General features: G+C 34.7%; 3 protein-coding genes across 3 annotated transcripts in view; 2 read left to right on the top strand and 1 right to left on the bottom strand.

Annotated features, from left to right (window-relative positions):
* LOC121736810 (KRAB-A domain-containing protein 2-like) overlaps positions 1–552 on the bottom strand; it is a 1,331-nt gene extending 779 nt beyond the window's left edge. The window contains exon 1 of the mRNA XM_042128217.1: positions 1–552. This exon is cut by the window's left edge and continues 631 nt beyond it. Coding sequence (XP_041984151.1) covers positions 1–552 — 552 coding nt within the window.
* A 4,770-nt stretch (positions 553–5,322) lies between these two features.
* On the top strand, positions 5,323–7,110 carry LOC121738863. Its single transcript, XM_042131125.1, has 4 exons — positions 5,323–5,502; positions 6,038–6,161; positions 6,386–6,502; positions 6,675–7,110. The coding sequence occupies exons 1-4, from the start codon at positions 5,482–5,484 to the stop codon at positions 6,806–6,808; spliced, it is 396 nt and encodes a 131-aa protein (XP_041987059.1). The 5' UTR covers positions 5,323–5,481; the 3' UTR covers positions 6,809–7,110.
* Positions 7,111–73,127: 66,017 nt separating this feature from the next.
* LOC121738852 (zwei Ig domain protein zig-8-like) lies at positions 73,128–123,450 on the top strand. The gene is made up of 7 exons (XM_042131116.1): positions 73,128–73,403; positions 101,218–101,310; positions 113,278–113,486; positions 116,735–116,945; positions 119,011–119,138; positions 120,468–120,636; positions 122,614–123,450. Exons 2-7 carry the CDS (start codon positions 101,253–101,255, stop codon positions 122,724–122,726), a joined length of 888 nt encoding a protein of 295 aa, XP_041987050.1. The 5' UTR covers positions 73,128–73,403; positions 101,218–101,252; the 3' UTR covers positions 122,727–123,450.
* The last annotated feature ends 20,729 nt before the right edge of the window (positions 123,451–144,179 follow it).

The raw sequence follows: 144,179 nt of genomic DNA, 5'->3' as shown, positions 1-144,179 counted from the left end.
CTTGGTGAGGTGGTCCTGATACACCATGATGAATTTATGTCCCCGATCATCTTGAGACTGCATGTCTATGAGGTCGACTTGGCATCGACTATTCATTTCAGTGTGCAAGATTGGCTTTGAAACCAACCCTCTCCTTTTTTTGCTTTTATTTCTTTGACACACTTCACACATGGAAAGAAAAATATTTATAATTTCTTTTGTGATGTTGGCATATTTCTTTGATGTTTCATTTTTGAGTCTGTCACGGCCTCCATGACCAATCGAAATATGAGCAGCATCAATAATATCGTAGATTTCTTCAGCGGGTACGTAATATTTCATTGGCTCGGTATTCGTAACTAATTTCTTGATACCACATACTTCAATGACATTAAAGCGTTTTAGTCTATTATATTGTACTGGTGTCTTTTTTGCCGCGAATTTTGCCTCTTCCACTTCAGTTAGAAACTTTTCAAATTCTTCTTTCACCATCACATTGTAGTGACTATTTTTCATATCTTCTATAGTACGAAGTCTCAATAAAAAGCGTTCATTCTTTTCATTTCCACTCATTTTGTTTATATTTTTATATCACAAGTCTAAAATTCACTGATCAAATTTAAGAGTCTGATTCTTTTGCTAAAATAATATAACTTTTATTACACCTACATCAAACTCTCAAAAAAAAGAAGCCATTGTTTAATTTTGATGTAGATGTATAAAAAGTTATTTTATTTTAGGAACAGAATCAGATCCTCAAGTTTGATTGATGAATTTTGGACCACCCTTTAAGATAAAGGGTGGTTCAAAACTCATCTACAGTATCCATGTGAATGGCTAAGGCTACTTAAACGCATTTTCTCTGATGTCAGGGGAAACACGTTTAAGTAGCCTTAGTCATTCTCCTGATGTGGACCTGGGCGATACGAAGCGGTATTTTCATACATTTCACAAATTGTATAAAACCCACTTCTCCATCTCAGCTCCACATCAATTGCTGTTCATTTAGCATTACCCAGGGGACACGTGCAGGTATCAGACCCACGGACGCGAACAGCTCTATCCCCCATAAACTAACAACCTACCAATGAAAAAAAATCTAGCTCCTATTTCTACCTGTTTACAGACCACAGGTTTCATACAATGGCAATAAATTTTTAAATAAACAAAAAACTTTAATATTACACCTCAAAAATAGTTTAATTTAAACTTAATTAATGATTTCTAAAGTAATTTTCACTACCGTTATTAACTTTTTATGAGTTTTGACCGATAGTCTGAACTTTAAGTCAGTCAAAACCACTTTTGACTGCAAAAATCAGTCAATAATGGTTTTGACCGATGTCGTTAGTCAAAACCACTTTTGACTGCCAAAATCAGTCAAAACTGTTTTTGACTAACGACATCGGTCAAAACCATTATTGACTGATTTTTGCAGTCAAAAGTGGTTTTGACCGGCTATGAGTTTTGACTGTAACATATATATATAAAAGAAAGTCGTGTTTGTTACAACACTTATAACTCGAGAACGGCTGGACCGATTGCCATGGTTTTTTATTTGTTGGATTTGTTTCCGTCCCGAATAGCAGAATACATCTTAAAAACAATGAAAACTCGATATGTGTAATGATTAATGAATACTTTATCATTTCAATAGATGCTGGTTTGTTTATTACATGTCAAACATTTGTTGTCCAATCCTGTCAAATAGTGTAACAACAATTTTTTTTTGCAGCTTATGGCCTGGTTGCTGAGACCTTTAGCCCGGCCGCACATTGTCCGAAATTTCTGATACGAAACATTTGAACGTCGGCCGGACCGCCACACCGCACACTACGTCGGAAGCTGGCTGAACCGGCAAGACTAGACGATAAAGTACGAGACGTCATCTTGCAGGAGTCAAAGGGCGAAGAAGGTCATGACAAATTTACCGGCGAAAATTACTAGCAGAGTCACCGGGAATTTTTATAATTTTGTAATTTAGAAGACAAGACTTATTTTATTACTTATTGATTATGTTTATTTTTATGAAGCATTTTTAAAATAGGTTTTGATGATTATTGCGCACATGTTGCCTCCCCCGGGAGTGTATTTATTTTTTGTAAAATGTCTATAAAGTTCAGGTACTGTTATATTTGTTTGTTTTAGACATTAATTTTCGAAAATTTTTTATTAACCGAAAATAATACCTAAGATTGCCATTATTGGTTCCGCCACCAGAGCCATTGTGCTCCCTGCTTTATGGCGAAACACTAGAATCACATTTTCCTTCGGTTTTCCTTCCTGGCGCTATAACTCCAGAACGCACGAACCGATTTCCACGGTTTTGCATTCGTTGGAAAGGTCTCGGGCTCCGTGAGGTCTATAGAGAAAAGCAGGAAAATAGGGAAAATAATTTTATGGCAAAACAACGTTTGCCGGGACAGCTAGTATAATATAATGGCCGGTAATTCAGTTTAGTCTCAGCGATCTTCGAGACGACTTCGGAGTGAAAAGAAGTGATCAATAGTGAGTGAACCAATGAAACCTACGACTTGGCTACGACCTAGGTCAGTGATAGTGCTTTGTGTTTTGGACCTAGTGCTTTGTGTGACCTAGTGCTTGTGACTAAAGTCTTCAAGAGAGTCAGCAGGTCTTTCTCTCCAAATCCTTGAACCCTAGCACGTAACAATATAAACCTTTTATATTTCGTGGTGTCATAATTATTATTATAGCAAGCGCTTAATAGTTGCGTTCATACAATCATCAGCTTTCCATGATGACATTCGTTGTATTGAATATTGCACAGGTAACTTGTAATTTTCGTATATTATTGTTCCGCCACGTCGCTAGATGTTATTGCAATTACTTAACTTCACTCAATTCACCTATATTGAGCTACGCTTCTAACATGTTATAGTTAAAACATATTTTACATTTTTACTTATGCAATTTTATAAGATATGTTTTTACTAGCACAAATATTTCTAGATAAACAATCTCCATTACTTTCAAAAGCAACAAAACAAAAGCCAATAAAATTTTTAAAGCAACAAATTGAATTTCAAATAAACAAGGGTACAATATTACAATAGAATTCGCATTTATATTATGCTTACCTATTTCTTCCCGTCGTAAAGTCGGTCGAATACAAACGTAGAGTTTCCCTGTTATAAAGTTTCGTAAAAGCTTATTAAAACAACACTTTAGTGGGCTTTAGTGGGCTTTACTTTAGTGGGTAAGGTTTATGTCATTCCCAAATGGGCGATGACAGATAGCATTTCCTGACAGCCGTGAGCCACGCAATGGAATCGTATTTCAACTCGGTAATGGCTTATTAAGTTTGTATGTAAATACTGAGGTAAAACGGTAATAAAACCGATTTTAAATATCCGATCATCCTCATCGATACTTCCATGCTTCATACTGTTATAAATGTAAAAGTATGTCTGGCTGTTCCTCAGTACGTACGTCACACAAGAGTTACTTACTTTTCTATTTACCGGAAAAGTACATAGAAAAGTATTTATAATAAAAGTTCGGTTACCACACTATCAGTGGCAGGTAACCTTTAAATCTGCAAACTGTTACTTTTGTGCACTTTGGGAGATAATCATTTTTTAGAGATGTATGTTTGCTTTCTTTTTTTAACATATTTTTTTATAGCTGTATCTGTTTTAACAATTTTGCATTTCATGTTAACTTTATTAGTTATACCGGAGAGCTTTTCTCGGAGTTTTCTTTAATTATTACTAACAAGGACAGTGATTATAATTTAGATGAAGAGCTCGACTTAATAATTTAACTATTAATAAACCTATTAATTTACAAAGGACGATACTTGAAATACTCCGTAACTCTCCCTTAGATGTCTATTTCAGAAATAAGGATTACATAATCCGAAATAGACATTTTCTTAGAGGTAAAAATAGATTTCCCAGATCATAATCTTTTCCAACGGTTGCAAATTCTTGAAGGTATATTTCTTCGACAAAACTCAACAAAGCTTAGGGATATCAATTTTAAGTTGTATGACATATTTTTCAGGGTTCCGTACCCAAAGGGTAAAAACGGGACCCTATTACTGAGACTTCGATGTCTGTTCGTATGTCTGTCTGTCTCCAGGCTCTCAAGGACCAGTATAGCTAGAATTCTGAAATTTTCACAGACTGTGTATTTCCGGTGCCGCTATAACAACAAATACTTAAAACAAAATTAAGTTCATATTTTCCCATACAAAAAACACAATTTTTGGCCTATTTTTGCTCTATAACGGTACGGAACCCTTCGTGCGAAAAGAAATGAAAAAAAAATGAAAATTGCGAGTCTGACTCGCAATTTTCTAATTTTTTTGTCCTTATTAGTTACGCAAAAATTCTATTTGCAATTGGACGTAGTTATACAAAAATGTTCCAATCCACATGTCATGCTAAAATGAGTTATATATACAGATCTGCGTGTTTTTACATCTACTAATTGTTTCATTAATCTGTTTCAGTCCTCCAGTGACAGTTTTAGGTATTTTATTTTGACATTACGTTCCAACCCACACTTTGTCAGATTAATGCAATATGCAAGTCATAAAAAATGTATTAATCCGCAAGAAACATTTTAATAAACAATATTATTTTATTTCACCGGGAAAACAATGTTTCAATACTTTTGGAATCTTTTGACAAAATTATAAAATGGTCTCTTTTCTTGAAAAGAATGTTCCAATACTTTTGGAACGTTTTGACAAAACTATAAAATGGTCTCCTTTCTTAAAAATAATGTTTCAATACGTTTGGAACATTTTATCAAAATTACAAAATATTCATTTTTCTTGAAAATAATGCTCCAATTCTTTTGGAACGTTTACACAATATTGTGAAATAATGATTTTTCTTGAAAACACTGTTCCAATACTTTAGGAACATTATAAAAAAATATAAAATATTTATTTTTCTTAAAAAATAATGTTTCTATGCTTTTGAATCTTTTTTAAGAATGAAATATAATTGTAAAATTAATGTTCCAATGTTATAGCATCGTTTTAAAAATACAACGTAATACAAAACGAAAAAAAAAACATTGTTTCGTTAAAATTAATGTTTCATTGGATGTTCCACGGTAGCAAGGGAAATTCAAATTTTCGTACGTTTTTTACAATTTTCCGGTCATTGTCAGGCTTTATATTGAACAAAATATGATTCGCGTGAATGTGTAATGTGTGTATGTGTATTACTAATACTTAGTATTATTTTATAAAAATAATATAGTCTAAAATTATTCTAAATGATTCAAACAAATTATGAGGATGCATTTGAGCACTCAATTTGTCTAATAATTAAAATCTATTTCCGCTCAGTCGATTGACCTTGACCGAGTGAATCAGTTTTGTAACAAGTGTCATAATAATTAACGTCGTTCGTGTTTTATTATTATTATTAAAAAAATATATCAGTAAGGAATATTTTGTGTTGTGCTTCGTTAATTACCTACTTTGAGTTACTGTTTTGAGGATTTATCATCGTAATAAAAATGGAAGAAAACGAAAGCGGGGTAAGTTTTATTGCAATACAATTACTAAAATATAGAATAGGTAATACTAGGTATTCATTTTGACTGTTATTCGTGTATTATAATAGGCTTGATACATAATAATACCCAAGTATTTATTGACTGTTTACACCTTCGATCAAAGTGGATCAAATATTTATGGTAGATGCACAGTTTCATATTATTATAAAGATGCGTATAAGTACCGATAGGTACTATTATATATTCTGTGGTATAAGGCATGCCGTGATAAATAACATTTTTTGGTTAAAATAGGTTTTATACCTATTTTATACATAATTAATACATAATTAATTATCATTGTTACTGGGTCGTCATGCCGGACGCCGCTCGGCGTATACCGTGTTCGATTCGGTATGTCTGATGGGCGCATTGTAAGCTGGTTGTACAATATGTATCGAAATGATATATTTTGTATTTATGTAATATGTAGATATATTGTGTAGTTTGGATCTAACCGACCGTGAATGTGAAACGCGTCCAATATTAATTATTTATTTTATTTCTTGTTATATAGGTTCACTACTTAGCACAGCTATTAGCTAAACGGAAAAAATTGATGGATCTCCGAAACACCATAATATCTATAGACAAATGCAGAACAGAATTGAATACCGTAGATCTAGTGGCAAATCATCACAGTAAGTATTTATATATTTAACTAATAGTTTAAAGCTGAAGAATTTGTTTATGTTGTTTGGTTGAAAGCGCTAATCTCAGATACCACTGTTTCAACATTATTAAAAATACTTTAATACAGCTAAATCTAGGAAAAAATAATGTAAAAGTTTAGATGGCTGTTGTTCAATAACAAGGAAACAGCTAAACAGATTCTGATAATAATTGTTTTTTTTTATGTTTGTAGGTAATCCCGTTACTCCATACTCAAATGAGCAACGATCCATTTCTCCACCGCCTTTTTCACCCCTTACTCCACTTATTGCAATGAAAACCACTAACAAGAACATCAGTTTATCAGAAGGTAGGTGTATCGCAGTTTTGATTCAAATCTACATTATAATATATGATTACAAGTAGCTATAATATATATAGTTATGTACAATGTACATACGTGTCTTTACTGATTCGAGTTTAACTAATTTGATCCAGGAAAAGTGAGATGATGATTAATTACAGGCAAGGTGTTGTTTCAGGTCCATCTAATTCAGTTTTTCACAGTCAGATACAGAGAACATTGTGTCTGTTCCACGATGTTCAACCGAAACGCCATCTTCATCACCACTTCGACCGATGTCCCCAGAAACTCAAGAACTTTTTAACACACTAAGTGAACATCAGAACATATTAGACAACATTATATTAGACAATAGGGATATTTCACATAATGAGGATATCGTATGTGATTTCGATAGCGATGATAGTGTTAGGGATCCGAATTTTAACATATGTCATGAACGAAGTGTTAACATAAGCGAGTCAACTACTTCTTGTTCATCTTTGGATAATAATGAAACATGTACTAATAATTTAATGTCATTAGAAGAACAGCATAAAGATATTGAAGTTACATCAACTACTGATATACCAATAGAACCAGAACCCGTAATAAATAATGATGATACTGTAAAAACTGGTAGACCAAAAAAAGGACGTAAACGTAAATATCCTCAGAGTCGTGATGAGAGAAAACGTAATAAATATAATAATATAGAATATACTACAACTAAAAATGAAATAATTAAGCCTAAAGTGTTTGTAGACTATAGGTGCAAGTGTTTAAAAAAATGTGCTGACTTAATTCCAGTAGAGGTTAGAAAACAAGAGTTTGAAAAATTTGTTAAACTAGGTTCCTTTAACGCTCAGGAGCTTTACATATTATCTTGTGTCACTGAATATAATAAAAAACGTAGTTACACTATGTGTAACGTACCCGGTGCACGAAAAAAGCCCAGACAATTCTATCGTGTCTATAAGATCAAAGACGTACAGGTATGTCGCGATATGTTTTTGAAAACGTTTCAAATAACGACTCAAAAAGTCACAGTGTCATTAAAAAAACGTAGAAGTGGCGAACCTATTGCGGATGGAAGGGGAATACATAGAGGTGACATAAATAAGTTGACAGATGAGGATCATAAATTCATTGTTGATATTATTAGTAATCTTCCGAAATACGAGTCACATTATCGAAGAAATAATAACAGTGGCACTTTATATTTACGACCCGGTATGACAATAAATAAAATTTATGATATATATACAAAAGAACACGCAGAAATGTATGGTATCGATCGCAAATGCGCCTCCTTTGCAACATTGAAAAAGATTTTCTATGCTGATTTTAATTTAAAATGTAAAAAATTAAAAAAAGATACTTGCAATAAGTGTGACCAATTATTCAATCAAATCTCTAATGCCAAAACTGAACAGGAACAAGAAGATGCTAAAACTGAGAAGCTTAAACATTTAGAAAGAGCAGAAATGTTAAGAAATCAGATGAATCAGGATTTTATAGACGCAAGAAACATGCCGGATGTTGAGTGTTTAACCTTTGACTTGGAAAAGACATTGCCACTACCGCGGATACCAACAAATGTTGCCTTTTATAAAAGGCAACTGTGGCTTTACAATAGTGGTATCCACTCTGCATCTGATGACGTAGGACACTGCTATGTTTGGGTCGAAGGTGAAGCGGGTAGAGGAGCGCAGGAGGTAGGATCATGCTTAGTGAAATATATTAAAACAAAAATACAGCCGTCTGTTAAGAATCTTATACTCTGGAGCGATTGCTGCGGAGGGCAAAATAGGAACATTAAAATAGTTCTCTTACTAAAAACTGTCTTAAGTTGTCACCCAACATTAGAAAGCATTACATTTCGCTTTCTTGAATCAGGGCATACCTTTTTGCCTAACGATACGGACTTTTCTAAAATTGAAACTGCTTTAAAACATCACCAGCGTATATACACAGCCGAAGAGTATATAGATATTTTTAAAAATGCTAAAAAAATGAAACCGTTGCAGGTACAAAGAATGGAGAAGGCAGATTTTTATGGAACTGAAAAGATTGAAAAAAATATAATAAACAGAAAAAAATTTAGTGACAAAAGTAAAGTAAGCTGGCTAAATGCCAAAGAAATAAAAATAGAAAAAAATAAATTATACTCAATATTTATGAGAACTTCGTTTGAGGAAGAGTTTAAGGAGTTGCTTATTGACAAAAAGAACAGAGAAATAAAGAAAGATGATTTAATTCTGTTGTGGCCTAACGGAAAACCGATCGCACCAGCTAAATTGGCTGATTTAGAATCAATGTACATGTTTATACCCGAGGACTGTGTCCAGTTTTATAAAAATTTAAAAAGTTCGGATGAGGTTATCGATGATTTTGATGGGTTTGGCGGGGAGCCTGACTTCGAGATAATTGATGAATAAATCATCAGCTTTTTTAACTAAGTTTTTTATATTTGTTGAAACCTTATTGTGTGCTCAAGTTATATTCTAAAATATTTCTGTTTCATTTATTTGCTAAAGCAACTTTCATTGCAAAAGTTGATGATTTAGATTTTTCATTTTAACCGATTTCTTGGTAGTCTTAAGTTTTTCACAATAAATCCTTTTTATTTCATAACAAGTCGTATTTATTTAAAATTAAAAAATGTGGAACGTTTTTACAAAATATACTGAGTGCTACTTCATACAAAAGATATTTTTTCAAAAACGTTCCAAAACGATTTTTCCAAAATACCTATATTTAAAAAAGCAATTTCGAAGTAATACTATTATGATAGAACAGTATTATTGAAATACTTGAATAAAACCTACAGTATTGAATTATCCTAGTTCAAACAAAAAAATGCCGAGACAAAACACAAAAATGTATTTATCTTGGTTTCAACTAGTTGTGGATTGGAACATTTTTGTATAACTACGTCCAATTATTCGTGCAACTACTTTATAAAATGTCTTAATAATAAGTTTATTATATATTTTGCTAGCAGCTCGTTTGATTCCAAGAAGATTCTGTTTTCATTAAACTGCTTCTCTCGTTTCTTTTATGAGCGAATTTAAAATAAAACTTTCCACGTAAAAGAAAATCTCGTGACGCATTAAAGAACACAATATATTTTGTCACCAACTAGCGTTATTCATCCGACAGACACGCCAGGAGGGGAGGGAATTTCTAGAAAAAACATAATAAGATTTGATCGTGTTACATGAAAGATTTATCACTAAGCCGCGATAAGGGTTCGGCCGGCGTAAATAAATTCATACCACTCTATTGAAAGTCGAGTCCCCAAACTGGCAGAAGTGTTTTTAAAGGAAACCTCTTTGATATTCTCGCCGTAAAGTGTTCTAATAAAACTGAAGTAGGCTGCTTTCAACTATTACTTGGGAGTTGGGACCCTTTTACAGCAATGATTTCGATCTGAACTAAGCTTAGCAAACTTAATTACTTCTTAATCTCGTTTTATAATGGTAATAAAATGGTTATTTACATTACGAATAGTCGATTTTTTCTACTTATTAATTTTCACGTTTTTCGTCTCTTATCGTAAGGTTCAAGCTGTCAATTCTGGAGCTATCGATTCTGGTAGACAGACCAACGGTGGCGTACGAGCGAGTAAAATTGAAGACCAGCCTGCCTAGCATACGCCAAAGAGATATCTCACTCTCGAGATAATTAAAAACTACTCGTCTCATAATGTCAAAATCTCGACATTATCTCGACAAAACTCTATAAAAATGTGTTATTTCGATGATAGGTCTACGCTAGAAAAAATGTTTGTCATGCTAGGGTCAATAGAGATGAAGAGACAAACCATCAAACATCGAGAAAACATGTAGAGTGAGATATCTCGTTGGCGTATGCTAGGCAGGCTGAGTAAGGTATTTGCTTAGCATTTTTCCATTACATACTCGTAGACCAAAAAAATTAAGAAGCTACTCTTATAATATAACTAAATGAAATAATTTTATCTGAATTACTGATGGCATTTATTCACGACCATTTATCAAAGTAACAATTCGCAGCGACAAACGTGCAGGTACGGAGCCTTTTCATGATAACGTCCGTCGAACGAATGGGTCATATCCGGGACATTGATGATAATCTGGAGCAGTCGTGCCCGGCCAAACGCGATCATTTAGAAGCCGGACAATGAAATAAGACGGAGATACATCGCACGTAGGAAACGTTTGAAAAAGATTTATGTGGAAAATGTTTATGTTCATTACGACAAATATTAATTGCACGTAGTCATGTAGGAGCTGTATACGAATACTTGAAATATTTAGTAACTTATTTTACGTAATATTATTTTTATTCAATTGCAATAGATTGTAATAATTGTTTGTTGAAATCGAGATTGTACCAATTTTAATAAGTTCATCACAGCAATTTAAATAAGAATGAGTAATGTGCAGTTAACGCCGTTGGTTCCGTAGTTACTAAGTTTCTGTTTATATATACAAGATTTATAATTACGAGTTACTGTTTGTTAACTTCAATAAATTATAAAAAACAAAAAAGATGACAGATATAAGCGGAACTATAACGTTTATCTCAGGAAAATGTACAGTTTCAGCGAGATATTGTAGTTGCTTGGGCCGAGTCGATGCAGAAGCTAGTTATATTGCGCTTAAAAAAGTCTTCGAAGTTTTATACAATTATATTCGAACATACGGACTCCTTAGGCTACGGAGTCCGTATTTCTAAGGACCTTAGCATACATTTAGCATACTTTATTTGCTCTCAGGAGGCTGTACGTCCTTGTGATGTTAAATACACTTTGATTGTATTTGAACAGGATTAGAAAATCTCTAAAATATTAAAAGCAATACTCTTGTTTAATCTTTAAGTGATGCGAACTTACTTACAGAGCCCAGGAGGGTCTAGAAAATTAATCAGAATAATATATCATTTTATATTGCGATATTAGCTATTAATTCACTATCTTCCTCCCATTTAATGGCATCGACAAGTCGTTATTATTAATTATAGTGTATTTAAATAGCGGGTATATACTTGGGGTAAGGATAGTCTATGTAAATATTTAGGTATCATAAACTGTACTTTTGTTGCTTTCTTTCTTATTTCGAAATATTTTTTCAGGTCCTTTGGAATAATATATGTAATTGATTGTACCGTTGGTTCTTGGTGGAAATGCATGTTGAACACTAATAAAACAATATTTATAATAAAAAGTCTGTTGTGCAATAATAAGGACAAGTTTAATGTCACTGATAATAGCGGAATATACAGCCTTTCTTGTGAAACATGTGGAGGTATATATATAGGTCAGACGGGGCGGAAATTTAAAACACGGATTAAAGAACATATTACAGCTTGGAAAAGAAAAACAGAAAGATCGACGTTTGCTGAGCATTTAAATAATAATGACCATAATTTTTAACCTGACAAGAACATCAAATACCTACATGTTTTGCCCAAAAGTAAGAAAATGGACGCATTAGAAGCACTTGAAGTCAACAGACACAAAAAATGGGGGAACTTGTTGAACGACCAGACTTGCCTATCTAATTCAATATTATTACAAGACATTTAGAGTATTATTATTTATACATTATTCTTTAATTACAATTCACCTCTAATTTAGTTTATTGACCTGATATTTATAAATTTTATATATTTTATAGACAATTTATTATATTTATTGACATTATTTAATTAGTTTAATTTATTTGACATTTTATAGATATTAATATTTTTATAATTTTTAATATTATGGACAAATGAATTAAATTATTGGTGATCTAATTGACAATTATATAGGTAGTTATTAAGTTAGTTTGACAGTGTGTATATTAATTTTTTGACATGTTTTAATAATTTGATAGTAATTTTGTGACATATTGTAATTGAAATTTTGAAATTTAACAATGGCATCTGTATATATGACATAACGTTATTAATTTATCAATATAAAAGAGCTAAAACCAACTAAATATTAATTTTAACATTAGTAGAAAAAAGTCGTATTCGGTAGAGAAATTCTACCAAATGGTATAAAAAGTTCATGATGCTGACATCCCCAATATTTGTTTTGATTATATTTAATTTTGTAAAACTACCTACACTAAGTACACCTGAAGATGATTAATTTCGAAACCGGTCGTGTAATTTGTTAATAATTTCTTAATATAGTGGAAAAAGTGCACGCAAATATTGTTTTATTAGTGTTCCTTTGGAATAATTCCATCTTATCAAAAACTAAATCTTAGAAATTTTATACTTACAAGATGATGCCCGCAACTACGTTGCGCCAAAACAGCGTGGGAACCGTACATTTTTCCGAGACCAAAAGTATCCTGTGTCCTTTCTCGTGACTCAAAGTATCTTCATTCTCCATGCCAAATTTCAGCAAAATTGGTTCAGCGGTTTAAGCGTGAAATGGTAACAGATAGACAGACACACTTTCGAATTAAAAAGATTTTTGAAAATGAAAATATTACGTAGCGTAGGTACTATTTATTTTCATTACAACAACATCAGTTATTTTCATCCAATACCCAAAAATTACTCGTCAGGAAAAGCTGCTAGGTTCCTTTCCTTATGACAGTACTAAAGCATAGTTCGGAACATGCGAGCTAATATTTAAGGATAGTTAATGACTCGTACGTAATTTAAAGCGCCGTCGTCATGTGGGACATAATGGGGACGCCACCTTTCTTTACGTTACGACCCGCCCGGGAAGGGGGTGATGTAATGAACCTTTTACGTTTTTTCCTTTATGAGTATGTGATCTATGACTTCTTATCTCGGGCGCCTAAATATCGTTGTTATTAAAATTTATTCATTCGAATTTTTGTGATACATTAAGGCGCGAGTGTGTATTAAATACTGATACACGGAATGATGTATGTTATATTATTTAGTCCCAATTTCACAAACGCCTGTTTTTGCTAATGGCTTCTTCAAATACAACGCTTTCTCTTTTAACACCTCCATCGTGGGTATCGTATACACAATATTTTTCAATTGTTATACTTCGGGATTGATGGGTTGATAATTATATTAAGAAAAACAACAGAGGTAGTAAAATATTTCATGGATTTAGATTTAATAGACAACAGATAAATAATTTTATCACAACTTATTCCTTATTATGAATGTTGTATTTTTTTATTCTTGCAGCACATATTACGACAAAACAGCAATGTAAAAAAATCTTTAGGGTTGTAAACTTGTGCTATCGATACTCCTAACAATTAACTTTTACTGGTAACCATAAAAGTGGTAACATCTGCTCCTTTTTACCAAATAAAGTAAACAGAAAGGTAACTTTGTCAAAATAACGACCTTTTTGAACAACTTTGTGCCATATACATTTTTGCTTGTTTTTTAGCTCCGCTTGTAGTTACGCAATTTTTGTCTAAATATTTTCAGTTATAAGAAAGTTACGTGCGTGTATATTCACGACCCAGTAAAATAAAATGAGCCAGAATGAAATTATATAAGTAACTAGATGACGTCTTCCTTTCGACGAATTCCCGCGTTGGAAACATGTTATTTCCAAGTTTGGTTAGGACAATACAGGCTGATCACCTGATTGTCTGACAAGTAAGATGATCCATACATCGGATGGGCATGTAAAAAGTCGGTCCTGCGACTGATCTCTCGCCGGTCGTGTCGGTCATCCGTCCCACTGGGTTATGAGAGTAAAAGGAATAGAGAGTGCTCTTGCGTACTGCGCACACACTTGGGCACTATAAAATTACTCCTGCGTAACTGGTCTGGTTTCAATGAAACCGGCCACCGTCACCGAAACCGGTGTGGTTTTTCCGGAATTAAACGTATCCTTTGTCTTTTACCAAAGTTTGGGTGTGAAGAGGTAACAGACATACGGACACACTTTCGCATTTATGATAATATTTCTTGTAGGTGCTCTCACACAGCAGTTATTATAACGTTACAAAACATTTTGTAACACGATAACATTTTATAAAACTGTGTTACAAACGCTTCAACATGTCAAGAAATAAACGTGTGTTTTGTTATAATTTGTTAAAAAAAAGTTAGACACCAACGTTATATAACTTCTGTCTGGGGGCACCTTTAGAATGGAAGTATGGATATTGGCTTGAACTTTTCATGGCAACAGAGGAAGTATCTTTTATTGAAATAAAACGCGCAACAGATAAGTGTGATTCTGATCCTCAAAGTTAAATCGCAGCGATATGACCAAATACTTTAAAGAACGTAACAAAGTGATTTTGTTCAAAACAAGATAGCGACGCTAGCCGGAAAACTATTATGTCTGTTTCACACCGGAGGAGCAGTAAAGTAAAGAGTCGTATGAATAAATAAATATTTTATTATTGTATTTTTTTTTGTTAAAATTGTCATGAAAAAAAAAAACGGATATTCTGCTAACGGCTCAAGATCGATTTGTCATCAAAATATGTGTGACCTAAATCTTCATGTATGTTAAAATATTGGGAAAGTTTTATTTATTTGTTGACTGCAACTTAAATGAAAGGCTAAAAATCACTGGACCGACTTTAAAGAAAGTCACTGAAATCGAATAATTACAAAAGCTACTTTTGGAACGAAGTTCCGTATTGCGCGTTCGGCGTAAAGGAGGTTAAGCAGAACGATATTTGACCTTGACACTTATTTATTAGTACCTGCATGGTAGGGGCAGAGGGCATTGATAGTATTCCTGGGCGTCAATGAGTGTATATTATGTATACAGGTTTTTTCAACATAAGAAATAACTTCGGTCCATTCGAGTGTCCCTTGACACCTCTCAAGTTTTTTTTTTTTATTACAAGAAAGTGTAATGGTAACAGTGGAACTTTTTGCATTGACAAAGTCTCAGGCATGTCAGTTAGTAATCACGTATGAATCGGCCCTAAAGCAACTTAATACAGAAGTATTGAATCGTTTGGGACGTTTATATTAGTGTAGTTTGTAGGGCCAATTGTGGCTTTGTTCTTGTGGGAATTCTAACTTGAGTCTCTTTTACGGCCTGTGCCTTGTCTGCGGATTTCCAAAGTAGATAACAGTTTCTTGTAGCGCTTAGCAACTAAAACTCTCATTTAAGATTTATATTGCCAAATAGAAATTGTCTGGCTCTAATTATTATTATTTATCATTAATTTATAATTATCATTATCTTATATCTTTAAACGAGCAAAACTTGTATATAAATATATAATTGGAATCTCGGAATCGGCCCCAACGATTTTCATGAAATTTAGTATATAGGGGGTTTCGGGGGCGATAAATCGATCTAGCTAGGAATCATTTTTAGAAAATGTCTTTTTATTCGTGTTTTATCGAATACCGAGCAAGGCTCGGTCAAACAGCTAGTTATCATTTATAAAAGATAATAACATATTGTAAATGAAGTAATTTAAAAAACCTCCGCCAGCATTGAGTAAGCTGAAAAGTAATATTAAAAAATCAGCCAAGTGCGAGTCGGACTCGCACACGAAAGGTTCCGTACCATTATAGAGCAAAAATAGGTATAAAGTGTGTTTTTGTATGGGAGCCCCCCCTTAATTATTTATTTTAATATTAATTATTAAAGTATAAATACAAATAAGTATTTTGTGAACATTTCAAGTGCCTATTGATAGCTAAAAATAGCAAAAAAGTTAAGTTTGTTGTATGGGAGCCCCCTTAAATATTTATTTTATTTAAATTTAATTGTTAATTATTATTAAAGTGTGAATACAACGGAATATTTTGTTAACATTTGAAGTGCCTACCTATTGCCATTATTGATATCGAAAAATTAAGTTTGTTGTGTGGGCCCCCCTTAAATATTTCATTTCTTTTGTTTTTAGTAGTTGTTGTTAAAGCGACAACTGTACATACAGATATACACAATCTGTGAAAATTTCAGAAGTATAGCTATAGCGGTTCATGAGATACAGCCTGGAGACAGACAGACGGACAGACAGACATCGAAGTCTTAGTAATAGGATCCCGTTTTTACCCTTTGGGTACGGAACCCTAAAAACACTATCGATCATGGTGTATTGCAATCAAAAAATTAACTAGATCAAAATTGGTCCACATTGGTCATCACGAACAGACAGACACGTCAAACTTATAACTCGCCTCTTCTTTTGTCAGGAGTTAAAAAAAATATGATTTGTAATTTCAGAACCAGCTGCTGTGTAATTCGAAATGTTAGATTCGAATTTATCTATATTGTACTCGGCGAAACATAGCGATAGTGGTCATTAATTACCTGTCAAAAACTTGTCATTTTCTATATAAACCGCGATTGACAATGAAGTGTCAGATGTTGTCAATCGCGGCTTTGTGTAAAAAATGACAAGTTTTTGACAGGGAGTCAATGAGTTACCACCATGTTTCGGCAAGTAGGTACAGTATAGGCGAATTAACACCCAGAATTTAATTACCATGGAAATACTTATAGTTGGAGCGTAAGCGTCATGATCCTTTGTTGAACTGCTTTTTGTTTGCGGAAGAGAAATCGGGACCGTTGTCAAGATACAGTTCCACGTACGTCATCTCATTAATTAGGGCCTACGAGTTACTTAGAATTTTACTGCCACGTCGTATCTTTATTGTCCTGAGGTTATCAGAATCACCCATTGTGTTATAAACAAGATGCTGTAAAGATAATTACAAAATTTCACCCATTTTCTCCGAGCACAAAGGTTTTCGTGCTAACGTCATTTATCTTTTACATTCCATTAATAAGGGCGATATGAAAGTTCGCTAGGTGTTAATAAGATATGGCACATGTGTTACAACATAAAGCAAAGATGTTTTGGACAGGGGATTAACGTATCATATTTTCATGAAATATAACGTAGGTATCGACAAATTTCTTCTTCTTCTTAGCTCATTCCCACTTTACGTAGGGTCGGCTCTCCTAGTAAATTTGCGCCAAGAAATTTTATCTTGGGTTGTCGATTTAGGCAATTTATTTACAGCTAGTGCTTTGGTCATACTGGTCCACCATGTGGCTGGTGGTCTGCTTCTAGCTTTCTTAGCTTCTGGAAGAATTAACGCCTTTTTGACAATTTAGTTGTCGTCTCTGCGCATAATGTGGCCATGCCATCTTAAGCATCCCTCAGTCAGTTTTTCGGACACTGGAGTTATGTTGAAGCTTCCCCGGATATATTCGTTTCTAGTTTTGTCAAGTTTAGTTACCCCTCCAGACCATTGTAACGTTTTCATTTTTATGGTGTGGAGCTTTTGTATATGTGTTTTCTTGACTGTCCAACATTCTGAAGCATATAGCATTGCAGATGCTGATACCTAACGTAGGTATCAGCAAATACTAACTGTTGGTGAGCAAGGCCTGGAGCTTATAAAAATGGTCCGCATGGGGAGCTCCAGTCTGAAAGGCACTTTTGCGAAGGCCCTCAAGGAAGGGGAGGAGAAGGTCGAGGAATCGGTCCGTGGCCTCGCCTCCCTAAAGGAGGACACTCTCAGACTGGAGGCGGAGAACATTTTACTCCGGGAGTATATACAATAATTAAAAATAAAATATTTACAAAAGTTCTAAATTTCATTCGATAGTTAAAATAAGATTAAAATAATAAAAGCACTAAATCTAAACAATAACATTAACTATTACTTAAATTATTAATATCTTATAAACTTCGTTTGCATAGTAAACAGCACACGTTACGTCACGGGACCGCCGCGTCGCGCCGCACGCACCCTTAAGTACCTAGCGAGTTCTTATCGCTAGATGTGCGAGCGCAGCACGCTGCGTTCGGTCTCCTTGCCACTTCAGTCGGAAATTCACCTTCGTACGTTGAACCCGTGTCGCTTGCTGCCTCGCCGCGACAATTATTTCTTACGCGATCTTAAGGCGGGGATTAATCTCAATCAAAAACGATAACCTTGCACACAACCAAAGACCAAGCGTATACGCATCGCAATAAGATTCATTTTAGCTTAGCATAAAACTGTAACAACTCTGGCGGATCTTCTCTATTTTTCATGTTTTTTTTAAATATCTTTGGAAATAAATATTAAAAAACAAAATTGTTCGGTTAAAGAAGTTTTAATATAGATTTACTAACAATTTATTCAAATAAAATGTATAATTACCCTAGTTAATACTTATATTTCGATGAAATAGAGTTTTTTCGGAGGTGAGTTTGTAAATTAATTACAGCCAAAGTATTACGTTTTATTAAAATGTTTATGGTTTAAGAGGTATTTTAAATATTGTGCTTTATATCTCATATTTTTTAACACTTCTTTATTATATTGGAACTAGGTAAACCGGGAGTCACGGAATAACAAATTGGGGTTTATCCTCGCCTTAATATATTTGGTCCGCGTTAGTTATTAATTAATAGACTATAATCCTTATATTTTTCTCCTTAAAATATGGTGTGTGGTTTAGTGTGAACTGTATTCGCTAATTAACTGTTTAATAAACGAAAGTTTTAGTGAATTGTGTTAAATTATTGACTCTGCCTAACACTCCTCTACGCTGTCACCGCACCCCCCATACGTTTTAGTGATAATATATTTGCAAATAATATATTCCCATTATGTTTACATATCAAAATGTAAAATTTTAGACAATTTACATAAATAAAAGTATTTATCCCAGTCTTTGTCCTATGAGTCATTCACAAATCTATTTCAGTCGCGTTTTTAATAAATTTTGAATCAAATTTCATATAATATTATATACAAACAAAGCATAAATAATAATAACAGATTTGAAACAAGAATAAAACATGCAAGATAAACCCATTTTCTTTAGAAATTGTACTCAAGCGGTCAATTGACCGCTGCGGTCTTTTTAGGTAGGTTATCATTTTAAACTTATAATTATTGAGCTATCATTAAAAACATTTTATAACAATTTAAACAATCGAAAATTATTAAATGTCACGAAAGGAAAACGAATTTCATGTAATTCCAATTTCTTTTATATTTTACTAGTACTAGAATAAGGACATATTGTTGTAACTAACACTATGGATGAAAATCTGAAATAAACGAATTGAATTGAATTGAATAACCATTGGAAATTCTGTGTGTGTGAACGACACGTAAACAATTATTACGTTCAATATCACGCACTAAAAATGTATTTATTACAAAAGTTTTACAGATCGTACTATTATTTTGCATAATATATTTATTCTGATAAGTCTCAGTAGAGATAGCAAATATTAAAATCCAGTATGTATGTATCAACCAAATTGCTATTATTCTTCTGTAAACAATGTTCATATTCACATATACGCTACATACTGTTATTTACTAAAAAACTTAAGATAAGTACTTATATTATAGCCTACTTGTATATTATGTTTGTTTAGTTTAAAAGACCAATAGGAAGATAAATATTGCGAGTTTAAAATTCAGAATATTTAACTTCCTATTTTCAAAAACTCAAGTAACCTCATTAAAATTCAAAAACGTTCCAATTTGAAACTTATATTGATAAATAAAAAGATTTTACCTTTTCGCACGACTTGTGAGGTAAGTACTGGCTATACACTTAAGATTATCTACTTAGTCTGAAATAAGGTTACAATCTAGTGTAAGAATTTGAATACCAAAAATATAGATCGCATACCTTTCAGACTGTTTAAGAGTAATCCGGTGGACCCACGGAGCTTATAATATTAGCTCCGTGGGTGAACCTTTATAAGACCTTATAATATAAATGTAAGGTTTATAACGTGATTGAAAATATATAAACTTGGTAACTCATATTTCGGTTTTCGTTCTTTCTATATACAGCGCATAATAAGGCAAAGTGATAATACTTCAGGGAAAGTAGTAGTGCTGAAAGGGATTTTTTTGTGATTTATATAGGCACTAGCGACCAGCCCCAGGCTTCACATCGGGTATAAAATATATAATAATAACTGAAAAAATGATTAAAATCGATTCAGCAGTTTTGACTTGTATTCATTATTACTACCCGTGGCCCGCATTGGTCGGTACCGCCGCAAAAGCTACTTCCCGCAATTTTTAAATCTGTAATATCTTCGAAAATATTAATTCAAATCTTATGCTGTAAAGAGCCATAATATAGATCTACATTAAATCAACAATGTATTTAAGTTATTTAATTGGATAAGGATTAATGCTGTATTTATTAAAATTGCTTTGAAAATTAGCCATTATTTGTCGTAAAAAGAAAATGACAAGAAAATGTTATTGTGGGATATCCATAAAAGATAGACATATACCATCGTGGAGTTTTCTGTAGACCTTTTCAATGTGTACAATACTTGGTACATTATTTTAATAAATCTCGTAGGGTTCAGCCTGCGTTTGCAATGTAAGCGGAAAAAAATGTAATTAATACGACATCACATTAGAAACAGCATTTCTCCACTATTTAATGAATGTTATTATACCTACAACCTTCCTCTTGAATCACTCTATGTATTAAAGAAAACCGCATCGAAATCCGTTGCGTAGTTTTAAAGATTAAAGGGAACAAAGGTATATGAGGGAAAAAAAGCGAGTTTGTTTTATAATATTATGTATCTATACATAATATTATAAAACAAAGTTGCTGAGGCGCATCTATATCTATAGATATAGATGCGCCTCATAGTCACGAATTTGACCATACAAAAAAATAGAAAAGTAACTCTTTTAGCGCTGCTTTCGCAGTGAACTCTATACAAGGGATTAATACACACCCTAAACTCTAAAGTATTATTATTTATTACTTTGTGTTACACCCTGTAAATTCTAAATTCTTAAACAGCAACCATAAAATATTACAAAACATATAATACAAATTGCACGATTAATTAATTTTAAAAAATCTGTACAAATGCAATGCTTTGAAACGTATTTTTATAAGTCTTATAAAATGTGTTTTCAAAATACGTTTGTTCCTTTCAAATTAATTAAAATGTTAATTTGTTCTAGTAAAATTTGCATTTTATTACACCACTACAATGCAGTGCTCTTATTACTGTAGATGGCTGGGGATCTTTAAGGAAATTGTTGGTATCACTTCTTGGCAGCCTCGAGCGTAAATATTTAATATTCGTGCAGAAACGCTGACAATACGAGACCAACTTGGCTTTCCCATTCTGTTTTATTAATTTTAATATAACATTTGAACAATAACGTCTATAAGAAAGCAAGCAAAGTTTTAAAAATGCACATCGCGGGTTTCTCGCAAATCGTTTGTAATTTTAGTTCCATTTGAAATGTAGCTTTATGATTTGTCATTTTATAACAATATGTTCATTGTTCGTATGCTACTCCGCCTTAATATAATACACATGTATATTAGTATAAAGTTTGTTATAATATATACTAATATTATAAATGCGAAAGTATCTCTGTCTGTCTGTCTGTCTCGCTTTCACGCCAAAACTACCGAACCGATTGTAATGAAATTTTGTATACAGATAGTCTAAAGCCTGAGAAAGGACATAGGCTACTTTTTTACTGGAAAAAAGCGTTGTAAGGGGGTGAAAATGCGTAAATTTGTTCAAATTAAGTTAGTTCTACAAAAATTATAATAGATGGCGCCGTGCGTCTCCTACATCGCGCTAACGCTTGGCCAAAAGTCTTTCTATAAGAGGTGGTATTATCATGCATTCGACTTTCGATTGTTATTTCTTTTTTACGTTATTTAATAAATCAGTACTTTTAATCTATGCAGTGACGTAACCTTAAACCTATCTATGATAAATAGTTTATGGGTAAAGTTGTGTGATTGGGGAGCTAAATAAGCTTAAAAATTTGGCATAAAATATAAAGTTTTATTAAAAAAAATTGAAATATTATGTGCACACTGCACAGTTGTTTGTTTAGATTTAACCAATTTTGTTGACATCGCGCACTATAAACTAAAGTCCATGCGGACGAAGTCGCGGGCAACAGCTATATATTATACGATATTGTATTAAACAAAACAAAATATTGATGTATGACGTAGACGGTGCGCTACACAATTTTCGTAGAGTCCACGTCGAGCTACGAATTCTTCGTCTACGAAAAATTCATAGCTTGATTGTTCTGTCCTACAACTTACGTAGGCCAAAGCGTAGTAGTGTAGCACTGAACTATAATATTATAACTAATCTACATTTTCATAATTTCGCTAGTCCTCTAGTTTAAAATATGGCCAAGTATATTAAGTAAACATAGCTTTTGCAGCATATTTTTATAAATTGATTTTATATTATTTTCGTACGCAAAAATGAACCTTTCGAAGCGAAAATTCTATATTGACCTCAAATCAAGAATGTTCAACATATTCAAAACATCTCGCATGGATGACAGCGAACCCGTGCGTCTAGGGAGAAGGATTATATTGACTATGTGAATGTCTGCTATATTCAGACACGAGTTTATAACATCAAAATGACGACGTGGTCTACAGAAATGCTGGTTGTTGGATCGGCAGTAAAAAAAAGACAATTCATTGGTAAATATAACCATGCGCACACTAACTAAACTTATTGTATTTCTTTTAGAGCCCGATATTTTATATGACTCATAATATAGAAATTAAACTAATAAATTAAATGCATACTACAGGTAAATCTAGAAAATCAATTTCAATACCTTGACATTGGTTTATAGTCTAAGATCATAAGCCTTCATAATTACACATTTTATTTTTTTATTAAGAGGGCGACTAACCGTAGCTAAGCTAAGAAATTAAGGTGACGACTTGATAATTTGGCTGCAGCGATATCGAATTTTTTCAACAATGACTAAAGCTAAGAAATTAAAGTTCATTGTCAGTATTCATGATGTCTTTGTCTTTGAATTACCCATAGCATAACACGATTGGTCAACTTTTGTAGCACAGAATAACTAATCAAAAATACCTCTATAAAAACAAAAATTCTAATTTTGTCAACAGAGGAGAGTGATTTAAGCTTCCAAAATTTGTACATAGATTAGTTTTTTTTTATTTTTTTATTTATTTCTTCACAAAAGTATAAGTACATATTACATGAACAAAACTCGGTGTCACAAAAACCTGAAGGGTTTGTCCGTACACCGGTGCATCCATCTTCAAATGCTCACTGTTATACATAATACTTATCAAACTTAAACAATTAATTATTCATTCAAAACACAGAATGAAACCATTAGTACTGCCAGTTATAGGCGGGCAACGAATGGGCGAGCGACTCACACCGCACGCCTTGCGCGCTGCGAGCGCCTCTCGACCCTTGAGATAACAAACAAACATTTCAACCAACAAACAAACATTTCAACATTTCAACAAACATTTCAACAAACAAACAAACTGTTCAAGCAAACATAATTCAATTTGCCCATAGCTTATATAAAATATATTTATGGTTTTGAAATTACGCGACGATAACCATTTTGTCGCTTACGCCCTTTCCATTTTTTGCTGTTCCATTTCTTGTTGGCCGGCCCGGCCTCTCATAGAAAACAAGCGATCTAAAACATAATATCCAAAACGATTTTTTAATCGCGGTGTCACCTTAAATTGTTGATTTTATAATTTATTTTTATAATTGAAAACACATTGTGTAAAATTCTATCATTGAGACACTGACCTGGCGGATTTTTAAAATGTTGTATATTTATCAAGTTACTAAGAAAAAACTAACTTGGCGATGATTGTGCGTCGTGCTTTTTCACCCAGCATATGAAGAGTGTGAAGAGAGAAGTGTGACACGTTTCCACAGTTTGGACTGTAGTACACAAAACATCATAATTGTTGTTTCTTATCTTTTTTATGAATATAAAAAACGGTAATTTTATAGAAAACTTTAGGTACTCTGAGTACACTCTAATTTGTCTAGCATGAAAGTCTGTTTAAAATACAAGGTAAGATAGAGATACGTTTGTATTGATCAGCATTTGCGGGGTTTCTCTGAATGCGGTTCGTTAGCGATGCTCCACACCGAGTGTTGTTTCGTTCACCCTCTGTATAAGTCAAAGGCAATATTAGATCGCAAAACATTTGATTAACGTGTGAAGTGCTAGTTCTGTTTTAATTTATTCGCTCTGTTATCTCAGAGGAAAGAGGTAAGCTGAAATAATATTGCTCTCCTTACAATTAAGGAAATAAATGTTGGGTTAAGGAAAAGAAAGGAGAAAATATACTTTGTGCAATGTGCATATTCAAACAGACAAAAAAATATCTTATATATAAAATTCTCGTGTCACAATGTTAGTCACCGTACTCCTCCGAAACAGCTTTACTGATTTTTACCAAATTTTATACGCATATTCAGTAGGTCTGAAAATCGGCTACTGGGTACTTTTTATATTGATAAGTGCATTTGTTGAATAAATAATAGTAAATTATTACAACTCGAGACTGACGGCGACCATTGTTTGTGCGACGGGATAGCGATGGACGATGCTATGGTGACATACTTTTTTAGTCACTTCAATAAAATAATACTGGTGAAATACTTTACATGGCAAAGAAACGTTTGCCGGGACAGCTAGTAATATTATAAAATTATAGGAGCATATTAATTGTACTAATATTATTACGTTTATCGTTTCAGATATTGTTTTTAGTGTGCTGGAACTTTAAATTACTTTAGGTAATATTACTTGTTGTAGTAGTTCTTGCGAATGTAAATTTGAATTCTGATTTTGCTTACTGAAGTTAATATTTATCATTTTAGACTAAACTAAAGTACAAAGTTTTGTTATTAGTTTTGTCAGCGAAATTTCCATAGCTCACTATCTAAATCTTAATCTAAATGAGTGAACCTTTTTAATTTTTAAAGCTACTTTTAATGCTTCAAAGTACATTTAGATGCGTATTCTTGAGATACTGATTTTTAGGGTTCCGTAGCCAAATGGCAAAAAACGGAACCCTTATAGATTCGTCATGTCTGTCCGTCTGTCTGTCCGTCCGTATGTCACAGCCACTTTACTCCGAAACTATAAGAGCTATACTATTGAAACTTAGTAAGTAGATGAAGTCTGTGAACCGCATTAAGATTTTGATACAAAAATGGAAAAATTATTAAAAATTTTAGGGGTCCCCATAGGTACAACTGAAAGAAAAAAATTTTTTTTTCATCTAAGCTATGCGTGTATGGATAGGTCTTAAAAATCATATTGAGGTTTTTAATATAATTTTTTTCTAACTTGAATAGTTTGCGAGAGAGACCGTACCAAAGTGGTAAAATGTGTGTCCCCCCCTCTAATTTCTAAAGTAAAGGCATGATAATTCTAAGAAATATATATGATGTACATTACTGTAAACACTACCAATGAAAATTGGTTTGATCGAAATCTAGCAAGTAGTTTTTTTTATACGTCATAAATGGTAAACCTATAACCAACAAAAAAAATTTTTTTTCATCAAGATAAGTCAAAAAAAATATATGATATACATTACTATAAAAACTACCAACGAAAATTGGTTTGAACGAGATCTAGCTAGTAGTTTTTTTTATACGCCAAAAATGGTAAACCTTAAGTTAACTTCCATTAAATCAACTAAATATAAAAATAAATCCAAAACCTTTAAATTTCATAAAAATAAACCTTACTGCTACTGCGGAACCCTTCATGTTGAGTCATGAGTCCAACTCGCACTTGGCCGGTTTTTTTGACAACAAATCAATCATTTAGGTTCAATGACAATCCATACTAATATTATAAATGCGAAAGTGTGTCTGTCTGTTACCTCTTCACGCCCAAACCGCTGAACCGATTTTGCTGAAATTTGGAAAAAGGATACTTTTTGTTCCGAAAAAATGTACGGTTCCCGCGCAATAAACGAGTTTTGGCGCAACGGAGTTGCGGGCATCATCTAGTAATGGCGTAGAAATGTAATTGCTCATTTTCTAGTGAATGCGCTTCAACATAATATAGCAGAACATAACATAGATAATAATAAGTTGACATAATAATATTATTAATTAATTAATTATTGTTATTGATTGCGGTCAGGTATTTAGGTTACGTGATACGTCATCTCATTACCGTCACATAAGGAACGAATTAGTGACATAATTAATAATAATAATTATGTCTACAAAGTGGTGGGATAACTCCAGAAAATCCTGTTTGGCAATAAGGCGTCTCATTTCTAAAACTAGTCTTAGTAAAAAACTTATTAGGTTTACTTTACTTAAAAATGCACCGTTTTCAAAGTACAAGTACACAACAAGTAGTTTTAGTACGAAAAATAGGCATAAAACAACAATGAATTGTAATTTTTGTAATATGAATGATGAAAACGTTCATTATTCATATTATATTGTAATTTTTGTAATAATGAAAAACTTTAAAGTTACGTGGTCTAAAACATACGTGATAAAATTTTAGAAGTGGTGCGATGACCCTTTAACTCTCTTGGCTATTATATACTTACTACACAGTATTTTATTGTCAGTAAAGCTATATGACAATAAATTTTACGGGCATTCTACGAGCCGTCTTTATGTATTATGTTGTAGTTGTTTGCAATAAATTGGATGACTGTTTCGTGGAATTGTACTTTAATATAAAATCGAGTAATAAAATAAAAAGGGAAAGAATGTGCTCTTCATTCTGTAGAGTAAAATTAAATCAAGCAAAAAAATATTTATTCCGTGACACTGTGATTTTTTCCATAAAAATAGGCTTTGTACTTACTTGAGGGCTCAAAATACCTTTAACACATATTTCAATTAAATTATTTCAGCAGCATAAACGTTAATATGAACTAGACAAATAAACAATCAGACGCACTTAAATTTTTATTTGATATAAATATGGGTTTAGGTAAATTTCTTACTTTACTTTCTAGTCTATATTAATATAGCTAGGGTCTAGCTTGGCAATAATACATCTGTTTGTCTGCAACTTTTTCATACGATATAATATTTTTATATCCATGGTGGATATAAAAAGAGCTTAACCTATTTTGACGAAATTCAATGAATTTGACGACCTCTGTGGCTCAGTTGGTGGGCTGTTGGTAGCTCAAGCCGGGTTCCAATCCCGCCGACGGAACAAAAAGTTTTTCAAAGTTCCTGGGTCATTGATGTGTATAATTAAAAATATGTATAGTATAAAAAGTATTAAATATATATCCGTTGTCTGGTACTCGTAACACAAGTCGTTCAGGTACTTCTTCGTCCAAGTACGTCCTTCGGGCCAGACTGACGTGGTGTGAAGCGTCCATCTAAGATATTATTAAAAAAAAAGTTCGTACGATAAACGCGTTTCGGGAAACACACTGGTATGGTTAACTACATAACATATTAATATTCTCGACAAAAATTTAATTCTAAAACATAATATTTCAGGCATGCGGAAAGTAAAACAGAAGAATGTGGACAAGAAAGTAAGAAACAACGGTTCCGGTAAAGCTGACAGCCGCGCTCCACAGAAACTCGACTCCATCGACGACGATGATTTGGGCTTTAGTGGATGGTTGAGGTTATTTTTTTGTTTATAATATAACTAGACGATGCCCGCAACTTTGTGCCAAAATTTGTTAATGGCGCGGGAACCTTACATTTTACCGGGATAAAAAGTATGCTATGTCGCTTCTCAGGACTAAAAGTATCCCCGTACCAAATTTCAACAAAATCGAAATTGTGTGGATTGTTTCAAGCAGAGTTCATATACTTCAAGAAACTCCATTCACCCAACGACATCATTTCTGCCTATTACATTTTGAAAATCGCCATCCAAATCTACACCTATAAGTCGAAATTCTCTCTGTATAATATCCACTTTTCACCACTAGTACGAGTACGATCTATAATAATAAATTAATACATATTTTAAGCTAATATATGATTTTTTTTGTTGGCAAGTAAATAAAATTACACCAGTATACTATTTATTGTTTAGTTATACATATTATGTAATTATGTAGCGTATTACACTGTAAACAAAATAATACTAGTAAAGTATGGATGTAGTGCAGCTATTACTATGTTATTTAAAAATAATATGTGGTGCCAGTGAGATATCTTAAAAGTCCCAATAGAATCTTTCAATTTGGAGTCAGTTAAAATGGTCTATTAGCTTGTGTTATTATCCTGTCAAGTGCAGACTGCTCCGAGCCCGATATTTGAGTGGCAGCCGATAGATTGGTTATGATATGAACATAATATTATTATGGACGCTATATTATTATTATAGTCATAATATCTTAAAGATAGTTTTAATTATGATATATTTTTTACGATTGAACTATGTCAAGCTCGATCTGGATGCACGGTAGTGCACCCGCCGAGACAAGCCAAGCGAAGCGCAAGGGCACTACCTACCTTTTCTCGAAGTGTTTTGTCGTTTTTTTGCACCCTCATAGGTTGGTTTCCGACGTACCAGATAGTTCATATTCTCAAGATATAATATCAATAATAGACTCATAAAACATACAAAGTCTTAGTTGAATACTTTAGATTTTATTGATATAAAAAATACACCGATTTCATCACTAACATACTAACTTACTGACACACTGATGATCATCAAAATGTTTGGCTGCTTCCTGAAGTGCTAGAAAGCTGAAATTTGGTATGTAATCTAAGTTTAGTATACAACCAACAAACTTAATAAACAGTAACAAAAAATCTTTAACTACTTACAAGAACTAACTTCCAAAAAAAACTGAAATTTCACCATAAACATTTCCTGTAAAATGTTGCCGAGACGAATTCATAAAGTTTACCCTGTGAAAAAGATATAAAATCTCATGTAGAGCCAAGCTCAATCTCATGTACACTAACTAACTTAAACAAATTGTGCATATCATTAAATATGTATGGCTCGGCTGTTTTGTTACTAACTTCAGATTATAACTTAATATTGGCATTATCTCCGTGACGGTAGCGACCCGGCGAAGCCATACATATATTTTACTTGTATGTAGAATTTGTTTACGTTAGGGTCATGTTTAGGGCTAGGAACTTCCGTGCCTTCAAGCGTTTTTGTCACAATTACTATTGGCAACAGTCTAACACAATAAATTAATTTAGCTCTAGCATAGTAGTCACTATTATTATTAACGTTAATTCCCGTGGTGCTTCTCCCCTTCAGTTCTTTGACTTTCGGTCACTGCAACTTTGTGCTGTCTCCCGCTTTATATTGGGGAGGGAATCTGGAATTCTTCCTACTCCTCCTATTTTCTTCTGATTAATTTCGTTGCGGGTCCCAAGACAGCTATAGCATGTCCCTCGGGCTCCCTGAGATCATATCAAAGGGTTTTCGTGGTTGGATGCCGCTGTCGATCCTGGCGACACAGGAGATACAGTGGTGGGAATGTGTGGTGGGCCAAAGCCCGTTAAACAAACAAACATACGTTAGGGTCAGTAGAACTAGGCCGTTTAGATTCAGAAGCTTGGCTCTACATGAGATCTCATATCTTTTTCACAGGGTAAACCTTATGTAGTCGTCTCGGCGACATTTTACAAGAAATGTTTTTGTTAGGATTTATGTAGCATACTTCACTTGCTAAAGACATAAGATTGTCTTAAGTAACGAAGCCTTAGCGTTGAAAAGGTTTCAGAAGTTAAGATTATAATTTATTTATTTATTTATTTTATTAGATTACTTTAACAAAACAATTATCAAATTACACAATTGTTACATACCCCAAAAACATAAACGAAATAAAACCTATCCGCCTTACTTCACCGCTTATAAAATTAATAAAAGAAAAACATAAAACCTTTTGAAAAATGAAAAAATTTAACAACATATGCGACAAATTATCATACAAGTATCTTCGCGATAAAGTTAAAAGTACCGGAAAAGATTGTTACCAAAATTATATAAATTTAACAGAGAAATCTATACTAAATAATCCCAAACACTTCTGGACTTTCGTTAAGACCAGAAACAACTATAATGCAATCCCCAGCTCGCTTAAATATAATGACCAGATTTATTCAACAGGGGAAGGCATATGCGAAGCGTTTTCCTCGTATTTTCATTCCACATTTCTCAACTCTTCAACCACCTCAGCTTTTTGTCTCTGATATATCAAGTGTTAATATTAATGACGAAGAAATTACTAGCTTGCTTCGCAAACTTTATACTACAAAGGCAGCGGGCCCTGACATCATACCAGCAAAGTTTTTAGTGCGTTGTGCGTCCTCTATATCCAGACCAATCTCAATTTTATATAATCTAGACTCTTGTATTGTTCCCAAAATTTGGAAACAAGCTTTTATCACCCCCATCCATAAAAAGGGCTCAAAAACTGATTTAACCAACTATCGACCGATCTCAAAATTGTGTATCGTCGCCAAAGTTTTTGAAAGGATAATCTTTAATCAGGTTTATGATGCCCTCAAAAATTCTTTTAGTTCTTTTCAACATGGATTCTTAAGAGGTCGGTCGACCGTAACGAATCTTATACTATTTAATGATTTCATCACAGACACCATGGACAATGGTAGTCAAGTTGACTGTGTATACACAGACTATAGCAAAGCGTTTGACCGCATTGACCATGAACTACTAATTTCAAGCTAAAAAAATATAGGTATACATGGAGATCTTCTCAGGTGGTTCTCCTCTTATATCAAGAATCGCTCTCAGGTCACAGTACTCAATAATTACATATCTAGCTGGGTTCCTATACCAAGTGGTGTACCTCAAGGCTCGCTACTTGGGCCTTTACTATTTATAATATACGTAAATGACATTGATTCCTGCTTAAAGTTCGCAAAACTATTATGTTTTGCAGATGATATGAAAATTTACGCTATTATAACTTCACCTGTAGATGTTCTTAACTTTCAATCAGACCTTTCCAACCTTGAAAATTATTGCAAAATTAATAAACTAGAGCTTAATCCTAGCAAATATTCAATAATAACGTATACTCGGAAGCGTTTTGCCATAAACGCAAATTACTCATTAGGAGGCCAAATCTTATCTAGGTCGAGCTGTGTTCGTGATCTAGGCATACATCACGATTGTAAGCTAATTTTTGATACTCAGATTGAGGTGATTATTAACAAAGCTTCCAAGGCCTTGGAGTTTGTGATGCGAATGTCAAACTGTTTTAACGAAGCGAAAACTTTAAAAATTTTGTACTGCACATAATATGTCAGAAGTCACCTTGAGTATGCCTCGCAGGTGTGGAGCCCTTATTATCATAAATATATTGACCGTATAGAGGCGATTCAAAAACGTTTTATTAAATATATGTGCTATCATCAAAAAATAGCATACCATACATACCAATCGTCCCACGCGAAAAACATACCATCCTCATCACCTTGATGAGTGGCAGTCTTCCACAGTGCGTTTTTCGCGTAACTTTCTGCCGCGCACTGTAAAACTCTGGAATGGGCTGTCACCAGCAGTATTTCCGGACCGATACGACCTGCAAACCTTCAAGAAAAGAGCGTATACCCTCTTAAAAGGCCGGCAACGCACCTGCAGCTCTTCTGATGTTGCGAGTGTCCATGGGCGACGGTAGTTGCTTACCATCAGGTGACCCGTTTGCTCGTTTGCCCCCTTATTTAATAAAAAAAAAAAAAAAAAAAAACTATCTAAGCCTATGTAAAAAATTTCATATTATATACCATTAAAAACTCGACGCATAATAGCTGACTGTACTATTAAAGACGATGTCAAATGAGTTAGACTGTCCGCAACTACTTTCTAAATTCTCGATTAATATCCCCACTAAATTCACTAGGTTCAACCCACCAATAGCTGTACCAATAGCATCTACTAACTACAGACAAAATTCGTATGTTGTGAGAGTGAGTCGCAACTTCAACAAGCTATGCCGGGATTATGATTTTGACGTATTCACTACAAAGGCAACGTCGATTAGAAACAGGTTGAGCTGTAATTTTTTTTGATAATTTGATTTCCTAAAATTTGTTTCAGTTGAAACCATATTACTTATTTTATTGTAAGTAGCATGTTGTTATTTTGGTTCTTTGGCCAAACCATCGTTTAAACCTTAAGCTACAAGTACTTGTTTTTGCATTGTATCCTATTTAAGAAACATTTCTATATAATATAATTAAGACCGTTCACAATATCATGTATAATTTTATCTGTTACTTAGAGGTGAAAACTTGTAATTGGCTTTCTGATAATCATACATAAAATTGCCACCGACATTACTTAGCTGTAAGTTTTCCATGTTATATAAATAAATAAATAAATAAAAGATTATAATAAAATTATTTAAAACATTCTATTATTTTAGCAACGTTTTTTTGCAGGCTTAATGATTTACATTGAAACTATGGCGTCTAATAATCTCGGCTTTCTTTTTTTAGTGTAACGTTTTTCAACTCTCCAAACATAATAAAAACAAGTCAAGTTTCTATGTATTATTTTTCGTCTTTCAGACCGCATTTTATTAATTCAAAATAAATAATAGCCTTCAAAATACGCATGGAATATACAATAAGATACGAATGAACAATATATTTTTTGGAGTTCTTAAAAAAACTTTGTGTCCCTTCTAGCATTACTCACTATTGTAAACTTCGTTTTTCTTGGCAAGAGTAAAAAAATCTTCTCCAAGTGATAACTTTCATAAAAATCTAACTAATTACAAAATTTAAGTTATTTTGGCTCTCGACCAACTCAATTAGCAAATGTTCCAGCATTGTATCGTTTGTTTTAAGTATTTTGTTTCTGAAATGTAAAATGAACTTTGCTTGGTTAAAATTTTTGTCATTAATAATTCAGATTTTTTATTGCATAAGTATTTAAAAATAGATACAAAAGAGTCGCAATCAATTCTGTTATAATTAAATATGTGCTTAATATTTTTAGTGGCAATACAAAAAAATTGTCCATAAAATATCATTTTTATTTATCCATTAAAATAAACAGTTTTTAATACTTCATGACTATTTCTCTTAGCTAACATAGCTTAAGTTGCGGCATTAAACTATTTTTAAACATTTTAGCCACTTTTTTATGAAATAAGGAGGCAAACGAGCAAACGGGTCGCCTGATGGAAAGCAACTACCGTCACCCATGGACACTCGCAACATCAGAAGAGCTGCAGATGCGTTGCCGGCCTTTTAAGAGGGAATACTCTCTTTTCTTGAAGGTTTGCAGGTTGCTAATCATCGTTTCTATATTTAACTACGATTGTATAAATTAACTGAAATACTAAATACGCACTGACTAGTATGCAACACTGCGAGTATCAATGCTAAACCTCCAGTTGTATGTAGCTTCGAATAAAAGCAATAGGCTATTGAAGGCACAAATCGTTTGTATGAAACAAACAGAATTTAGCCGTACCAGCAGTTGCCAGTGTTAATTTTCGTAACGTGCAAAAAGCCGACGCGCTTGGCTTTCTCCCAAATATCTAGATAGGGATCAAGTTTGAATAGACAAGAAATCGCTTTACTAGCATTGAACTATTGTTCTAACAGCCGAACGAGTCGTTTAAGTGTAAACAATTTACTTCTGTTTGAGTACACTTCTGTTCATAATTGATTTGCTTATCATTTTTGTTTTATCACTATCATCGTTTATATAATTATTATTTGTTTGCGTGTTTTTGGCTGGCCTGCGTATTTTGGTTTGGCCTTTTACTTGAGGAGTGAAGAAAAACAGCAGGCTTGACTTCTTGCGTATATTAATCTCAATCTTTACAATATTTTGCGAATTTTAGCGAAAAATGTTAAGGGGTTACAAAGCGTATTAAAGATGGAGGATGAAAAAATGAATGTGGGTGCGTATGTACGTGCGTATTCTCACGGCAGCTTTGACTGCGTATCACATCATCGGCGGCCAATCGCTACAATAGGCATGATGACTATTTTTTTTGTTGGTAATAGAACGACCCTTAAAAAATAGAAACATCGCTGAAAGAATGACTCTGATAGCTTAAAAATTCACCAAGGTATGACAATTCAAACATCTCATAAAATAGACCTGCCCGAAACGCTCCATACAAAGTGCTACGAAAGACTGACGTCACTCTTTCGTAGTTTGTATGCATCGGGAGAGAACTTTGTTCGATAGGTATATTAAATATTGCGTTTATGAAAGTGGTTTTATAACAAAAGTTGCTTTTAATTGCATAAGTTATCGAATGGTATACAAATATTAAGAAATATAATTGAAAAAAAAATCGACTTGATTATCCAAATTTGAAGGCGCATAACAAAAAAAATACAAATGCTATCGAGCTGAAATTTTTGGGAACACTGATTTTACTGTGATTTCTTTATTTTATTAACAAATTTCGCTAATCTTGGACCTTGTCATCATCCCTAATCGGCTGCTGCAGTCATGATATGTCAGCTAGGAGCAGGATAGAAGATATATCCTATCTTGTGTTTAGCTTCCGAGTCGATCTACTATTCGTAAACTCTAATTTACCTCTTTGCCAGAGGCGTTACATTGGTCTAGTAGTTTTGAGTTTGGCTCCCGACTAAATGGCTCCAGGCTATATTACTATGTTGGAACAACTAAAAATATGTTTTCGAATTTAGTTAGGACAGTTCAGGCAGATCGCATGATTGGCTGACAAGAAAATGAACTAGCTATTTAATGAGTATGTAAAAAGTCAGTGCTGCGCCCAATCTCTCGCCGGTTTATCTGTTCCAATGGGGAACAAAAGACAGTACTGGAACAGAAACTTAATCTTGCATATTACGCACATACTTTGGCAATTCAAGTATGTTGGCTCGGTTGTAAGCAAATATGGGACTCACACTTAAAAAGGTGTAAGAGCTTTTGAAATTTTTTATTAGTCTTACATACTCTTAATTGGAATTTTCTTTTTCAAGTACTATCATGTGATTAATTTTGTTTGATCATATTTTTGGGTTTTTGAAAGCTACCAAAATAACATAAAAGTTCTGGCAGGCATAAGGATTTGTTCACTTGACATGAAAAGGTTTTCTCAAGAAACTTATGCTGCGGAAGCACACGTGTACGACATTACATTACTAAATTATCCATCTCCCTGATAGGCTCACGTCGCAAATACATTTTATATCAAAGTATCATCTTGACTTTGACATGGGCCTTTCTGTTGCCCCAGAAATTAAGGGATTTGGATTTGACGTCAATGGGATTCGGATACTGTCCCCGCAGGATTCCTCGATCCCCTATTGAATACCTCTATTAGTGAATTGATTTACATAGCTTTTTATTTAGTTCGGTAATTAATCAATCCGGTTCAGTAGTTAGTCAGTCAGTAGTGCATAAACAATTATTTTAAGTTTCGAATATTAAATTTCTTTTTTTTTTTAATTATGTTACACTTATATTTTTCTATTATACTATTATAAGTTAAAATATATTCTTTCTTAGCTCAAGTTCAAAGACTTAATAAGTTCGCATAATATATTTTGTACTTATTTTTTTTTTTTTACTTTTGAATTTCGAAAAAATGTGAATTAAATGATGTCAATAAAATAAAATATACTTTAATTCTGCCACAGTTAACTAAACAAAACCAAATAAAATTCTAAACTTTTATATATAAAACAAAATTCATAACTTTCTAAAATGATATTGAACCTTTTTAGAGATTTAATTTTCCCCTAGACTATAAGCTACGATGTAGGGCTGTGTTGACAGTCGATGATGATTTATTGGACTGCAATGATCCTGAGTCAAGTTCAACTGCCCCAGAGGTAATTAAGTTACATTGGCAACCATATTGCAGCTTATGGGTCACTTGAAAATGGATTTGGATGCAAATTCTAGTCGGATCCGGTTAGCCGTCGTCAAGTGTGGCTTGAAAATGGGTAATCACATGGAAATCCCTAAAGCCATACCTGCAGGGTCTTGAGACATTTTCGTGAACTTGAAGCAAAATTGTCTTCTTTTAAAAAGAGGTCGGTAGATTCCGAAACGAAATGCAACCTGACGACGCATAAAAACAATCTTATTATACAGAGTGCTTCAAAAGTGGTATAGTAAGGCGGAAGGGGTGACACAGGGGCTCCTTCTGAACAACTAGACTAACTAACTTATATAGTCACTGTGAAAGTAGCAGCGCTGAAAGACGAAAATTTTTTTTCGCTTTTGTATGGGCAAGGGCCCGAGCGTCACGAGTTTCCCCATACAAAAGTGAAAAAATTTTTTGGTCTTTCAGCGCTGCTACTTTCACAGTGAACTCTGTACAAGGAACATGTACACACACTTAAGTATTATCACTTATTTTTGTTACACCCTGTATATATACAGAGTGTAACAAAAATAAGTGATAATACTTTAAGGTGTGTACGTGTTCCTTGTAGAGAGTTCACTGTGAAAGTAGCAGCGCTAAAAGACTAAATTTTTTTTTCACTTTTGTATGGGGAAACTCGTGACGTTCGGGCCCTTGCCCATACAAAAGTGAAAAATTTTTTTAGTCTTTCAGCGCTGCTACTTTCACAATGAACTCTCTATAAGGAACACATACACACCCTAAAGTATTATCACTTGTTTTTGTTACACACTGTATATATATATATATATATATATATATATATATATATATATATATATATATACAGCCGAACATATTATGACCTCCTCCTTTTTTTTGGAAGTCGGTTAAAAAACACTTCCAAAATAATTTTGAAATAATCCCGCCCGCCAACATGAATAGGTTTTCGAACCTCGCGATACAAGTTTTACACTGCGGAATCCTAAAAATACACCCATAATTATAGTATAATTCTTTTTATTGCTTTACTAAACGTTCCACGCGGCTTCGCCCGCGTAAATTAGATATTTCATAGACAAATTAGTACACAAAAAATAGCCTCTGATCCTTCACGTGGTCTACTTCTTATGTGTGCCAAATAACATAAAAATTGCTCCAATAGTTCTTGAGATAAGCTCTTTCAAATAATTTCCCCCGTTTTTTTTCACATTTTCCTCTATTTCTTAGCTCCTATTAGTCACAGCGTGATAAAATATAGCTTATAGCCTTCCTCGATAAATGGGCTATCTAACACTGAAATAATTTTTCAAGTCGGACCAGTAGTTCCTGAGATCAGCGCGTTCAAACAAACAAACATACAAACAAACTTTTCCGCTTTATAATATTACTAGCTGGTGCCCGCGACTTCGTCCGCGTGGACTTCAGTTTATAGCGCGCGATGTCAACAAAATTGGTGTCAAAAGCTTTTATAAAAAAACCCTGGTACCCCTTAAATCAAAACAGCTGTGCAGTGTGCACATAATATTTCATTTTTTTAAATTAAACTTTATATTTTATGCCAAATTTTAAAGCTTATGTAGCCCCCCAATTACACAACTTTACCCATTTTTATTTATCATTGATAGGTTTAAGGTTACGTCACTGTATATAATAATATAAAGTTCTGACTTATTAAATAACGTAAAAAAGAAATAACAATCGAAAAAAAATCGAAAATCAGATGTAAGATGATACCACCTCTTATAGAAAGATGTTGGGCAAGCGCTAGCGCGATGTAAGAGACGCACGGCACCACCTAGTATGAATTTTTGGAACTAACTTAATTTGAACAAATTTTCGTATTTTCACCCCCTTACAACCCTTTTTTCCAGTAAAAAAGTAGCCTATGTCCTTTCTCAGGCTTTAGACTATCTGTATACAAAATTTCATTACAATCGGTTCGGTAGTTTTGGCGTGAAAACGAGACAGACAGACAGACAGACAGAGATACTTTCGCATTTATAATATAAGTATAGATGAATATAGATATACTAGATGTAGAAGATTAATTATGATATATTTTGTCATTTCAGATCTCCACAAGGCTTAGAGAACATGAAACTTTTTGTGATAGCGAATAGTGTTGTACTGCTGATGACACTTGGACTGCCACACGTACAGTCTGTGATCGAGATCATAGTTCAGGTGGTTTTTGGAGGGGATTATTAGATAACAGATAGAATATACTATTCTTATTATATTGTATTAGGTATATTTAGAACTTCACTTAACCGTCCACGGTTTTGTTATGACTTATGATATTTGTATGATATTGAATGTATTTGTTTTGTCATAATAAATAACAGTAAAGGCTGTATCTATTGTATATTTTGTATCACGTGTATGTGCATTTGTGCAAGGTGTTTGAGTAGAGTTTAAACTTCAAATTTTCATAAAAACTCAAGCTTTTCTCAGACTTCCTAGTCTAAAATGTTAGGCGTAATATTTCGGTTGTTTTTCGTAGTCGGTATATTGTTTTGGTACTCAATTTACTTTTGGAAAATGATTTCAAATTATTTTAACGAGGAATTCAAGAAAACAGTTTTAACGAAAGTCGAAGAAGAAGTTATTGAAGAGTTTGATGAATTTTAACATTATTTAGGTCTTGTTTATAATTTCTATTGGATATTATGGTCCAATTATTGACATTTAAAGTCTCCAATCTGTTAATTGTTTACATAATATAATAATATTCATGTTGTATTTGATGTAAAGATCATAATATAATACTGTTAAAATTTCCAGTTTTAGTTGAAAACAGTTTTTATTTTAACATATTGTTACTTCATGTATTTTATATTGATCATATTTTAATAGATAATTAATTTAGCTTATGATTATCTATGAGATTTAAAAATATAATATAAAATAAAGACTACTATACTGTTTTTGTTGTCTGTCCCAGCCTTTCATGATTCAGACTTTGCGCAAAGTAGATTAATAAAAAAGAAAAAAAAACTAAATTTAGTTTGTTATTATTTTTAGCAATATTCCGCGAAATATTTCGCGGAATATTGCTAAAAATAATAACAAACTAAATTTAAACTATGGATTTCCGCAAAGTAACGCCTGATTCTATTAACTAAAAAAAAACTAGCCAAATAATGCAACCACTGAATATTTGGCTGCTATTAAATATCATAAGTTTTTATTAATAATCGTGTTAAAGCTATAGTATCGTTTTATCGGTATCTCTATTTAAAACGTTCCCAGAAACGTTCTACTGATCGTCACAACTCAATCAGACAATTTCAATATAAATCCTTGCTACAGCTCAACTAGCTCAAAGTTATAGAAACGTAGAAACAATAATTAATAGTTTAGACAAAATTAATATTAAGGAGGTACACAATGCTAAAAAAATGTTTCACGTCGCATGAAACGTTACATAATACGCCATAATATTATAATAGGGCGCGAATTTTCTACGCAGATAACACGTTAGACCAGTTTTGAACATTTTGTGTAATTATTATTAAATAAATTGAAGAGTTTGATGAATTTTAACATTATTTAGGTCTTGTTTATAATTTATATTGGATATTATGGTCCAATTATTGACATTTAAAGTCTCCAATCTGTTAATTGTTTACATAATTTAATAATATTCATGTTGTATTTGATGTAAAGATCATAATATGATACTATTGAAATTTCCAGTTTTAGTTGAAAACAGTTTCTATTTTAACATATTGTTACTTCGTGTATTTTATATTGATCATATTTTATTTTATTATATATTTGATTATCTATGAGATTTAAAAATATAATATAAAATAAAGACTCGACATTTTAACTTTATACCTCCTCTTATACAAGTGCAATAACTTTGAACGACAATTAGCTAGAGTTTAGAGTTGAAATTGTAGAAATATATTGTGATACTGCGTGTTATGCGGGCGAATCGATACCCAAGGTTTCTTACCCCTGGCCGACAGCCAAATGCATTGCTACGGGCGTCGTGATAGTTGCACAATTTATTAGCGTTTCACTAGTTAACTGTTAACTAATTATTTCCTCCATTTTGTTAAAAGGTTGAATGTTTTGTTAACGTCAGAGGTAGTTGATAGTGTCCGTAAATTAATCTTGAAACTTTAAAAAGTATTGTTAAGAGATCGAATGTGTCATATTATTTAATGTTATTAAACATTATAAGGATTAAATTATTTTGTATTTAAGTAGCTTTAAATATCATGTGGATATCCGTTTCTCAGAAAAGAACTGCGAAGCTTTTATTGGTTCTTTTCCAACTTCGTTTGAAGGCATACATTGATGAAATAATTATTTTTCACAAGAAGTATGAAATTTTATCAGGTTTTTATTAATGAATACGTTGCTATCGAGATTGGATTTTATGCGATATGATATTATTATTGATATCGCATAAAATCCAAACTCGATAGTAACGTATTCATTAATAAAAACGTGATATAATTTCATACTTCTTGTGAAAAATAATTATTCCATCAATGTAAGCCACATCACGGAATTCTGCAGGCAGGATCCTGCCAGTACTTGCGCTACCAGGAACTGCTCTATCAGTAAGTAAGATTGTAGTTATACAATCAAATTGAAAGCAAGTTTAATTCTGACGTGGGAGAGCCATGCTTCGGTACGAATGGGCTGGCTGGAGAAATGCCACGGGCTCACAGAAAACCGGCGTGAAACAGCGCTTGCGCTGTGTTTCGCCGAGTGAGTGAGTTTACCGGAGGCCCAATCTCTATTCCTTTCCTTACCCTCCCCTATTCCCTTCCCTTCCCTACCCTCCTCTTTTACCCTATTCCCTCTTAAAGGGCCGGCAACGCACCTGCAGCTCTTCTGATGCTGCGAGTGTCCGTGGGCGACGGAAGTTGCTTTCCATCAGGTGACCCGTTTGCTCGTTTGCCCCCTTATTTCATAAAAAAAGGCAGGATCTTGCCAGTACTTGCGCTACCAGTGATTGCGCTACCAGTGATAGCTCTACCAGTAAGTAAGATTGTAGTTATACAACCAAATTCAAAGCAAGTTTAATATGCATATTCTAGACGATTCATAGACGAATATGCCAGACAAATTCTGGTTAGTAAACTTCTCGAACCGTGAAAATCTCGTTCATCACTTGAATTCGTGATGCTTCTACTTTCACAGCAAACTGTGTATAGGGGACTCGTAGACACCGTAAAGTATTATCACTTAGTTTTGTTACATCCTATATTATCTAGGGTTGGTCACTAATCTAAGTTAGATTAACGCCTCCGTGGTCTAGTGGTATAGAGCGCGGCTCTTGACTCGGAGACTTGTTGAAAACATGTTATTTCCAAGTTTGTTTAGGATAATGCAGGCTGATCACCTGATTGTCTGACAAGTAAGATGATCCGTGCGTCGGATGGGCATGTAAAAAGTCGGTCCTGCGCCTGATTTCTCACCGGTCGTGTCGGTCTTTCGTCCCACTGGGTTATGAGAGTGAAGGCATAGAGAGTGCTCTTGTATACTGCGCACACACTTGGGCACTATAAATTACTCCTGCGTAGCTGGCCTGGTTTCAATGAAACTGGCCACCGTCACCGAAACCGGTGTGGAAACTATTATTATTATTATTATAAGTTAGATTGTGCCGATCCGCCTAACTGAACATATATGAAGTAGTTTCATGGAATAATATAAGAAACCTTAATAGGAATTAGCCACCCTTGGAACTTGAGGAGAGCTTCGCGGAAAATTATAGCCTTCACCAAAACAAACACAATATATTAAATCATAATCATAGCTTCATGTTTTGGCAATGAGCCAGGTCGTGTTTTCTATCTGTGGCCCATCTACACTGTTTTTATTAACGTCCAGTAAATTCTGAAAGCCCATCATCACACTCCCTTGTATGCATATAGTATGCGTTTGAGAGACCACAGTAATGGCTCTGATACATATGCTAGTGGGCGTTCAGGCGTTGTTACTATGTGGACTCGGCGGTCATTAAATTGGTTTGTATGGGGCGGTTATATACATTAGCATGGTAGCAATGGAGAGGGGTAATAACAGGTCCAATGGTCTATAGTAATATTATATCCTTTACTTGAATTCAGTCGCTGCGTTCATTAACCCAACCTACTTAGTACTTATAAGTGTACGCCCTCTCTAGTCTGATGCTTTTTTGATCAACACCCTAACTAGGTTCTTCCTGGCAATTTTTTGAGAAATGTATCACATAATGAAAAACTTTCACACTTTCGCTTTGTATGTGCTTTGGCCCTAAGAACGTAGATAACAATAAAATATATATATATATATATATATATATATATATATATATATATATATATATATATAACACTCAAAGGTGACTGCCTGACTGACTGACATAGTGATCTATCAACGCACAGCCCAAACCACTGGATGGAACGGGCTGAAATTTGGCATGCAGGTAGATGTAATGACGTAGGCATCCGCTAGGATTTTGATAAATTCCAACCCCAAGGGGTTCAAATAGGGGATGAAATTTTGTATATAATAATACTTCTTAACGCGAGCGAAGCCGCGGGCAAAAGCTCGTACAGTTAATGGGGGCATTTAACATGAGGGATGGAGAGATGGGCGCAAACGGACTATTGTCCGTTTGCGCGTTTGTATTTTGTAATTATTTTCTGTATACTTTTTGCCTTTTTAATTATTTTTTTAATAGTTTTCAGCTTTAAATAATCCATTTCACGTGTTTATTAGTACAAGTTAGCACGTGTATCGTAGGCATAACGTCCTTATTGTCAACATTCACTAGAATATTAATATGCAAATCGGTAGGCGTCGTGCGGGACTAAATAATAGCTACTTTAGCTCAATCTGACGGTTTGGGGCGGGATTGAACATTCAGGCAATCCAGGCAATATCGCATACTACCTAGGCATGTGGTATGTGAGCAATAACAAAGGTAATATAATTATAGATATTTAGATGCTACTATTACACGTGTAACTAGGTTTTAGGCCGGTATAAATAGTCAGTACTTAAGATGCGACCCGGTCTCAAGACGCGTTAGTGTCTAGTTATGTTAGGCTAGATTTATAAGTGGCGGTGCTAACGCGCGGTTTGGCAGCTAAACCGTGAGATCACAAGCAAATATTATCTTACAAGCTGTCCCGGCAAACGCTGTTTTGCCATAAAATGATTTTCCCTGTTTTCTTGCTTTTCTCTTAAAGTTTTTTCTATTTTTTTTCTATAGACCTCACGAAGCCCAAGACCTTTCCAATGAATGTAAAACCGTGGAAATCGGTTCGTGCGTTCTGGAATTATAGCGTCGGGAGGAAAACTCGACTTATTTTTATATATTAGATATATAAAATTCTCGTGTCACACCGTACTCCGCTGAAACGGCTTTACTGATTTTTACCAAATTTTATGCATTTTTAGTAGGTCTGAAAATCGGCTACTTAAGTGCATTAATTGTTGAATAAATAATAGTAAATTATTACAACTCGAGAATGACGGCGACGTCGCCATGTTGCCGTAGATAATTATGTTTTAGTCTCTTCAAAAAATATTAAGTAGGCGAAATACTTTATAATTATGACAAAACAACGTTTGCTGGGACAGCTAGTAATTATAATATCATAATATTATTATGTGACAATTTAGATGTTAATATAATGTAAACAATAGTGGCGCAATCGCGCTGCCATTTACATACTCGTACATTTACCTATAATATTATTGTAGCCGCCAAACCGCGCGTTTGGGCGGACCGTTTATCGTTTACCAATAAATTAGTTCTAAAACAGGTAATTTCATAATAAAATCGGCCAAGTGCGAGTCGGACTCGCGCACGAAGGGCAATTACCGTTATAGAGCAAAAGTAAGCCACAAATTGTACAAACAAAAATATAATAATTATTAAATTTTCTAAGTATTATCAACAAATAAAAAAAAAATCTTATACTTTTTCATATATCTATTGTGTATCTTAAACTACTAATTGTTTTGTCTAGACTCTAGACTTGTAGCGTCAAAATGAAACGACGTGGTACATCTATCATCAAAAGCGACTAATTTAAATAGAAATAACTTTCGAGAGTAATTCGAATAATTAACTATATTGTGTCTCAAAAACATTATAGTCGGTAAAAGCTTTAATCTCAGTTTTTAAAGTGTAGCCGGTCACAAAGGCAGATTGGAAAAGTTTTTTCTTGTCCAATTAAACTTGTTAAAAGCAATTTCCTGTGTGCTTGTGCCGCAACGGTGTAAAATGAACGTTTGTTGGTTCTATCGGGTAATCGTCAAAACACAAGTTAAGGTGACGCCGCGTTAAAGTAAAAAACCGTGTTGGATATGTTTTAGATTGCTTGCATTCTATGAGAGGCCGGCCTCTCATAGAAAAGAAGAAATGGAACAGCAAAAAATGGAAAGGGCGTAAGCAACAAAATTGTTTTTGTCGCGTTTTTTTTAAATCATAAATACATTTCATAAAAGCTATTGGCAAATTAAAGTGTATGCTTGAACCAATCTATGTACAAATTTTTGGAAGCTCTCCTCTGTTGGCAAAATAGGAATCCCTATTTTTACAGAGGTCTTTTTGATTGATTATTCTGTGTTATAAAAGTTGACCAATCGTGTTATGCTATGGGTAATTCAAAGACAAAGACATGATGAATATGTGACAATGAATTTTGATTTCTTAGCTTTAGTCATTGCTGAGAAAAATCGATATCGCTACAGCCAAATTATCATGGCGTCGCCTTAACGTGTAAATTTATTAAAGCCAACACCTTTGAACGTTCCCAGATTTTCTGATTTTTCCCTCCGAAACCGTCGACTCTCGAATAAAATCGTAACATAGTTTTGATGTGTTGCTCTGTGAAGTTTTATGAACTTGTGATAAACAATATTGTATAAGATTGATTTATTATTCGATAATGAAGTATTTGATAGCCCTTATCATAGACCTCCACATTACTATAATGAAAATGGGGTGAAAAAGTAATAATTCAAAAAGTATAAAGTTGTTTTTAAGTTTTATAAAGTACTATGTTTTTCAGACAACAATAACTAGAACTTTTACAAGAATATAACTTCAAGGACACAATACTGTCGTTTTTAATCTAAAGCAATACTCAAAATTAATTTATCCGCCTCGAATGTCTTAAACGAAATAGGACTGGACCGGCGAAGGAGTTCTGAAATATCATAAATGCCATCGCATAGGTAATTAAAAATCTCATTAAGTTCGACGTAAATTTCCAATCGTATCTCGGCAAAAATGTAAAAAACATCTCGACCCTCGTATAAAATCGTATTTAAACGAAACGGAATAATAAAACGGTTTCATTTTTAAATATATTAATAAGGTTCTCATTTTTATGCACGGTTAGGGAGGGCACAGTTCATCGTAATATTCGTTTAAGTAGTCCATTTCATCAAACACTGAGCACGCAAAAGCGCTATTCATTATTTTGAGCAAACGCTTTTTCTGGACTGAGAGATGGATGTTTCTACTTATCTTTGCATGGACAAATTACATAACTTATTATTAAATAGCGAGCTATTTTAGATTGTTTGAGCTGTAGGCAAGATGTTCAGGTCTAAGGGCCGGGACACATAAACACGATACGACGTCGTATCGTGTTTATGTGTCCCGACCCTAAGTTATTTATATAAACACTAGATGTCCCGCGCGGCTTCGCCCGCGTAAATTAGAAATTTTACAGAATCCGTAGGTACATTTTCCCATAAAAAATATTTCCCCCGTTTTTCCCACATTTTCCTGAGTTTCTTCTGTCGTATTAGTCTTAGAGTAATAATATAATATAACCTTCTCGATAAATGATGAGTCTTACTCGATAAATGATCTATCTAACACTGAGATAAGTTTTTAAATCGGACCTGTAGTTTCTGAGATTGACGCGTTCAAGCAAACATACTCTTCAGGTTTATAATATTAGGTAGATGTAGATTTTTTTTAATTATCGCTTGACAAACTCGAGTCTCGATCTAAAAGACTATGAAATGGTATAATATGGTAGTGATGATGATGATGATGATGATGAAGAATGTAATTTGCATAGTAGCATATGCTTTCTGTTCTTAAAACAACGCCGAAACTCCCAAACTTGTATCTATAAACAATCAGGAATTCTCTCAGCACCTTCCGAACCACGGTATACCAGGTATATCTCGGTGCAAAATCTTACTTGTTGGTAGCATATGCTTAGAATACTTCTCACGAAACCGAAGTCACCATATGTTTCCCTATAAGTTTTGAGGAGTTCCCTCGATTACTTATGGATCCTTCATCAGATCACCACTTTTCTGAATATAATACCAAATTGAGATGATACCCTATATACCAAAAGAAAAATTTTGAAAATCGGTTAACAAACGGCGGAGTAATCGTTGAATATAAGAAAACGAACATAACACCTCCCCCATTTTGAAAGTCGGTTAAAATTGTAGCCTATGTGTTATTTATTTAGTATTTTAATCAGCACATGAATTGAATAACAAAATTTTTTTCAAATTAATCGTAGCACCATCTGTCAGGACAAACTAAAATTGAAATAGAATAATATTGAATGCGATGATAGCGCCGTCCGCCGGATCTAATGTAAAACATTCCAAAATCAACAACTCCTTATAAATAAGAAATTAATTGAAAAAACATTTTCCAGTAGACCAAACTGTAAATCTAAACCATTCTCGAATCTCCACGAACACACACAAAAAATTTCATCAAAATTGGTCCAGTCGTTTAGGAGGAGTTCAGTCACATACACACGCACACAAGAAATATATATATTAAGATAATGTAACAAACATTTTTCATACTAATAGTTAATAATTATTATTTTAAGTACATTATTCTGCATTCCGCCTAACACTTTTCATCAAACGATGCGGAGAATTTTGTATGCGTATTTATTTCTATTATTGTCACTCCTTTAGGTAAAAACCACCGAACGAATTTTGATAGATATGGTAATAATTGACAGTTGCTTAGAAAATATCTTCTAATAATAATAATACTCCCCACACCGATTTCGGTGACGGTGGCCAGTTTCATTGAAACCAGGCCGTACGCTGGAGTAATTTTATAGTGCCCAAGTGTGTGCGCAGTACACAAGAGTACTCTCTATTCCTTTACTCTCATAACCCAGTGGGACGGAAGACCGACACGACTGGCGAGAGATCAGGCACAGAACCGACTTTTTACATGCCCATCCGACGCATGGATCATCTTGCTTATCAGACAATCAGGTGATCAGTCTGCATTGTCCTAACCAAACTTGGAAATAACATATTTCCAACGCGGAAATCGAACCCACGACCTTCGAGTCGAGAGCCACGTTCTTAACCACTAGACCGCGGAGGCGTTAAAATTAAAAATATTAGCTATATGAAGCTGTTTTTTTCTGAAAAATGTTTCCGTAACACATCATACTAACGCAAGTGGAGCTGCGGGAAAACTGTATGATAAAGTATAGACCATCACAAACACAAAAGACATTTTAAAATCGCGGGTCCATAAACGTTGATATCCGCGAACAAACATTATGAAGGGCATATTGGTCGAAGTGGAAGTCGGTTAATAAAATAGAATTCTATTTTACAAAAAAAAAAGGATTGCGTATGCAAATAAAAAGGTAGACACCCGCTCACTATAAAATGAGATGTAGTGTCAACAGCAGCGCCCGTGGGATTTGGGTCCAGCAGCCCAACACGTGCGTTATTAGCACATAAAGGGGTTACATGACAACACGCACTGTTTACACGTCAAACTCCAACTGGGATTTTAATCACACTCGGGCACTGAACGGTTTGCTTTCGGTTACGCCGTTCAACCTTTAAATTGAAATCTCTTTCAACACTGATTTTCTAGCAGCATCATCGTCGTGCCTACCGTTCAAAAGTTACTTTTTTACGTCATTTGATATTTTGAAGAAAAGTGTCATAGCGTCGCGGGCATGCCTCACGTGCGATGTTGACTGCGCTATAACGCATGCCCTTGATGAACAAAAAAAAGCACAGTGTGGACAAAGCTAATGTTTTTTTTTTCGTTCATACCATATTTTGCAACAAGTTTTTGCACAATATTATCGTTACAAAACTCTTTCGAAGAGCACTGCAGCGTAATTTGTTATCGTCACAGATAGAAAATAACATCCAGAACATAAAACGCCCACCTATTTGAAAGTCTTATTAGTTAAAACACAATATCACAGAAAACGCACGTCTCGTAAGGGCGTAAAGTGTAATAAATTCAAATAAATACATCCCCCATACTTCCAGGCCGTCGTTTGAAAGTAACATTTGGAACTCGGAATGTACAGCTGTAAATTATTTGTGACATTTTGCGTTTTATTGTATCTGGTAGCACACGCGACACTTTCTTTGTTAAAATAAGTGACGCTTTCACCTTTGTGAAATACTAATTCGTACTTTTCTAAGTAATTTGTGTATTTCAGAAAAGTTAATGAATAAAGATTGTATGATGAATAAACACTTTAAAGAAATAATTAATGTTTCATTTAAGAGAAAAAACATTTGAACTTACCTCTAAGCATCGTCAGAACTCAGTGGGTCACCAAATTTATCTCTACATAAAGTTATTAATTAAAGTTTTCAGACAAGTACAGGTAACGTTTGGCTGTCACATTTAAAAGAAAACATGATATTACAGCTACGAATAATAAAAACTATAAATCACCTTGGAAGTGGCAGTCTTCCACTTTTTGCCGCGCACTGTAAAACTCTGGATTGAACTGTCACATGGAGTTTTTCCGGACCAATACGACAATGCAAACCTGCAAACCTTCAAGAAGAGAGCATATTCCCTCATAAAAGGCCAGCAACGCACCTGCAGCTCTTCTGATGTTGCCAGTGTCCATGGGCGACGGTAGTAGATTGCTTTTTTGCTCCTTATTTTATAAAAAAAAAGTAAAGTTCATATACATTAAACAGTTAAGTTTTTAAAAGATAAACTGTGAAAATACTCCGTAGTCAAAGCCGTAAATACTAAAGAAGCGTAAAGCAAAATTAATAATTATAACGGTTTCTTTTCGATGGTTCGATGGAATTCACATGTAAAGCAGTAAAAGACCTTTCGACCTGTAAACTTTGAAATTATTTACATCATAATATTCGTGATCGTTCAGAATCGTGACTATAGAATTTGTATTTCAATCTATCGAAATCGGAGTCAGCTCTCGCAGAATAAGAAATTCATTACGTCAATTTCAATGAAATCGTTCGGAACTAATGTTAACGGTTCACGCAATTTTCTTCCTAAAACTCTTAGCATTTAGTGTTTACGACGACTTCTTTTGAAATAAACGAAGAGAGTTACTAAGAGAGTTACTAATATTTTAACCTTCTTGGTGTATTTTTCTAAGACTATTACGTTCAAATCTGCTACGCTGTCAGTATTAGATCGTTTGCCGTATGCCTTAGAATTTAGTAAATTACTTAATTATTATTCATCTTTGAGTATCTCAGATTCACTATGTTCATTCAGATAAAAAAAGTAATAAGTCTTTTCTGCAATAAATGTGTAATGTGTAACGTTTTTAACCCCCGACAAAAAAGAGGGGTGTTATAAGTTTGACGTGTCTGTCTGTCTGTCTGCCTGTTTATCTGTCTGTGTATGTATCTGTCCGTGGCATCGTAGCATCCAAACGGATGACAATGATTATATGGACTAAAATATTACTTTACACTTAGGAATTATTTAAACTTAAGGTCAGTAAATTGTTATGTCATTACTTTTTTAAGTTGTTTGGCGATTTTTTTTTTATTTCTTAATTTAATTTTCTACCTAGTGTCGGTTCTTCAATCTTCAGTTAAGTCTGAATAAAATGTATGAAGGTTTCCAATGAAATGTAAATACAGCAAAACCACAGCAAAACAATATATTTTTGCTTCTCAACACAAGGAATATTCAATGCAAATAAAACACCCAAAATAGATTCGCCCTCACAAAAAATTTACGTATAGACTGCCTTCGTAGAAAAACAACAGACAAGATAATAGATGTATATAACAAATCTTAAAAAATATGTACCAGATCTATGACAGTTGCCCATAAAAATATTATACTTTTATAGAGTCCATGACTAGTGTTATAATAATATTTTTGTGTTAGTAGTAGGTACAGGTACAATACAGTTTTACGAAAAAACCCGAAAAAAGTATTGGCAAAAAATAACAATATTTTAAATACGGTTTCGGTGACGGTGGCTAGATGTCTAGTGCCCAAGTGTGTGCGCACTAAACAAGAGCACTCTCTATACCTTTACCCAGTGGATGGCCTACACGACTGGCGAGAAATCAGGCGCAGGGCAGACTTTTTACAATATATTCATCCGACGCATGGATCATCTTACTTGTCAGACAATTAGGTGATTAGCCTGCAGACTGCAGTGTCCTAACCAACTTTGAAATACTACGTTTCCAACGCGAGAATCGAACCTACGACCTTCGAGTTAAGGGCCACGCTCTAGCTACTCTACCACGGAGGCGTTAAGGTGATCGCACATTTTATCAGCAAGCACGCGCCGAAGGCGCCGCATTTTAGAATTCGTTGTATTAAATGACGCGAAACCTCGCACATATTTTGTCAGCACCATATACCGCACCGCATAGTACATAACATACGCATATATTATGCGGCGCGTACGGTGCTCACAAATATGCGATTAGATTTATATTTATTTACTAACGCAGGTTCAGTGTTTGCGCAAAAAACATCCCAAATCAACTAAAATAAATTTCGCCACACAAACTGTCCAAATTGCACGAATGTCCACAAACCCATTGAGACCTCTCGGTTCAGCCTTTTATTCATATGGAGGAACTTTTACTATATTCAAGTGAATGACATTACGAAATTCATCGAACCCAAACATTCTAGAACAGAAAACAATTTCGAACAATTGAACTAACAATTTTATTTACGTAGTTTGGGTTTCATGAAACCAACTAATTTTAGTACCTAATTATGTGGGAATTTATATAGGAATTTACAATTATTTAACATGAAGCTATAAATGGTATAACGGATCAAAAAAGCACAAGACAGTATGTATAACTACTATACAGTACTCGGCGAAACATGGCGGTAGCGGTCATTGACTCCCTGTTGTCATTTTCTATATAAACCACGATTGACATTGAAGTGTCAGATTTTGTCAATCGTGGCTTTGTATAGAAAATGACAAGTTTTTGACAGGGAGTCAATGACCGCTACCGCCATGTTTCGCCGAGTACTTACAGTATAATCCTTACTAATTTTGTTTTATGAAGTATGTATATAATAAAGTTCTACTTCGTGCTTACACGGCTGAACCAATGATGAAAAACTCAAAGCAGATAATATGTTACTACCGCGAGCGTTGTGAAGATTCAAATACGGCCCAATTGGGCCGTCTGTTGTTTAGTCTGCATCGAGCGCAGTCACGAAAGTGCTGCGTCTTGTCTTACCTAAATAAATTGAAAATGACGTCGTATATCGAAAATGTACCAATTATGACTCGAAAGTAAACAAAACATATGAAAAAAAACATATTTCTACTCTTTTTTTAGACCAAAAATTAGCCGATAGGAACTTGGCCCCATTTTAACAGGTATGTTTTTGGTGAGATAAAATTAAGAGTAACATAAACCACCGGAAAAGGGATGCAAATATGGGTTTCCCAAACAATACGCTAGCAACATGCGAGTGAGAACAGTTATATTACACGGCTAGTTAACATGCTCCGGCGAAAGCTGCCTGACGATATCACCGCATGCCGCTTCATTCCGCTATAGCGCTTATGGATTCTATCAAACTTGTGCCGTATCTATATATTAATACGTGAGAGAAAAACTTTGTAACCCTTTTTACGAAAAATGGGGAAACGTAAGTGCATGAAATTTCGCACAGTTATAGTTAATATGGTGAAGGAGTGCGTCGAGCTAATTTTATTTTAAAATTACGCTTTTATCATTTATATATTTTTAACAAATAAAACGTTACACACACTACGATACTACTACTAGGATTAACAAAAAATTAAAACCGACTTCCAAGGTAAAAACAATAATAACATCCTTTAAATAATGTTAACTAAAAAGTATTAAATAATTTTTCCTACCTAATAGTGCCTTTTTCCGAAGTCGGCTAAAACTCAACTATTTCTGTACTCAATCTTCATCATTTTGAAGTCGAATAAGTGAATACTACGAATATTTTATTTAGGGGTAAGTAAATAAATAAATAAGCATTGTTTTAGTTATAAATTAATAAAATTGGCTATTTAAATTCGATATTCAATTTTCATGAGATGCACACTGAATAAAAATGCTGCAATTTGCAAAATTTGCAAATCATTTGCTTACCTCTAGTACATATTAAGGTAAAAGCACTAATAGTAGACTCGGAACTAATAGATGACACTTACAACAAAACTACCATAAAAATAAGAATTACTCTAATTTTTTTCAACACTATAAATTTTATAAGCTTCTCAAGCTATCTGTTGATGTGAAAAAATATATTTGAGACGCCTTCGGGAACAAATTTTTTAAATGGGATCAGTTTTCGTAAATAATGTGACCACGTTAACACGCGCTCGGCAATTTCTTAGCAAATAGGTTAAGGAAGGCGAAATTTTGCACGTAAGTTTTGAATGCATTTATTTGATTTTTTGTAATTACTATTGATTTCATTGGATTAATGGTCATATTGTTTACACTAATTAATATTTATTTATGATTTTTTTTCCATTTTCCCTAACAATATAAAGGATGTCTACTATTAGTTCTTGAAAATGTAAAAAACCTAATAGATGACATGAATCTCATCTTTTAGTTTTGCAATACATACTAAAGTTATTTTGTAGTTTATTCTACTGCAGATATCACCACTATTCTCTGAAAATATAATTCTATTAACAAACTAACAAATTAGAACCTAAAAATGGACATATTAGACCTTGTACTGATCTAAAAATCGATTGCTTTAATTTTTTAGCGGTAAAAGGAGAGCTGAGAAAAGAAAGAGGAAAAAAGAAGAGGCAAGAGAAGCATGGAGCCTAAAGACTGAAAATAAATTTACTAGGAAAAAAATATTAAAAATAAGAGGAAATATACTTTCAGCATGGAAGAAGAATGGATAGTATCTGGAGACAAGGTGGGTAATATTTCATATGCATGTAATTACTATGATGAAGTAAATGAAATCTTTAAAGAAAACGGCAAATAATAGGAAAAATGTAAAATGTAATGTAATGTTCTATGTCAACTATTAGTTCATATTGGTGTCTACTATTAGTGATGTTCGTTTTTAGGGTTCCGTACCTCAAAAGGAAAAAACGGAACCCTTATAGGATCACTTTGTTGTCCGTCTGTCCGTCTGTCAAGACCCTTTTTCTCAGGAACGCGTGGAGGTATGAAGCTGAAATTTATATCAATTACTCAGGTCTACTGTCCCTTGAAGCTGTGAAAAAATCAAACTTCTAAGCCAACGCAATCAAAAGATACAGCCGTTTATGCCGCAAATTTTCGACACTTGCAAGGGAATCAAAACCTACAGGGTGCTTCCCGTGAACTCAGAATCTTGAAATTTGGTACGAAGCAACGTCTTATAGCATAGATAAAGGAAAAATTACGAAAACCATAAATTTTTAGTTACATCACATAATATATTTTTTTTTAATAATTTTAAACTTACTACCCATTTCCTCATAAACGCGTAGAGGTATTAAATTGAAATTCATACCAAATACTCAGGTCTATAATACCTTTAAGCTGTCGGAACCCTCGGTGCGCGAGTTCGACTCGCACTTGGCCGGTTTTTATTTGTGATGTCATCTATTAGTACTTCTGACTAAGTTTACAAAAAGACCAATAATATATATTTTTTATTGATTTGTCAGAGAATAATTATAATAGTTTTATTTTGTAAGAGTTACTAAAGACATGGAAGAAGTTATCAATCCTCTATTTTCATAAATATATATTTTATAACATTCAAATGTTTTATGTTTCCTTAAAGCGTCTGCCATTAGTTCTTTTACCTTATGTAGTTTTCATACAACCACAGTCCACATCACAGAACACAATAATATTTCTAACGGAGAACCAAATCAACATCTGTTTGTACTTTGTAAAGACAAGACTGCCTGCTCTTTCATTTTGTTAGTTTAGTTGCTTTGTTTAGGTCAAATAATGCACTTTTTTGGGTCTTACCACTTGCGAATCGCGTCAGCAAAAATTACACTACCGAATTTAATGAAAAAAAAAAAACTCGAGTATCTACTCGTTAAAAGAAACAAAAATAAAATATACCTTTGTTTAAGTACTTTTGATTTTTTTACTTTATAATTTTTATTATTTAACTGTAGATACGTATTGAAAACGGCCGTAAGTTTCTGGGTAAGTTCTCAATTATTAGAAATAAACTCCAATACTTTCAAATCAGACTCTGATGAGCTGCTCGTATTCATCATGTTAATTTTAATATTTTAACTGACAATTTTATAATAAGCTAAAACCTAAAAGTTAAAAGTTCCTCAGAAACCGGGCATAATTCAGCTACTCCACAGAATTCACATTTGTACACGCTACTGTAATTTAACTAAGTTTCTATTAAACACATTAACTTATAAATAGGGAATTATATTGTAAGAGAAACACAAGGACGAATATTTGTTCGTAATTTATTTATTTGACAACTATGAACTACTTTGCTACATATCCACCAATAGGAGGGTGAATTTGTGTACGAATTCGGACATCTACTGGTCCATAGCATTTGTATGACTCGAGCGATCTTTACACGAAATATTTCGAGTGTGAAGTTTTGAGAATACACAAACTATTAGCAACAAATTATATCGTGCAGGAAACCGGTCTCGAACGCTTCAACTCCCAAGCGGCCACATGTGGTGTACGAATTGGGACATCTATAACCGGTCCCACCGTTCGACTCGAGACACCGTTCGGCCCCAGGTGCGCGTGGTCTATGGTGGTTGCATACTAAGGTATCAACTACCATAAAAAATATCGTATGACTATCTCGATGGCAGCCGCGACCTGGCCGCTGCGGCTCGGCCGCCTATTATCGAGGCAACTTACTTCTCAGAAGTAATGTCAAATGTGTGCCTTACGCTCTGGAGTTAAGGTTGAATTGTCCCTGGTGACCCTGTCGGTATAATGATGGTGATGATGATGAATGTAATTTGCATAGTAGCATATGTTTTCAGTTCTTAAAACAGCGCCGAAACCCCCAAACTTGTATCTATAAGGAATCCAGAGTTCTCTTAGTATCTTCGGAACCATAGTATACCTCGTTGCAAAATCTTTCGTTTTGGTAGCATATGCTTAGGATGCTTCTCATAAAACCAAAATCACCATATGTTTCCATATAAATTTTGAGGAGTACCCTCGATTACTCATGGATGTCATCATCAGGTCACCACTTTTGTGAACATGGTACCAAATTGGAGTGAAACCTAATACAACAAAATAAAAATTTCGAAAATCAGTTCACAAACGGCGGAGTAATCGTTGAACATACAAAAATAAAAAAAATAAAAAAAATCTCCACAGCCGAACATATAACCTCCTCCTTTTTGGAAGTCGGTTAAAAAATGACAGATTTTTGAGTGACAAGCCTATACATACGAATTATATACTCTTTTATTTATGCTTGAAGTCTGTTGACAACAAGTTGACAAATTGAAAATAGATTATTGTTTTTTTATTATTTAATTTTAGATACTATTAGACAAGGTTTAAACGGCCAGTCTGAGATCAGCTGAGTCCCAGAGACAAGAATTGACAAAAAACTATGATGAAGTCAATAATTTTTACAAAATATAGGTAGTAGTCCTAATGTCGTTGCAAGTAAGGTCGAATTTCGACCATTGGGCGATCTCTAGTTTTATATAATAAGCATAAATTACGGCTTAAGTATATACTTAATACATTTTAAGAGTCTTTGTGTGTGGAAAAAACTATCGGTGAAACCTGCACATTACAATTGTAACGGAGTACAATATCTTTTAAACCATCAATTGAAGCAATCAATTATTGACATTCATAACTCGTATTATTACGTATGCTGTTATCATATTATTCATTATTTATTGTATTGTACTCACAAGAGTAAAATATACAAGGGTAAAATTTACCTACCCCCTCAATTATTTTACTTCACTAAGTATAATCATTGAATAGGTAAGTAAAATTTCATAGCACTCTATGACCTTAATTCATCAAGCCGCATACGGTCACTGGTGACCGAGACACAATAGAAATTCTATTGTGTCTCGTTTTTCCACCATCGATGGGTTAAGCCTGTAATAATACAATGTACGTGTCTCGCCGACTAGCCTATTGGTCATTATAACTTTACTCAAAAGTTAGTGACTGTTATGTTTTGAGGACGGGCCGGATTTAGGGTGCGAACTGCGAACAGTTCGATGCTGAATAATTGATATTCGGGAGGCGTTACAGACCGCTCAGCTATTCTACCTCTGAAAGGATATATTTTATGCTAATAATAATAAGGTTCAACGTGGTACGTATTCAAAGGTAAAACATTTATGAACGGAGTGTAGCCGCAAACGCGCTCATGTGCGAGACCGTTGTAAGCGAAATTAAGAACAATTGGTTTTTGTGCTACACCTCGCTCTCCCGGCTAAGCGTTTCGCTTATTTCATATCAAAATCTCTAACTTATATTTGGAAAATACTCATTGAATGGACCATAGGTTAAATATTATGTCGAGTTTACATTATAAATATTTTTATCGTTATTTGGTTTCATTAGTTTGTTTTTATTCAAATCAACTAAAAATTTCATCATATCATAATCTTATATAACGAAGGGCCTGTTACACCACTTCCTGATAAGTGCCAGATAGGCTATCCACAACTTATCTGACAGATTCTATCTGTCAAGTTGTGGATAGCATATCCGGCACTTATCAGGGAGTGGTGAATCAGGCCTCAATTCTAGTAGGATTTTGATAAAATTTTGGTGCGGATACTATTATAGGTTATACATAAAATACATATTTTTTAATTGCAGAAAATTTTACGATTTCTCATAAGCTTTGTCCACATTGTGCCTTTTTTCTGTTCATCAAGGGCATGCCTTATAGCGCTGTCAACAGCGAACGTGAGGCATGCCCGTAACGCGCGTTAAAATCATAGCGCGCGCTATGACACTTTTTACCGACTTCCAAAAAGGAGGAGGTTATACGTTCGGCTGTATAAATCTTTTTTTTTTTTATGTATGTTCAACGATAACTCAGCCATTTCTGATCCGATTTTCAAAATTATTTTTGTGTTGTATAGGGTTTAACTCGAATTTGGTACGGTGTTCACAAAAGTGGTGATCTGATGATGGGATCCTGGAGGAATCGAGGGAACTCCTTGAAATTTGTATGGAAACATATAGTGATTTCAATTTTTTCTGAAGCACTCGAGGTAAATGCTGCCAAAAAGTAAGATTTCGTACCAGGTTATAATCTGGATCTGAAGGTACCCAACAGAACTTTTGAATCCTTATAGATACAGATTCGGGATTTCGGCGTTGTTTAAACAACAGAAAGCATAAGCCAACACATCAATTTATTTGATCATCATCATCAAAATCATAATTATGCCATGGGTCATCACATTATGATCCAATTATTGATGCTTTTCGTGATATTTTGCATCGAAGCAGATGTTTTTGATGATTATTTTGCTGTTTGAGGACCGATTTTCAAAATTCTTGTGACAACAACACAAGAATTTTGAAAATCGGTCCTCAAACAGCAAAATATAATCTTGATTTTGTATAATAATTACGAAAGTGGTGAGCTGATGATGGGATCTATGACCAATCGAGAGAAATCCTTGAAATTTATCAAAAGACTCATAGTGGTTAAAATGTTGTTTCTGTTCCAAAAGCTTCAGATATTCTGACATTTACTGAACTCACGATAAAATTAGCTGGTACAGACTTCAAATAATGAAGACTGTAGTATGTACAGAATTAGTTGAGACTTGGACGAATTCTAAAAAGGGACTATTATAGAGTAAGAGTTATTTAATACGTTTTAGTTCATATTATTATTGTTTTTACCTTGGAAGTCGGTTTTAATTTTTTGTTAAAAATAATAATCTTTCAACGCGGGTGGATTATCTATTGCTATTGGTTTTCTTTCAATACAAAGTTGGGACTTGGGATTGATTAATTTAAATAATAAAAATATGGTACAAACAATGATAAAAATATAACGATAACGTTTTGAACTTCTTCTAATGCCTATATTATGCAGTCGTACGGCGCGTTCAGACGTGTGCGATTTCTGCGCGTTTGGGAAAACACGCGAGCTATAAAATTAAATTAAAAAATTAAAAAAAAAACCCGCCAAACAACTTTAAAAAGTAAGGAAATAATATATTTTACTGACTTAAATATATCATTTCATTAAGTACTTTTTAAAGTTGTTTGGCGGGGTTTTTTTTTTAATTTCTTAATTTAATTTTATTTTATGCTTTTTAAACTTGTGTTGGTTATAGTGCAGAGTAATTTCTATCAACAGGATCATATTATATCCCAATGAATACCATCTACGAATGTCCTTTTGGATGAGGCCGTCAATATGAGTCCAAACATGAAACCTCCACTTTGGGTTCATATGGAGCTCGGCTCCTATAGAATCTAGGTGATGCTGCAGCAGCAGGATGCAAAAATTTATTGGTTTTTCATTTGAATTGAGTCAACTAGTAAGACGTACTTACTACTTGTCGCAATTCAAATGAGCCCAAACACGAAACCGTTGCTCTAAGTTGGTGAGGAGTTGGGTATCCTGTTGATTACCAGGTGATGCTGCAGCACCAGGTCAACTTTCCATTAATGTGTAAATATTCATAAATGTCACGAACGAGAATACAATAAAGCCCACCAAACGACTGCAAGTTGCTAATCGGCCCTTCACGAACCAGATGAACCGCGATTTTTCAGCACGGAGCAGGCTGATGATGATGAACTATAGCTAAGAACACTCTCAATGAAGTCAGCTTTCAAACAAATAAAACTAGATCGAAATCGGTCCACCCGTTTGGATGCTACGATGCCACAGACAGACAGACAGACAGACAGACAGACAGACAGACAGACAGACAGACAGACAGACAGACAGACAGACAGACAGACAGACAGACAGACAGACAGACAGACAGACCGACAGACAGACACGTCAAACTTATAACACCCCTCTTTTTTGTCGGGGGTTAAAAACCGCGCACCTGTACGCGTCCTTATAATTTCTCCTTCCGACAGTACAGATAGTGCACAAGATAATAATATAATGTAAAAATTGTACCTTGACGCAGAGCTACCCAAAGTAGACCGTAGATGTGCCTGTTTGTACCTTGACGCAGAGCTACCCAAAGTAGACCGTAGATGTGCCTGTTTTAAATACATTAAGTAGGTAGCCCTGACACGCGTGAGGAAAAATGTCATAATAAAACGTGTCTACGCTTGTATTATAATATTTTTGTAATTTAATATATTTTCCGCCGTGTAACGAAATAAACCACTCCTTCATAATTTAGCAAATTCAGAAGTTAAGGTTGAATTCATGAATAAGAATTCGAGGCAAATTTGTTTAAGATGGGTTTTGTTAGGAATTTTTCTCCGGCTAATTTTAACCTTCCATTAAGAATCCCGGTGTTGCAATCTTGTTAGGCATGTCTTTGATAAACAAAATGATTGAGGGCTCCGGCTTTTTAAAGTTTGAAGCCTGCATATTTTATGAAGCCTGCTTTTAAATCCCTTTTGTTTCGCAACGAAAATTTGAAATCATAAATCCTTTTTTCGTGCTGAAAATATGTGCTGCGTTAAATAGTGTGGCATTTTGATGAAGAATTGTTCATAATAATTATTGACTTGTTAATAATAATAATTATACAAAGTATAGTGTAATGACCTCAACTTTTCGACAATTATTGTAATTGTAATTTGAAATGTAAACAACTGTTACGAAATTTATAAAATTAATTAAACTTGAATTGTTAACTACGAATCTTTTACATAACTCAAGAATTATTTTACCTAATGAAAATAACAGCCCCTTTTAAATTACTTATTGCTCTTATCTTAATTAAAAAGCATAGATCACAGTAAAAAATGAAATATTTTCATTAAATTAAAAAGGCGTTCGCTTAACTCAATTTCCTCAACCAAACAAAATAAGACTGTGTACTCACTCGTTTGTTTAGAAGGTCGCTTCCATTAGCTCAATTTTGGAGTTTCCTGAAACAAAAATCAGTTTAATGTAAAATGTAAGGCGGAAGCCTCACTGAGTGGCATAACAATGTATTATTCAAAGCCCAAAGGGCTTAAGATTATAAATGTGATGTCCATACTGGCGGGGAGAGAAGACAGATTTATTTTGATATTGTTCTTTCCGGAGTATTTTTAAAATTGAAAATATAAAATATGTGGGCAATCTCTACGCGATCCCATGGGATAGTAAAGCTTATTATCCCATGGGGTAATAAGCTTTACCGCTATGCATTAAAGGAAGCTTGTTTTCCTTTTCGCACCTAGCTCCAATATTCTATTTTTCATTTTAATGTTTAAATGCCAGATTGACATTCTTTCGCAGAATGTTACGAAGTGTAATTTTTGTGAAAGGTTTTCTTTCGTCAAGTAAATATAAGACGAAAATAGTCTATATTAGAAAACTGTACCACCGGTTGACGGCATGGGGTTCTTATGTACTTAAGTAAACTGACTTTCTATGAGGTTTCTTTGTCCCTTTCTATAACTCTATATTCCTTTAGCTCTATGTTACCGTTTACATTTTCAAGATTAAAACTTCCCTCTAAAGAAGAGCAGGTCATCGCAACGATTACCTTAAAAGCTATCAAGCATATAAGATATATACCCGGTTTCTGAAAGACCTATGTGAAGTTAGCAACCTAGTTCAAGTTAAATTATTTTTATATATGTCATTTGATTGTACCCTGAGTGTAGGATTGTATCGCAATTAAAATCGTTTGTACCTCAATAGGGTAGAAATGGGGGGGTGGTAAAATTTGCTTAGCAACCGACATAAAGATTCCGGAATTTCAATGATGTCATCTGGAAGAGCATCGTTTGTACCGGATTGTACCCTTTTTTAAAGTATATTTTTTTTTTATTTTACGAAAAAAAAACAAAAAAAAATTTTTCTTTAAAAACGGGTACAATCCGGTACAAACGATGCTCTTCCAGATGACATCATTGAAATTCCGGAATTTTTATGTCGGTTGCTAAGCAAATTTTACCACCCCCCCCATTTCGACCCTATTGAGGTACAAACGATTTTAATTGCGGTACAATCGGGTACACTCCGGGTACAATCGAATGACATATATAAAAATCATTTACCTTGAACTCGGTTGCTAACTTCACATAGGTTTCTGAAAGGCAGATCAACACTAAAATTAACTAATCGCCTGTTAAATCTCTTGTCAAGTAACAATTGGGTTGCTAGAAGCACGGTTAGTTAGTTTAATTTGATCAGCGCGTCAGTTGATGGTAGATGTTCAATTTGACTCGAGAATGATATGTCAACCGCCATTTTGGGTTTCCGAAACGCTTGTCAAGCCGTGATCATAGATTAAAGGTTTGTTATGATTTACGTAATTCAGTACTTAGTTTATTGTTTTTAGAATACTAAATTATTGTAACTTAACTATTTTTGACTAAATTAGATGGTAGTTTTAATATTTAAATCTGGCCACACTGACAACGTGCAATCCCAAGGCTACGTTCGCTTCACTTGGAGTGGGGGTTGACGGGTAAAAATTGTGTATAAATACCCCAAGAGCGTAGTATGATGCGAATTTTGACGGAAGAACAATTGTAAGAGGAATCTCTGCCCGAAAGTGTACCACTGTATAATATTGTAGAATAAATGTATTTGAAAGTCATCATGCAGTTTCTTATCAGGTTTGTCAAAAGCTGTGGCAACTAATCGGTAATTGTGGGTGAATTAACTAATGAATTATTTTTTATGTGAATCTACATTTTCTTTTTGAACCTACGTTACTATATCTATGTATCACCCTCTGTACTTTTTATTTTTTACTGTACTTTTTACTTTTTATTTTACTATTTTCTTTTTGAACCTACGTTACTATACCTATGTATCACCCTCTGTACCATATTTTTGCAAATAAAAATTATTATTATTATTATAAGGTTCGTAAACACATTTATTGTGAAGTTTTTATAAAAATTCGTAGGAAATACGTCGATTATGCAAATAAACTGTTTTATTTGCAATACTCGTTTTATTTGCAAAAATGTATATTATAATCAATTTCATTACTATAATGAAGAAAAATTTAGGATTCGATATCGTCTGAAAAATTTAAATTCGGAATTCTGACAAATGAACGAAAATAACCAAATCGCATGTCAAATCAAAATGATCACAGATTAGTTAGTTTTCGTCTGATCAATGTTTCAAAAAGATTTGAAATTCCCAGAACATTTTTGAAAACAATGACAGTCTGCAATTCCTTCTTTTGACATTTAATTTGTATTTTTGATAATAGTGAAGCAATGGACGAAAACAAACAAATCGCTAGTCAAATTAAAAATGATCATAGATTAGTTAATTTTCGGCTGATCAATGTATCAGAAACTCAAACTGATTTGTCATCCATGCTAAATTAACAGCAGTGTTAGTTGATCAGTGATTTGACAGGCCTTTCAGAAACCGGGGGTTAGTATTAAAATAAGTAGTGGTATACTGTTTAAAGCCTGGATTAACAAATAGGCTGCATTGTGTAATATATGCGGTTCCCAAGTGACCCATTTATCTTTGCCTTACTCGAAATCGTGGCAGAAGCTATTAATAAATAAAACTTTATAATAAAGCATAACATAAAATACTAACATAATACGCAGTAATATTATATTCACTTTGTAAATAACAGAAGTATTAGCATACAAAAAGAGAAGTTATTTTTATTTACCTAATTAAGTAAATTGAAAAGCTGCAGACAAAGAAATGGCTTATGAGCAAATTGATTACAGATTTTTTATTGTGTTCGCGAATGCTATATCTTTGAATCTAATTTAGTTATAAATGTGGAATATTATGTTTATTTATTTACTAAGCATAAGATATATAAGCATTATATTTAGACAGAATGGCAGAACCGTTACACCCGACAAAAGTGTTATAGTAAACTACCTTCCTAACCTAATAATTTTACAAAACCATTGAAGAATTATAAGTTTCAAAATTATATTAATTAATTAGATTTATATTAAGGATGTTCTAGAAAAAATACTTATGTGAAACAAATATTAAGCCTTCAATGCTTCAACGTTCACTATTTTGAGATTAACCCAAAATCTACGACTAGAAATCATAAAAACAGAAAAACTATTTCCATTTCTCCCAATCTTAACCGCTACAGTGAGCTGTAGTTTCATTTAATAGAAAAGAAAAAAAGATTACTGAATAACAAGATAAGTCTAACGGACCGTAAATACTCGATCGGATCATTCAACCATGGTTTTAGGGTTCCGACGACCTTATTATATACCTCATCGCAGTAACTACAATGTGGTTAAGATTATATAGGTTATTATATTATATAATTATTTTCAAGTGTCATTTTATGGAAATCTTTTACACTTTGGCGCTGTGGTTGTTGCAACTACGTAAAATCGGTTTTTTAAAACACGTTTTTAGTAAAGGAAATTCCACCAAAAACATTTTCATGTAAAAATGTTGCCAAGATGAGAACATAATAATATTATAGTTCGTCGTGTCAAAAAGATCCAAGTTTCTAACCTTACGTACTCAGCCCTAAATCTAAAAACTTTAATTTTACACTAAAGCGCGGCAAAATATTTGATAATAATATACTCGTAATGTGTCAGCCGCACGAGGAGAATCTAAAAACTCTAAACAGTAGTTAAAATCGGTGGCTTCTCGGCGGCGGAGATCTCACTACTTTTTGACACGACGAACTATAATATTATTATGTTCTCATCTTGGCAAAATTTTTACATGAAAATGTTTTTGGTGGGATTTTATTTCTTTTTGTAAGCTGTTTACTTGTTTTTTCTTTTAGTTCATTTTTTAGGGTTCCGTACCCATAGGGTAAGAACGGGAGCCTATTACTAAGACTTCGTTGTCTTTCCGACTGTCCGTCTGTCTGTCTATCTGTCTGTCTGTCTCTAGGCTGTAACTCAAGAACGGTAGTAGCTAGAGAGTTTAAATTTTCATAGATTTTGTATATCTATTGCTGCTGTAACAACAAATACTAAAAATAAAATAAATATTAAAGATGGGCTCCCATACAACAAACGTGATTTTTGGCCTTTTTTGCTCTATATCAATAATGGCAACATGTAGGTACTTGAATTTTTCCCAAAGTCCTTAGTTATATGTCTACTTTAATATTTAATAATAATCTATATATATAAAAATCAATTGCTGTTCGTTAGTCTCGCTAAAACTCGAGAACGGCTGAACGGATTTATCTTATCTTGGTCTTGAATTATTCGTGGAGGTCTAGGGAAGGTTTAAAAGGTGAGAAAAATTCGAATAATTGCCGGGAAAATCCTCAAAACAGCATTTTTCTATTTCCCATACAAACGTTTTCTAAATAAAATGGAGAGTCAATTTGTAATTTATTACCGCTGCATAAAGTTCAAATTCGCGTGCGCGTTGGAGGACCTAATATCGCGTTCTGAAACTCAACAAAAGTGAAAGTGAATCGCGAACGCGACAAAATTGCATAGTCTCAAAATACATAGTACATAAATAAACACAATTTTAGCTAACTTCAGTTGTTACTCTGTCCGATTATTTTTTTATTTTAGCTAACTTAAGTTGTTACTCTGTCCGATTATTTTTTTAATAAGACTATATAGAAATCGAAAGATAAATCTATATATATAAAAATCAATTGCTGTTCGTTAGTCTCGCTAAAACTCGAGAACGGCTGAACGGATTTATCTTATCTTGGCCAATTTTGATGAAATTTTTTGTGTGTGTTCGTGGAGATTCGATAATGGTTTAGATTTACAGTTTGGTCTACTGGAAAATGTTTTTTCAATTAATTTCTTATTTATAAGGAGTTGTTGATTTTGGAATGTTTTACATTAGATCCGGCGGACGGCGTTATCATCGCATTAAATATTATTCTATTTCAATTTTAGTTTGTCCTGATGGTGCTACGATTAATTTGAAAAAAATTTTGTTATTCAATTCATGTGCTGATTAAAATATTAAATAAATAACACATAGGCTACAATTTTAACCGACTTTCAAAATGGGGGAGGTGTTATGTTCGTTTTCTTATATTCAACGATTACTCCGCCGTTGGTTAACCGATTTTCAAAATTTTTCTTTTGGTATATAGGGTATCATCCCAATTTGGTATTATATTCAGAAAAGTGATGATCTGATGAAGGATCCATAAGTAATCGAGGGAACTCCTCAAAACTTATAGGGAAACATATGGTGACTTCGGTTTCGTGAGAAGTATTCTAAGCATATGCTACCAACAAGTAAGATTTTGCACCGAGATATACCTGGTATACTGTGGTTCGGAAGGTGCTGAGAGAATTCCGGATTCTTTATAGATACAAGTTTGGGAGTTTCGGCGTTGTTTTAAGAACAGAAAGCATATGCTACTATGCAAATTACATTCTTCATCATCATCATCATCATCATCACTACCATATCATAGTCTTTTAGATCGAGACTCGAGTTTGTCAAGCGATAATTAAAAAAAATCTATATCTACCTAATATTATAAACCTGAAGAGTATGTTTGCTTGAACGCGTCAATCTCAGAAACTACAGGTCCGATTTAAAAACTTATCTCAGTGTTAGATAGATCATTTATCGAGTAAGACTCATCATTTATCGAGAAGGTTATATTATATTATTACTCTAAGACTAATACGACAGAAGAAACTCAGGAAAATGTGGGAAAAACGGGGGAAATATTTTTTATGGGAAAATGTACCTACGGATTCTGTAAAATTTCTAAATTACGCGGGCGAAGCCGCGCGGGACATCTAGTATTAAAATAAAATAAAAAAATAATTAAAATCCCATACAAAAAACACAATTTTTTGCCTAATTTTGCTCTATAATGGTACGGATATAGGTTAACTTGGGTTTGATAATTTTTTTGTTGTTTGAGTACTAATATTACATACCAAATATCAGCTTTCTAAGACTTCAGGAAGTGCCCTAACAGTTTTGATGATCGGTGAGTCAGTGACCAAATTGTGGGTTTTTGGATTCCTATAAAATCTAAAGTATAATAGCTACGATATTCAAACTTTGCGCATTTAATAACTATACCCATGTCACTATATCTTAAAAATTTCAACTATCTGGCATTATTCAAACCAAAGTTACGAGGGTTCAAAAATACGACGAAACGTTTCGAGAAAAGGTAGGTAGTGCCCTTGCGCGCTTCGCTTGGCTCATCTTGGCGGGGGCACTCCCAGATGTCATTATTTAAGTATAAAATAAGTATCGTTTTAAAATTGAGGAAATTTTCTATACGCAAAGATATATCAGTACACAATTTGATAAAGTCTGCTCGATAGAAAAAAATCTCAAAGATGACTGTTATAACGCTGTTTTTCATAATTTTACGGCTAAATTACACACTTTCTAGAAAAAAAAATGTAGTATATGTTTCGTAACCTAACGTAAACGATTTGATATATTTGATTTGTGTAATACTAAAAACAAAAGGTTTTTATTCCTATTTTCTATTATCAAGGCACGCGGCTAGCGCGTAACAGCCACTGTACAAGGCGCGCTGATATGAATGTTATTTTAATGTCCTTATACGTCGATATTCGTACTGACTGACATCGACCTGCTTATTTTAGGGACTACTGGGCCTTAAAATATATTTTTATTTAATTTGATAGTCACTAACTATAAATTCTACTAATATTATAAATCCGAAAATCCGTTTGATTGTTACCTTTTCACGCCCAAACCGCTGAACCGAATTTGGTGTTTGATAGGGAGATACTTTAAGTCCCGGGAAAGGACCTGGATTTTTTTCGGAAAAATATACGGTTCCCGCGCGTAAACGAATTTTGGCGCACCGGAGTTGCGGGTTCCTATAGTATAAATGTCAAACAGTTGAGAAACACAGACGTGTCTCTGAAATCAAATTCGCTTAACACACAAACAATTTTAAGTTTCGTGATAATATTATTATACTGCAAAACAATATTTATCTATACTTAATATTATAAAGCGGAAGAGTTTGTTTGTTTGAACACGCTAATCTCAGGAACTACTGGTCCAATTTGAAAAATTATTCCAGTTTTAGATAGCCCATTTATCGAGGAAGGCTATCCTACTAATATTATAAAGGCGAAAGTTTGTTTGAATGTATGGATGTGTGGATGTATGGATGTATGGATGTTTGTTACTCTTTCACGCAAAAACTACTGAACGGATTTAAATGTTCGTTTTCTTATGTTCAACGATTACTCCGCCGTTTGTTAACCGATTTTCAAAATTTTTCTTTTGGTATATAGGGTATCATCCCAATTTGGTATTATATTCACAAAAGTGGTGATCTGATGAAGGATCCATAAGTAATCGAGGGAACTCCTCAAAATTTATAGGGAAACATGTGGTGACTTCGGTTTCGTGAGAAGTATTCTAAGCATATGCTACTAACAAGTAAGATTTTGCACCGAAGTATACCTGGTATACCGTGGTTCGGAAGGTGCTGAGTGAACTCCTGATTCTTTATAAATACAAGTTTGGGAGTTTCGGCGTTGTTTTAAGAACGGGGAGCATATGCTACTATGCAAATTACATTCATCATCATCATCATCATCACTACCATATTATACCATGCATCGTCCCATGGTTATCAAGCTATAATTAAAAAAAATCTATACTTACCTAATATTATAACCCCTGAAGAGTAGGTTTGCTTAAACACGTTAAGAGGATTCCACACCGCCCTTTTTTCCATACAAACGTTGTCCCCTGTTTCCTCCCTGGATAATGCTAGTAGAGTTATAATTTTTTTCCTGAATATCTACGGCCACTAATACAATGTCCCTATGTTTTCTTTTTTTTCATAATTTAATTATTAAATAAGATATGAACGTTCAAAAACCCAAAAAAATGGCCAAATTTTCCACTGTGTTCAAACGTCCAGAAAACAGATTTGGCTAGATTATACAAAAAAAGCAAAACATAGGAACACAGCTCAAGCCTTTTTTTAATATTTAATGAAAAAAGTACTTAAATCGGTTAAGTTTTGGAGAAGGAATCAGGGGACAACGAATCGTTGATTTTCTGGATTTTCTGCAGTTGTCTCTATCGCGTTCTGCGGTATAGGCCTAAAGTAAGAGAGACAGATATAGATATTACACGTACTTTTTTTTCATTTCTCTAGCCCCTGTTGTATCCTCTTAATCTCAGGAACTACAGGTCCGATTTAGAAACTTATTTCGAGGCGATTAAGGCTATAGGCTATAATATATTATCACGCTAAGACTAATACGACCGAAGAAACTCAGAAAAATTTGGGAAAATCGGGGGAAATATTAGAAAGGGTTTATCTCATGAACTACTAGAGCAATTTTTATAGCAATATTTGGCACAGATATATAGTAGACCACATGAAGGGAGTATACATAGATATTTTTTATGGAAAAATGTACGGTTTTTGTAAAATTCCTAATTTACGCCGGCGAATCTGCGCGGGACATCTAGGCGTGATAAAATATAACGTAGGTTATATTTTATCACGCTAAGACTAAAAGGAGCGAATAAAGTGAGGAAAATGTGAAAAAACGGGGGAAATTATTTGAAAGAGCTTATCACACGAACTACTGGAGCAATTTTTGTTATTTGGAATAGATATGAAGTAGACCACGTGAAAGATCATGGGCTAGTCATAGTATACGATGAAAGATGTAAAAATAAAAAAGTATGCAAAGTGTTAGTCCATCCATCTAAAAGTGACAATTTTGCAACAAACTTTTTGAATACATATTATTTTATTCATTTTTAGGGTTCCGTACCCAAAGGGTAAAAACGCGATTCTATTACTGAGACTTCAATGTCTGTTCGTCTATTCTGATTTTTTTATAGACTGTGTGTTTCTGTTTCCGCTATAACAACAAATAGTAAAAATAAAATAAAGTTAAAATTTAAGGGGGGCTCCCATACAACAAACGTAATTTTTTGGCCTTTTTCTCGCGTAGTCAATAAAGGCACTATGTAGGCACTTGAAATTTTCACTGAATCCTTAATTTTATTTGTACTTTAATAATTAATAATAAAATAAAAATAAAAAAAATATTTAAGGGGGGCTCCCATACAACAAACGTAATTTTTTGGCCTTTTTCTCGCGTAGTCAATAAAGGCACCATGTAGGCACTTGAAATTTTCACTGAATCCTTAATTTTATTTGTACTTTAATAATTAATAATAAAATAAAAATAAAAAAAATATTTAAGGGGGGCTCCCATACAACAAACGTAATTTTTTGGCCTTTTTCTCGAGTAGTCAATAAAGGCACCATGTAGGCACTTGAAATTTTTACTGAATCCTTAATTTTATTTGTACTTTGATAATTAATAATAAAATTAAAATAAAAAAAATATTTAAGGGGGCTGCCATACAAAAAACATAATTTTTGCCTACTTTCGCCCTATAGCGGTACGGAACCCTTCGTGCGCGAGTCCGACTCGCACTTGGCCGATGATTATTTATTGTTATTTATATCAGACTACATAGGCCCCATATTAACAAATAAATTGTCGTTAATCCGCGATGATGCTGGAATATTCATTTTTTTTTCTAAACAAGTTAGAGCGATGAAGTGTATCAAAAGTTGATAGCACGGAAAGGTTTGAATTATTGAGAGATTGCGGTGCTGACCTAGATAAAGGAGGCATTTTATCTTAGTTTCGCAAATAGGTTTCAAGGAAATATCGATCTTTTATGAAAATTTGCTTAGAGCGTTTCTTAGCAGACCTTAAGAAAAAGAAAATATACCCCGATTGTTGCTGTTACTCATTCTTTTAATATATAATAATAATTATTATTAAACTATGTGAAGTATGATTTGTGTTTTTTTTTTTACTTTGAAAGAAACGTAAAAAAAACAAATTCCTTATTATAATGCAGTGTTAGATGTATCTAACCTGTAGGTAACATTACAACAAAAAAATGCGTTTGTACAAAAAATCTCAAAGTAATCTAACCGCCTTATTGAAAGGCAAAAGGGTTGATTTGTTAGAGGCGTAATTTGTAAAATTGTGACATTTATCATCATTACTCAGAAATATAATATATATTCATATCATTACTCAGAAAGTTGAATTAAGTTAATAAAAAGAATTCATCGTACATTTTATCTCAAAAAGCTCAAGTTTAACTTTCACAAGGAGACGAAGGTACAAGTTCTGCTCCAGCGAACTCACCGGATATAATCAAGTTGCCTTCGAGTTTTGATCGCTAACTATCTAATAAGTTAAAATACGTCCGATCTCATTATTTCTTACCTACAAAGGTGAAAAGGTAGAAACCTACATCTAGGTTTAAATTTTTGTTATGTATATTGTATAGTCAGAGAAGTTGATTCATAGGCATATGGCAGACCTACGTAGTTTGGTCGTGTTATGTCAATCCCAGCCATATAGTTAATATACATATTTTATATATAAAAAAATTAAACATAAGTAATTACGGAAATTATTATGAGAAAAGTGATAATTTTTGTAGCTAATTATCTCTCTGAAGTTTGGAGTGAAATATTGGAGCAAGCTATAGACATTGACATTAAATCCTGGAGATGTTGAAGTCCTAAGGTGAACGAAGGTCATCTTCGAACATGCTTGGTCCACATACAATGGGTCGGCGGTCCGGATGCGGACCACGGTCCGCCATTTGGTGACCCCTGGTATAAACCATGCGACTTCAGTGAGCTTCAATGAGTTCATGGCATAAAAATTTGGATCTCCTAGAACCTCTCCAATTGGATGCCTAAAATAAATTCAATGTGTCGTTTACTCTGAACACTATTATGATGATGATAAACCAACAACGAATTTCTATTTCAATAGGAAAATTTTACGAAAAGTTCCTTTATACTTCGCCGAATACATTTTTTTTAGTTAACCGACTATTACTCAATAACTTATGAAGTCTTCTTAGCCGTGATAGTTTTTCTTTTAAATTCAGCATATTTCCTACTTCCGTGAATTTTTTTTACATTTCCAGAAGCAACCGTTTAGCTGGTAGAAGGAGGAGACACTCGATTCTAACGATTTTTTCCACTTTAAAACTAATCAATATTTCACAATCGGATCCCTTAATCGGAAAATAATCTATACATACTCATTATATTTAAAAAGAAACTATCCAACGACACCCCACACGATGGGGTGGATGCGAAAAAAAAAAATCATCCCCGCTTGATGTGCAGGGAAGGTACCATAAATAAACATATTTTTAAAATTTCATCTACCATACTGTTGGCATCATTAATATGTGCCAAATTACAGCTTTGTAGGTCCAATAGTCTCTAAGCAAAACCGCGGACAGACAGACAAACAGACGGACAGAACGAAACTATAAGGGTTCCTTGTTGACTACGGAACCCTAAAAAGGAGGAAAGATGGAGCGAAAAGATGTCGAAAATCGAAATGGGATGAAAATGTTGGTTGAGTTAATAAATTGCGCTCTTTCTTACGTATCGAAACAAAATTATCGTGTAGATCGTGGCCGATACGAGCTTTGCGGGCAAAATCCAAGATCGGATTCTTGATAGGAATTGCGGTCCATTCTTATCAATAATAATATTCTTTCACTAAAGTGAAGTTCATTTTAATGAAAGAATATTGCCTTATAGTAAAAGATATGAACTTAAATCGACCTTCACAGGTGAAAAATATTTTATAACAATTTGTTATAAAATATTTTTCATTCCATTATCAGCTCTGTGAAGGTCGATTTATATACAAGAAAATAAATCAAGAATGGGTTGCCTAAAAATCGTACAACACTATAAATTGATGCAATAGTACAGGGTGTTTTTTGTAAATTATAACTCCACCAAAAACATTTCATGTCAGATGTTAACTCCATGACCACAAAAGACTTGCTCTGTGAAAAAGACATCAGATCTAATGTAGAGCCAAGCTACTGAATATACGCGGCCTGACTCTATCGACCCTAACTCCAACAAATTCTACATACTATCAGAAAGTATGTATAGCTTTGCGGCTGTTTCGCTACCGTCGTGGAGGTGAAGCGAATATTTAGTTTCTGATCTGAAGTAAGTAGCGAAACAGCCAAGGATGGCCAAAGCCAATCTATTGATGACATCATATCCTGAAAATATGAACTATCTGCTACAATGGAAACCAATTCTAGGAGGGTTAAAAAAACGGCGAAACACGAAAGAAAAGGTAGGTTTGCGCCTAGCTTGGCTCGGCGGGGACACTATAGTGTGACGGTATACCGTGTCCCCAGATTAAAAATAGTCTGACCATGATTTTTAGGCAATCTATTCTAGAACGATCTATTTTTTAATATACTAATATGTTGTATAAAATATTTTTCATTCTATTTTCAGCTCGGTGAAGTTCGATCTATGTTCGGATCTTAGACAAATTTCTCAATTTTGTTTTTGTAGTACCATTAGTTAATATGAAATCACAAACACTTATTTTTATATTCCAACGAGAACGACGACCGTGCGAACGACGAAATCATATTTAATTAGAATATTCAAACAACATTAAAATTTTCTTATCTACAAGATGTAGTCTTTCCTTCCTCTGTAGCCTAATCTACGAGTGCCGCGTCCAAATGGATACAGACCAAGTCTCGAAAGGGCTATTAGTTATTAAAATTAATAAAGCTGTAATAGATGAGACCAGCTAGTGAAGGTGTAATGGAGTATGGAGCAGGAATTAATTGAAGCAGAAATGTATCATGAGTGCAGAGTGTATTGGTGCAAAGCCACGCAAGCGCGCCTGAGTCCAGCCTCGCAGTGGTATACCGACCAGCACTAGGGGCACCCGTAACGAGCAAAATCCGACGACGCACGAACTTGCGAAACTCGCCCCATAAACATTTCTTTGTGCCAAAGTGACACTTCCAATTTAAAAGTTGCGAAAGTGGAGTGTTTTGTTCTTTTGTTTTTCCCTTGTTTTAAGTGTATTGTTTAAGTGTTCAGTGTTTTGGTAAATTGATAAGCGATGATAATGACTTGCGTTTTTTATAGAAGATTGTTTTTATTCTGTAAAGACTTGTTTTCGGCGTGAATGAGATCGAAACTGGTAAGCGAATTTTAATTTTTTTTGGTAATTAATAAGCCTAGTTGATTTATTACATTTTAAAGATTCTATGATATTTATTCTAATTTAAGTATTTATTATTTTCATAAAAATACCACGAGCATGAGATGTGTGTGTGTATGCGTGTGTATGCTAAGACGCAAGTTGTAATTCAAAATGTTCAAAAGCTATGTCCACACTATGCGCTTTCGTCTTCAATTTTCGTCACCTTCTTTCATTCAACTTTCGTTTTGGCGCATTCAATAATTGAATGCGTCAACGAGCGTTCGCCAACATTGTCATTTTTGTCTTTTGGATACGGCACACGGCATGCGTCGCGGGCATGCCTCACGTTCGCTGTTGACTGCGCTATAATGCAATCAATTGACGAACAGAAAAAGGCACAGTGCGGACAAAGCTAAATACTGATTTTAACATATTGATCAAAGTAATAAGCGTTCTCACTCACTTTTCTCTGTTTTATCCTTGTCATTTAGAGCATATTAGCAAAGTTTTTAACCTACTTATAATATATTAACATAAATTAATAATTGTAAAGATAAAAAGGCGTGATGTACTAAGACTAGAATAAGATGAATTTTTCTTCCTTTCAACAAATAATTTTATAAAAGAGACAAAAGCACGATAAGGGCGATCAGCCTATGGACGTCTCCATTTAAGTCTAAGTAGTCTAGATTTAACATTAATCATGATTTAAGCAAACCTCTGAGTCTTACATTTCCGGCTTTCAAATAGAAAAGGGACGCTGGTCCTTATCGGATTTCCTTTCATAAATACGATACCTGCCTCGAGCAAATTTAATATATTCCAGTAAACAGATACTTGGCCTATATTATATAATATAAACTTGATATGTGACAGTCTTGTATGATTTTAATTATATTATATTGGTTTCTATAGGGTTGCAATAATTTCCATTAAAAAAATTCACGATTTAGTTAGCTCTTACCACATTGAACCGTGCATTTAAATTAGGTTGTAGTTCGAGATTCTATTATTGTAATAATAATTAAAAACCCAATGCCAAAGATTCCCACCAAACCAATCCCAAGTAAAATCAAGAGAAATTCTAATTAAAATAACTCTACATAAAATTATCGAAAGAAATCTTAAAACTCAAGACAAGAAAATTGAAAATTCAAGATAAGTAGAAAATTCAGGATTGGTTTCAATAATTATATTACCATTGAAGATAAATATTACGCTTTATTTCATTTGACAGAATCTTAATACTAGTGTGGGAATATGAGTGGTGGCCACAAAGGAAGATCTTCCGACCGAGCGAGGTGGTATGCTCGGTCAGGTCAAAGCCCAGGTCAGCTGTCGTATATATACCAACGCGCTCAGAAAACTTTGATAGCGCGATGCAGGAATGTTAGGCGAATTGTGGGTACCGCCACACTAGCAAAATTTATTAATTATCACGTCGCGTCGTTTCGATTTTAAGGAAAAGTTAAGATTACCCTTAAACCACACTAAATTGTTTTTGTCTTCTATATGCAATGTCTATCACTTTATACATCTATGCGAAGAGATATTATGAAATAGCAGACAGCGATAGTTAATAATTTAAAGACAATGAGGTTATGAAACAATGGAATATGGTTTCATTCTTAGTCCACAAACATTGATTGATGATTTCACACAATGATCATGAATAATTAAACTGTTTGTTTGTTTGGAAAATTAAGTATCTAGGACAAATTATATTAAAATCAACGTACTTAATTTAAATAACCACTAATAAAAATTACCATAACCACAAATAATCTTTTAATTTTATATAAGTACGAAACCGAGCAAAGTTTAAAAATACCGCAATAACAATATTTAATAAGAGGCCTCAATTTGGCGACGAAAAATTCCATTGAAATATCACTCTTGAACCTGAAAATTCGCCTTGAAATGATTAATGAATGAGACCAAGGAATTTAGAACGAAAACAGAATTAAAATATAATTATTTATTATTGTATTGGTCTTTAAACGTTCCGATAATTTCGGGAGAGAATTCAAATTAAGCCTTACAGGCCAGCTTACGATGCGTTGCGTCGTTGCAATGAAATTACGCCACATCTGCGTCGCGTCAACGCGTGATGTCACAGTCCGTGACAGAACAACGCGTCATACTCATTTAGGGTTGATTCAGACCTCAACGCGACGCGTAGATGCATTTCTAAATTTGTGCTAAATTGACAGATTATGCGACGTCTTGCAAATATGTCAAATCCACACAAATTTAGAAATGCATCTACGCGTCGCGTTTCGGTCTGAATTGACCCTTAGCGTTCCACTGACCGTCAAAACATCGCGTCCGATGATGTCATCGGACGCGAATGCTATATGAACAGGCACGTGATATTTCTAGCCCGGCCGCACATTACCCGAATTTCTGATCAAAAAAATTCGGATGCTCCGCCCCGCTCATACATTTTTACACGTAAGAAATTCTGATAGTGTGCGGGGTCTACAACAAAATGTATGAACAGAGTGCGTTCCGGCGGGCGTCCGAATTTTTTCGATCAGAAATTTCGGACAATGTGCCGGGCTTAATCGGAATCGAATAAATAATAATGGACAATTATTGGAATTTAATTATAACTAGAGATCGCCCAATGGTCGAAATTCGACCTCAAATAAAAAATTTAATTAGGTATAAGTTTGAAACTTCAACGCTTTTCTATTGATATTCTATTGTCAAAATATTGACTTTAATATTTTTAAGACATAATTCCTGCAACAGGCTCAGATTAAGCCCGGCCGCACATTGTACGACATTTCTGATCAGAAACAGTTGAACGTCCGCGCTGTCTCTTACATTTTGTACTGAGCCGAGTGAGCACGAACTCGCCGGAAGGATATTTCGGATAGTGTGCGGGGTGGCGATCCGGCGGAATTCAAATGTTTCTGATCAGAATTCCGACAATGTGCGGCCGGGCTAATACGGTTAAGTGATGACAGACTGGCCGTGTAATAATTGTGTAATGCAGTATTTAAGATTCAATTAAAAATAAAATCTAATCTAATTTGATAACAAACTTCAACCATAAATAAAAGAGTACAATTCGTGTGTATAGACTTGTCAATCGAAATTTCCTAGTGTGTATGTTGTAGTGTGTGTAATATTTTATTTGTTAAAAAAATCTATATATTAATACGTGAGCCAAAAACTTTGTATCCCTTTTGACAAAAATGGGGAAACGTACGTGAATGAAATTTTGCACAGTTATAGTTTATAATTATGGTGAAGGAGTGCATCGAGCTAATATTATTTTGAAATTATGCTTTTATCATAAATTTTTTTAACAAATAAAACATTACAACACACACACACACACTTGAGAAATGACAGATTTTTGAGTGACAAGCCTATACATACAAATTATACTCTTTTATTTATGGTTGAAGTCTGTTGACAACAAGTTGACAAATTGAGAATGGATTATAGTTTTTTTTTAAATCTAAGATACTATTAGACAATGCTTACACGGCCAGTCTGAGATCAGCTAAGTCCTAGAGACAAGAGTTGGAAAACAAATGATAAAGTCAATATTTTTTACAAAATATAGCTACCGTAGTAGTCCTAATGTCGTTGAAACTAAGGTCGAATTTCGACCATTGGGCGATCTCTAGTTATGATAAAAGCATAATAATTAAAAAAATATATTAGCTCGATGCACTCTTTCGCCATATTTAATACTATAACTGTGCAAAATTTCATTCACCAACGTTTCCGCATTTTTCGTCAAAAGGGATCCAAATTTTTTCGCTCGCGTATTAATATTAAGCTTTGTTCAAACCTACGCGACCACTTGACGCTCCCGCTTCGCAGTCGCGTGGTCGCGTAGATTTGGCTTAAGCCTTATAATATAGATTACTGGTACCTGACGTGTAATGTGTTTTACTATAATTTTGTTTTAATCAACATGTTTTATTTTTCTGCTACGAAAAATCGGTCACAAATTATTATATCGAGTGGCCTATAGGTGCGTCGACGTTGCCGTGACGCATTGAAACGCAACGACGCAGTGTGTCTTTAGTCTTAAAATAATTAAAATCCTTTCGACGGTCTCTTTCAATTAAGGTATGTTCACTAATTGCTACGAGGACTCTATACATCGGATTTTCTGGTTTAATTAACTTTATTTCATTTGGAATCGGCGCCTATTAATCGGTGCACTTCATGAACAAAATTAGGGATAGCTGTGAATAAAAACTGACAATACATTGATTAGCATCTAGGGCTTTTGTCATTTGAAAGTAATTTAAATGTCCCTATTACATTCCTTCAAGGATGATGAAATCCTTGCGTTACAATCTTTTTAATTATCACATCATAGACAGTCTGTTTCACATCTACGGCTTATATTATGCTTCTATTAATATTCAGAAGTCAATGCCGCCCCTACCTACACCAATTAAAAAACTTGAGAAGTGTCAAGGGACACCCGAATGGAACGAAGTTATTTCTTATGTTCAAAAAACTTGTACATACATAATAATATACACTCAAAAAATTATTTGAAAAAAAACGCCATCAACATGTTGAAAGTGACTGTCACGCCCAACTCGCGTATATTCGCCCGTTTATTTGCAGTCGAGGTACCTTCCTTAGATCTGTCTACTCTGCCACTAGCGCATTATGTCTGTCGGTCGATAACTTTTTTTCAGCTTACACTCTAATATAATATTGTCAAGATTCAAACTATTTTGCGTACAGTGTTTTTGACGGCTGAGAGCCATTTCAGCCTCATTAGTGAAAATAACTTGACGTGAAACATTACTCAAGATATAGATCATGAGTTGACCTACTCGAGTTATGTTGTCAAATTATAATAATCATTAATGTGCGCTATGTAATTTACATACAAATATGTCTGCAGACCTACACCACAGTCTCGACAGTAATAACGCCTGTTTTCATTTGCAGACAAGCGTCACAAGGGTAAATGGTGGTTTATACGTATATTTCGGGTTATGTGTAGTATTATATTACGTCTCTTTCATATTCCACGATCTGATGTCTTAAGCCTAATTCACATAGTCGGGATCGGTGTGATTCGACACTTATTCGAACCCTGAGCACGATTGCCGAAGTCAATAAAAATTGCTTCGTCTACAAAGAAATGTCCGATTTGAATTACGTACCTTTTCTATATCGAATTTAAGTATTAAGCATTCCTTCGTTTTTGTATTCGGGTACCAAAATGAAGTGGTCATAAAATGAAGTATTTATTTTTATTGCAAAACGTTTTTAATAAGAATACCGTAGCATGAAAGACTGCGAGAAAATTGAAAATAATATTGTGGTTTTAGTCACATAATAAATCATTTAGGTCGACATAACAACATACAAAATATGTGTATCTAGGCCAAGAAAAGTCTTAAGTGTGTACGACTAATATTGCTTTGTTTAGTTTTGGCATCCATCTGCGCATCGTCAAACCAAGGTTGACATTTTATGAAAAAGAAACAAAGAACGTTTTCCGGTTTTCCGCGTATTACTCTTCATAATGTTTCCGTTTCTAAGAAAATTTTATGAATATTAACCGATACAGCTGCGACGCATTACATTAGCCTACGAGTACATCCCACCCTATGTTCTATATCATTTAGATTTAAGACACATCGAGGTGAAGTTATTGTAAACTTCCGGTGCGTTTACACATTTTTAGAAACGGTCAAACAATCTTTGTTGTTCTATTATAAGTGAGAAATTTATTCTATAAATCTCTTTCTGTATTGCCACAGATGAACTAAACTGTTTATCTTACAAGTTTTCATTGCCAAATATCATAAACCTATAATACACAGATTTTATGCCAAATATACAGATTTTGAAGCGAAAATTCTTGAGGTGCGTCAAGACTTTAAAGGTGAACGCACACTTATCGGAGCCGAAAGAATGGAACGAGCCGAAAGAAATGAATTTAAGAATTATTTTTATGAAATCCTATGAAACCTCGCACATTTGCCCGCGTCGAATCGGTCGAATCTGGCAGGACCTCAGTAAGGCCTTCTGGGAATTCGATTCGTTCGGTTCGTTCGGTTCCGTTTAGTGGGCGTTCACCTTAAGAGTGAAATTTCATGGAGATAATGTCAAGTCTTGAAAAAGAGTGGAGGTATAATAATAATATTGCGTCACGACTCACGAGTCACGACGCTGCACTGTCACGATTTTAGGCAGAACTTTTCTTCTGATACGTACCCTGTGCACAAGTTTTTTAGAGAGTGGCATAGAGATGCGGCTTTTATAATTCTGGGCGTCACGTTATCGTGGAAGCCGACACGATAAAATGTTGGGTACGTTAAATGCTCCTATGATTTTACGCACCGCGGACGTTTTGTACGGTTCAGAATTAGAGTGCAGACGTCGTGATTAGGGATTGCAATCCGGAAAACCGGGTCCGGTAATTCGCCGGATCCAGCACCATTTTACTAGTACCGGATCCGGTCCCAATATACCGGATCCGGCGACGGGATCCGGTGTTAGCAATTGGTGGCAAACTGATATGGTTGTTGCATGAATAACTAACTTTAAATGCGTTACCACTTGTGAAAAAGCTTCTGTCCCATTCCTCAATCGTATCCACTCTTAAGATACGTTTAACGAATGAAACAGGACACAGATCGTAGTCAGGCTTTCTTTTTAATCCCAGCGCGGCCTCCTTGGCTAATTCGTCAACCCTGCGTGTGCCTTGATCCAAAACAGGGAAACCTCCCGCCTTTGCGATGCAGCTTTTCGTAGGGCCACCCTTGTTTGCACTGCTAGAGGATATGGTGAACTAAGGGTGACAGCTGATTTGGTATCGCTAAGGATATAATTAATAGGAATCCGGTCAAATCCGGTCCGGATAGAAAATGACGCCGGATTGCAATCCCTAGTCGTGATGACCTCTAACGTTTTTTTTTTTTATGAAATAAGGGGGCAAACGAGCAAACGGGTCACCTGATGGAAAGCAACTTCCGTCGCCCATGGACACTCGCAGCATCAGAAGAGCTGCAGGTGCGTTGCCGGCCTTTTAAGAGGGAATAAGGGTAATAGGGGAGGGTAGGGATAAGAAGGGAAAGGAATAGGGGAGGGTAGGGAAGGGAATAGGGTAGGGGATTGGGCCCCCGGTAAACTCACTCACTCGGCGAAACACAGCGTAAGCGCTGTTTCACGCCGGTTTTCTGTGAGAACGTGGTATTTCTCCGGTCGAGCCGGCCCATTCGTGCCGAAGCATGGCTCTCCCACGTTAAACGTGCATGTTAAAAAGTTATCGTCGACGGAAATTTCTTATTATTTTTAACAAAAAATTAAAACCGACTTCCAAGGTAAAAACAATAATTACATCCTTATAATATGAACTAAAAAGTATTAAATAATTTTTCCTATCTAATAGTGCCTTTTTCCGAATTCGGCTAAACCTCAACTATTTCTGTACTCAATCTTCATCATTTTGAAGTCGGTGCCAGTTCCAAAAGTTTCAAATATTCTGTCAGAGAACTGACGATTCAGTTATCTGGTCCTGACTTCAAAATGATGAAGATTCATCATCAGATCACAATTTTTATGAAAATGGAACAAAATTGGAGTGGAACCTAATACAACAAAACAAAAATTTCGAAAATCAGTTCACAAACGGCGAAGTAATCGTTGAACAAGTCCTCGTTTTTTGGAAGTCGGTTAAAAAGCGTCTTCATATTATTATATTCCTATACATTTTACTTCCCTATGCTATCGTTTTACCGCGCACGTCCACGATATTACCGCCACGTCCAAAATTATAAAAGCCCAAAATTCAGTGCGGCGTTGCCAGACTTCGGCACAGTGTTTGTGTACGTGCGATTAGACGTATGCGAATTTTAATTGCATAAGTTGAAAAAATGCTATGCAATAGCTTTACCGCGGCAGTCCCCGAGTGCCACATAATATAAATTTTTAGGCTGGTTTTAAAACGTTAAGCGCGCGCGTACGCATAATGGGGGTAGTAGTAGCGACCTTAATAAGACAGAATAAAACTGCACCGAAACTTTAATACCGTATTAAAATTAAGATTATAGTTTAGGATAATCGACATATTGATTCGCTACGAATAGCCCCACGACCCAGTCCATATTATGTATAAGTGGTGCCGTTTCCGTCTATATTTTTAAATTTAATCGTTCGAGAATGAAATCGCCAGATCCAGTATTTTAAAACGCAAGCATTTGTATTTCAATATTTTTATTCAGGAATCAGGATACATTCCCCACGTGTGTCATTCGTAAAATTGTATAGTATTTGAGATTTATAAAATTAGTTTCTATTTATGCCTCTGTTATTCAAATATTGCTTGTTACAATATGGTAATTAAAATTAAATAAAAAAGAGTTTTACTTCTGTATTTGAAAACAAATATTTTTAGAATTATTGTTTTAATTGTTGACCTACTGCAGTTAGAATCTATATATATAAAACTCGAAGGCTGATTGAACAAACTGATTGACATAGTGATCTATCAACGCACAGCCCAAACCACTGGACGGATCGGGCTGAAATTTGGCACGCAGGTAGATGTTATAACGTAGGCATCCGCTAAGAAAGGATTTTGATCAATTCCACCTCCAAGGGGTTAAAATAGGGGATGAATTTGGGAGTTTCAGCGTAGTTTTAGGAATTACTTTATGAGCCTATTATTATCCTGTTATTGGTACTTTTCATAGTCTTTTAGATCGAGAGAGATTAGAGTTTGTCAAGTTATAATTTAAAAAAATCTATACTTAATATTTTAAACCTGAAGAGTATGTTTGCTTGCACGCGCTAATCTCAGGAACTACAGGTCCGATTTAAAAACTTATTTCAATGGTAGCTCATTTATCGAGTAAGGCTATAGCTAGGCTATATTAATATAATATAGGCCTATAGCCTAGTTTCTTCGGTCGTATTAGTCTTAGCGTGATAATTCACGCTAAGAAGAAACTCAGGAAAATGTGGTAAAAACGGGGGAAATATTAGAAAGGGTTTATCTCACGAACTACTGGAGCAATTCTTTATGGCAATATTTGCACAGATATACAGTGTGTAACAAAAATAAGTGATAATACTTTAGGGTCTGTACGTGTTCCTTGTAGAGAGTTCTTTGTGAAAGCAGCAGCTCGGAAAGACGACATTTTTTTTCACTTTTGTATGGGCAAGGGCCCAAGCGTCACGAGTTTCCCCATACAAAAGTGAAAAAAAAATTTGGTCTTTCAGCGCTGCTACTTTTACAGTGAACTCTCTACAAGGAACACGTACACACCCTAAAGTATTATCACTTATTTTTGTTACACCCTGTAGAGTGACCACGTGAAGGGAGTAGGGACATACGCTATTTTTTATGGGAAAATGTACGGTTTCCGTAAAATTCCTAATTTACGCTGGCGAAGCCGCGCGGGATAACTAGTTTATAATATTTTGTGTTTTAATTACTTATAATAACTCCTTTTTTGTTAAAAGATATTTGCCTGTCAAATAATAATAATAAATAATAAATGTCACTCCGTCTTTTATTTATTCCATGTAATCGAATTAATCGGGAAACGCAAAATTAGAATCTCAAAACAAACTGAAAACCTAGTTCTAGCCGATGATAAATAGGATACACCTAAGTTTAAGAGGATACAACAGGGGCTAGAGAAATGAAAAAAAAGTACGTGTAATATCTATAACTGTCTCCCTTACCTCAAGCCTATACCGCAGAACGCGATAGAGACAACTGCAGAAAATCCAGAAAATCAACGATTCGTTGTCCCCTGATTCCTTCTCCAAAACTTAACCGATTTAAGTACTTTTTTCATTAAAGATTAAAAAAAGGCTTGAGCTGTGTTCCTATATTTTGTTTTTTTTTGTATAATCTAGCCAAATCTGTTTTCTGGACGTTTGAACACAGTGGAAAATCTGGCCATTTTTTTGGGTTCTTGAACGTTCATATCTTATTTAATAATAAAAGAAAACATAGGGACATTGTATTAGTGGCCGTAGATATTCAGGAAAAAAATTATAACTCTACTAGCATTATCCAGGGAGGAAACAGGGGACAACGTTTGTATGGAAAAAAGGGCGGTGTGGAATCCTCTTAACCACCGGCGTTTGGCTGCACCTAGTTCTAGCCGCTATAACGAAGGCTAAACCTAGTTGTAACCGAAGATAAGTAGGATACACCTAAGTTTAACCGCATGTGGCCGGCTGCACCTAGTTGTAGCCGGGTAAAACTAGGTGTAGCCGCACTTCGGCTATTAGCCGTAATATATGTTCAAATCTATTTTTTTCTATTAATGATTTGATTGAATTAAAAATATTGAAATTATTAAGATTAGTAAGTCAAATAAATAATAATTTCTACGCACATATTTTTGTCTGTGTAAGAATAATTACGGAACTGTGATGCTTATTCTATCATTGTTACTATAAAACTCGGCTAGAAGAGTGCCAATTATAGGTTTTTTCCCCAACTTTTTCATTTCCACTCGAACAAAGGTCTTAAAAGTAAGCCCGTATAAAAATAAGAATGAAACCAGAGTAGCGTTACTCCCTTTTGTTTGAAAAATATTATTGACTTTGATGGTGCTTTGAATACAGCAAGCGTTCATCGGTGATTGAAATAATTTTATTACGAGGGCAAGTTTGAGGGTTTATTTTATGCTTGAAATGTTTTATTATTTCGATAAAGTGAGTAATAATTTTAATAGGAAATAACTTATGTAGGTCACAGCTCACAGCTGTTAGACCAAATGTTATGTTAAAGAGGTGATTTCTTTTTGCTAAAGGGCAATGTGAAAATCTATATAGGTACCGTTATAATTTTTGCAGGTTTTAATAGCAAAATAATATTGTAAACATTAGAATGTTCTTTTATAATTATTATTAATAATAATAATAATAGCTCCCACACCGGTTTCAGTGACGGTGGCTGGTTTTATTGAAACCAGGCCAACTACGCAGTGGTGTCCAAGTGTGTGCGCAGTACACAAGAGCACTCTCTATTCCTTTACTCTCATAAGCCAGTGGGACGGAAGACCGACACGACCGGTGAGAGATCAGGCGCAGGACCGACTTTTTGCATGCCCATCCGACGCATGGATCATCTTACTTGTCAGACAATCAGGTGATCAGCCTGCATTGCCCTAACCAAACTTGGAAATAACATGTTTCCAAAGCGGGAATCGAACCCACGACCTCCAAGTCAAGAGTCGCGCTCTATACCACTAGACTACGGAGGCATTTGTAATTATTACTTGTAATAGAATATAAATAAAATTATTTAAATCTATCTCCACAATTGAAAAGTTAAATAAATTATATACGACGAACTATAATATTATGTTCTCATCTTGGCAACATTTTTACATGAAAATGTTTTTGGTGGGATTTCATTTCTTTTTGTAGGCTGGTTTACGTTGTTTTTTCTTTAAGTTCATTTTTTATGGTTCCGTACCCATAGGGTAGAAACGGGACCCTATTACTGAGACTTCGATGTCTGTGCGTCTGTCTGTCTCCAGGCTGTAACTTAAGAACGGTAATAGCTAGAGAGTTGAAATTTTCACAGATTATGTACATCTGTTGCCGCTGTAATAACAAGTACTAAAAACAAAATGAAATTTATATTTAAGGGGGGCTCCCATACAACAAACGTGATTTTTTTGGCCTTTTTTGCTCTATATAAATAATGGCAACAGATAGGTACTTGAATTTTTTTCAAAGTCCTTATTTATATGTCTTCTTTAATATTTAATAATATAATTAAAATAAAATAAAAAATTAAAGGGGGCTCCCATACAAAAAACACAAATTTTTGCCTAATTTTGCTCTATAATGGTACAGATATAGGTTAAGTTGGGTTTGATAATTTTTATGTTGTTTAAGTACTAATATTATGTTACATACCGAATTTCATCTTTCTAAGACTTCAGGAAGTACCCTAACAGTTTTGATGATCGGTGAGTCAGTGACCAAATTGTGGATTTTTGGACACCTATAAAATCTAAAGTATAATAGCTACGATATTCAAAATTTGCGCATTTAATAACTATACACATGTTATTATATCTTAAAAATTTCAATCAACTATCTGGCATTATTCAAACCAAAGTTACGGGGGTTCAAAAATACGACGAAACGTTTCGAGAAAAGGTAGGTAGGTAGTGCCCTTGCGCGCTTCGCTTGGCTCATCTTGGCGGGGGCACTCCCGTGCCCCCAAATTGTTAGGTCACAGTTAAAAATTAATAATACGTTGTTTCTTGTGACAAAAATTACCAATTTTATAGCCATAGAAACACAAAATAATCAACAGTACCCCATGGCGAGTTTGAAAAGGGTTAGGCATGAATATAGATGAAGCAAAAAAGTGTGTCAGATTCACACTAAATGGGGGTTACCCTGCGCTACCCATGTAAAATGTATTTAGTAGGTATGTTATACTCGGCGTTACCTGCGACTTTGTGAACGGTGGCGTTAGTAAAAGCTTACTTATACATTTTTTTAAATTATTAAGAATTTAAAAAAAAAACCCCGCCAAACAACTTTAAAAAGTAGGTAATGAAATAATATTTACCTACTGCCTTTAAGTTCAAATAATTCCTAACTTGTGTAAAGTAATATTTTAGTCCATAATTGTTGTCACGATGTGTCGGGGGACCGCCAAGTAAACTACAACCAACAACCGCCAAGTCGCTGATTATCTCCATTCGGTTCGCTGTGAATTGATCCTTAAACTATAATGTTATGTGAAATCTCAAATCAAACATCTACTAGGGTTGAGTATGTAAGGTTAGAAACTTGGCTCTACATGAAATCTCACTACTTTTTGACACGACGAACTATAATATTATGTTCTCATCTTGGCAACATTTTTACATGAAAATGTTTTTGGTGGGATTATAATTTTTATTGAAATACGAGAATTCCTAAATGTCCTAAATACAATATGTTAATATTCTAAACTCTTTCTTGCGTTAATTGTATGAATGTAATACGCTCCACGCACAGTGGAAGTCCGTCTTTGTGTTTAAGTTTATCATTGTTTTATATTTTTGGACATTGAATTATTGTCTGTACTAGGAAATAAGTGACGCGGAGGCATGAACGAGTGGGGTGAAACCCCAGTATAAAGTAACGTCATATTGTATTGTATAAACCAGGGGTTCCCAAAGTGTGCGCTGCGGTGCCCTGGTGCGCCGTGGAAAGGCAATTGCGGCGACGTGAGTCTATCCTCCACCATTATCCTAAACCACAAATAATATAAAATTAAATTTTTATATGACTTGTGTAAAGCAGATAGATGATTAACTAATAACTAATACAAAGTAAAGAGTAGGGCGCCGTGACAAAATATTGTGACGTGCAACTGCGCCACAAGCTGGAAAAGATTGGGAACCCCTGGTGTAGACTATAGAGTCAGACCTTATCCAACCTTGCTAGAGATAATGCTAGTTAGTATCATCGAGTATCAAGAGACTAAAGCTAAGGCCAAACCTACGCGACCAGGCGACTGCGAAGCGGAGCGTCAAGTTGTCAAATGTGTGTTTTGTATACAAAAAACACATTTGACAACTTGACGCTCCGCTTCGCAGTCGCCTGGTCACGTAGGTTTGGCCTAAGCTTTACTGCTACGAGTCATCAGTAACAGTTATCTACAAACTAGAGACAATTATTGTGAAGTAAAACTGTGAACATTATCTGCAGGCAACCTTTGTGAACCCAAACCGAAAACTATAAAAAGTGTAGCTGTATTTACCTGTGACTTATCTATCTCTGATTAATAATCATGAGTGAACCTCTATCCCGTGACGCCACGGCGACATATACGTACGTTGGAGTGTATACTGCATAACAACTTGTAAAACTTATCTGGGGCGCCTTGAAGACGGCTGATAGAGAAGTCGTGGGCGTTTTCGTTATGTCAACAGAGAGAAAATCAACTTTATATTTACACTAGATGTCCCGCGCGGCTTCGCCTGCGTAAATTAGGAATTTTACAGAAACCGTACATTTTCCCATAAAAAAATATTTCCGTTCTTCCCACATTTTCCTGAGTTTCTTCGGTCGTATTAGTCTTAGAGTGATAATGTAATATAGCCTATAGTCTTACTCGATAAATTATCTATCTAACACTGAGATAAGTTTTTAAATCGGACCTGTAGTTCCTGAGATTGACGCGTTCAAGCAAACATACTCTTCAGGTTTATAATATTAGGAAGGTATAGATTATTTTTAATTTACGCTTAACAAACTCGAGTCTCGATCTAAAAGACTATGAAATGGTATAATATGGTAGTGATGATGATGATGATGATGATGAATGTAATTTGCATAGTAGCATATGCTTTCTGTTCTTAAAACAACGCCGAAACTCCCAAACTTGTATCTGTAAAGAATCAGGAGTTCTCTCAGCACCTTCCGAACCACGCTATACCAGGTATACCTCGGTGCAAAATCTTACTTGTTTGTAGCATATGCTTAGAATACTTCTCACGAAACCGAAGTCACCACATGTTTCCCTTTAAGTTTTGAGGAGTTCCCTCGATTACTTATGGATCCTTCATCAGATCACCACTTTTGTGAATATAATACCAAATTGCGATAATACCCTATATAGCAAAAGAAAAATTTTGAAAATCGGTTAACAAACGGCGGAGTAATCGTTGAATATAAGAAAACGAACATAACACCTCCCCCATTTTGAAAGTCGGTTAAAATTGTAGCCTATGTGTTATTCACAATCAATAGGCTATATTATACATCAATAAGCTATATTATCGTAAAGTTTCATTAAAATCCGTTTTGTAGTTTTTGCGTGAAAGAGTAACAAACATCCATACATCCACACATCCATACATCCAAACAAACTTTCGCCTTTATAATATTAGTAGGATTAAAAAAGAAATTCTCGTTAAGCTCTACAAAGAAAACTAAGTGAATGTTTGATCAAGCTACCAAAATAGGCACAAGATTTAGTAACCAAGGCTTCGTCACAGGCCAGGTTTAGGAAATAAGCAAACAATTGCTTAGGAAGCCACATCCTGCTTGCTCAGTATCAACATACACGGCTCCTCTTAAGCCTTTAAGTGCTCTCCAAACCCATGGGTCATTGGACTTAATAGAGGGGCCAAAGTATAAACTTTATTAAAACACAGCATTATTAGTTAAAGTAACAGTTAAGGGATGTTGTAAAGAAACTACTGAAACGCTTATAAAACTCTATTCAAGTTCAGTTTATAATAATAGAGCAGATCTTATAATCTAACTACTAATTATTACAATCGTTTTTGTATAAAATCTAATATATAAAATTCTCGTGTCACAGTTTTTCATACCAAAAATTATTTAAGTATATGTCAAAATAAAATTTGCCGGGACAGCTAGTATAAAATAAACCTCGTTTTAATGAGTAATTTTCTTTTTATTGGGTGACGTGATATTTAAATAAGCAGCACTATACTAAAATTAATTTAAACGTGATAAGGTAAAAGAATCAGAATGATTGTAAATATCATTCTTTCCATACTAAGGGCCTGGTTCAACACTTCCTGATAAGTGACGAATAGACTATCCACCGATTAACTTGGAGAATCTAAAAAAAAAGTTATGAATAGCCTATTTGGCACTATTTTGCAGTAATTTGGTTTGGGGATAATATGTTGAGTCCTAGGAAATTTACATAGGATACTTTTTATCCTGGAAAAATCTCGCAAAAATCTAATCTCGCTCACCGGTGAGCTTATGGGGATTGATGGGTTAATATTATAAAAGAGAAAGTCTGTCTGTCTGGCTGTCTGTTACCTCTTCAGGCCCAAACCGCTAAACCGATTTTGCTGAAATTCGGTATGGGAATAATTTGAGTCCTAGAAAAGGACATGGGACACTTTTTATTCAGTAAAATGTACGTGATAAACGAATTTTGGCGCAACGGAGTTGCGGGCGTCATCTGCAGGCGTAGCATGGTCACCATAGAAAAGTTTCCTTCTACGGAATAATAGACAAAGTGACAGTTAGATAAGACAAAGTGATAGACAATGGAAATCCGCCATTTTGTCGATAAAATATGTCAGTATGTCGATTCTCTCCCATGACTAATGTTAGCCATGCTAGCCCTGCTGGTATTGTATAATATATTTCCTTTTAACTCGATCTTAGCCTCTAACATAAACCTTTGATATGGTAAAATGTGGGGCATTATACAAGTGTATAAAAACCCCCCATCTAAAGTACATCAGAGATGATTGATTACTATCGACGACGCTCCACATGCGAGCATTAAAGGAAGCCTTTAGAAAAAATATTTACCAGCACAAATATATCGACGATCTGCATTCACACAACCCGGCCTAATCACTATTGATGTCGGAAAAAACGTAAATTGACCACAATTGGTAGCGAAAAAATTATACATGGCCTACAAGGCTGATTTGGCGATTAAAGTCACCCAGCTAATCTTGAAAAGAGTCAATTAAGCGACACATTTTTAATCGACTTCAAAAAAATGAGGAGGTTATTATACTCACACCCTTCCATCAATAATATCAATTCAATGTCTATTTAATATTATTTTGCATGTGGCCGAATTAATATCGCAGGTTTCTTTTTGTGACAGCAGTTGTTATACCTCTGCGTCTGCGCCATTATGAAATCTATATCTATGCTAATATTATAAATGCGAAAGTATCTCTGTCTGCCTGTCTGTCTGTCTGTCTCGCTTTCACGCCAAAACTACTGAACCGATTGTAATGAAATTTTGTACACAGATAGTCTAAAGCCTGAGAAAGGACATAGGCTACTTTTTAACTGGAAAAAGGGGTTTTTAAGGGGGTGAAAATGCGTAAATTTGGTCAAATTAAGTTAGTTCCAAAAACTCAAAACAGATGGCGCCAAGAGTCCCCTAGATCGCGTTATTGCTTGCTCATGCGTATTTCTATAAGAGGTGGTACCATGGTGAGTTAGATTTTTCGATTCTTTCGATTGTTATACACGTTACTAAGTTATAACTCACCTACCAACTTAGATATCAAATTCAAAAACAACAGCGCCAAAACTACTGAACCCATTGTAATGAAATTTTGTACACAGATAGTCTAAAGCCTGAGAAAAGACATAGGCTACTTCTTACTGGAAAAAGGAGTTGTAAGGGGTGTTTATGCGTAAATTTGTTCAAATTAAGTTAGTTCCAAAAACTAGAACAGATGGCGCCAAGAGTCGCCTAGATCGCGCTATCGCTTGCTCATATGTATTTCTATAAGAGGTGGTACCATGTTGAGTTAATATTTCGATTCTTTCGATTGTTATAGTATGTTATTGAATAACTCACGTACCAACAGATATCAGAAACAACAGTCTACCAATAATAAATACTAAATAGTTTATGGCCTATGGGTATTGGGCAAAGCTAAAGTTGTGTAATGCACCTAAGTTGTGTAACGCTAAATAAGCTTGGTATAAAAAAGTTTAATTTAAAAAAAACATATTATGTGCACACTACACGACTGTTTTGGGTATTTTGATTTAAGGGGTACCAGGGTTTCGAAAAAGCTTTTGACACCAATTTTATTGACACCGCGCACTATAAACTGAAGTCCACGCGGACGAAGTCGCGGGCAACAGCTGCTAGTAATATTATAAATGCAAAAATATCCTTATAAGTCTGCATAATATGGTTTTTTTGAAGAGTCCTTAAGGTTATTGTAATAAGTAATACCGTAACTCATATTTAGGAAAGTGAACATTACTAATGGCAGTAATCTTTAGGTACCTATTTTCATTGTTTCAGGCAACGAAATCTCTACTCTCATATTTTACACGGAATCAAAGGCTTAAGAAAAATAAAACTCTAACGCGAACTATATTTCAGATGAACAAAGCCTTTTCGAGTTAACTGTACTAACTTTAATTTTGTTTCACCATTTTAAAGATTTTCCATGCTTTCTTTGTTAAAACGTGCTTTAATATCTTTAGTGCTCGGCCAATATTGACTTTGTTTAAATGGAGGGATTTAAGAGTAAAATATTGTATGCAGACCATTTTTCAGTTATTTTTAACTCAAATTAATGTTATGTGTTAAAACTATAAAATCAGATTCAATGTCAACCTCTTTTATGCTATCGCTTAAAAAAAATACTAAAACGCTTTAAATAACATACAAACAATTAAGTAGAAACTGCAACTAAAAATTTCAAAACTCCCTTTTATTCTGTCTACTCTGCTTTAATCATAACGGTATTGAAATTACAATTTTGTGTACGTTGTCACGAGAATTTTCCTTATAATTCAGGAAGAATTTTACTTTTTATGGATGTTGACACCAGATTTTTAATCCATCGTAGCGCTTATTTTCTGAGCTAACCTATTTTCGTAGCAGGAGCAGTTCTTTCTGAGAAATTTAATTTTAGATTTTTCTTAATAACGACTGTTTTAAAAATGGAAATATTTAATTATGTTTTTCGTTTATTCACAGTTCACATTGCTTCAAAGTTTTCAGTAAAGTAGGTTGGTAAAAGCAGCTCTTAACATAATATTTAAAATTTTCTGAATGCAACGTATTAATATAATATTTTGTAAATGTTACTTTACTGGCGTATTACACTTAGGTATTTGTGTATGACGTATAAGAATAATATTAACATTGGATTATTGGTTCATTATATTATTATCAAAACTAACTGATCTGTCAAACGTTGTTCTTCCATATAATTGTGACTGACTGATTGACATAGTGATCTATCAACGCACAGCCCAAACCACTGGACGGATCAGGCTGAAATTTTGCATGCAGGTAGATGTTATAACGTAGGCATCCGCTAAGAAAGGATTTTGATAAATTCCAACCCCAAGGGGTTCAAATAGGGGATGAAAGTTTGTAATATATATATTCATTTTTCGACGATTTTCATGAAATTTTGTATATAGGGTGTCATTTAATAGTGTTTTATCGAATGCCGAGCAAAGCTCGGTAAAATAGCTAGTGTTATTATTATATAGAAGTATAATAATATATAACAATTGCTTCCCACTGCTCAAAGTTTAATATTAAGGGTGTCTGGCAGCTGTCAAAAATGTCCGGCACTGGAAGACGAGACTCCTCGACTTACCGCGTAGAATATCAGCTTTGAAATTAAGTTTTACTCTTTCTGGAATTTCAGGTAGACCTTCAGAACTTGACACGTCCTATAACCGCGACCGAAACTCCAAAGTTGCTGTCACAAAAAATCAATACCGTGATTAAGGATTGTTACACTTTTATTTTCATAAAACCGGTCGTGTAAAACATAATTGTTTATTAATAAAAGCGGAAAAAGTGCATGAAAAGTGTATATTATTACCTACTGTGAAACATGAATTTCCACCAAGAAGTTACGGTACATTCAATATCATATTATACACCTTTATTTTGTATGAGAATAAGACGTTGACTGATTCTCAGACCTACCTGATAAGTTCACAAAGCTTAATATAATACCCCAGGAAAATAAACATTCGACCTCGGAATAATTAGCATAGAGCTGAAATTTGGTAGAGACGTTAAATACACTATTACAAATAAAACCTCAAAAGTCTCCTTGTGCTAAAAAATTTATTCAAGGTCAAAGGCAGGAAAATGAGGTTTTTCCCGTTTTTTTCCCAAACTGTACATTTTATCACAAAAATAGGTAGGATAAGAGTGTAGATCATAGAATTCTCTACAAAAAATATGAAGACACTTTTTTCATACGACTTACCATTTCTTATAAATAGTGGGCTTAAAGTTTAGGAAAATCATATTATTTATTCTATACTTGTATTATAAAGCTAAAGAATTTGTGAAACTACTTCTTTGAATTGAAGAATTCGTTTTTTGTTGGATTATCTTATATATCGAGGAAGACTTGAGCTATATAACATCACGATGCCACCAATAGGAGCAAAGAAACAGAAGAAAATGGGGAAAAACGGGGAAAATTAGGTGAGCACTTGAAATTTTCACAAAGGCCTTAAATTATAACTGTACTTTAATAAATATTAATAGTATTAAATAAAATAAAAAAGTAAGGCGCTCTCATACAAAAAACACAATTTTGGCCTATTTTTGCTCTATAACGGTACGGAACCCTTCGTGCGCGAGTCCGACTCGCACTTGGCCGATTTTTTTCTTACGTTTTGAATTAAGGGCTTAATGATCTAGAATCTAGGATAAAATTTAAGAAATTTGGCTCAACCTTGTATAATTACGTACAGGCCATTTCCTATTTATATAAAAAGAAATGAGAAATTTGAACTAGATCTACATTAACATTATCTGTAGACTGTAGGTAGTTTTTACATGTATACAATAATTTCTATGATCCATTTAATGAGACTTACCTAAACGTACTCATAAATGATAGTATAGCATGTTAATACAAGAAGATGGTCCAGAAAAGACGCTAAGTATGATGAATCGTTAGGAAGCGATCCGTCTTGTTTACGCGAAAATACGTACAAATTGTACCACTTCTATGAAGTACTGTGAATATTCATGTTGAGGTTACTTTACTTTGGTCTATTTCTTGCAAAAACAGATGTACAAAATTCTTCAGTCAAGCGTTTCGCAATTAACGTTTATTCAAAAGAGAAATTATTTTATTTATATAGTCTTATTTAAGTAAATGGAAAAAATATGTTGTAAAATAAATGAGGGCCATGAAATAGTAGCTGAGTTATTGTTTTGTTGTAAAGATGTAAATAAGAGCTATAATATTATAGCATTGTCTGCAAAAACAATGAAATCCGACCTTGTACACTGGAAATCATTGGTATAACTTTTTATAAAATTGTACACAACACATAAATTTACACAATAAGTAACATGAAAAAACTTCCCGTTTTTTTGTGTTAATGGAGGCTTTAGGGCCGAAAAAAATATTTGAAATAGAAGAAGTATGGATTATATGTGTAGCCAGATATATTAGCTTGGTTATGAAGTAGATAAGTCACAAGTTTTATTAAAATAATTAGGGAAAAAATGAGTTATTGACCGTATGTTACGAAATGTTACTTGTTCGATTCCTCCACTCACGTCTTCAATTATTTTCTTTCTTTCTAATTTAATTAAGTCGAAAATAATAGTCTTAAATGGAACTTATTTTCAGCAGAAAAACTACTAAGCTCAAAATTTACAGAGCAATATTTCCAAAATCGCTCAGTTTCAAAAACCAAATGCCGAATTCATAGATCTCCATAAATAACGGATTAGGACATGAATAGCCAATTTTCAGCTCAAAATTTTTCGTCGCGATGAAAAAATATTGTGACGCGCAATAAAACTTTTTGCTCTAGAAAATCTAGAAATTATTATTTATAGGTGTAGCCCGCGGTATTATTGTTTGGCCAGAAATTTCTACAAACTAAATAAATAAAAATCTCAAATGATGAAAATATTTTGTTCCGAAATCTCTTTAAAAACTCTTCTAAGTTCTGCAAATTGTTGTATTGGTTACTATTATGACTACATGTGTGAATAATTGTGAGAATAATCAAATTATAAGTATTATACATATATATTATAATAATTATAAGTATTACAATATAAGTAAGTATTACAATTAAGGTAATGACGATACTTACAAGTTTTATTAAATTTTATTCACACTAAATTTAAATTGTATACAGTGTGTAACAAAAATAAGTGATAATACTTTAGGGTGTGTACGTGTTCCTTGTAGAGAGTTCACTGTGAAAGTAGCAGCGCTGAAAGACGAAAAAATTTTTTCACTTTTGTATGGGCAAGGGCCCGAGAGTCACGAGTTTCTGCATACAAAAGTGAAAAAAAATTTTGGTCTTTCAGCGCTGCTACTTTCACAGTGAACTCTCTACAAGGAACACGTACCCACCCTAAAGTATTATCACTTATTTTTGTTACACCCTGTATAAATATTTTTTTAGGAATTAGAATGAAGAGTATATTACCCCATATTCTAAAAGAGGGGTTGTTACTTATACTAAACCACAAATACCCCCTATAGATCTCGAGCCACTCTAATACCATCTCATCGGCGCTCTACGAATATATACACACTGCACCATGTGCAATCAGTGTTATTGCGCTCTTTTTAACTGACTTCCAAAGACGAGGAGGTTATTACGTTCGGCTGTGGATATGTTTTTTTTTTTATGTATGTTCAACGATTACTCCGCCGTTTGTGAACCGATTTTCAAAATTTTTGTTTTGTTATATTAGGTTTCACTCCAATTTGGTCCCATTTTCACAAAAGTGGTGACCTGATGATGGGATCCATGAGTAATCGAGGGAACTCCTCAAAATTCAAATGCAAACATGTGGTTTTTTTGGTTTCATATGAAGTATTTCAGGCATATGTTACCAAAAAGTAAGATTTTGCACCAGGATACACCATGATTCGAAGGTGGTGAACAGAACTCATTACTCCTTATAGATACACGAGGTTTTGCCCGCGGCTTCGCTCGCGTTAAGAAGTATTATTATATACAAACTTTCATCTCCTATTTGAACCCCTTGGGGTTCGAATTTATCAAAATCCTTTCTTAGCGGATGCCTACGTTATAATATCTACCTGCGTGCCAAATTTCAGCCCGATCCGTCCAGTGGTTTGAGCTGTGCGTTGATAGATCGCTATGTCAATCAGGGTTTCGGCGTTGTCTTAAGAACTGAAAGCATAATATAGTACTATGCAAATTTAATTAATCATCATCATCATCACCACTATTCCACCATACATTATTGAGAAATCGAGGGAACTCCTCAAAATGTATATGGAAACATATAGTGATTTCGATTATATGAGAAGTATCCTAAGCATATCCTACCAAAAAGCAAGATTTTGTAATCCTTCCTACTAATATTATAAAGGCGAAAGTTTGTTTGGATGTATGGATGTTTGTTACTCTTTCACGCAAAAACTACAGAACGGATTTTAATGAAACTTTACAATAATATAGCTTATACATCAGAATAACACATAGGCTACAATTTTAACCGACTTTCAAAATGGGGGAGGTGTTATGTTCGTTTTCTTATATTTAACGATTACTCCGCCGTTTGTTAACCGATTTTCAAAATTTTTCTTTTGGTATTATAGGGTATCATCCCAATTTGGTATTATATTCACAAAAGTGGTGATCTGATGAAGGATCCATAAGTAATCGAGGGAACTCCTCGAAACTTATAGGGAAACATGTGGTGACTTCGGTTTCGTGAGAAGTATTCTAAGCATATGCTACTAACAAGTTAGATTGTGCATCGAGATATACCTGGTATACCGTGGATCGGAAGGTGCTGAGAGAACTCCTGGTTCTTTGTAGATACAAGTTTTGGAGTTTCAGCGTTGTTTTAAGAACACAAAGCATATGCTACTATGCAAATTACATTCATCATCATCATCATCATCATCACTATCATATTATACCATTTCATAGTCTTTTAGATCGAGACTCGAGTTTGTCAAGCGATAATTAAAAAAAAATCTATACCTACCTATTATTATAAACCTGAAGAGTATGTTTGCTTGAACGCGTCAATCTCAGGAACTACAGGTCCGATTTAAAATCTTATCTCAGTGTTAGATAGATCATTTATCGAGTAAGACTATAGGCTATATTATATTATCACGCTAAGACTAATACGACGGGGGAAACATTTTTTATGGGAAAATGTACGGTTTCTGTAAAATTCCTAATTTACGTGGGCGAAGCCCCGCGGGACATCTAGTTAGATAATATTCCATGGTTCCCCGTTCCGAAGGTGCTAAGAGAACTCCGGATTCCTTATAAATACAAGTTTGCGGCTTTCGGAGTTGGTTTAAGAACTGAAAGCATATGCTACTATGCAAGTTACATTCATCATCATCATTATCATCACTACTACCAGTCACCAGACCGTGAATTATCTAATTATAACCCTATTGTTGGTACTTTTAATCGTCTTTAAGATTGAAACCCGAATGTGTCGAACGATTTAATAAATTATAATGTTGATTCAATGTAAATGATTGGACCTTGGTGTTTAGGTTACCAAGTTAGCAATTTGATCATGAGATCTTTGAGGTATGCTAATCTTCTTAAAATTTATACGGACGATTATAGTTATATTCGAGCATAATATTATATTATGTTGATCTGATGAGTTTTCATTAGTGTAATAATAGAAAGAAAGTCACTGAACAGAACTTTAGAGCCTTTAAAGACAGGCGTATGAACATTAATTTTATCATTGCTTGATTAACGCCAAGCATAATTATTATACAATGATATATTATATATGCTTGGAGTTGCTTAAGCAATAATTCTGAAGTGGTATTGATCTCAGACAATGAGTTCTCATAATCATGAAAGTGTATCCTGGATCCAAAGTCACTAAGCATAACCTGCATAACACATTAGTATGTACAGGAAACCTTATAAATGACTAAAAAGAGTGAAATTATTATTTTTAACAAAAAATTAAAACTGACTTCCAGGGTAAAAACAATAATAATTTATAATGAACAAAAAAGTATTAAATAATTTAATAATTCTTACACTTTGAAGTGCCTTAGGCATAATTCTCCTAAACCTCAACTATTTCTGTAAGTACACAATATCTTCATTATTTTGAAGTCGGTACCAGTTTTAAATATAAAAAATATTTTGTCATAGAACTTAGTATTATTAGCTGATACCGTCTTCAAAATAATGAAGATCGTGTACAGAAATAGTAGAGGTTTAACAGAATTATGCCTAAGGCACTTCAAAGAGTAAGAATTATTAAATTATTTAATATTTTTTGTTCATTATAAATTTTTATTGTTTTTACCCTGGAAGTAGGTTTTAATTTTTTGTTAAAAATAATAATGTTGATACTTTTTGCAACCTTTTTAATTTTTAAGAATTTGTTTCAGAAAATTATTAGATTATCGATTGGGCTATACGATAATAAGCTATAATTTTCATAATTTTAAGGTGGGATTTCACCATTCACACTTAAAACTTCGTTTTATAAAACTTAGTTCTCATTGAACGTGTCCACGTTTTGTTTCAAATGGATTTCACAATCCTCTTTTGAACGCGATCAATAAATCTAAGTTTACGTGACGACACGCAATGATTTTACTGATGAGCTATACCACGTTCATTTAAAAACTTTTTAAAAATGGCTCCGTAGTGCCAATGCTTTTGCCAATGTCAAAGTGGTTGATGTGACTCTGCTTTACGATGGGTTGGTTTTGTGAAGAAACAAGGTATAATTTGAGACGCATACGGATGTTGAAAAATCTAGAACAAGCACAAATATTTAGGGTTAGTACTATACACCTCACAGTTTTATTTTGTCAGTATGAATATATTATGTACTTACATAAAATTTCAACAAAATATGGAGTATTTACAAAGTACAAAACAGATTTTAGATTGATACGGCGAGGAATTGTAGGGGGGAGGATATCATACAGGGAAGGTTGGTTCCTTGGACATGAGAAGAAAATGTGGTCTAGAGTGCCCTCGTCTAGGCCGCATTCACATAAGGAGTGATCTCTCTCCCTAATCTTGGCCAAGGAAACTTGCGTGCAACAGTGTCCCATTCGAAGAAACGACACATCAACTTACCAAACGCCAGAATATGCGTTCGGTAAGTTGATGTGGCGTTTCAAAACCATCTTGACATTTTTTTCGTTTCTGTTTTTCGATACACCATGATACACTGATAGGACTTGAACAGGTTTTATGAAGTAAACCTCGTACATTGGGCGTTCAGAAAATAAAACTCGGATTTGCTATGAATGCGTTTAGTTTATGTTGGTAAAATGCAACTCGGTGTTATAAACGCGTTTATATGTATAGAACCGGTTCAGTGTGCAGTGTGCACTGAATGCGTTCCATTTTTTTGGTGACATCGGCCCTTTAGAGTTCCATAGTAACTACAACCTTACAAGAAACTCATAATTTTGCTTTGTCCATCTGCTCTTGGTTAATATTTTGTTTGAACAAAATTTTGGAATTTTATTAGATGATCTGAAAATAGACTGACTTACACTGTTTTTTTTCTAGCCTTGTACCAACGTACCTTTGTATTATGTTTCGACAAAATGAATGCTCATTTTGCTTCTTGAATAATATAATGATTAATACAGACATTAGTATTCATAATATTATTATAACGTTCATGAACAACTTACATAAATTCTAGACGTACGAGATTGGGAAACGGGGAATTCCATTAAATTACTGATCGACTTTGGTGATTAACAACCGCCGTACTCGCAATAAATATAACTGTGGAGGTGTAAATTTAAATTTAAAAATTCAAAACAAAATTGTTCTAGCAACATACATCAACATGAAATATTGCTGCACCAGCAATTTATTGAGTACACGGTAAACAAAGCATAATGCGAAGTTGCAAAATTGTTTTTGAAAAAATTGCCAAAACACGCTGGTTACTCTAACAACAACAAAACGATTTGGTTTCTCTATTTTTAAATCTCGTATCTGTGAAATTCGGTTGGAATAAATTGAAAGTGAATATGTTTTTTCGTGTCCCGCATACCTCGCATGCAGTGGCATAGCAAAGTGGTTAAATAGATAAAAATAACAAACTGTGCAAGTAAAACAAACTTATTTCTGTTTTTTTTTTCTTCAAAGGTTGTTTCCTTAACTTAACTTTTGAATCAAAGTATACAAAATCTACCTTTCCCCTCATTAAAAAAAGATCTCTTATGGATGCCGCTGCAACTGTTTGATTAAGTTAAAAAAAATGAAACTGTGGAATTTGATATAGGTGTCGCAGCCGACTGGTTTAAATAGCCGATCAATCAAACAGCTAGCCTTTTGACTGAACAACGCCATTCAATCACACGTCTATACGTCGTTTAGCCGACTTGTTGACTACAACGTTCAACACTACAGCTAGACGACGCTTAGCCAACTGGTCTGTTTTTGTTTTGGCGGGGGGCTGTGCCCCCCGAGCCCCCCTTTTATTTAAAGGCGGTCGCCGGCTGCTGCCGCAGCACGCTCGCTGCGCTCGCTCGGCTCCCTCTGTGTTGTGGTCTAAGTTCTAACCTAACCTAACCAACTTTTGGACTTTCTGGATTGTGTTTGTTTTTGTTTTGACGGGGGGCTGTGCTCCCGAGCCCCCCTTTCGCGGAAGGCTGCGTCCATCCATTTCATAATCCCGTAATTTCTCCTCGAATATTTGTTGAAATTTTAATTCACTCGTATGTGCCTCGACAATTTTTGTCTCTTTAATAACACTTGTAACTTTTATTAACTACTTTCTTTCCGAAAAACAACCACAAACACCAACAAACACCTGCTAGTTGATGCCATATTGTAAATAAAACGCACCTAGCGCCGCAGCGGTGCGCGCTGAACTACTTCAATTAGACGGCGGCTTTTGAATCAGCTCTAGTGTTGAACGTTTTGAGCGACTAAAATATTCAAAAGAAAAGCTAGACGTGTGATTGAATGTCGTTGTTCAGTCAAAGGGCTAGCTGTTTGATTGAACGGCCATTTAAACCAGTCGGCTGCGACATAGGCATCGCTTATTAATAATAATATTGTTAATCGCTGAGAATACTTTTTTCGATGTATTGTTCATTGACGACATAATATTATCCATATCGAAAATAATAATTTTATTATTTTCGACGTCAATATTTTGTGAGTGTACATGTCAATTATGGGTCAAACGCGATATTACCAAAGATAGTTAACGTTAAGTGATATTAACGCCGAGTGATATTAGCCACTTAGTGTAATTAAGAACTCATGTAGCATGTATTATATGGATCTCAGTGTAAAAGAACAACAAAGGCTTTGAGGAGTTATTAACGCTTTGTTCCAGGAACGATGAACTTCTGCCCTGAGGGTCTGTGAGCGATGGCGCGTACTGCAGCCGCCTACCTCTTCACAGTTCATTTTCTCGCTTGTATTATTGGTGAGTACGTTCCTAATCTCGTTAAAGCATTTGTGAAATAGCTTTTTGTTGCGCAAAAGCTGACTAGTCGTAGTATTGACTGGGAGTGTCGTGTAGTTAATGGTAAAACTTGTATAAGCTTATATTGCGCCGTGTAACATGTTTTTGTAATTTTTATTGATAAATAAAGGTTAAAAAAAAATGTTAACTATACATCAAATTACAAACTCTATAATATTGTGCACAGTGTATAAGCAGAAAATTGCAAATTATTTAATTCTAAACAAAATATTATTATGATTCCTACATTGACACTGCGCTAAATCGCGTAGGCGCAGTCCAAGTAGGCGCAGTTCAAGTAGGTACAGCAGAGGCTCATTCGATAACTGTTATAAAATTTCACCAACATTTTACGGTGTAAAATTATTTTAAAAGGGCGAATAAATCTCGCTCATAATTTTCTCAATTTTAACGCTGTCAGTTGCAAATTAATGAACGCTAATCAGATAGATTAATCACGCTATTCAGAGATGTGCAAAGAAATTGTGCGGAAAATACGGCCCAGGCTGAGATCATGATTGAGTGATACATTTTAAATATCGGGCTTAGGTTAATCTTCTTCACTTCCAATTTCAATTGACGCTTTGTTGACACTTTTTGGAGTTTCGGAGTAAACAAAATTAGGTTTTTATCCTATTACAAAAATTTTAAGGGTTTTTTGTAGCTAAAAACGATTGTTTTAACAAGTTAAAAATAATCTAATATATAATACTCAAAGATGACTGACTGCCATGATGATCTATCAACGCACAGCCCAAACCACTGGACCTGGATCGGGCAGAAATTTGGCATGCAGGTAGATATTATGACGTAGGCATCCGCTAAAAAAGGATTTTGATCAATTCCACCTCCAAGGGGTTAAAATAGGGGATGAAAGTTTGTATATAATTATACTTCTTAACGCGAGCGAAGCCGCGGGAAAAAGCTCGTGTTTCATAAGTTTAGATACTATCACTTATTACTGCTGAACTATGCCGTAAATTTTTTAATATTCGTGCACGAAGTCTTTGCTAGTTGATATAAAGAATGTCTTAAAGCTGAGAGTTCATTTCAAAGTCCCAAAAGAAAGAAGGGAACACGAATTCGTGTTACAGACTTGGTATACACTATACAGTACAGGGGCTCGAGTGGTTTAAATAGTCAATATATTATGTATATTGATTGGAAAATCATCGTGAACTTGATGTCGTGCATGCAAACATGCCCCTAATTGTCGAATTTAATATGTAAAATAGTTGTTGCCAACTTCTTTCTCGCAGTAAAAACTTAAAACTATAATTATTGTGCCTAGTGTTAAAGCATGTTTATCAATCGGTCGCATCGGTTATGCATAAAGAGATAACGGAGAGTCAAAATAAACTTGCGCACTTATTACATTAGTTTGGATAATTAAAAAAAATACGGCCAAGTGCGAGTCAGACTCGCGTACGAAGGGTTCCATGCCATTATAGAACAAAAATAGGCCAAAAAATTGTGTTTTTTGTATGAGAGGCCCCCTTAAATTTTTATTTTATTTTAATATTATTGAAGTAGATGTATAATTAAGGCCTTTAGGAAAATATCAAGTGCCTATCTGTTGCCAGTATTTACATCGAGAAAAAAGCCAAAAAAATCACGTTTGTTGTATGGGAGCCCCCCTTAAATATTATTTTTTTTTTTGTTTTTAGTATTTTTTTTGTTATAGCGGCAACAGATATACACAATCTGTGAAAATTTCAGAAGTCTAGCTATAGCGGTTCTTGAGATACAGCCTGGAGACAGACGGACGGACGAACGGGCGGACGGACGGACGGACAGACAACGAAGTCTTAGTAATAGGATCCCGTTTTTGCCCTTTGGGTACGAAACCCTAAAAACACGTGTTGCCGTGTTGTAACATTAAGATTAAGAGTAATACGAGTAGTAACATCATCTAGATTCTAGCTCAATGTCGAATATCAGATTCGGTAATATTATGTTGAATACAGGAATATATTTCAAACATTTTACACGTCGATATCTTGGCTATCGGATATCTCCATCTATCGGCATCCAATAACAATACCGAATCGAATCATCGTGTTCTGAAGTTGCTAGCATTTTAAACATTTCTTATAATATACTTACTAGCTGTTTGACCGAGCTTTGCTCGGTATTCCATAAAACACGAATAAAATGACATTTTCTAAAAATAATTCTGGATCGATTTATCGCCCCCGAAACCCCCTATATACTAAATTTCATGAAAATCGTTGGAGCCGATTCCGAGATTCCAATTATATATACATATATATATACAAGAATTGCTCGTTTAAAGATATAAGATTACATCTTCTCTCGTGGCTTACTTGTTATTATGGCTATCATTTTTAGGACTCCGTCCCAAACGGTCAAAAACGGGAGCCTATTACTGCGACTTTGATGTCTGTCCGTCTGTCTGTCTGTCTGTCTCCAGGCTGTATCTCAAGAACCGCTATAGCTAGACTTCTGAAATTTTCACAGATTGTGTATTTCTATTGCCGCTATAACAATAAATAAGTACTAAAAATAAAATAAATGTTTAAGGGGGGCTCCCATACAACAAACCTAATTTTTTTGGTCTTTTTTGCTCATATCAATAATGGCAATAGGTAGGCATTGAAATATTCACAAAATACTCAGTTGTAATTATAATTTAATAATTAATAATAACATTTAAATAAAATAAATAATTAATGGTGGTTCTCATTAAAAAAAAAAATATTTTTTACCTATTTTTGCTCTATAATGGTACGGAACCGTTCGTGCGCGAGTCCGACTCGCACTTGGCCGATTTTTGTAACAATGACGAGGCCCATTGGTGACGAGCTTTAATACTGTATACAATATCTTCTTCTTCTTAGCTCTTTCCCACTTCACGTGGGGTCGGCTCTATCGCGAAGAAATTCTAATTTCAAGAAATTCTTGGGTGGTCGCTTCAGGTAATTTATTTACAGCTAGTGCTTTAGTCCACCATGTGGCTGCTTTTAGCTCTCATAGCTTGCAGATACGATGCCTTCTTGACCACATAAATACAATATTATAATAAGACAAAAATTTAAATAAAACTTGAACTATCGATACCGTCTTAATAAAATAAACCGTAATTTCTAATGAAATAGCTACCGTACGTGACTAAACCGATATTCCCCGACCTATCTGGCCAGGTATTGTGCGGCTCGCAAATATGAATACAATATATTCGTAATTTTCTCCTCGAATGGACAGGTAGGCAATTGCAAGCCCGAATAGTCTAGCCTTAACAAAGTCTGTGCTTCATATCGTATTTTAGGATATAAATGCCAGTGACCTATAAATATCTTATTTAATAGGTAGTTCCTGAACCGATCGCGATGGTAGGCAACGTAGTTTCTTCGTTCGACTTTCAAAAAGTGTATCATGATACCCATTTTGAATAAAAAGATATTTTATGTATTTATTTATTTAATAGCCGCCTAATGCGCGGGGTACAATTAATTGTCTACTAGGGCTGATACCTTAGTGCCCCCGCGCATTAGGCGGCCAGGTCGCGCGGCCAGGTCGCTGCGGCCAACTAATTCTTCTATGATATTTATGTAGGTGCGCGCATTACGCGACCAGCGGCCAGTGGCCACGCTCTGGCCGCGCGACCAACGAAAAACATCGCGACACACACGTGGCCAACGAGATACGGGAATTTGTATGAAATTACTCTACGTGCGCGCACTGGTCGCCGCGGCCACACGTTTTTTGTATCCAGTATTCAGTAATATAATGGTAATATGGGGTTTTTTAGACATTCTCATATAGTTAAAATATTATCTTCATATTGCAGTACGTCTAGAAATGTGTGATATCATATTCCTTTCGTAAGCCTCTCCCGTAACAATGGATGAATCCAAAATTTCTTGGTCCTTTTTTCTTTCTCTTTTGTAATAATGAACAAACTAGCGCAACAATAATTTTTTCTTCAACATCCATTTTGAAGCACGAAATGAATTCGACTGTCTGTGGTCGCAGACGTGGCCGCAATGTTGGCCGCAAAGTGCGCGGCCTGGCCGCAGCGACTGGCCTCGCGACCTGCCTACCTAGCATACGCCAACGAGATATCTCACTCTCGAGATAATTAAATTTTGACATTATGAGACGAGTAGTTACTCGTCTCATAATGTCAAAATCTCGACATTATCTCGACCAAACTCTATAAAAATGTGTTATTTCGATTATAGATCTACGCGAGAAAAAATGTTTGTCATGCTAGGGTGAATAGAGATGAAGAGACAAACCATCAAACATCGAGAAAACATGTAGAGTGAGATATCTCGTTGGCGTATGCTAGATAGGCTGGCCGCCTAATGCGCGGGGGCACTTATATTTTTCTTCATTAAGAGGATTCCACACCGCCATTTTTTCCATACAAACGTTGTCCCCTGTTTCCTCCCTGGATAATGCTAGTAGAGTTATAATTTTTTTCCTAAATATCTACGGCCACTGATACAATGTCCTTATGTTTTCTTTTTTTTCATAATTTAATTATTAAATAAGATATGAACGTTCAAAAACCCAAAAAAATGGCCAGATTTTCCACTGTGTTCAAACGTCCAGAAAACAGATTTGGATGGATTATACAAAAAAAGCAAAACATAGGAACACAGCTCAAGCCTTTTTTTAATCTTTAATGAAAAAAGTACTTAAATCGGTTAAGTTTTGGAGAAGGAATCAGGGGACAACGAATCGTTGATTTTCTGGATTTTCTGCAGTTGTCTCTATCGCGTTCTGCGGTATAGGCTTGAGGTAAGGGAGACAGCTATAGATATTACACGTACTTTTTTTTCATTTCTCTAGCCGCTGTGGTATCCTCTTAATAAGATGTACCTTGGCTTTATAAACATGGAAATACTTCCTTTAAAGGTATATGCACGCAGCTTTACGCGCAGCCACAGTGCTTGGAAATCCCTTGAGAAATATTTCATTTCCGTGGCAAAAAGTACTCTGAGTTTGTGATGTAAAAATTTTAAAGTATGGCTTATTGAAATGTAGTTTTGTAGGCTTTGCAAATATCAAAGCAAACAAACAGTCTGTATTTCCTTTCTGTTTTAAGCATTTAAAACACAAACATTAAATAAGTATGTTTGTGTTTTAAAATATGAAATACCGTATATTTATTATTCAGGAGTGGGCGGAAGGACCGACAGAGTGTCCGTTTGTCTGCCCACTCTTGATAACTTCGGTAATTGTTATATTAATTAACAAAATTTTGCATAATTTTTTCTTATTTCCCCAAATGTTTTTATATTGTAATTATAATTTATGCTCTAGAAATAATAAGATTTAGCTTAGCTGGTTTCGCTAAAAAAGGCAACGTAGATACGTTGCCTTTTTTAGGTATCGGGGGTAAAAAGTGACCCCACTCAAATGAAACATAAAAATTATATCAAAACAGTTTTTTTTTTCAAATAAATGATTTTTGTATACTGAAATAAACCTCTTAACCTCAATAAATTTCAGCTTTTAAGGCCCATAACATGAATGAATAATATATATGTATGTAACTCCACTTTCAGCAACAGTAGAGCCACGTACATTCGTCATCCGCAGCACTACCCGACGTAACGAGATTACACGGAATCAGAAGAGCGTACAATGTACATATTTATATAGTAAAATTATCATAAAAAAATTCGAACGTCTGGGGCAACTTTTGACTCCCGATACCAGTTAAGGGTTAAATAAAATTTATGTTTGTAGTAGGTACAACACAATATTATGATAGAGAAAAAGATCCCCGAAAGCTCAGGCTACCTGTACCTTTTTCACAATAATCCCCATCCTAAGCTTCCCGATTAGCATTAATATTAACTAATCCATTAGCGTTTTGACACTAAACTCCCTTTAGGACACAGGAAATCCCCAAAGTAAAAAGTTGGGAAGGTCTCACTTGGATTTATCTAATATTATTTTAGAGTTTCGTCTTGTCTGCATTTTAAATTCAGCAAATCTAATTATTATCCTTATTTTGAAAGTGGGTTGAAAATCTGCCAACATTTTTGCTTAATTTATTATACAAAATACAAAAAGATATTTTCCACCCGATTTTAAAAGGTTTTGGAAATTGAATTCAGGAAGAGAAATAACCTAAAACATGTTAAAAATCATAAACAAATGAAATAACAAATATTTGACACCAGATGACGCCCGCAACTCCATTGCACAAAAATTCGATTATCGGAATAAAACGTTAAGTAATTTATATTCGTCTCTGTGTGCGTCAGTTAGAAATGGATCTCACGGCATCTACGCGTCACGTTGCAGTGGGAACTAAGGGTCAATTTAGATCGCGAGGCGAGGCGAGGCGCGGCGCGGCATACATTTAAATTGAAAAAAACCTAAGGGTTTATTCAGGCCACAACGCGTTCCTAAATTTATATGGATTTGACAGATTCGCAAGACGTCTCGCGCAATTGAAATCTGACAAATCCATACAAATTTATGCCGCGCCGCGCCTCGCCTCGCCTCGTCGCATTGCGCTCTGAATCAACCCTATTGGCTGGTTTACACGTATTAAGTAGATAAGTAGTCAACTAAATTTAAACTTATGACTTTATACTTACTTAACTAAATTTTAACTTGCTACTTGCTACTAAATTTTGTGTTTACATGCAATTAATAACATATAATTAAGTTAAAATTTAGTTAGCTACTTATCAACTCAATACGTGTAAACCAGCCATTAGGGTTGATTCTCGCGCCTCGTCTGACGTCTCGCGCAATTGAAATCTGTCAAATCAATCCCATCAAAAACATCCTGTAAAAAAAACAAGTCTCGCAACTCAGTTTTTATACCGTAAAAATGTATGAGATCCATGCAATACCAAGTCGGTTAATTTATTCAGTCCCTACCTAGGAGACATTCTGTCTCAAGTTAGTACGTAAGTTATTATCATATCAATATTAAAAAATCTTTTACGTTTTAAATAAATAGATCGACTTGGACATCGCATGATTAGATTGTTTAGTATAACACTATACACTACAGCACTACGGGCCTGCATCAATCGCATGGAGCGCAATAGACTAAACAATGTAATAATATTATAATAATTATGTATAAATTGTAAGATACATTGGGTTTTCATGCGATAACTCCTACGTTCTAGGAGTTTGGATATATTGGACAAAAGAGAGATAGGGCGGTAATTGGAGGGGTTAGATTTTATGCCGCTTTTATGTATAGGAAATACAGCCGCCACCTTCCATATTTTTGGAAAAGTTCCTGTTTCTATACTTAAGTTAAATAAAATTGATAAGGGTTCGGCGATGTATTTGCATAAAACTTTTAGAATTTTGTTATCTATTTCATCGAGACCTGGAGAGATATTTGATTATAAGAGTTATCACTGTTAATGTCTGAACCTATAATATTAATATTTAAATCACCAACGATAAATAAAGAAGGTCTATGAATAGTATCTAACACGTTACCTAGAGATGTTATGAATTTCTGTGCGTTGGAAAAGGAGGGAGATCTGTATAATGCTAAGTGAGTAATTTCGTTTTGAATGGTAATTTTTATGCCATTGGCTTCTTCAATATTTGGCTCCTCGGCATAAGCCGACCACTTAGAGCTAACATATGCGATAACTCCACCTGCTTTATTTATGAATTTCGTGGTATTAAAACTGTGGTAACCGTCAATTTGTTTAATCACCGAGGATTCAGAGATCCAGCATTCACTCAAAACTATAGCATCAAAATTAATTCCTAGTCTCTCTAATACTACCAATAGGCCGCCAAAATTATGAAGTACACTACGGATATTTAAATGTAAAATTTTAAATGAATACTTACCTATATTCTTCTTACAATCTTCGAGAAGTGGAATAACTCGACATTCTATATTTAAAGATTGATCAATATCATTTAGAACATCTAAAAACATTAAAAATATACATTATTTATTATTATGTTATGAAGTTTCAAAGAAGAAGTTGAGAATGCCTTATGAGTTTTATAATTTTTAGCTGCGATAATACTTAAGATTGGTGAAACTTTTATTACAAGAAGCAAGGTAAGTAAATTTATAGTAATCGGGTGTATGAGAATTATGTGCATTTTGGCTATTCTATTAAGTGTGTGTATTAGGAGTGAAGATGTGCGAGGTGTGTAAGATGTATGTAATATTATACAGTTAACAATCACAAAGGTAAGTATAGAGAAAAATTGACAAAATAAAGAAAGAAAAATAATATGGACAGTACAAAGCCAGAGGGAAAAAACTTCTGAAACTTCTGAAAAGCAAGATGATAATATTATAACAAGATTATACATCTTTTCCGGATGTGAGGCGGTGCAGGTCTTCCAAGGACCGGATTTGTATTGGTGGGCTGCCTTTACGTCCTTCTCGCTTTCTGATGAAGACAGATGCATCGCGAACCCAACAATACCTGTAACCATTTTCTTTAGACCATTTACGAGCCTTGCGATAAAGATGGCGACACATAGGCAGGAGACGCTCGTTTATGTAAACCTTTGTCGAGGGGCCTGAACCTATTATGTCCTTGCTATCTAGAAATCGTCTGGTTTCACTTTCTTTCAGAAATTCGTCTCGTTTTATTCTTCGCGTAAAAGATACAACGAGGGGTCGAGGCAGGTTCTTGGGATTCTTGATTTCATCTGTGTGCTGTGGTCCAAAGCGGGAAACGTAATTTAGATCTCGTTCGTCGACTTCGATTCCTATTTTGGTGGCAGTGGTCAGGACTAGGTGGTACGGGTTCTCCCCGGGAACTTCTGGGATGCCTAGAATTTCTAATTCGGAACGCAAGGAGTTTTGTGCCTGGTTATGGAGCTGGTTTTGGAGAATGATTATTTGAGCTTTGAGTTCACCATTTTCTTTCTCTTTGTCTTCTAAGACTTTTATGCGATTTTCATAGAAAGAACATTTATCCGACAAGTCATCTAATCGTTTACAGTATTCGGCTTGCATCTTCATCATCTCTTGACGGAAAGAACGTAATTCACTGGCAATAGTGTCCAGGTTTGTAGAGACAGGGGATGCGGGACGATCATTATTATTAACTGCCGATATTGTTTTATTTGCAGCTTTACGTGTGGTCATTTTTAGCGTAAGTTGTAGTAATTGTGTATTCAAACTTAATATGATAATAACTAATTGCACTGAACAGGCACAACAGTAATTATATATTGCTAATTAAAGACACTAGGTTTTCTTGGTGAAAGTTCTTCCTCATGACGTATGACCCTATATAATAATAATACAGTTATATTTTAATACAAAAGAGGTTAAATACGACCGACATAACTTACGTAGTGTAAGAATCCAAAGATGTTGAACTAATCCAAGTACTGAACAGATGATCCACAAAAACCAGCAGGGAAGTAAATTTTCTCAACCGTGTAATAGAAACGTATGCTCGTAAAATTATTTTTATGTTATTCGCGACCATAATATTCCCGGAAGAGCCTATTGATGGGATTGTAATAGAATTTTATAAAGAGTTATATTGTTTTATACCTTCTATTACATTTTGAAGCCTCCGTGGTCTAGTGGTATAGAGCGCGGCTCTTGACTCGGAGGTCGTGGGTTCGATTCCCGCGTTGGAAACATGTTATTTCCAAGTTTGATTATCACAATGCAGGCTGATCACCTGATTGTCTGACAAGTAAGATGATCCATGCGTCGGATGGGCATGTAAAAAGTCGGCCCTGCGCCTGATCTCTCGCCAGTCACTTGGGCACTATAAAATTACTCCTGCGTAGCTGGCCTGGTTTCAATGGAACCGGCCACCGTCACCGAAACCGGCGTGGGAGCTATTATTATTATTATTATTATACTAAATGAAATTTTCTAGAAATGATTCCTAGCTAGATCGATTTATCGCCCCCGAAACCCCCTATATACTAAATTTCATGAAAATCGTGGGAGCCGATTCCGAGATTCCAATTCCTTGTATTATTTAATCCCTGTGAGGATCGTATTACGACGTATACGTTTTTTTTTGTTTATTAAATATAACGCGATTAAAAAACACTATAATGACATTCGGCGAAACCAAGTAAAAAGTTGTCATTGTCAGTAAAAATATTTAATGTTGTTTCGTACTATTAAGTATCTTTTTCTTTTCAAAACCCGTAAGCTGTAAATTAAATTTTACTTACCCTCAAATCCTACATTATTCGCCATTTAGAGAAAAAATCGTGGAGTTATTTAAAAATAATCGACTGTACCTCGACAATCAAATTCTTTCAGTCCAATAGGTACCTACTATGGCTATAGTAGCTACTTACTCATACTCAACGAAGTGTAGTAATGAAGACCCAGAAAAGGTTGGTCTTGTATTCGCATAAATTGAATGAAAAATGTTTCCTCAATTTTCTCGAAATAATCGCAAAATGGGTAAAAAAATTTTGAAAGTAAAAATTACCGACTAGATTATTCTACTTAAAGTACGCCGTAAAAACTCTTCATAAGGTTTTCAATATGCGTGTATTACCTGGAAAAAGTTTCACCTTTTAAAACATTTAAGAATTTTAAGTCGGCGTCTAACTTTTCTTGAGATCCTTATTTTAAAAGTTTTTTAAAATTTATAATATTATTTTTAATGTATAAGTTTATGATTTTACGAAATTATTTTTAATTAATTACCTTTGAGAAATTTTGACCCCATGTTGCTCAGTGGATGAGCGTGTTGGTAGCTCAAGCCGGGGATCGTGGGTTCAAATCCCGCCGACCGAACAAAAAGTTTTCAAAGTTCCTGGGTCATGGATGTGTAATATAATATAATATAATATAATATAATATAATATAATATAATATAATATAATATAATATAATATAATATAATATAATATAATATAATATAATATAATATAATATAATATAATATAATATAATATAATATAATATAATATAATATAATATAATATAATATAATATAATATAATATAATATAATATAATATAATATAATATAATATAATATAATATAATATAATATAATATAATATGTGTAATCATAATATAAAAATATTAAATTTATGTACTTATAGTATAAAAGTATTAAATATATTTCCATTGTCAGGTACTTAACACGGGATGTCCATAGATATTAAAAAAATATATATTTAAATAACGTAGGTATTATAGACCGTCCGTCAAAAATGTAAATAAGTACATACTAATTGTTTCTTTAAGTTAGGTACGTTAAACAAAATATTATAAGAAAGAGCGACTCGTAGAAATTATACTTAGAAAATTATATAGTTTTTTCCTTTAAACAAAGAAAGAAAAAGCAAATCTAATAGCAGGAGGTCGATGGTTATAGAGGCCAGGGCAGTTTGTTTAAATAACTCCGTAATGAAGAAAACTCTTTTAGTTCCATGTTGTTTTATGAGAAAACGTTAAAAGTAAAAAATTCTTCGCATCATAACGTAGGGCTTTTACCTCTGTCTTCACTCCATTATTTTGTGTAATAAATTCAATTTTCCCAATTTTTTTTAGAATATTGTCGCGCCTTTTACGTCTATAATATCTAAAAGGCCTGACAATATTCTGAAAATTACTTTTATCATCCGGTACTGTTAGCTAGTTTCATAATATTATATACTAAGTACTAATCTTTTCGCGCGGCTCCGCCCACATAATAGAGGAATTGCACTGCACACTATGTATCTTCGCCAAATCACATAAATGTCAGTCCAGTAGTGAAATTATCTTCAGCTATATAATATTAGTTTAGTCAGCAGATATTGTTGTGTACTAAATGGTGTGAATAAACAATTTATTCTTTGTTAGGCTAAACTGTGACATTTTAAATTAGTTTAAGCCGCTTACGCTGAACTTTGTTTACATTTCAACTAAAATTAATCCATCTGTCAACAATAGATTTATCTATTGACGATTAAATAAATCTAAATCAATTCTCTATTGTTGTAGTGTGTCGACAAGAAAATGGAAGCAGTAGGCCACGGGAACAGAATTCCGTATCGGAATCGTCCCGTCGGTTCCGCACGGAGTTCTTGGAAGACTGGCCGCAGGCGCCCGGAGACCCATACTTCGACCCAAGCACACCGGAAAATGTGACCGGCCTAGTGGGACACCCCGTCACTTTGCTGTGCAAAGTAAAAAATCTGCAAAATCGTACGGTACGCCCTATTAATTTATTTTTGAAGTAGTTTTATATGGTTTCTAATATCTGAAGACCTAATTGATATCAGTATGACACCCGCTAATTAATAAGCCCTCTTATTATTACTAGAGATTGCCCAATGGTCGAAATTCGACCTTAGTTTCAACGACATTAGGACTACTACTTACAAGTAAAAAAATATATTGAGTTTTATCATGTTTTTTTTCATCTCTTGTCTCTGGGACTCAGCTGATCTCAGACTGGCCGTGTAAGCATTGTCTAATAGTATCTAAGATTCAATAAAAAAAACTATAATCCATTTTCAATTTGTCAACTTGTTCTCAACAGACTTCAACCACAAATAAAAGAGTAAAATTCGTATGTATAGGCTTGTCACTCAAAAATCTGTCATCGTTCCAAGTGTGTGTGTTATAGTATGTGTGATGTGTTATTTGTTAAAAAAATGTATGATAAAAGCATAATTTCAAAATAATATTAGCTCAATGCACTCCTTCACCATATAAACTATAACTGTGCAAAATTTCACTTACCTACGTTTCTCCATTTTTCGTCAAAAGGGATACAAAGTTTTTCGCTTGCATATTAATATAAATATATTATTATTTTTAATAATTATTATTAATAATAAAAATAGTAATATAATTATCGATAACAATAAATACGAAAGTATTTCAATCCGTTTGTTTGTTACATCTCCACGGTTCACGCCTATACACCGCTTACCATTTGGCTGAAATTCGGCATAGGATAATTTTGATTCTGAAAAATGTACGGTCACAGCGCGATAAACGACGCAACGGAATTGCGGGCATCATCTAGTCATATTATAATTTAACGGTTGAGCATATTCATTTATACATGTTACGAAGTATTTTTGTACACATAAAACCTACGAATAATAAAAACTAAGGAAAAATATCTCCGTCAAAAAACACAATTCCACAATACTTGTCAAAAAAGTGTACCGTACACATTTCAATACATTCGCAATATTTAGGTGACCTTGAGCGGTACTAGGCTGACGTTAAATGACATATCAAAAGGAACCAAATTTAAAACGGTAATAGCATAGTATAGAAATATGACATATTATCCCATAATATTGCTATACTGTGGTAATAGTATTGGAGTTACGATTCTTTAGTTTTTATTATTCGTAGCATAAAACCCTAAATATTTTTGAGCACATCTGTTACTCACAATTTTCCTCATGGAACGTACCTACGCTGTTCAATATGAGAATATTATAAATACACTAGATTCTCGCTTTACATTGAACTAATGTTTATTTACAAATAGTGTACAATGTACATAATGTTATGTTTGTGTTACATAAATTCTTGGCAAAGTAAACTGTTTTGGCAAAATCTTATCATATTCATTGCTCAAATTCACGTGAAGGAAACGGTTGTTTAATAGATAGGAATAACAAATGTATTCTCCTTCGAATATCTCGAAATACAATCACTTTATATTGTGTATTTTAAGTAGTCCATGTCAATAAATTGTAAATTTTAATAAACAATAATCAATTGTAAGTTTGTGTTAGGACCTGTAATTAAAGTCAAATATAAATATTGTTTTAGGTTTAATATCTTGTTTGGCATGTTAATTTAATTGATTATTATAATACCTTCATTAAATATTATTATGTTGAAAAAACTCTATAGTAAATAATTGTAAAATCAAATTAAATTTTTGTAACAACAGCACCTGAATAATGAAATAAACTAAATCTGTGGTCTGTTACAAGAGACAAATGTAGAAATCAGTAAAATATTAAGTGCATTTGCATTAGGAATGTATTATGATACAGTGGAAATCGGTTTTGTCGTAGCCGTTATACGAAAAATCAGAAGCTATATTCGTGAAATACGTCTAAATCTAAATATTATAATAATATAACTCAAAGGTGACTGACTGACTGACATAGTGATCTATCAACGCACAGCCCAAACCACTAGACGGATTGGGCTGAAAGGCATGCAGGTAGATATGTTATGACGTAGGCATCCGCTGAGAAAGGATTTTGATAAATTCCACCCCTAAGAGGATAAAATAGGGGATGAAAGATTGTATAATATAATAATCCTTCTAAAGCTTAAGCCAAACCTACGCGACCAGGCGACTGCGAAGCGGAGCGTCAAGTTGTCAAATGTATTTTTTGTATACAAAACACACATTTGACAGCTTGACGCTCCGCTTCGCAGTCGCCTGATCGCGTAGGTTTGGCCTAAGCTTTAACCCTTTAACCGCCGAGCTTAAAATCAATTGTCGTGCCACTATGCGAGAGAAGCCGCGGGCAAAAGCTAGTAGGTTTATAAAATAGTTCATGAACTATATTAAGTATTTCAATAATCCAGAGTATTTTTTTATATTACAAGATACAATTTTAGTGCTACAAAAGTAGCAAAATCCATTTAACAAAGCTAAGAGCTACTTTTGAAAAGTCTTAGCAGAATCCGGAATATTTGTAGCCCATGATAAAATACCAGATTTCGAAGTACACAGATCCAACCTGGACCAGCTATTAATCTAGCTGTAAGACGAACAACATCGCACCTCCGTACGTGACTACACCGCTTAGCTCTCTAACGGATTTCGCCAGCAGAGGGTAATGTTAGGTATTCGAAGAGAATAAATCAATTATATCCCTCATGTTGAATTCAAGAACACTTAGAAATTTCTTGTTATAGCTTCTTGCTTTTGAAAATCGTGCTATCGAATAATAATGCACTTTAAAATATTATGTCAAATCAACCTAAGACACTGGTTATTATACAGAGTGTTAGTGTAAACACCGTTATCCTTGAAACCATCAAATGAGCCCGTCAAAATCAAATACTTTTTCTATGAGAACAATGCTGGGAACTCAAAAAAAATGCCGTCTTCATCCGTATGGGTTGCCCGGGTCGGTAATTTATAAGGGAATGAAGACGGATTTTTTTGAGTTCCCAGCATTGTTCTCATGGAAAAAGTTGTTGATTTTGACGGGCTCATTTGATGGTTTCAAGGATAACGGTGTTTACACTAACATCTTGTATAGTGTTAAGGATCTTTGAAAAATGCACAAAACATTACAAAATCCAGTTTCGAGAATACAATGTGTTATATAGAGTAATTTTTTAACATTCGTATTTTATTTGTTGAAAACAAATAACTATCGATTTCGTGTATCTATGCTTGAAATTCTAGCTAAGAATAATCGAGATCTGGCAAACATGAAATATTGTATATTCACAGGTATCATGGGTGCGTCACCGCGACATACACTTGTTGACGGTGGGTCGCTACACCTATACCTCTGACCAGCGGTTTGAGGCGCAGCACAAGCCGCGCTCTGAGGAGTGGGCGCTTCGGATACGGAGCCCGCAGCGCCGGGACTCCGGACAGTACGAGTGCCAGATATCCACTACACCGCCTATTGGACACGCTGTGTACCTCAATATCGTTGGTAAGTTAAGCTGTAGGGGTATTAGTTTACACGAGCTTTTGCCCGCGGCTTCGCTCGCGTTAAAAAGTAATATTATATACAAACTTTCATCCCTTATTTTAACCCCTTGGAGGTTGAATTGATCAAAATCCTTTCTTAGCGGATGCCTACGTCATATCATCTACCTGCATGCCAAATTTCAGCCCGATCGGTCGAGTGGTTTGGGCTGTGCGTTGATAGATCACCATGTCAGTCAGTCACCTTTGAGTTTTATATATATAGATATCAGTTGTATAAGGCTGATTTGACTGCTATGCTGACCACTCGCTGACCGTCAGCGCCGATATCGAAATGTATAAAATATCAGCACGGATCGCTACGCGTTTTTCAAAAAGGCTTCCTAGAATTTTATGCACCTCGAGTCACGCGTGCTACGGTAGCTGCAGTCGACTTACAGCGACAAACTAAAAACTATGGAGTAAAGTTTTAAATACTTGCAGGAAGGCATTTAATTTCCAAAACAAAATACGTGTATAAAAAGTAGGTAGGTACATAATTTACATAATATTATTCTGTCTGCGACAATATTATTCTTCTGAAACCTACGAGTATCAATTTATCTTAGAAATACACAGTATTTTAGATCAAACATCTCCTCATAGACCTTTATTCGTCAAGGGTTAATCTCTATAAGAATATTTGCTAACACTTAAACTGAGATGATAAAGTCAATATTGACTTAACGAAAAATTCTTTTACCCTTCCTTCCACGACTACCTGTCGTCAAGTATATGCTTGATGTTTATTTCATTCTATTTCCCCTATACATTTCTCAGAAATTTCAATTTGTATATTAAATTATACTTATCTACACCGACTGTAGACTGTTTACGTAGGTAAATATTCTTAGGAGAGTAAAACTCAATAGTATTTTCTAAGTTAGATATAATTATTCTTTTGATATATTTTATGAGTGTTGTTTCTTCAATATTATAACATTATAGAATACGAGCTTTTGCCCGCGGCTTCGCTCGCGTTAAGAAGTATTATTATATACAAACTTTCATCCCCTATTTGAACCCCTTGGGGTTGGAATTTATTTATCAAAATCCTTCATTAGCGGATGCCTACGTCATAACATCTACCCGCATGCCAAATTTCAGCCCGATCCGTCCAGTGGTTTGGGCTGTGCGTTGATAGATCACTATGTTAATCAGTCAGTCACCTTTGAGTTTTATATATATATATATATATATATATATATATATATATATATATATATATATATATATATATATATATAGATTATAGTAAGGACGACTAAAATAAAGAATTAAATAATTAAGGTTAAGCTTTGATTGTTTTAGTAACCAGTTTGTAAAGTAGATGACTAAGGGCCTGTTTCACCACTTCCTGATAAGCCTATCCACCAATTAACTTGACAGATATGAAGAATCTGTCAAAACGTTGTGAATAGCCTATTAGGCACTTTATCAGAAAGTGGTGAAACAGGCCCTTAGTTTTATACAGGGTGTAACAAAAATAAGTGATAATACTTTAGGATGTGTACGTGTTCCTTGTAGAGAATTCACTGTGAAAGTAGCAGCGCTGAAAGACCAAATTTTTTTTTACTTTTGTATGGGGAAACTCGTGATGCTCGGACCCTTGCCCATACAAAAGTAAAAAAAATCGTTATTCAGAGCTGCTACTTTCACAGTGAACTCTCTACGAGGAACACGCGTACACACGCTAAAGTATTATCACTTATTTTTGTTACACACTGTATAATTCGTTGATATTATGTGAAATTAGTAAGGTTTGATGATCATAATGACTTGCCTGGCTCCTTTTTCGAAACTATGCACGTATTATTATATATTGAGATAGATGAAAAAGATAATATACTTACTAGAAAAAAAAAATAAGAAAAGCTGTGATTGCTGGAAAAAGTGGCTGTTTAATAAGTAATAACTAACTCCTAGGCTAATTAGCCTAGGAGATGGTACCTACCATTTACTAATTAGCCTTGCTTACACAAAGAATACTAAGTTTACTTTAAAGCTTTATATAATTAAATTTGTTCCAGAGCCGGAGACAGAGATAATGGGCGGGCCGGATCTATTTATATATGCGGGGTCAACAATAAACTTGACATGTATCGTGCGACACACCCCCGAGCCGCCGACCACCATTAATTGGACTCACAGAGGAAAAGTAAGGCCCGCTAATGTGTATTTATACCCCGTATCAAGTGTACAGTCTATGGGTTAATTGTTCTGTGGTCAACAAGATTGAGTTTAATTGTAAGGTTAGAATTACAAAACATTACTCAATGTTCTCTATATACGAAATCTCTACAGTATAATGTCATATTGAAGCTTAACATAGTCACATTATACAAAAATATAGAGATGTTTTTTGGCTCCGTAGAATATAAAATAGCTGCCAAATGTGATAGCATATTGTATTAACAACTACATAGATGTCGCCCGCAACTTCGTTGCGCCAAAATTCGTTTATCGCGCGGGAATCTACATTTTTCTGGGATAAAAACCTAATAAAACAAAAGAAAAATTTAAAAAATCGGTTCACAAATGGCGGAGTAATCGTTGAACATACAAAAAAAATCATATTAATATTAATAAATAATTTATAACCTCCTCCTTTTTGGAAGTCGATTAAAAAGTGTCCTATGTCCTTTCACGGGACTCAAAGTATCTCCATGCCCAGTAAAATCGGTTCAACGGTTTGGGCGTTAGGGGGTAACAGACAGACAGACAGACAGACAGACACATTGCATTTACAATATTGATAATATGGATTCTTTTATGGTAGAGAATTCGAAATTCTTTTAAAATATTAAACAGTGTCAACAGTTTGACAGCATACAGAGGAATTTAATAAATTAATGACTTTTTGAAGCAATTGAGGCGCGATAATAGTTTATACATGCGCCGCGTGAATCTGAGTGTAGAATGAGGCCACCTCATTTCCTACACAGAGGCACAGAGACTAAGGAAAATGTAGCATACTTTGACATGTTTTTCTCTGAAAAAGATAAAAATGTTTCTCATATATTTTGTAATTAAAAAAAAGTTATTTTAATATTTTTTCACGTACCCCTAATATTCAGGTAATAAAAAAATAAAAAAAGCATGAAATCAGACGTGACTTTTACTTGGCTGGAGATTAAATGGGGGTACAGCGCAATGCAGCGCATCGATTCACAATAACTGTTGGATCGGATTCCAAATATCAAACGGAATTAAATCTACGGAATAAATAATACAGAATATTTTTACTCTCAAAATTGAAGGCCCTTCATAAAAGGAATCAAATATAGATATACAGGGTGTAACCAAACTAAGTGATAATAGCAGCAGGACAAGGGCCCGAGCGACATGGAGCTTTCCCATACAAAAGTGAAAATAAATATAATATGTATATTTTTTACTGCGGAATAGATAGAGTAGGGGCTTCTTCTGCTCCACTACTAAAATCTTTTTTTTTTTCAAAAATTTCATTGTTTTTTTTTTCTTTCAGACAATAAATTTTGATTCTACCCGAGGCGGCATATCACTAGTCACCGAGAAGGGCATACACAGCAGTAGTAGGCTGCTAGTGCAGGCTGCCAGGACGTCGGACGCGGGGGCCTACCAGTGCGTCCCTGATAACGCGCAATCCGCCACTGCTAGGGTGCATGTGTTAACAGGTAATCCATAAAATTTTACAGTAACCGCTGTCTACCGTTTCCAGAAACAGTTCTTTAAAAAAAATTAATTTAAAAATGTTTTGATTTTTTTTTATTCAATCCAATGAGGGTTGTTGAAATTTTGTTTGCCAACAGGTGCCGCGGCCGTGATGTAGCCAGGTCAGGTCTATCGCGTCGTACTGCTATCATAATATTATGTGACGATTTAGCTGTCATGTGACACATGACAGCTGTCATATTTTGTCACGAAAATCTGTCTTTTTTGACACGATAGACCTGACGGCTACATTGCGGCACCTGGTGGCAAATTTCAACAACCCTCAATGTAAATTGTTAACATTAGGTACACTTTCAAAATATAGCTGTAAAAACTGCAACTTAAAATTGGTACTATCTTATCCAAATCAGGCAACGGGGAAGAAAGTTAAGTAAAAGGGTTTTAGAAAAGCTTTCCCTTTTATCTCATCCTGAAATCTGTTAATGTTGTTCGTTTAAGTGGAATGTCGAAATAGTTAAATAAAATTAGAGCAAGGCCTGTTTAATAGCCTTTAATGGAACTTCGACCTAAATAGTTGAGTCAAGATTAAATTCTCAAGAAGACAAAGAAATCCCATTATTTATTGATGTCAGAAGCCGTTTGGAGTAGAACAACTTCACGTATTATTATTTGAAGCCAGTTGTTTTTTGCTACTTTAACTTTATCATTTATTTCAAATTCATTTATTGACGAACTATCCATACTTTTATAAAAGTGTTGACTGTTAAGTGTGCAAATTTTCCGTTTCTTAAGAGTGAAGGAGCGACTTATTAGCATTAACATAATTTTGGCGTGTGTCCCGACACCAGTGTCCGATCCCTTAAAGTCATGATGTATGGCATATTTTATCGACTATTTGGCTTATAAGACAAACCCTTTGATCAGTTATATTATTAAGTTGCATTATTTATCCTATAAAGCATCTGAAATGCATAAAATATTAACCCAAAACTGTTACCTACTGTATATTTTAATATCGTGTTTTTTATGTGAAACTGTTACTAAAATGCATTTTCATGTAAAAATGTAATAAAATTAAAACTATTTCCACGTGTAACTTACTTTTTATAATATTCTCCCATTTTATTTCATCATAGCGCTCGGTTGTGGATTTGACCTCTTTCATGTTTAGTTTATTATTAACTTACTGTAACTGGGATTCCGTTTGCTTAGCAAGGACTGGTAGTAAATCTTAATTAAGTTTGTTTAGCAAATAGGATGAAAACTGGGTACTTACTTTACTTAATTGTTGTTAGAATTGAATTTAAAAGTATTAAGTACATTTAAATTCAAATCTTAAAATATTAGAGCAGTACACTTTTATTAAGTTTATTAAAAAATTTTTGCTTGGGATTCAAAGAAAAAAAACGTAAATAACTAAAAAATTCATAGTTCTGCACATCAAGGCTATATTAGCTTTATCTTTTTCTTCTACACTAATTTTCATGATAAAACATCTAATAAATAACTACTCTAAACGTACTGAAATTTCCATATCAGAATTATATTAACAAGGTTGTTTGTCTTTGTCATATTATGTCCCAAGTTTTATCGTTTCGTGTGTATATAGTATAATGTGACTAATGATCATTAGGTAGTAATTGAAACGGAGACCCTTTTCATTACTTTCAGTAAATTTCCGAGCCCTGGGTTTATTTGACGTCACTTTGTTATTTATAGTTGTTAGGGCTTTTAGGGTACACGTCAAGATATTTTTTACTTAATTGATTACTGTTTGAAATTAATACAGTTTTATGAAAAACTATTTTTGCAATTTTCTTAATCTTTCCTTATCTTTTTACATTAATTAATAAACTTATTGCTATTGTTTTAATCATATAGTTATAATAGGAAGAGTTTATCAAAAATGACTTTATGATAAAACCTTCACAAATGTATACAGCCGTTTTTCTTGTAACTAATAATATTTTTTTCCACAGGTGAAACTCCAGCGGCAATGCAAGGCAGTGCTAAATCTATTGATCGTGATAGACATACACCAATTATATTTGTTACTTGTTTGTTATATTTTATGCTTACAGTGATTAAGTGATTTATGAAGATAGTAATATTTGTGTTTGTTGAAAGTTGTATTAAAATAGATTTAATCTGTAAATATTGATGTCAGAAGTTAGGAATCACTTGTTGAAAAGTTGTTTTATGTTTTCGAAAGTTTCTTGTTTTCGAAATTAATCTTGAAATAGGTATTGAGTGATAGGTACCATCAGAGAAATTTATCGATTCATTCACATGGTGGGCCTACGACACTTGGTGGGGTTGTGTCAAGTACAATATTATGTTAGTTGTGATACAGTTCGCAAGGCTAGAGTCTAGATAAAAAACCGACCAAAATTAAGAACATCCGACATATGTCTGTAAATCAATTTATCTGATAGTACATTTTTTGTGTTGGTATTACCTATTGGAATAGACCAAACGCTAGATCTACGTGACGATATGGACTTGAGTCAAATATAATAATATGAACAAAGTGATTTTTGAAATATCGAAATTAATTCTAACCAAAGTGGTGTTTGACATCGAAAATGAAATCGACGTTCGTCGAATAATGTAATTCATTTTAAGATTCAGGGTATAGGCAACATTCCTTAACCTTCTTAGAAATATACAATCATGAACACTAACAAAATAGTAAGTCTGCTTGCACATGATCTTTATAATGTTAAGATAATAGGTACCTATTTTATCAAAACTCTCGCATGGTGACTTTTTAATGAATTTGCTACAAGCGACCTTGACCGACAAAAAATAAAATAAAATGCCACTTTGTGACATAGGTTAGGTTAGGTTAGTTATGTTTAAATACCTACGTGCACATTTTCCACAATACTCATTAATTACTACAAATTTTACTTAAACACAACCAGTTTGGAAATGTTTCGAAACCGGTCGTGTTTAAGTTTTTGTAGTAATTAATGAATAATTATAGTGGAAGAAAGTGCACGTAATATTGTGTTTTATTTGTGTTTAAAATGAATTTCCACTAAGAACCGACAGTACGATCAATTACATAATAATATTATATTATTATAAATTATTTATTATAATATGTTTCATTTTCCTCTACGCCACTACAAAACAGGGGCCGTACCACGAAACCGTTTTGAGAATGCCGCGTCCTAATACGAGAAATGACGTTGTTAGAGCAGGACGCGGCATTCCCATTCGATTGTTTGAGTCTCAAAACGGTTTCGTAGTAAACCTACAGCAGCGGCGACATGCTGTAGGCCTACTAACTTCGCTAGACCAATGTCGGTAGAAAATGAAACCTATAGCTTTAGTCATAAAGTAGCATTTCGTTTGAAGTTTTGTCGGTTGCGGTCACACGTGGCAAAGATCGGAAAGCCACTTTTAGAGCTTTTACGAAATGGAATCCGAAAAGGACATAGTATAAAGTTCCATTGTCTTTTTATGCAGCGCATGACCTTATTTACTGTTAGTGATCATGACTGTATTTCTATTGGTGTTTACATTAGAGTATTCCTAATGTAAATCTGCTCTCTTGTGTCATAGACTTCTGGTAGTATAAGATATAAGATATAGTATACGTATTGTTTTCTCAAACTTAAAGTTGATATGAATAAATCGTTTTTTATATGTTGTGTTATTTATTCAACCAGTGCTGTCCTTTTGACTTTGTTTACTCTTTGGCTCTTTTCATGTTCCAGAAGATTTTTTTTAACGAAATCTCAAAAAGTAAGGGTAAGAAATTCCTCTCTCAAAGTGTTTTTATATTTGAAAAAATAATTTATTTCAAATTAAAGGTTGTCCGTAAATTCATCTGCTCAAAAGTCCTGTTAGTATAAGGCGAGAACCGTTAATGTTCTTGTCTTTAAATACATTGTCCATTCTCGAGACTGAATATATATTATACTATAATCAAAATGCCGAGGAACAGAATTTCAAACAAAATATATGAAATTAATTATAATAGTAAGTATTTTTATCAAGCTATTTAATGTCCAAACGGCTTGACTTCAAAAACTTTATTTAAGTCGGTTCATCAGTTTGAGTGTAAAGAAGTATCAGTCCGACGTATAAACAGGCGACTAATTAGTGTAATTATTTTTTAAATAGCAGTGACGATATTAAAGTTGTCGTCGATTCAACTGAAGACGTGGGAGAGCCATGCTAGATGTGGGAGAGCCATGCTTCGGCACGAATGGGCCGGCTCGACCGGAGAAATACCACGTCCTCACAAAAAACCGGCGTGAAACAGCGCTTGCGCTGTGTTTCGCCGAGTGAGTGAGTTTACCGGAGGCCCAATTCCCTTCCCTACCCTCCCCTATTCCCTTCCCTTCCCATCCCTACCCTCCCCTTACCTATTAACCTATTCCCTCTTAAAAGGCCGGCAACGCACCTGCAGCTCTTCTGATGCTGCGAGTGTCCATGGGCGACGGAAGTTGCTTTCCATCAGGTGACCCGTTTGCTCGTTTGCCCCCTTATTTCATAAAAAAAAAAAAAAACTTCTGTGATAGTACTATCAGAGAAGTTGATTCCTAGCTAGCATTCCGGGTGCCATCGCAATAATTATTCTCATACAAACGTAATACCAAAATCATTTCCCATACGAGAATATTTACCATATTTGAGTTATTATTCAGTTTAAGATAGTAATTACCTAGAATTCTATACAAAAATTCACTGCAAAATATTTACATACCAAAAATATGACCGATAACAATATTTACATACTAAATTGTAATTGTTCATATTTTTTTGTATGTAATTAACTAGGTTCTTGTACAAAGATTCACTGTAAAATATTTACATACCAAAAAATATGAACGATTACAATTTTGTATGTAAATATTGTTATCGGTCATATTTTTGGTATGTAAATATTTTGCAGTGAATCTTCGTACAGGAACCTAGGTAATCACTATCTTAAACTGAATAATAACTCAAATATTATGGTAAATATTCTCGTATGGGAAATGATCTTGGTATTACGTGTGTATGAGAATTGCAATGGCACCCGGACTCTTAAGTTAAAGTCATCCCACCGATCACAGCTATCATTGAATTAACATAAGCCGACCAAACAATGTAGATCTGTCAACTGCCTAGGAATCAATTACCTCGGGTATACAACTACAAGTCAGATTATTATTATATTCTATTATTTATAAAAAAAAGAAGAAAAAAAATATCCATGGCGTGATGGACTACAATTATTACAATTAATGATATTATTTCAATTATCCTTGGTGCGAAAAAGAATGTAAAGATAGCAAAAAAAATATGGGCGCAGAGCCCATAGACGGCCCTAAATTTAAAAATAAAATAAAAAAACTACAAGTCAGAAGATAGATCAGCGATCTACGTCTGCTATGCCGTAGCAGTGATCAATGCTACGCCGTAGCATGTCCGTAGTAACTTATACGATTGCTCACGAAAGCAATCCGCTAAGCTTTTTAGTATATCCTGAATGCTCCAAAGGGTAAGCTTGCAACAGCCAAAATAAATCGTCAGTACTTTTTCATTTAAAGAAATGGATGGATGGGATGGTTGGCGAAATTTTAACAAATTACTTAAAAGATTACTTATTACATTAGAACGTACAAGACAATTTCGAAATAAGGGTAAAAAAAATTATATAATGTGTTTCTTTTTGAATTATATTATACAGCTGTATCGCTTTATAATAAATAAGATGTAAATAGAATAATTCTCATTATACTTTTATCTACTTATTAATGAATACGACTGTATTTGAATGGCCTCGAATCCTATAATTTCATGAATCAGTGATATTTGAGTCAATAATTGATCAAACAATGTTTGGCAGGCTAGTTATAAAGCCTCAGCAATCTATCAATCTGATAACTTAATTTATGCCGATGGTTTCTCGTTTATCTCCGGCCGGCCGAGAACTTTCAAGGACGGACAGGGTGATTCGAAGATTATGTACATAATTGCTCATTAAATGGTAACAATGAAATGGCTGAACGGTTCTTAATTTGGTGTGTATTGACGGAAAGACCGTTTAGAAGATTTCCCACTGTTATGAAATTCGAACATACGTCCGTTTGAATGAAAACTGTATCCATTCAAACGGACGTATGCACATTTCTACCTCTAATATATAAAAATAAGTCGGGTTTTCCTTCCCGACGCTATAACTCCAGAATGCACGAACCGATTTCCACGGTTTTTCATTCGTTGGAAAGGTCTGGAGCTCCGTGAGGTCTATAGAAAAATATCAGAAAAAACTTCAAGGGAAAAGCAGGAAAACAGGGAAAATCATTTTATGGCAAAACAACGATTTTCCCTGTGTGTGTGTGTGTGTGTGTGTGTGTGTGTGTGTGTGTGTGTGTGTGTGTACGTAAAAATATTATAATGTGTTATCAACGCACACAAACAAAGTGATATTATTTCTACAAGAAATAAATCACGTAACTGAGTTGGTACTACATTAGCAGCCAATCAATTTTAGAAAGCTAGTATATAGATGAAAAATTCTGTAGCTTTCCAACATTCAAACCTAACTAAAGAGATTTCTATGCGGTAGTACTCAGTAGAATTCACATTACTCAAAGAAATTGCCTCCGCGTTACATTTCACGGAATTCCGTCCGAAACTGTCAACACACAGGTCCAGGGGTTTTGCCTCGGGTGAATGGAGCTAATCGGAGTTCAGTCAAAAGCTGAACATCAGAGGGCCGCTAATGGCGATAAAAGTGAATACTTTTCACAAAACAGAACCTTTTCCTTTAACAATTACGAATTTTCGTTCATCGCTTTTGGAGTGTTGTTTTCCATGTTACATTTGCGGTTTAGAATTAAACTTGTTTTTCAATGTGATTATAATAATTATTTTAGCCCTGTTTACACCAAGTGAGTGGTGGTCGCGGCTATGTTTATGCATGTGCTCGGTCGATGATACTGCCTTGCCTCTCTACTCGATAGGTGTAATCATGCCCTTAAGAAGCGACTACACCAAAAAATTAAACATCGTCATTCTCTCTTCACACTCACGCCCGTCTTTCATATGTCAGGTGAAAAGAACGACGCGGAATCATCGCCAAGTTAGTTTTAACTTTTACTATGAATAAAAGACGAACTAGGTATAATGAATATGAAAAAAAGAGCAAATTTAGTTTTTATCAATGCCTTTTCAGATATTAAAAAATATTAAAGAAAATACAGCAAACTTGGAAGATCCAAGCAAAAGTGTGTCTAAAACAAGGTATTTTGTAAAAAAAAAACTATCGAGCATTTTTTCAGTAATGGTGTTTTCGTCTTGAGCATTTAATCTTCATGAATTGAAGTTATTTGTGTAAAAAAATCAGTTTTCTAGACCTTACAGATTTTAAGATCTAGATTTATCATGCATGTGCTTGGTCGATGATACTGCCTTGCCTCTCTACTCGATAGATGTAATCATGCCCTTAAGAAGCGACTACACCAAAAAATCAAACATCGTCATTCTCTCTTCACACTCACGCCCGTCTTTCATATGTCAGGTGAAAAGAACGACGCAGAATCATCGCCAAGTTAGTTTTAACTTTTACTATGAATAAAAGACGAACTAGGTATAATGAATATGAAAAAAAGAGCAAATTTAGTGTTTATCAATGCCTTTTCAGATATTAAAAAATATTAAAGAAAATACAGCAAACTTGGAAGATCCAAGCAAAAGTGTGTCTAAAACAAGGTATTTTGTAAAAAAAAAAGACTATCGAGCATTTTTTCCGTAATGGTATTTTCGTCTTGAGCATTTAATCTTCATGAATTGAAGTTATTTGTGTAAAAAAATCAGTTTTCTAGACCTTACAGATTTTGAGATCTAGGTTTATCATGCATGTGCTCGGTCGATGACACTGCCTTGCCTCTCTACTCGATAGGTGTAATCATGCCCTTAAGAAGCGACTACACCAAAAAACCGTGTACCATCGAAATTCTCATACAAACGTAATACCAAGATCAATTCCCATACGAGAATATTTACCATATTTGAGTTATTATTCAGCTTAAGATAGTAATTACCTAGGTTCCTAGGTTCCTGTACAAATATTCACTGCAAAATATTTACATACCAACAAATATGAACGATTACAATTTAGAAATGTAAATATTGTTATCGTTCATATTTTTGGTATGTAAATATTTTGCTATTTACTATCTTAAGCTGAATAATAACTCAAACATGATAAATATTCTCGAATGTGAAATGATCTTGGTATAACGTTTGTATGAGAATTTCGATGGCACCCGGACTTTTAAGTATGTAGTCAAGTTAGGGTCAGGTGCATTCTTAATGTGTATGACTGTGCTCAACACAATATTAGCATATTATATTGGACTAGCTAAGCTATAAAAGTTTCTCTTTTTAAACGCGTTTCTATTTAAGAACGCTATAGAAATAATCCTGAAATCTACACTCGTTGGTCCCCATTATCCGCGTATTAAATCGAACAGGCTAATAGCTGAAATCGGGATCACATCGTTAAATTTAATCTATATCCTAAACCATTTAGGCTTGCCAGGGATCGGGTTGGATTATACTGGGTTTAAGCAAAGTGGTGCTAATATTACTGGAGGCTTTTAATTGAAGTATGTTGACGTTTTGATGGATGTCTTATTGGTTACCAATAAAAGGATTTGTAACCTGATCCTTTGCTTTCTACGGTGACAAATTTCGCGAATGTAACTACTTTGCTATAGACAGTTTAGTACACAAATAGAACCCCGTTGTTTGGTGTTTTTGGTCAAATAATTGTCGAGGAAAGTCCAGGACTTTTTCGCTCTTCAGGCTATACAAATGAATTTCCTACTTTTACTTGCGTAATTTAGTTGGACATATTATTATACCGACACTGTTAGCGAGAGATCAGGGGCAAAATTATTCATTGCACTCTCAGGATACACACTGGACCGTGGATGCGTATTTTTCGACTGTCAGTACGACTAATATATCAATTTTTATGTTCAATAGAAGGTAAACGAAATGAATAAATTTGATTCAGTGCAATTGTCTACTACTACAGCGTGTAAAGCAAATTCAATGGCATACATAATGACTAGGACCGAGTCTGACTCGAACATTTGAATTTCAATGTGATCTTTGATTCAATAGCAAACGATCAATCTATAAATGTGGTTTCAAATTGCTTTTCCTTACGAAACGTAATATTATAAATTTCGAAAGTTTCAAAGTTTAAAAGTTTGATGTACACGGTAAAGTCTTCTTGGAAATTAAAAAAGAAATCTAATATGTTATACTTCTATGACATCATTGTTTAATTAGTAAATGTAATATTTTACGTAATTTTATGTTGAAAAAATGAAACAAGTACGGGAGCCCTAGAATATAACATTTTTTTATTACTATCAAGCAAATTTTTGTGAGTAGCTTCATTTTGATAAAACGAACAACATTTTTATTTGCGAAAAATCTTGAAAGTGGTAGCTAACAGAGAAAAAAATGATTTTATACTTTGAATAGATGGTCCTAAAATATGGGCTGTTTTATTTGTAGGAAATTATTACTCCTAAATTATATAACTATTACCCTATCAATAAACAAAAAATCAGCTCGTTAAGGTTCCGTTTTAGGGTTAAGTAGTCAACCAAGTTTTGTTCTTTTTTTTTTATCATGTAATTTGCTCTTATCAAAATGAAGCTACTCACAAACAATTAGCTTGGTAGTAATTAAAAAAATGTTCTAGGGCTTTCGTATTATTATGGTCTGTGCTTTTTCATATTTCAACCCTTTTGTAAACGTGGCTTTCAATCATAGTTGTGTCAGTATTTGAAAGGAAACAGAATATTTAAAAAATGCACGTACATATAATGATTTCCAAAATTCAAATAATTCTTATGTTATATCTTTAAACGAGCAATTCTTGTAAATATATAATTGGAATCTCGGAATCGGCTCTAACGATTTTCATGAAAATTGAAATCCTATATCTTTAAACGAGCAATTCTTGCAAATATACATTGGAATCTCGGAATCGGCTCCAACGATTTTCATGAAATTTAGTATATTGGGGGTTTCGGGGGCGATAAATCGATCTAGCTAGGAATCATTCTCAGAAAATGTCTTTTTATTCGTGTTTTATCGAATACCGAGCAAAGCTCGGTCAAATAGCTAGTCTTATATCTTTAAACGAGCAATTATACGTGGGAGAGCCATGCTTCGGCACGAATGGGCCGGCTCGACCGGATAAATACCACGTTCTCACAGAAAACCGGCGTGAAACAGCGCTTGCGCTGTGTTTCGCCGAGTGAGTGAGTTTACCGGAGGCCCAATCCCCAACCCTATTCCCTTTCCTACCCTCCCCTATTCCCTTCTATTCCCTTTCCTACCCTCCCCTATTCCCTTCCCTTCCCTTCCCTACCCTCCTCTATTACCCTATTCCCTCTTAAAAGGCCGGCAACGCACATGCAGCTCTTCTGATGCTGCGAGTGTCCATGGGCGACGGAAGTTGCTTTCCATCAGGTGACCCGTTTGCTCGTTTGCCCCCTTATTTCATAAAAAAAAAAAAAAAAAAATGTATTGGAATCTCGGAATCGGCTCCAACGATTTTCATGAAATATAGTATATAGGGGGTCTCGGGGGCAATAAATCGATCTAGCTAGGAATTATTTTTAGAAATTAATGTCATTTTATTAGTGTCAAATAGCTAGTAATACTTAATAGAGAACATTAATAGAATAACTGTACAAAGCTAAAATTAAGTGGGATGTTATATGTTGCTTAAAATCCATGTTCACTGTTATGCTGTTTGAACAGATGCCAACAATGCGATTAGCTTGTGCAACAAAGGCACTAAATAATATAAGAAACATGCTGCTTTTTTTGTGTACGCGAAAACGTGCTCGAAACTACACACATTAATGCGGGTACAGACTAAAAATGAAAGACTAGAAGAACTGTCTATGTGTAGCCTGCACACAACTATAAGATTGCTCGTCAAAATCAGCTGTGTTCGATTTTAAGTACGGTACCTTTGGTAGGTGTCAGTGAGGCAATAATTATTAGTAGAATTTGTGTGAGGAAAAATAGGTAACAAGTTGTCGATAGTTATTAAATAGATGTCTATTTCCTCTCCACTATCGCAGTCATCAAAAAATTATGCAAAGCATTGTACTGAAGACGTTATGTATTCCGATTTAAGTATTTATTCGATCACATTTATAAATAGTACATCATACTGTTACCTAGTTTAAAATGCATATAAAATATGCGGCATTATAAAAGAGCTGCAACATTCGACGTTCGCTTCAATACTTCGCCTTCGAGTCGAGGTATTAATAAAAGAGTGAAGGACCAATCCGCCAGCTTATACAGTGCGGCAGTTTTCAATATCCGAAATATAGACCGAATAATCTCGAGTAAAATATGCATACAGAGACATCATACGTTAATTAAAGAGAAATGAAGGTATAATCGATTTTACATATTTCATGTACCGAATATCTGTAGGTAAAACAAATTACCCTTAAATACAATAATATATCATGTGCATAATAACCGTTAAATCGATTTATATCCGAGGAAATTTCGTTAATATTTCGCAATATTACTTATGTGTACAATCCACCACCATTTTTAATTTAGCCGCCTCTTTCGAAATAATTAATATGGATTACATGTCGCATCGCCGTAATTAAAATCACAACATTCGAACCCGAAAAGAAAAATTAATTCGTGTGAATCCTGCTTTATTATTCATTGAATTAACATGCTTCAATTTTCTCATAAATTGCCAAACTATGCATTGACACTTTCAATATTGTCTGCTAATTGGACCCCTTTGTTGACAATAAAGCCTTTGTTATCGGTTAGGTGAAAGCACTTTTCACTTTCTATCGCCCTTTATATTTAAAAAAAATCAAGCGACCGTAAAACACTTTAACACTGTTTTATCATCTTGATAAAAAATCAAAGAATACTTAATAAGCAATCGTATTTTAATACTTTCGAGCACTTTTCTAATGACTTACTAATTAGAAATTAAAACTTCCAGCCAAAAAAAATTATGTGTGTACTTGGGAATAAAATCGTTTACTTATTTAATACTTTAAAAGTGTTTTTCGAGTTACGGCCCTTCTACACGTTGTATATTTTCACCGCCTAGAACGTATATTATGTTATGGTAGCATGACTATAGTCGCGTGCATCGTCCACGCCGAAGCTTTCGAATCTATCACAGACTAGAGTACAACTAACTATACGTGTAAGAGTAGGTTCACACGGCACAATCCTGCACGTTTGCAGTATACGTCTTAACATTCATAAACCGATTGTACTGCAACAAATCGTGCAGTACATTGTAGGCGCCACTATTTATTCGTTAAGACGTAGATGCAAAAGAACGTGCAGGAAACGTGCAGGATTGTGCCGTGTGAACCTGGTCTAATTAAAATCTAAGCTAGTTGTAACGCGAATGTAAGTAAACTTACAATTGAACTCACGATGTCTTGCACTTATCTGAAGTAAAGTTACGAGACAGAGATTAATAATATAATATTTGACCCAGGGTTACCTATAACTTTGACTGGAGCAAGAATGCCTCAATGACAACAGTAGCATTGCGTCATTTCGAAGAAAAGACATTATGAGTTAAGTTAAATCGATTCATGGAAGAGACCTTTTGACTCTTACATATCTGCAGCAACTCTCCATGCAACATCATCTTTCAACATAATCATGTATTAGATCCAGTTTAATTGATACTCATTACTTCACGACCTCTGTGGCTCAATGACGAGCTGCCACACACTCAACCAGAGTGTGTGGCAGCTCCAGCCGGGGGTCGCGGGTTCGAATCCTGCCGACGGAACAAAAAGTTTTCAATGTTCCCGGGTCATCTTTTTAAAGATATATCTTTATTAAACTAAAACAATAAAACTAAATTACAATAAAAACTAGCGTAAAAAGAGAACAGTTTAAATATAAAAAAGGTTGTCATCCAGACTGCTGCCTTTAGGGAGAGTGCCCAGAATACTAGCCACATTGCCCCGCTGTAAGGCCAGGCTTAATCGCTGGCCAAAATATGCTCCAGCCCTCTGGTCACCTGTGCGATCTATGAGGCGGGATGATATAAGATTGAAAAACTTTTTCATATCATCCCCCCACGGGCCTAACGTTTCAAACGCAAGCGGCAAAAATATGTAGTCACGGCTTAAAGATACATATTTTCGCCGCTTACGCGTTTGCGCTTCGGACGCCGCCGCACCAGCCGTCACTGAAGTTCCATGTAAATAGGAGGCCGCCAGTGTGTCGACACATGTTGCGTCCCACACCAAGCACCTCCCACTTTTCCATGGAACTAATGTTAAGCCGTCGGGTCTCTTGCCATCATCACGGGCAATACCATTCGGCTCTAAAATAGCCGGAACGTTGATGGAGACAAGAGCCCGACGTACAACATCATTCAATGCCGCGTGGCGCGACAGACGACCAGCGCTCCGCTGGCAAGAAAGCCCATGGTGACCCAGACGATCTACCATAGATCCACAAGGGCAGCAGTGTGGATGGTTTGTTGGCAAACCTAGTCGCAGACTGATGGCAAGGGAGAAGGTGGTATTGTCCAGTAACGTGCCTAAATTTGGAGATGGAAGTGCTTGGAGCCAGAGTCCAGATTCCCAAGTTGCAGCAGCCAGAAGACGGGCCCGCTCAGCCGCGTCGGAACTAGAGTTAACTAGCTTATCAAATACAATACGGCAAAGCGGCTCATCCCAAAGACGCTGCAAACAAATGTTGGCTGGAACGGCCCCATTGGCACTAGCTTCTCTCCAGGCCTCTAACGCGTCACTATAAAACGGAAAATCAAAGTTGCCAAAAGAAGGGGAGAGAATTTGGCGGGTCAATGGACTGGTACTATTTACTGAAGATAGAAAGGCTGGAAGAGCAACATCTGACACTTTCCTGATGCCGATGCCCCCAAAGCGAATAGGGAGTGATGCTTGGCACCACGCCCTATCCGTAAGTGAACAATTAAAAATATGGGTCAAAATTTTACGGATGGCTGCGTCAATAGAGGCCAAACTATTGGTAAATTTCCAAACTGGAGAACACCTTAGAAAGTAGGTAAATTTTGGTACAAACAAGCAAAATTTGATAATTTGAAAGGCCATATGAATATTAATTTTTTCCAAACGATCACAAGAATTTTGAAATTTCAACATTTGTTCCTCTAGGAATAGTGGAATTGACTCCTCCAAAATAGGAGCTCCTAAAAGGCGCAGAGCGTATTTATCTATTACTTTAATACAAGGGGCCAAACTATTAAAATTATTAACCACAACGGTTTTAGACTGAGTCGTAAATTTGTCACTAAAGAAAAGCTCGCATTTGGAAAAATTAATACTTAAACCAATTTTTTCCAATTCGCTTATTAAACACTTTAGGTCATTCCAAACGGTGGAAGGAGGGCCTGCAATGGTCCCATCGTCAAGATACCAAATATTTAATTTAGAAGTAAGGGTCGAAATTATTGGATGAATGGCTAAACTAAAAATAGCCGGCCCAAGGGGATCTCCCTGCTGACAGCCAACCGCAGAGTTGATCAAATGGCCCATATAAACGAGTTGAGTAGGCGTATTGTAACACTGCCATATAAAGGGATAAATGTCGGGTACCTTGTCTAAGCACTGATTAAGCAGGGCACGGCGGTCGACCGAATTAAAAGCATTCTTGATATCGACTTTGAGAACTACATCATCGTCACAGTTATGTATGAACCCCCTGAGGCTGTGGACAGCAGCTTCACAACCGCCTTTGCAACTGAAACCTAATTGAATCGGTTTGAATTCCTTAATCAATTTGGGGTGAATACTTTTACAGCAGATTTTAGCGACTATTCTACGAAAAGTGCTACCCACAGCAATTGGACGGATTCCGCCATCTTTTTTCTTTAGAGCACAGAGATTAGCACCGTATAGTACATTTAAAACTTCGGAGTTCACTTGCCCTGAAAGCATTAGGTTTACGAGATCCGTCAGGTCGCTCAGAAGTGTTTTACCAGCATCAGCAGTGGAACTACAGATTAGATATTTGAGATGTTGCGGTGAAATCCCGTCCAAGCCACCTGCCGAACCGTTCCTAAAAGACATTATGGCAGACAGCACCATTTTGCTTTCAGCAACTATACCAGAACCGGTCGGTGTAGGGAGATTAGGAGTTACAGAGGTATACGGATGTTTTTCTTTTAAGGCAGTCAAGGTGTCTGGGGAATTTGTAGCCCGCACATCCGATGAAAATAGGAGATTGGACGCGCCTTTTATATCCCCGTCACAAATTTTCGCTTCTATGATTTTGTTGACACACAATGGCTCTTGTCGTTTAAAATATGTATTACTTCGCTGAAAATCACTGGAGGAATAAATGTTAAAACTTTTTTCAACGCAGTTTTGTTTTATAATTTTCGTAAGAGAACATTTTTTAGAAGAGGAATTTGCGTGGAAAATTTCGTATGAAAAGACAAAAAGGTTTTTCCATGCATCTTTAGAATTTTCTTTAATAACCCGTTTTAATACTTCGGAAAGTTTTAGGGCGACAGTCACACGGGCGCCTCTTGGGATTCTTTTTATAACAGGGGTGGATGCTTTTAGGCGAGAAAGGAGAGAACACAGATCCTCGGCTTGCAATGACTGAACTGTATGCGGGAGAGGGGGAGGAACATGTACATTGCTATTTGACGACTGCTTATGGCATTTACTCACATGTATGCTTAGTCCTCTCGAACCCTTAAAGAATTTTGGTTCTGAACAGAGCAAACACTGAATAGAGCCATTTTGACTGAGTAACGCGCTCCCAGAGGAAGAGCCAGCAGACTGCGACATAGGGACTAAATTATTACGTTAATTAATAAATAGAAAATAAAAAGGTAAAAACTATTAGCAGTAGAATAATAATAATAATAATAGTAAATATCATTAAATATGTGGACTATAAATAATAACTAGACTTAAAAATAAAAACAACGTATGAAAGGGACCGGTCACAATGGCAATGTCACGTCGAGTATGCTACTAAAGAATAGTTTAAATATATAAGTAGCCGGTGTAAGCTAATTCTCCGGACGGTTCCCAGTCCGCATCATTGAAAGGCAATAGGATTGCACTGAGTTACCCTGTGGAAACAGCTTAGCCTCTCTCTCAGAAAGTTACAGAACTTGATCCAAACTAACATGTTATCTTTTCAAGTCTCATTCTGGCTATCGGGAAAGTATTTCTGCAAGGCCGTCAGGCGGCAGATCCATATATTTTGGCTTCTTTATTTTGTCAAACAATGACAGACTCCTCTTCCGAAGGGCACCTTTTATGTACGGCTTATAACTAAGCTTTTCAACAATTATTCCTTGAAAATATATGAAAATCTGTGTATTTCACTTCCCAGCCATTGTAATATTAAGCCACTAAGCAGATATATTAGATTTAAAAATTTTGTTACGGGAAAATCGATATTGTTTTCTTGACAGGTCTTGACGTTAAGCTATTAATTAAAAATTATACCATTTTTTTCCAAAACTATGTTCTTATCTTATTCTCTTTTTTTCTATGTTCAATTCCACGAAATTCTTAACGTATTGTTTGTGTGAACATAGTCCACAAGTTTAGCTATCAAATGAGGCCTTTTTATCTTCATAGGATAAATTTACATGAGAAGTACTTATTGGTCAGATTTAGTGTGAAAGCTCGAGAGAAAATAAAATGGCTCTACCAGAGTAGACAGAATTATAGAGTATATGATATTAAAGTGTATGATATTAAATATTATGTGTATGATATTTATATTATGTATGTATGGTTTAAGAATATTAAATATATTTCCGTTGTCTGGTACCTGTAAGACAAGTCCTTCAGGTACTTAGCACGGGGCCAGACTGTCATGGTGTGAAGCGTCCATAGATATTATTATTATTATTACTCATCCATACTAATACTATAAATACAAAAGTGTGTTAATAATGTATGTCTATATGTCTGTCTGTCTGTGACTTCTTTACGCCCCAACCGGTAAACTGATAGTTTGTTCTTTGTTGTATGGAGACAGAAATATCTCCATACAACAAGGTTTATTGGTTTGGGTTCCAGGAAGGGTAGAATACTTTTTCTCCCGGAAAATTTACGGTTTTACGGAAGCATTATAATATAAAGTCACTTAACGAATATTTAAATATTCAGCTTCGGAACCTATAGGTGTCTTATCGAAGTCGCATCGTACGTGTGCACGTGTGGGGAGGACCGAAAAAGGTTAGATCGTTATGTGATTAATTTCATGCCTACGCTCTAATATTGTGACTAACTTTGTGTACTTACCTAAACATGTTTTCATTAACTTCCCTTTCATATATTAATTCTAAAAATGTTACAAAATATTACGAAGTTATAATTTTTACGCAACACTTATTTAGTTAACAACTTATGAAATAAATCAAAAAACATGAAATACCTTATTTGTTTTCCTCAACATAATACAGAAATTATAGTGTGCTGATGTTTTCAAAATTAACTCGATGCTAACATGCAATACTAGAATTATTAACAGTTGACAGGTTTAATGGTGTTTTAAGCTCGTTGAGAAGTGAAAAGCCTTGTTTGAGGAGCGGAAAGAAAATTGTACCTTATTATCGCGTGATAAGATTTAGTTTAGGTCGCCTGGGGGTATCTAAAAACGAGCAACCTGCTAATTAAACAGATTATTATCTAGGTACGTAACGAGTACCGCGAGACTAATTTGTGACCAGCTCTCAGCACTTTATCCCCGTTTAGGCAGTAAATAAGATCTGTTTTCATTCCGTTCGCTACCTACGTCAGCCACCGTACACTAAATTAGACGATTACGCGATATTTATGGTATTGTGAGAGCTGTAATTGGCAGACGCGACGTAGTAATACAAAACTTTTACATTTACCGCTTTTTAGCACCCGACGAAAAAGATGTCTTTTTGTCATCCAGACATCCCATTTTGATCTAGTTTTTCGTTTCAAAACATTTGCATAATTCATTCATTTTATATTATTTGCGGTCTATTATGTACTTTCTATGTTCATTATATTATCGACTATAGCCTTGTGTCAAGAAAATACAAGTCATAATATCACTAAATAATGTAGTCCCTGAAAAGGATAAGGGTCCCACAGTAACAAAAAGTGCTTTTATTACTTGTCATTTTGTTAGTAAAATTAAGGGTTATAATTATAAATAAACAATGGATGCTGTTAATAATGTGTCATCCTACATCGGACTAGTTTTGAGTAATCGGCGTTTTGAGTTTTTTTGGAATAATCTTTATTTTCTGCTTATTTTAAGCAAAAAAATGTGATTGTGCGGTAACCTTTTTTTTTGTTAAAATGTGTAGATTATGATTATGAAAAAATAAATTAATTTTACATTCTTTTTTAAGAGAAAAAGTATAAAAATGGTTAATGCTATATTGCTATAGGGCTTATTACATATAACATTAATGTCCTATTATATAAAATTACCTCGTCACGCCCACACCGCTGAACCGATTTTTCCGAAATTTGGTATGGAGATACTTTGAGACCCTGAAAAGGACATAGGATCCTTTTTATTCCGAAAAATGTACGGTACCCAGGCGTTCAATAAAAATGATTTCTGCTTATACCGCTACATGGATTTCAATGATATTTGTTATGTAGGTACTTTATGTGTCGGGAAAGGACATAGGATACTTTACATCCGGGAAAAAGGTACGGTACCCGTATGATAAACAAAAATGATTTGCGCCTAAACCGCTGAACCGATTTTGATGAAAATTGGTGTTCACATACTTTGACTCTCGTGAAAGGATATAAGATAATTATTGTCTTGAAAAATGTACGGTTACCGCGTTATAAAGTTTCCTATTTTGCGCCTAATCCGCTGAACAAATTTTGATGAAACTTGGTATGGAGATACTTTGAGTCCCGGAAAAGGCCATAGAATCCTTTTTATCTCGGAAAAATGTACAGTTCCCAGGCGTTAAATAAAATGTTTTCTGCTTATACCGCTACAATGGATTTTGATGATATTTGGTATGCAGACATACGTTATGTCTCGGGAAAAGACAGAGAGTTCCCGCTTCTTCTTCCCTTCCCGCACTTCCCGCAGAGAGCTCTTATGTATTGCGCACACACTTGGGCACTATGATATTACTCCTGCGTAACTGGCCTGGTTTTATTTAAACCGGCCACCGCCATCGAAACCGGTGTGGGAGTTTTTAGGGTTCCGTAGCCAAATGGCAAAAAACGAAACCCTTATAGATTCGTCATGTCTGTCTGTCTGTCTGTCTATCTGTCTGTCCGTCCGTATGTCACAGGCACTTTTCTCCGAAACCATAAGAGTTATACTATTGAAACTTGGTAAGTAGATGTAGTCTGTGAACCGCATTAGGATTTTGATACAAAAATTGAAAAATTATCAAAAATGGATTGGAAAGGAAATTGGAATTGGAAAGGATTCCCCTAGGTACATCTGAAACAATTTTTTTTTTCTAACCTATTCGTGTGGGGTATATATGGATAGGTCTTCAAAAATCATACTGAGGTTTCTAATATAATTTCTTTGTAACCTGAATTGTTTGCGAGAGAGACACTTCCAATGTGGTAAAATGTGTCGCCCCCCCCCCCCTCTAACTTCTAAAGTAGGGGCATGATAAGTCTAAAAAAAATATATGATGTTCATTACTATAAAAACTACCAACGAAAATTGGTTTGAACGAGATCTAGCAAGCAGTTTATATATATATATATATATATATATATATATGTAGCGAGTAGGCAACACAGTCGGATGACGGTTGCTAGGCGACGGACTGTGAGGGATCGGAACTTGGTTCTTGGCGATATTGTATGTTTTGTAACCATTTCTAATTTACACTTTGTGGATTCTGTGGTAATAAACGATTGCACTGCATTACACTGGCGCCCAACCCGTGGCTATATTTTTTTTTCAAAGAAATAACAGACCCAATCCCAGTGCTCCGTGAACTGTTTAGCTAGCCGCTAGCCGAACTGATATCGAAAATGCCACGGAACACACGCCGACATCCCCGTTACGAGAGTGAAGAGGAGACACAGCAAGCAAGCGACGACGGAGAGCCCGGGAACGAGACGATGGTTTTCGCCGACCCGCGGCCCACCCCGCCTACATCCACCGCGGCTGCTGGAGCATCTACCACCACCTCGACAGAACGAGTGATGTCGGCGATGTTAGAAATGATGATGCAATCGCAGCGTACGCAGGAGGAGACCAACAGAGCCCTCCTGGAAACACTCCGAGCCCTCCCACGGTATGACCCATCCGGCAATTTCGGAGCTTTCACCCCTAACGCGGCGACCTCGACGCAGAGAAGCTCGACTGCCCCTGCTGCAGTCGCCGCCCCGCCGGGCAATTTCACTAAATGCACCGCGCGGTTCAACGGGAAATCACGCGACGCCGAGAAACTGGAGGCCTTCTTGGACGCCGTGGAGGTATATAAGGAATGCGCAGACGTCAGTGAACAGCACGCGCTACGCGGCCTGAGCATGCTGCTGGAGGACGACGCGGCTCTCTTCTGGCGCGGCGTCAAGGACAACGTCTCAACATGGGCGGACGCCGTCGTGCGGCTGCGAGGCATGTACGGCACCCAGCTGCCACCGTACAAGATCTTCAGAGAGGTTTTCCGAACTGAACAGTGTGAGACTGAACGTGCCGACGTATTCGTGTCGAGACTGCGTGCCCTAGTAGTGAAGCTACCCTATAAGGTTCCGGATGCGATGCAGATCGATATGGTTTACGGGTTATTGCATAGGCGTATTCGTAAAAGACTGTCGCGAGACGATGTAACTTCTATGGACAACTTCATAGAGAAACTGCGAGCCGTAGAGGACGCGATCGCGGAAACCAATAGGTTATCTATTGTAATCCCTTCCCTCTCGCCCGTACCCACAACCCCGGCTAAAATCGTAGATTTACCCGCGCACGAAAGAGGCCCTACTACACGTTCGGCCCCTACTACGAATTCGGTTCTCACGCCAAACTCGAATCAATTATTGAAACGTAAACGGATACGTTGCGCGTATTGTAAATTGTATGGCCATATTATTGACAATTGCCGCAACCTGCAAGGTAAAAGCGAGAACATCGGTAAGTCAGAGTCTAATGATATTTCTAGTACTTTAAGGTGTTATGGATGTGGCCAGCAAGGAGTAGTAAAGTCGAAATGTAAAGTCTGTTCGAACACACAGAGAGCTGGTTCGAAACCAGCTGATTTCAACACTTTTTCTTGCGATATCGATTTGTCAAATACTTCTTTAAGTACGGTCCCGAGCGAGAATAGTGTGAGTTCAAACTCACAAAATCTGGGGGCACGGCAGTGCCTCCGCCAAGTCGAGCACGATATATTTTTGAATCATAATAATCGCCCTTGCAATTTACTTTCGAGTAATGTTTATTGCGACGGCGACGACAAAGCCGTTTTTATAATAAATAATTCCAATGTAAAGGAATCCGAGGCTTATGATATTGATGCGACATCACTTCCTACCGTATGTATTAATGTTGCAAATCGCGAAGGAGTGGCTATTATTGATACCGGCGCAACTCATTCTATAGCTAGTACTAAGCTGTACTCCGTGTTAGTTGAACAGGGTGTTCGATTTAAGGAGACAGAGCGCACAATAGGATTGGCTGATGGAACGCATAGTAAAAGAAGAGTACTTACCGCTGATGTAAAAGTCACTATTGGAAATCGCGATGCAATTATTGAGGACCTGCTTCTCTTACCAGGAGCCTCAACTAGGACATTGTTAGGACGTAAATTTGTTAAAGAGGCTAATATTATCCTCGACATTCCGCACGATGTATGGTATTTTAGGGATAAACCGGATCAGACTTTTGATTTCGTTAAGTCTTATTTCCTTATCAGTCCCGAGCCGATCGCGGACAGCAGTGGATACGGTTTGGGAGCGGCTTTAATACAGGGGGAGAATCAGGTAAAAGATCCGCGTATTAGGAAAATATTAGAAGACATTAAATCCGAAGATCCAATCCGTCGTAGACTATGGACGGATAAAGGTCAAACTTATTTTGTGCCAAAGAGGAATAGCCCTTATAAAATAAACAAAATAATAAATACCTATGAGTTGGGTAGTTTCAGTAATGGCACCTCCATAGGCGAATATCACGCGACACGCCTTACCCCATTTGTTGGTCCCATCCAAACTCCTCTAAGGGACAAGCGCAAACGTGGACGGCCACGAAAGGGTCCTATCCCAAACGCGGGGACGTCAGGTTCGGGATAGAGGGGGAGGATGTAGCGAGTAGGCAACACAGTCGGATGACGGTTGCTAGGCGACGGACTGTGAGGGATCGGAACTTGGTTCTTGGCGATATTGTATGTTTTGTAACCATTTCTAATTTACACTTTGTGGATTCTGTGGTAATAAACGATTGCACTGCATTACATATATATTATATATATATATATATATATATATATATATATATATATATATATATATATATATATATATATATATATATATATATATTATATTTGTTTTTTATTTTAAGTTTTAACCTTATTGCTGCTGCGGAACCCTTCATGGGCGAGTCCAACTCGCACTTGGCCGGTTTTTATTTATTTTAATTACCAGCATTGGACATTGGGCATAAATATTGAAATACTTGTTAGTCTAATTAAATTATTAATCTAATTGCAAACTAAAATTAGAATACATTTTATACATATTATTAACTAATTAACTTACGGGTAATTTCAGATGCACAACAATTACTTCATCAATCTGATTAATTTGTAATCTGATTAAAATTACTAATTACTTTTTGCCCAACTCTGCACGTGATAAACTAATTATTTCTACATTAACTAAATTTAATCAAAATCGGTTCAGCAGTTTAAATGCAAATTAATAAAGTTTATTGCGTGAAAACCGAACATTTTCCATGATAAACAATATTATCCTATGTCCTTCTCCAAAACCTTACGTAATATCTACATGTACTCTATATCGATATCATAAGCCAAATTCATTTTTGTTGACTGCGCGGGAACCGTAAATATTCCGGGAAAAAAATATCTAATGTCATTTTAATTGATTCAAAGTATCTGCATACAAAATTTTATCAAAATCGGTTCAGCGGTTTAAGCGCAAATCATTTTAGAAACATAGTACATAAATGCTATATACAAAACCTCACTTACAGGAATAAGCATTAACCATTTTTGTACTCTAGAATATGCCACAGTTGGTTTTCAAAAAAATGGATTTCACTGTCGTAAACCTTATGTTATAAAGAACAAAACTGCATTATTAACTCAAAATCCGATTTTATGTGGAATGAGACACTAATGCTTAACAGCAGCCATATACGCTACGTCCTCTTTGTACTTACAACATCACTAGTTAGGAAATATATAGGAAATATAAATGAGGCGATGATCTATCATTAATGAATTGAATTAAAAAATAACAATTCTTGAAGGCAGAATAATGTGCGTGAATTTTTTTTTATG

This window comes from Aricia agestis, chromosome 2 (genome assembly GCF_905147365.1).
Source record: "Aricia agestis chromosome 2, ilAriAges1.1, whole genome shotgun sequence".
Taxonomy (NCBI): Eukaryota; Metazoa; Arthropoda; class Insecta; order Lepidoptera; family Lycaenidae; genus Aricia; species Aricia agestis.
Note: the sequence above shows the minus strand (reverse complement) of the source record. Positions and strands in the feature narration are given on the sequence as shown.

Coding starts and splice junctions, on each gene's coding strand:
- LOC121738852 (XM_042131116.1), top strand. CDS start 101,253: ATGGCGCGTACTGCAGCCGCCTACCTCTTCACAGTTCATTTTCTCGCT. Junction 101,311..113,277: donor TTTTCTCGCTTGTATTATTG/GTGAGTACGTTC, acceptor CTATTGTTGTAG/TGTGTCGACAAGAAAATGGA. Junction 120,637..122,613: donor TAGGGTGCATGTGTTAACAG/GTAATCCATAAA, acceptor TTTTTTCCACAG/GTGAAACTCCAGCGGCAATG.
- LOC121738863 (XM_042131125.1), top strand. CDS start 5,482: ATGGAAGAAAACGAAAGCGGG. Junction 5,503..6,037: donor TGGAAGAAAACGAAAGCGGG/GTAAGTTTTATT, acceptor CTTGTTATATAG/GTTCACTACTTAGCACAGCT. Junction 6,503..6,674: donor GAACATCAGTTTATCAGAAG/GTAGGTGTATCG, acceptor GTGTTGTTTCAG/GTCCATCTAATTCAGTTTTT.